This window comes from Acomys russatus, chromosome 9 (genome assembly GCF_903995435.1).
Source record: "Acomys russatus chromosome 9, mAcoRus1.1, whole genome shotgun sequence".
Taxonomy (NCBI): Eukaryota; Metazoa; Chordata; class Mammalia; order Rodentia; family Muridae; genus Acomys; species Acomys russatus.
The window spans coordinates 2,905,612-3,007,112 of NC_067145.1; the positions used below are offsets into that span (position 1 = coordinate 2,905,612).

The 101,501-nt window shown below is 38.9% G+C and overlaps 1 protein-coding gene across 1 annotated transcript; it reads left to right on the forward strand.

The window, feature by feature from the left end:
* The first annotated feature begins 1,180 nt into the window (after positions 1–1,180).
* Positions 1,181–94,861, forward strand: Rictor (RPTOR independent companion of MTOR complex 2). Its single transcript, XM_051150929.1, has 39 exons — positions 1,181–1,279; positions 1,439–1,486; positions 30,574–30,671; positions 36,987–37,051; positions 38,100–38,231; positions 41,917–41,980; positions 46,949–47,075; positions 51,095–51,264; positions 56,796–56,863; positions 57,675–57,742; positions 60,696–60,778; positions 61,931–62,018; positions 62,464–62,554; positions 62,649–62,715; positions 62,843–62,923; positions 64,926–65,026; positions 67,171–67,336; positions 67,991–68,092; positions 68,218–68,264; positions 69,458–69,593; positions 70,582–70,781; positions 71,349–71,475; positions 71,967–72,131; positions 72,290–72,366; positions 73,310–73,388; positions 74,865–74,974; positions 75,348–75,435; positions 76,367–76,459; positions 76,840–76,946; positions 77,509–77,738; positions 80,391–81,399; positions 81,681–81,752; positions 83,494–83,671; positions 85,182–85,269; positions 85,957–86,190; positions 91,904–92,059; positions 92,397–92,520; positions 93,767–93,905; positions 94,041–94,861. The coding sequence occupies exons 1-39, from the start codon at positions 1,231–1,233 to the stop codon at positions 94,113–94,115; spliced, it is 5,202 nt and encodes a 1,733-aa protein (XP_051006886.1). The 5' UTR covers positions 1,181–1,230; the 3' UTR covers positions 94,116–94,861.
* The last annotated feature ends 6,640 nt before the right edge of the window (positions 94,862–101,501 follow it).

Consider the following 101,501-nt stretch of genomic DNA (forward strand, 5'->3'; position numbering starts at 1 on the left):
TTATAAATACAGGAAATCTGGAATACTTAATATCAAACTGTTAATATACTGGATCAACATAGTCATTTTAAATAGCTAGCACCTTTTACAATTTCTACCTTTGGGCTTTTAAGTTAGCAATTGTTGACTATTATTAACAAAGGGAGTCTCTCCAACATTTCTTTTCTTTTTTCTTTTGTGGTGTGTGTGTGTGTGTGTGTTGGTTTGCTTTTTGTTTTTACTTAAGACCATTACGACAGAGGAAGAGCTGAAGGTGTTTACTCCAACCGATATTTGTTTTTGACATTTGTAGTAAAAAAGAAGTGATTAAGGCAAGATTCCCACTTTCAATTAACTTTTAAGTTTGGAATAGAGAGGTGAGGAATTGGAGGAGACAAAATACCCTCTTATTAAAGTAATCAAGTTTAAGAGACTTGTCCGGTTAAGGGCCGAGTACGTTAAAAAAAAAAAAATCTAGAAACCCGTACAAGTAATAATTGTTACTTGTGTGCATTAAAAAAGAAAATCTATCCACGACTTCTGCAATATCCAGTGCTGTAGGACGGGGCGCCCAACCTCCTCCCAGGGCTCCGGGCGGAGAGGAAACGCTCTCCGGGGCCTCGTGGCGCTGTCCCGCGTCGGGGCGACCGCGCAGGACACCCCACTACTGCACTCCTGGCCGGTCGGATGGAAAGCAAGCCTCGGCCCCGCCGCCTGCTCTCGGGAGGGCCTGCGGGCGGGCGGCGGCTTCACCTGAGATCGAGCGCGAAGCAGCCGAGCTCAATGGTCGGAGCGTGGGCGGAAAACAAACTTTGTTACGTGTTCACTCGCAGCACCGCGGTCCCGGGAGGGAAAGGATCAAAGCGACATTGCTAACCGTGCGCTCCCCCGCCACACCCCCTTCTCTTCATAAAAAATAATCCTAGCCGATGGGTAAAGGGCGAGCGGGCTCGAAAGCCACCACGCGGGGCGGTTCAGCAGGTGGCCAGCCGCCCGCACCCCGGCCTCCGCCGCGCGCGCCGAGTCCCGTCCACATCAATGGGAATCCGCTCCCCGTGGGAAACGGCGCCTCCCGGCCACGCCTGCGCCCCGGTGTCGCGTCCCACGCCCGCCGGGTCCGCGTGCTTCCACGCCCGCCGCCGAGGCTCCGCGCGGAGGGGCGGGGGAGGGACCGCAGCGGCGCGCGGGGAGGGGAAGGGGTTCTCGCGCGATTGGGCGAGGTTTCCGGTGTTGTGACTGAAACCCGTCAATATGGCGGCGATCGGCCGCGGCCGCTCTCTCAAGAACCTCCGAATACGAGGTAAGCCCGCTTGCCGCCCTCGCTCCTGGCGCCCGGTGCTCGCCGCCGCGGCGCTCGGCGTGTCCCGGGCCTGGGGTAAGGGGGGAGGCGAGCCGGGCTCCGGGGCGCCGCCGGTCCGCGGAGGTTCCTAACCGGGTTTGTGTGTCTGTTTTCGCGCAGGGCGGAATGACAGCGGCGAGGAGAACGTCCCGCTGGATCTGACCCGAGGTAACGCGGGGCGCCGGCGGGGCGCGGGAGCCGGGGACCTCCGGCCGGGGCAGCGAGGGGCCGAGCCCGCGCCCATCCCCGTGGCCCGCGCCCGCTTCCCCCGGCTGAGCCCCCTCCGGGCCTCGGGCGGCCGCGGGAGCGCCAGAGCGTGTTGGCTTCGGTCTCAGCTCCGGGGCCCTGGAATGCCGGGGGCGGCCTCGGGGGGGGGGTGGGGCGGGGGCGGGGGGGAGAGAGGTAGACATTGTTATTTAGGTTACTGGAGGATGTTTGAGGGAAGAGCGACCACATCCTGCCCTCCCCGTCCCCCCCACCCCCCCTCACCCCGGAGCAGATGCTGGACCTGCCCGGTTCTTGTTGTTGACTGCGTGACTGCTTTTCTCTGCCGGCGCCGTCGTCCCCGGGCGCCCCCCGCAGCTTTGATAACTCGGCGGTGAAATCGGGAGCCGCCACGACTGTTAAGTGTCTGGTGTGTGCCGCTGCTGCTTCCCTTTCCCGGGCCCGCTGGCTCTGTAGTTGCTAGAGACCGCCCCCTCACTCCGCTGCAGGTTCATTGTGTACCCTCTGCAGTGGAGATGGGTTAATTTACCCCTTCTCAGCAGGGCTAGCCGGGTTATGTTTTCATGAACTGTATCCGCCTAAAGATCGCAGTTTCTTTCTTTGGTCACCGGCCACCATACTGGTGTTTATTCCGCAAGATCTCGCTGGAGCGTTAGTAGTTATGTACACGATATTTTTCTCTTCCTCCATAAACAGGATTTGGTGTACAGATTCCCATGGCCGTACTCTACTGCGCTGTAGTTGTGTTGTCCAGAATCACTTTTCTTGAGTCCGTGAAACGCCTAGGAAAGTTGGAAAAAAAAAAACATTGAAAACATTACGCACGACATGCTTTTTACGCTCTATTGAACTCAGAGTGGTGACCATCATATAAAGTATTGGTGGATGAGGGGTTTTGGGGGCCCAGCTCTGTATTGACAGCATGACTCAGTTTTGTTTCGGTTTTTTATTGTAAGAATCCTGTTGAATGTACATGTGTTATTTAGTATTTGGCTTGGATTGTTCAGGAAGTTGTTTTGAGTAAACAAACCTTTTCAGAGACAGAAACTCATACAGTAGAGTGGCATGTAAGTCCTAGAAATGGCAATTGATTAAATCAGTGATTTGGAGCATTTTCTTTAATAGCTAGGTTTGAGAAACAGTATAGAAGAAAAAGGTCAGGATTTTGACTTTTTTTTCTTTAAATTTGTAAAGTTACTAAACATACACATGAGAAATTTATATGAAGTAGATTTTCCAACAAGTGTTTTAGAGAGGATCATAGCACAGACCTGAGATTTGGCATTGCATTTTTCTGACCATGTCATAGGTCAGTGGTTTAATTTGTATCCAAGCAACTGTGTGAAAAGAGCACTTAGGTAAAATTGAGCCTCATACTCTCAATCCAAACCTGTTTGGATATAGTGTTGGAAATCGGTTGTAATTGTATAGTCTGTGACTGTGGTAAGCTCCTTCTATACTTCGGTGGTTGGCATCAAAATATGGGATTGTAGAAAAGCTCATATATAAGTTCACTTGAAATTTTCCTCATTTCAGTTTTAGCTCAGGAAGACAAATCTATGTGTGTATATTGGAAATAATCAGTTCTCCAAGACGTTAGTAAATACCTCTGTGTAGAGCTAGCTGTTCCTAGGATTATATGAAACGCTCAGAACGTGTTATTTTTAATGCCCTGATAAAATGTACTAGAGTTACAAATAAGTGTGCATAGCCAGTTGCAGCTGATTTGCACAACTAAGAGAAGTTACAAGCTGGAGCCCTAAACCATAAGGAGGTTTAGCAGAAAAAAGGTAGATTTTTTAGATAGTGAAATAGTTGATTAGAGAATGTTATTTTGACAAACATTTCATTGTTTAAAGACTTGTGGATCACACATGAAGAGAGTTCATGAGAAATTAAACTTTAGTAATAATGTGAGACCCCTGAGGCAGTCTGGGTTGACACTGAGAGACAGCTGCTTGTGGATTGGATTACAGTGTGGAAAAAGATAAAGTTTGAGCAATCACAGTTTTGTTTGCTTACTGTGAAGGCAGTGTTTGTTCTCATTGGGTAGGTGGACAGCCATGCTCATTCTGCACAGAGGGTATAGTCACAGTAGTCCTTAAAGGAGACATACAAGAGCACTGCCTGTAAAGTCAGATAATTCTGGATTGTAATCTCAGGGGCAGTAGTAGGGGGTTGAGGACAAATTATTTGACTTTGGTTACCTCCTGGATTCTTCAACTGGGAAAAAAAAAGGGACCTCACTTTTAATAGTCAGGGCTATTAACACAGAGAAGCCCTGTTTTGAAAAACGAAAGACAAAACAAAACAGAAGCTGGGCAGTGGCAGAAGCCAGTAATGCCAGCACTCAGGGAGGCAGAGGCAGGTGGATCTCGGTGAATTCAGCCTGGTCTACAAAGGAAGTCCAGGACAGCCAAGACTATACTGAGAAACTCTGTCTCTAAAAACCAAAACAAACAAACGAACAAAGAATGTGAACAGTAAATGAAGGTAGTTCTTAATTGCTTAGCATAAAATCTTATAATTTATAAGTAATATTTAGTGTTAGTTGCTTCTCTGCACTGGAAAATTGGGATTCTTTAAATCATAATTAAAGTGATTATGTGTGTGCATGTCGTGTGCAGGTGGAAAGGCACACGTGTGCACGTGTGTGGAAGCCAGAGGGCAGCCTAGGATGTATTGCACCTCAGGAACAATACCCTATTGGGAGAAGAATAACTCAGTGGCCTGGCTCTTATCACTTAGGTGAACCTGGCTGGCCCCTGAGGAGGGACCTGCTTGTCTTTGGCTCCTCAGTGCTGGGATCAGAGTGTGTGCTGCCACACCCAGCTTTTTCACAGGCTGAGTATTGAACTCAGGTCCTCATGCTTTCCTCAAGCACTCAACAAATTAGTGTTCAATGTAGTCAGTGAATCAGAGAGTTCCTTTTTGAGATAGTCTATTAATCAGTGTATCTGGAATGGAGTATTTAGTGACAATATGTTTTAGGAAAAATTTTTTTTATTTAAAGAGATATCAGATAAGCAAGGTGACCAATGCTGCTAGTACCTGCATTTAGGAGATTGAGACAGGATTGTGAATTGGAGGCCAGCCTGGGCTACATGAGACATCTTCCCCCCCCCCCCAAAAAAACCCAAAACACCCACACACAACAACAGCTAAGTTTAACTGGAAGTACAGTTTGTTGTATGCACTTAGGATAAGGTGTTGAGGTGTGACATTGTATTTTGTGAACCTTAAAATTTTTCTCCCTCCTAACATCATGAAGTTTTTAGTTACAATGATTGACGTGCACTGTGAATTTCCTGAGGCCTGGGAAGGTTTGAGGTTCTTAGGTTTTGGTACTGGTGTTATTGCTGTGTGGCTCACACAGAATGCTTCTATTAAAATTTGTTGATGGGTTAGTTTTGGCCTAGGCGCCCATTTAGTAAATCTTAGAGTTAATTTATTAGTAATTCTTGCTTTCAGTTTTGTTCAGAAACCTACTCTACTTAATTTATGAAAGTCCCCAATTTGCCACTGACACCATTAAATAGTCCTATATTTTGCACCAAAATGTATATAAAAAAAAAAATACGCTCAAGTTCTTCCTTTAGCTACTTCCACAGCAAGCATAGACTTTTTCTTTCTTTTTCTTCCTCTTCTTTTTCTCCCCCCATCCTTTTTTTTTTTTTTTTTTTTTTTTTTGGTACATCCCTTTCTGGTATTGACTTAGGTTTGAAAAGACGCACTATTCTTATTCTTTCAGGGTCAGCCCCTGTTAGTGTAATGTTCAAAGAATATTCCAGAAAATGGAAACTTTTGCATTAGGTATTTATTAGAATGTAATTTGTTAAAGCTGCTGCTGAATTTTACATGTTTTAAATTATTGAATCCCTTTCTTTTTCCATTAGTAAGGATGGAGTGTTGCTTGCCCCGCTTGTTTAGTATTTAGAAGAGCAGGAAGGCTATCTGAAATAGTGTGAATTTGAACATTTTTTTTTTCTAATTTCTCATTTGTTTAATTGCTGGCTTCAGTTAAACCAAACAAACACTGAAATGCCTATTATGTATCAGAAACTGAATGAAATGCTGGAGAGGTAGGAAGGAGAAAGATGTTGGTCCTTTTAAAGAGTTTATTGGAGCTAAATAAAGAAGTGATTGTGATATGAAACAATAAGTAATGAGACTGTTCAAGGAGCCGCGTTAGTGCAGCCGCCGCCGCCAGAGGAGAATACTGTTACCTGGTGCATTGGTCATCAGAGAGGCCTCATGAAAACGGTGGCAACGGGGAAGGAAATGAAATGTGCTGTCTGGAAAACAGACCACACGTTTGCAAAGGGAAAGTCAGTAGATAATAGGTAGAAGACATTTAATATAATCTGAGAAATGATGAAGGATCAGACCAGGTGTATTAGAATGAGAAATTAGCTGATTTGCTTTCTCCCATTGAAAACTGGCTTTTTAATTCTGTTAATATGTCTGTCTGTCTCTCACTTTGGAGACAGTCTTGCTGTGGATCCCTAGCTGTCTTGGTTCTGACTGTGTGGCCCAGGCTGGTTTTGAACTTGGAGCTACTAGCTCACCCAGCTTCTTTCTTTTTATTAAGAGGGTGGAGGCTGACAAATCTGAATTTGGAATTCTAGTTCACTTCAGACTCACTTCTCTCAGTAGAGTCAGGCTGGAAAGCAGCTCCTCTCCAGGAGCAACTCAACACTCTTGATAGGATTGCCTTCAAGAGCTTTTGTACAACTGTGTTCCTTTCCTTTGGTTTCTTCCTTCCTGTTGGCTCAGTCTCCGCATGTTTAGCAAACATGTACTGTATGCTTTATATGGGTAGGTTTCTAGAGCGGGCATGGGCCAAGAATGAATAGAAAGATTAAGATTGGAAAAGACTTCTCTGAAGACTTTAGGCAGATGACTGTATCTTTATTCCACTATTGCCTTTACTACCTTGGCTTTCTCCCTATAACGCAAATGTTTTCTTTCTTTTATTTTTTTTTCCTTTGAGACAGGGTCTCTCTGTGTAGCCTTGACTGTCCTGGACTCACTTTGTAGACCAGGCTGGCCTTGTACTCAGAGTAATCCTCCTGCCTCTGCCTCCCGAGTGCTAGTATTAAAGGCGTGCAAGTAAACAGCAGCAAAACAAGGCTTGCTTTTGCCTACAGAATAAAGTCCAAATTCCTTAGCTTGGCACCCGAGGCCTTTTATAATTCATTTATGTATTTTATTCTGGGCTACTACAGCAGTGGGAGTCAAGATCTATCTGCCTGTTTGCATAGCTCGTGCATGTGGCACTCCTTCATACACAGAGCACTCCTCCCAGGAGATTAGGGTTAGTGTACTGGTTAAAGCGCCGACTCTCCCTCTGTTCCTGTTCTTTCTCCTTGGAAACCATGTTCCTATTTGAGAAGAATGCTGTTCCTACGTGTGGCATGCCATTTCATATTTACTTACGTAATTGTTTCCTTCACCTAGAGGTGCATTCGCAATACTCTATCAGTAAAAGCCGCCTTCCTTAAGGTTAAGGGGTAGAACTGAAGGGCCTTGCACATGCTGGCCAAGAAGTCTCTCAGTGAGCTCGTTCCTACCCCCTGAAGCAGTGCTTTGAGTGAAAGAATGGAGAAATAAATGAGCCCAAGAATAGTATAGTGTTAAAGAGAAGAGAGTGAAATAATGCTTTGAAGTTTGCAGTCCCATGGGACAGCCAAGCGCTAGTGCTGTAAATAAGAGAAGTCTTTCTGGAGGGGACAGTTACGAGTTCAGTGTTGGATTTTAAATTTCATGTGATTGATGGCACTGCTCATGGAAGAAGTACTGCTAAGTGGAGGGGATGTCTAGTAGCTGTTCTTGGAATTTATGCTGAGTGTTTTTTTGTGTAGGGTAGAGGGAGGGGGAGAGATTGTGTGTGTTTGTGTTCACTACTGCTGAACTATGTCCTCATCTCGTAAATGGAGAATTAAAGATTTGAACATTCCAAGATAATATGGTAAGACTGTATATTGTGGATAGGATCTTTAAAAAGAAAGAGGCCAACAGGAGAAAATAAAGGTTATAATTTGAGAATTTTTTAGATGAAGGGGCTGAAAGCTGTAGTGTTGAAGGTGGGGTCTGTAGACTTCACTTCTGCTGTGGATGTGAGGTTGCTTTGGACTGTTTAACCTCTGGGCTCTAGCTGCCCTACCTCTATGGTGGATAATGCTTTATGCGTATACACTTTGACCTTCCATCTTTGTGATTCTATCAGATAATCACCACTGGCTGTTGAAAGGTTAAAAAGAAAGCACTCAGAACCTTGTTACAATCATGGTGAGATGTATTCCCATAAATAATAATGAACACGTGTTGGAGTGGCGGTGTGTCATAGCGCTTTAAATGTACGTTACAGTCAAGTGATCCGGCTGCTGTGACTTGTTACCCTGCCTCCCAGGCCTCATGCACCACAAAATAGGGCTGTGAAAAGCACAGTGGGGCATCATGGCACGAGCCACGTGCAGTTTATCAAGTTGGGTAGAGTAACCAAAGTGTTGGGCAGGACTGGTTCACATGGAGAGTGCACGCAGGTGTGTGTGGAGTTTGTGGATGGCACCAGCCCCTCTATCATCTGTAATGTCAAAGGCCCCGTTTGAGAATGTGATGTGCTCACCCTATTAGAGTCAGAAAGGGAGGATCAGAGGTTGTATGACCCTGCTGCTGGGTCCTGGATATACACCACTTAACCCATGGGGTGACCTGTTAAATAAAGCATTTGTATTATTAAACAAAATCAAAACCTAAATTTGAGAGTCAACATTTTACTGCCAAGTCATTCAGTGTTTAGGGTAGAATTGGGGGTAAGTTGGTGGCAAGTGTTTTCCCCCTTAAATGTTGAAGAATATATTTTAGGCTCGGGTTTGTTTGACCTTTGCTGGACTGGATCACGAGATGTGAAGCATACTGTGAAATAATTGCATACTTGTGATGATGAGTATGTAATTGCTCACATTCCAAGCTCAGTCATAAGTGATTTTTCTCCTGTGCATATGACCTTCCTCCTCATTGCTGTGTTACTGACAGATGCTACTGTGTAAGTTCAAAGGGTTCTGTAAGCTGAACAAGCAATTCTAAACAGTTGGAACCTGGAAATAAGAGAGTGAAGTGGAGTAGCTAGTGCTTTTGTTGTTTTCTACACTGAAATGACAATTTTCTGATTTCAGAATTTAAGCATATGACCTTTCAATGGGATAGATGATTTGAAATTAATATCCTGAAGGGCTGGAGAGACGGCTCAGTGGATCAAGCACTTGACTTGCTGATGAGCCTGATGGCCTGAGTGCTGTCCTTGGAGCTCACATGAAGAAAGAAGACTGACACTAACAATTTGTCCTCTGGTCTCCACACGTTTGCTGTAGCACACATGCTGTAGCATGCACATGTACATACCCCAACACACAAAATAAGTAAATGAACACATGTAAGAAATGTTTCGTTGTCAAGTCCAGAGATCCTGCTTGGCCCTATGAAATGATAAATAATACTTGGTGACATTACTGTGGTATTGGAGTCACAGAACAAGACTTGAGCTGTCATCACAGAGATTTTAGTAATCCTGTTTGAATGCAGCGCAATTTCGTGTGTTCTCATAATGAATAAAGAGGGAAGAGGCACAGGAGCTGTAAACAAAGGAGATTGCCAAGACACTTAGTTTCTTAAAAGGAGCAGTTTGCTAGAGAGAAGGATATTTAACTGCTTTAAATGTGGGCATGTATGTATATTTTCAGATCCATAGATCTAGAAAATCACATCTTGAAATAGTAGTGCTAATTATTTCCATGCTTAGTTCATCCCTGGTGTACTAAAACTTTTAATTGCCCTGTTTTTTTTTTTCCACTCATAATCCCCTAATGTACTCCCTAACATTGTACCATCTTCACCACCTGCCTCCTGCTAGTGAGGAGGGAAAACAGTCAAGAGTTACATGGAGAGAGACTTGAGTGGTGGAAACATATTTTGGGTGATGTAAGCTCCAACATTGGGCAGTGCCTCTGTGTGTGGCCAAGGGACAATAGAGTGCTGTGGACCTTAGTATTCCACATATGTGTTGTAAGAGGTGGTTTTGTTTTGCTTTTAATCACATTTGTCTTGTATGATACTGGTTTAACTCCATGGTGATGAAGTGTCTGAATACTGGAGCTGTCTGATACTGTTTGCTTAGAGTGGCCTGTAGTTTTATTACTAGACTATTACTGGTGTTGTTTTTAAATGACACAGGCTGGTTACAAAAGAAGTCAGGTGACTGTTCATGCTTAAGAAGTTTCATGTTATATAGATTTCTTATATACAATTTTAGTTATGTTTGATGAGTTAAATTTCAGATCATGGTAGCATTAAAATGGTTATTGTATATACTCTATTCCCCCTTTTTGTCTTTTTTTTTTACTTGTCGAGGAATTTGCCGTTAGCTGTTTGTGTTTCAGCTTTGTTTTCTCCCTCGAAAAAAGAGAGAAATTACTTGAAAAAAGAAAAAACTTTTGGATTTTCCATAAGGAAACAAAAAGATGTTGGGGGAGCATGGGTTAGAAGCAGTGACATTTGATTCATGCTATTGTTTCTTCTGATAGTTATAGTTCGTTTTTAATTCTGTGTTGGATTATTTAGGATTTTTTCACATACATCAGTAATTCTTATATTAGAAAAGGTACACAGAGAAAAGGTATAATTTTAGACTTCTATAATATGGGGACTCCAACACCTGTCTCCGTGTACTTTTGCTACACGTGGAGTGCCAAATGTAATATTTGGCCATTTAAATCATCTAACATTTATACCAATAAAGACACAGGAGGTGTAAACTAAGGTAAAAACCTGCTAGCTCATCTTAATTTATTTTCTGTGTGCGTGTGTGTGGTTTTTGTTTCTGTTTTTGTTTTTTTGAGACAGGGTTTCTCTGTAGCCATGGCTGTCCTGGACTCACTTTGTAGACCAGGCTGGCCTTGAACTCACAGAGATCCTCCTGCCTCTACTTCTCAGGTGCTGTGATCAAAGGCTTGCACCACCAATTACGGTTTTTTTTTTTAAAACTGTATACAAAATATGTATTTACGAACCTGGTTCTACAATAGAACTGCTGGCTCTTTAGAAAGCTCTTCCTGTCTGTGTTGTTCTGCCTAGCTAGTCTTTCTCTTGAGCTCCTCCAACCTATGAGAGCTCCTTAAACACTGTTTTACCTGTGACTGCCAGCTGCTTCTGTGTTCTTTCAAGCCCAAAGAGAGGATCCCTATCTCTTACCCAGAGCTCTTTCCATAAGGGCTCTTTTCAAGCCAAGAGACCTGTCAAAAGTCCAGTTGCTAAAGAGAAGTCTCTAGCTCCTGTATACCCTTGGCAGGCTGAACCATGTCACCCGCATTATGGTGGGGCGAGATCTCTCCTAAGCAACTTAAAAGTAGGTAGGAACTTGCCATTTTTTTATCCTTCTTATCGAAGGAGGCTTTTAGAGGCGCACCCAAACTGCATCTCTTCAGGGCACACTTAGCTGCATTTTACATCTATTTAAACTTTTATATTTTATTAGCAATTAGGTTTTCTATGTATAATAATCAAGTATTCTGCAGCAGGCTTCTGGTTCAGTCTGTGAAGTGCTGGGACACAGGTGTACACCTCCACCCAGCTTTATATCATAAACAAATATATACATTGTCATAAAATATATACTTGGGGTATTGGCATACACCTAGATTGGGGAAAGGTATGCCTTACCTATGAACTTGATGTTTATTTAGTTTTTGTGGTCTTGGAACTTGAACCCAGGGCCTTGTTCATGGTAGGCAGTCATTCTACTACTGAGCTACATGCCCAGTTTTTTTTAATGCATATTTTAATGACAACAGACACATGTTCACACATAATAATTTCACCTCACAGTGGTCTAAAGTATACATTACTTATATAATGCCATCTAGTCATAATATGTATGTTAAATGCTAAAACATTATGAACTGATGAGAGGAAATTTATATTAGAAAAATGAAACACAGAAAAGGAATTGTAAAACAAGGAGGGTGGAGAGGGGGTTCAGTGGCTGCAAAGGACTCCAGGCTCAGGTCCTCACACCCACATGCAGCTCACAAGTGTCTATAACTCCAGCGCTAGGGCATGTGATTCCATTGTCTGACTTGTGCAGCCACCAGGCACACACATGGTACACACACACACGCAGGCAAAACACTCATACTCGCAAAATAAAAATAAATCTTTAAAAACGATAAAACCTAAGAATTCTTGAATAAACATAAGAGTTCTATTACTCTTTCTAGGTATCTACCTAGGTAGGTATTTCCAGCTGTGGCCACACACACACACAGCAGGCACAGTGAATAATTGACACTCGGTGTGTGGAGAAATTCACAGAAAAGCCATTTAACTCTTTTAACAGAGCTCTGATAAGAGATCAACGAGCACACGAGCAACCCTAGAAAGACAGAGGCTGTTAAGAAAAGTGTGTAAGTCCCCGCTCCCCCAGGACATGGGAGCTGTGGGTCCTAACACTTGAAGGGGAGGAGGACTTGTCAACATGGTTGCTGGGAGATGCCTGGAGGGAAGAAGGCTCAGAGGATGGTAAACAGGTCGGGGTGTCCTGTGTCAGAGGAGAAGCAAACCCAGACTTAAACAGTCACGTGCACAGACAGAGCTTCACAGCGTTGTTCACATTACACTCCGCTTCCTTCACGACCTGGTGCCTTGCTGTGTCCTCCATTCCATTCCTGTGTTTTGTCTCAGCTCATCCCAGGGCCCTTTTCTTTGCTCGATGCAGTCCAATCTGCTCATTGGAAAATAACACGTGACACTTGCTTGGATTCTCCCAGTAACTCCTGATATATCTGACCCAGCTCTGTGTGTGGTAGGAAAGAGAGGATATTGTAGACTACTCTAGAACATTATTTCTCCACATAGATACAGGAGAGTGATGTTTCCATGTGCAGATCTTGAGCTCCACTTCTGGCTACTACCGTATCAAAGCCAGAATTATGACTGCAATCTCAGTCCTTGGCAGGCAGAGGCAGGCGAATCGATGCAAGTTCAAGGCCTGGTCTACAAAGCAAGTCGAGGACAGCCAAGGTTAACACAGAGAAACCCTGTCTCAGGGGGCGGGAAAAGGAGGAACTTGGAAGTCAAGCATGTAAAACAGAGGCTGCCATGTGATAGTCTTCAAAGGAAAGAGACCAGCGTCGGTAGGGTACCAAGGGCATTTGGTGTTAGCCAGCTGTGGAGCTCAAGGTTCCGTAATTCTTTAATGTTACTTCCTTATATAAATTGTGTTGCTCAGGATCCAGGGTGCCTAACACAGAGAAAACCAAGACCCGTCACTCATTTGCTGCCAGTCTGGTGCTTTCATCCAAGTCTAAAGGTGCATAGTTGCAGTATCAGTTTCTCCCCCTCTTCAGATTCCATGTGGTTACGGTTCCTGGAGTCGTCATCCTGGTATATTCTGGTTGTACCCCACTTACTGCCTCATAGCACACTTTGGAATAGGTGAAGCATATGTTGGATTAGAGTTGCTGTATGTGCATGTGTGAATATGAAGCCTAGGAATAGATGTAGGCAGGTAATAAGGGGAAAATATGGCTCCCAGACAAAATTAAGTCTCCTGTGCCAGCTACATGATTTGGAGGAGTATGTACATGTAACTGTGGAGCCAGGCAGGTGAAGAGTTGACTCTTGAGTCCACTTCAATAAGGTTTGGGCAAGTTGCCTTTTCTTTCTTTCTTTTTTTTTTTTAAAGTTGCCTTTTCTGAACATGTTTCTTCATTACCATTAGAGACTGAGGGTTATTTGAGGAGTAAACTATTTTTATAAAATACTATCAGTTTTGGCAATAAATATTAATAAGTAGACTATAAAGTTTCTTATTTAATAGTCAATAAGAGCAAAAAAGATGGCCATTTCTGGGGAAAAAAAATCAAATGACATCATTTAAATTTTGGATAGGTTGAATTAATTAGGAGAAAATAGGTTGTGAACAAAGTCATGAGAAACAACTGAAAGAAGACCAATAGGAAAGAGCACTGGCCCTCCTGCTTTAATGAAAATTTAATTTAATAGACTTTTAATAGATTTAGCCTATTAATATAACTCAGTAAATGAGCCTATGCTCACACATGCATGCATGCATGCACACATGTACACACTTTTCTAAATGACAATAAAGAAAAAGAGGGTCAATCAGATTGCCTAGAAAATTGAACAATTAGAATTTCATTATATCCTAATAAAATTGGTAGGCTAGTTACCAAAATCACCTTAGTATTTCTACAGAGAAAAAGGAAAGATAATAAACATTATTTGGTCCTAAGTCAGCCGCACCTTCATGGTCATAGTACCCTCCTGTTATGCTAGCACTGAGACAGGAGGGTTATAAATATCAGGCCAAGCTGGCCTACATAGTAATGTCCTGTCTCTCCCAAATTGTATGTTTCTTTGGAAATACCAGTATATGTTAGCATGTTAGATTTTTGACATGTAGTTCTAATTGGTTCTCAAAATTAAGAATACAAAAAATAAATAAACAAAAAAATCTTCTTCTTAAAAGCTCACATGTGATTAAATGTCTTATCTGACTCTCCTTAAGATCTCAAAGAAACCCTCCTTTCATGCCAGGAAATCATAAAGTGCTGTCAAATTGTCCACATACCCCTGCTCCCATTTGTTTTTCAAGACTGTCTCACTCTGTAGCCTGGGCTAGCTTCAGACTTGTGATTACCCAAGGGCTGGGACTATAGGTGAATCAAACTTGGGGTGTGTGTGTGTGTGTGTGTGTGTGTGTGTGTAAGAGAGATTTCTAATAGACATATTAGCATTTTATGAAAGTGAAAGTGCCTACAGTCACATAGATAGTTAACAACTGATCTCATAAATTCTGTTCATTCTTTTTTTCTTCCTTTGTCTTTCATTGGTTTCTGTTTCTCTTTTGCTATTTTTTTTTTTTTTACTTTTTCTGATGTCTCTAAAAGAATATTCTATAGAGATAGATTGCATTTTTCCTAAGCTGTATTTACTGTCACTGATTTACAATAAATTTAAATTGTTAAAGTCCTTTTAAATGTGTTTTATGCAGTTCATTAATCCCCTCCAAGTTGTTGATGTGAAAGTTGGTTAAAATGTTGCAGTCTAGCATTTGAAACCTGTTCGCCAAATTAGAGCCAAGTATTTCATAGATAATTGATTAAACACTTGAGAAAAATATGGTAAGGCATGGTTAACTTAGTTTTCTAGAATAAAGAAAAATTTATTTCATCATAAAAAAGCAGTAGATGTAATGTGCAATGCAACAAAACATTGAACGCTACTGTCGGTGAGTTTCTAGTTAAATGCATTTCTAAATGCTGTGATTCTGCTATGTCTGTCTGCCTCTCCTTTCCTCCCCCTCTCTCTGTCACTCTTCTTCTCCCCCCCCCCCCCCCCCCAAGACAGTTTCTCTCTGTAGCCCTGGCTGTGCTGGAACTCACTCTCTAGACCATGATTGCCTCAAACTCAGAGATCCATCTGCCTCACCCTCCTGTGTTGTGTGCTGGGATTAAAGGGGTGCGCCACCATGTGAGCTGTGTTTCAACTATTTATGCTTGAACTTCCCTCATGGTGGTAACAGTAACCTTGCAAGACCCTTGCTGCTTGTTAGTCTGTAGTGCATTGAACAAGTGTTAATACAATATAGATTAAGAGCACCCAAAAAGCAGTTGTTTGTAGAGAGGGGTTTTAAGTGATTGAGGCTGTTAAGAGTGACACTGTGCAGTGACTCTATTCATAACCAGCATTATATTGTTTTAAGATACTGGTACTGTTTGTTCTGGTGTGTAGCTGTCACATTGCCCCTAACTGCTGTCAGTGAGTTCTTAGAGCTTACTGTCCAACATAATCAGAACTTGGTCCAGAATAATACAATGTCTCATCTTATCCCAAGTACATAGAACAAATTGCACTTTTGGTTAAACTTAGTTGGGAATCTTTTGTGAGACAGGTCCTTTTGTCTGATTTGTGAACTAGCCTCTGGTTTGCAAACCTGTCTCAATCTCCTAAGTGCTGGTACTACTGGCATGGACCACCTTGCTTGTCCTTGCTTGGCTGGTAATCTCTTTTTATATTGTTGATTGTTTTTTCCTCTCCCTTCCCTCCCTTCTTCCTCCTTCTCTCTTATCTCCCCTATCTTACCACTTTCCTTTTTTTCCCTCACTTCTTTTGTTTGGCTGGGATTGAACCTAGAACTTCACTTATGGTAGACAAATGTTCTACCACTGGACTACTACACAACTTTTTCACAGCCCTTGCCATTGGTGACATTATAGTGTATACTTATTGTTTGTCTTCCTACAGTGTAAATTCTGTGAGCATAAGTATTTTGCTTTTTTGTTGTTGTTGTTTAGTTTTTGGTTTTTCGAGATGGGGTTTCTCTGTGTAGCCTTGGCTGTCCTAGACTCATTTTGTAGACCAGGCTGGCCTCGAACTCACAGCGATCCACCTGCCTCTGCCTTCCAAGTGCTGGGATTAAAGGCATGCACCACCACGTCCAGCAAGCATAAGTATTTTGCTTTGCTCGTTATTGTATTGATGACTAGAATAGCTTTGGCATACCTAATATGCCTAATAAATATTTATTGACTGAGTAAGTGACCATCAGAGTATGTTTCAGTTACAGAGCTTCAGAGCATTTTTACATTGCTTATAATATCTTAACGATGTAAGCAAGGACACCAAAATTAATGATTTAAAATTACTAATTATCTGAAAGTCTTTCATATTTCTCATCTGGGTTAGGAGCAGTACTTTAATTGGGCCAAATCAGATGCCCTGGAGCCACCATAACCTTGTTTCTTGTCCTTATTCCACAAATCAGATCTTCCGTGGGATGATGGTACAATTTCTATTTCTGAAGTACATGTGAAATCTGATGTTTTCTATCTGGTGCTGTAGCTTGGATGGTTTTATAACTTCTTCCCCGAAGCTCTCTCTTTTCCCAGTCTGTTTGCTCTTCTGTAACCAGCACATTTTCTGAAAAGTCAGTAGTAACTTCTCAAACAGGGTTGTATGCCTGCTTTGGGATTCTGTAGTAAATGTTACCTTATAATATGTTTTAATTAAGTCGATCTTATGTAATCAAAATTAGCAAATATTTATTGATGTTTTACTATATGCTAGATACTAATCCTTTGTCATCCCTTGTCATCACTGATTCATTGTTCCCGAGGGACACAAGCTATAAATATGTGAACATGAAATTTTAGTTATGTTGAATGCTGTTAAGTCATATACAATTTGGTCTGTGAAAGAATGTTGACTGATAGCGGGGGTAAGAGGGAGTGAAACAAGTGTTCTCTGGGTTGTAGGATTTAGAAGACACCATAAATGCTGGGATGGAAATCTTCCAAATAGAAAATGACTAGTACAGATGCCCAGAGATGAGGAAGAACTGGAATGGCTGCTGCGTGATGAGAGGGAGAGCAGAGGAGAGAGGCAGACAAGTGTTGACTTGGATAAGATGGTACAGTTGAGGGAGTCATGTGACCTGACTCAGAAAGATCACTGTTTGGAGAAATGCACTTGCCCTTGGAACAAATCCTGGATAACACATATCACTAAATCAATACTAATTGAATGAATTAATTCTTTTATTTTAGCCACAAGACAGGCAAGATTTTCAGTTTGAATCATTTGAGACTTACATATTGTCTTTCAAGAAAATTAACCAATGGCATTGGTAGAATGGTGATTGCATTGGTAAGTGATGGATTTGCAAACCCTTGTATGTAGTGTTTTTAGTTAGAAATACCTGAAACATTAATTTCAGTGAAATTTTTTCTTTGGCAGGTAGAAGTGCCACATTCATTCATCCACTCATTTATTTATCCAGGTAATTACTGTGTAGAGTACTGTAGGCAGAATATGCTTCCAGCTCCTGCTTGAGATGGAAAGATAGTGCTGACCATACTCTTAAAGAAGAGTCTTGACGAAATTTTATATAACAGTAATTTTGAAAGGCTAGCTAGGTTGAACTGACAAAGCAGGGAGCTTGAAGGACATTGGTTGGCTCTCTTCTCTACTCCTCTGCCCTGTACACTCATGCCCAGACGCACACACCTGTAAAGTCCATTCTGTTCACAAGGATCCCTTCTGTTGTGTTGCGGCTGCTAGGTGTTTTCATCTAAAGGTTAAATTTATCCTCGGGAATATGGTAAAATAGGCCAAACAGAAGTTGGTGAAGTTAGTGCTTTTGTTCTAACTTTTTTATTCTGAATAAACCTCCAGAATATTTTTTTTTTGCTCTTAGCAGTCCTGGTTGCACAGCTGCTGCCCACCCTGGACCTGTCCTGCCCCACTGTGCAGGGCATTGCTGTACTTGGAATACAGCTGTTTTCTTGGAGCCCAAGCAGAATGGATCATAGACAAAGGTTGAAGGAAATCCTTGTCCTTCATTTTACATCTTTTATTTATATATTTTTGTATTCTAGATCTGTAATGTGGTAATATTAATTATTCAGGCTCATGACCACTTTACAACCTTGGAAACCCCAGATCTCTGAAAAAAATATTTTTTTTCTCTTTCAGTACCCTGATAAAACTGCGCCTGGCTTAAACTCTTTGGTTTTGAGCCCAACTGGAATTTTATTATGAATATTGATCTTCTGTAGTGTATCTAGTTACATTTTTTACCTAAGACAGAAAAATATAGTTTATGAATCAGCTATTGCTATTTTGGAATACTTTGATAAACTACATTTTAAAATAATAAATGAAACTTTAAACCTGCTTAATCACTAAAATTCACTAAACCTCCATCCAGTAAGTATGGGAAACAAATATGTGTCATAATGTATACATATAGAAATGGTAACAGTGTTTCCTAGTTACTTTTCTATGCTGTGATAAAATACCATGACCAAAGCAACTTAGAGAAAGATTTATTTGCAGTGTATGGTTTCAGAGGGATGGGGTCTATGACCATCATGGGCAGGGAATGTGGCAGCAGCTAGGACAACATGAGTACCGGGGCAGCAGCTGAGAGCTCTCATCTTGATTCACAAACAGAAAGCAAAGAGAGCCAACTGGGAATGCAGGTGGCTTTTGTGACTTCAAGGCCTCCCTTCTCCCCCCTCCCCGTGAGACATACTTCTCAGTAAGGCCATATCTCCTTAGACTGTTTATAAAATTCCACCAACTAGGTATCAAGTATTCAAAGCTTGAGATATGGGAGCCATCTCATTTAAACCACCATACACAATACATCATGTTCTAATGTCCTACGCTTGGAAGATATGTATAGAAGTAGATCATACTGATTTTATTTGTAATAGCCCAAAGCCTTTAGATTGTGAAAAAATTTGGATTTTTGATTATTAATGCCATGAAGTTGTTAGGAATGTCCAAGTTAAGTGTAGGAAAGAAAAACAGTAATTTCAAAATAAGTGGACAAACTTGTATCCATATTATACAAGTTAATTTTGAATTACACTTTTTTTTTTCTGACTTAAGACTGTCATGAAAAGGCTTAAATTAACATGTTTTCTTTCAATGCTTGGGGCTTGAGATAAACCAATATATTTTTTGCCACGATTTTGAGCATGTCTTCTTTGGTGTATATTAATAATTATGCCTAATCAAAAGACATCAGGTGAATACTAAATAGTAAAATTTCTACAAAGCATTGATCAAAACTTAGACTATGAAGACAAGACATAATTGTGATGCAGACTTACTTAACAGTGATTAAGACACGTGTAGTAAGGTGTGTCAGTGATACCTGTAAACCACAGGTGTCAGTAAACTGTGGACTCTAGAATTTCCCGGAGTCATATCACATAGGAAAGAAACTTTGGAAAGCTTTTTTTAAATTTTAAGATAAGATGAATTATTTTGATCATAGGTTTTTTGTTAAAGTTGACAGATCCTGCAACTTTTAATACCTGAGATACATTTCCTTAATTGAAGATTCAGTTTAGAATTGAAGTTTTGAGGCATTTCCCCCCTTCATGTTAGAATTAGACTTTTAATTACAATTGATGGAGACAGTTGAAAGAGAACTCTGAAGTCAGTGGATAGGACTTAAGACCATGTTAAAAAGTATGGGCCGTGAGGAAGGCATGCAGACCTTTAGGAGACGAACCCTGGGAGCTGTGAAGACATAAGTGTGCAAAGGACTCCAGGAAAGCTCTATGTGAGCACATGACCAGGACAGTAAAGTCGCGGTCTTCAAGCTAAGGAGGAAAGCAGGCAAGCAGCCTTTGAGCTGCGTAGATGAGCAGTGTGAGGGTGGCTTCAGTAGATGCGCAGAGAGCTGGTTGATGAAGGCCAGGAACTGAGAAGGAAGGAAGCCACTCAGTTGTGTCTGAGTGCAAAAGATACTGAAGATCTGTGACAAATAATTAATAGAAGTATAAGATTGAGATTAAGGAATTACGAATACATGGAAATAGTAGAATGTAGCATGGTAATAACACTTCTTCAAGTTTCAAACCATACTCAGATGAAAAACTGTGTAGCTGAGGTGTATTTGTATCTCTAGCCTTTTACTACTGAGAGCGGGGCCCTCCCTACATTCCTAGATGCCACTTATTAGACTCATGGTCTGAACTGCAGCCTTGTTCCATAGAGAAAAACAAACGTGAAAGTAGGTGCATACTTGCAAGGTGTGCACATAGCTCCTAAGGGATTCTAGAGGCTTTAGAATGAATTCCTTAGGTGTAGAATTAATCTCATTATTGAGGGGTATATCACAGTTAGGTGTTTTTGCTGTTAGACACAGATGCTCTCTTCTTTCATTGAGCACATTTAAATAGTTATTTCAAAGGCAAACAGATTTCCTCATACAATAAAGAGCTCCTAATTAGAGGACCGTGGATGCCTAATTACCTTGCAATTATCTTTATAAGATATAATAGGTTGACACAGGAATGATAGCAGGACATGCAGCAGTTGTAATCTTTAAGCAAAATTGTGGATATTTTCCCATATTTTCATGAGAAAAGATGTCATTAAAACCAGTGTGTCACCAACATGTCTTTAAATGACAATTTCTATAGCCTGAAAATTGGCCTTTGTAAATTTCTTAGTGTATACTGTGCACAAAGTAAAAGTAAAAGTGCTTTGTGTGTTTGGTTCAATACTATTACAGTTAACTGTCTTTGTTTTGTTTTAAAACTGGGTCTCTTGTAGCCCAGGATGGTTGGAACATACTATGTAGCCACAGTTGATTTTAAAAACACCTGCGCCTTCATCCCCAAGTACTGGGATTGCAGGTATGTGCCACCATATCTGGAACTATTAATCTTTTTTACCTGGGCATTTATTTGATACTCAGATATACTATACTCCCTTTTATTTTTATTATGAAGAGAAAGGTAAAATTATGAAAGGCTGAGTTAAAGAAGGGTCAGGAATGTGATTGTGTGTGTGTGTGTGTGTGTGTGTGTGTGTGTGTGTGTGATATGTACACGTTCATGCTTGAGTGTGTGTCGTCCTCATTTTTTTTTTTTTTTTTTTTTTGAGACAAGGTCTCAAGTATTTTATTTACTAAACTAGCTGGTCAGTGGGCTCCAGGGGTTTAGCTGACTTCCCCTGCCCTCTGGCTCTGGGATTACAGACACATGCTGTCACACCTGCCTTTTATGTAAATTGTACCAGCAATCCAAACTAAGGGCCTTATGCTTATATGGCAGGTACCAATTCAGCCATCTTTTTAGGCTCAGGAGTATGGTATTCTAATGGTGAGAGGCAAAAAGCTTTAGTTTTTCCTTTTCTTTTTGTTTTTATAGGAATTGCTATTCTAAACAAATTACATTTGACAAATTTGAGTAAGGTGCATTATATTAATTATATTAATATATTAATTATATTAAGTAGGTTCTTACACAAAGATGTGAAACTTTTCAGTACAATGAAGTGTTTAGTTAGATTTCAGAGAAATTATTTCATATTTTTGGCTCTTAATATAAAAAATTGATGAATATTGAAGTAATATTACTTTTATTTGGTCCTTTTTACATACACACTGCAGCTGTTATTATAACTAATCATAACATTAGTTTCTATTTCTATTGTAAATTCATATGTGTTAATACAGTTCTGACCTCGAGCCTTTTTTTTGTTGTTGTTGTTATATAAATGCCATATTGTAGAAAGTCAACTTAAAGTAACTGATTCCTGTGTTCTGTAAGTGGAGAAGGGTAGTCTCTAGCATGTGAAACTGTAATAAAGCAAACTTCCATTCTTGTTCTTAACTTCCTGCTTATCATCAGCATTCAGACTTGTGAATCTTTATACATTGTCCCTCCCACCTCTGAAACCAGTAGTCAGCCCAAACCAGAGCTTGATGCATTTTAAATTTTTATGGATTTATTTATAGTAATATGCACTTTCTCATTAAAATTTGAATGGCTAGTGATGTTTGTCTTTATTTCTTTGTTGCTTGTTTATGTTTTGAGATGAGATGGTGTTTGTTTTGTTCTTAGCTGTTTCTTTTTAGACAGTTTCTTATTGTGTAACTCAAGCTGGCCTTGAGCACTGTGTGGTGTAGACTGGCTTCTGATTGGTGGTCAGTCATGTGTTTTTCTTCTGCCCCCAAGTTCTGCAGTAACAGGTATGTGCCAGCCATGCCTGGCTTCCTGTAGTATGTTTTAGAATTTTATTATTTTACATGTATGGGTGTTTGCCTCCATGTGTGTCTGTACACCATGTGTGTGCCTGTGGAGGCCAGGAGAGAGTATTGGATTCCCTGGGACTGGAGTTACAGATGCTTGTGAACCGCCGTGTGAGTTTTGGGAATTGGACCCAGAACCTTTAGAAAGGCTCCTAACTGAGCTGAGCCGTCTTTTGAGCTATGTGTGGTTTTTTTTTTTTTTTTTTCCTCCCTGTGAGCTAATGTCATTTAATGGTTAACCTTATATTTCTTTTCTTTTAAACTATTTCCTTTTGAGATTGTATCTTTTCTCTTTCCCCTTCCTCCCTCTAAATCTTCCCATGTACCCCTCCTCTCTCTCTTTTAAACTAAGTCTTGTTTAGATGGAGTATCTAGCAATTCATAAAATGTAGTTTATGTTTTCCTACTTCAGCTAGTAATCATAAGATTTTTTACACCAGTTAAGATGTGTGACTCCGTGTAATCATGGCTCTGCCTGTGGTCTTGGCGTGATGAAGGCTTGTCTTATGCCCTTACCTCCTAGGAATCCAAGAGGGATTGCTGGGTTTTCAGTCTCTTAAGCTTTTACTTGGAAAGCAGTGTGGCAGCTTACAAACTCCGTATGTAGGGAATCAAGAATGAATTCCATGTTCTGTTTTTGTATGGCAAACCCATTATTTATGTAGTTTATTTTTAATTTGACTCCAAACTGTTTTTAGAAACACTGTTATTGAGTAAACTAATTTACCTGTGGTTGTGACTGTAGCTTTTCTTATCCCTTTCCATCATTGTATTTATATTGTACCAGAGATTCAAAGGTTATTACCACTAGTGTTGCTTGAGCGAAAACATCGTTTTCAGTATCAAGGTTATTCTTCACTGTTAATGCTGATACCAGAAGAAACACATCAAAATCACAAAGGAGAAATTTATGGAATTAGTATCAGGTTTTGGCAATAGTATAATAACAACTTTTCTACTACTCTGTCCAAAGATGAGCTAGGCACACCTGATGGTTTCTGAATGTCCCTATGCTAGATGTAGATTAACAACATTATACGGCTTTCAGGGTGTTCTTATTGGGATAGATCATTACATTACTAATTTATGTAATGAAACAATTACCTGTGAGAATCTCGGAATCTGCTGGAGAGATGGTTTGAAGTTGTTCTCCATAACTGATGTGCATCAGTATTGTTATAGTGGGAGGAATGCTTTTGACTCTTTTTGCAAAGATAATCCTAAAGACACTCCCATCTGCCTTTAGCCTTTAGCTTTGCCCCAGGATCATGGATGATACTGAAGACATGTGAGCACACTATGACTATAGCCCTACATTAGGATTAGGCTTTTGTTACTTTTGCCATGTGTGTGTGTGAGGTAGAACAGTTGAAGTGTAATGGTGAAATGAAAAGAAGAATGAATGTCAGAAAGTTTGAAAAGGCAGATAGCACAACTCTGGTCACTTGAAGGTGAGAGATGAGCCAAATGAAGAAGTGGAAAATAATTTAATGGACATCTAACTTTTTCACCTCTTTAGGGCCATTGTAAACAAGCTTGGTCTATAATTAACTAAAATATTTACTGTTTCTGAACAGTTAATGGATTGAGGAAATAAAAGAAGATAATAGTTATAAAATTGTTTTAGGGTTTTGCTCAGCCGCCAAGCATTGAAAAAACACCTTGTTCATTTAATTAGAAGGAGCCTGTGAATGTGTGGCACTTTGCATGGCACCTTGAGTGTTAGAGACTCCGGGAGGCACTAAAGCTTTCTTAGGTCTTTGCTACCTTGTACACTGTCATTGTCTTAGCTTCTTTCATAAACCACTTCCCACAACCCTGCACTTGCTGGCGTGCTTCATAGGGTCACCGGAAGGTGTAAAACAAGCAGTACTTGGTACAGTTAATATATGAGCAGAGATATGCATCCGGGCCATCCCTCTCTCCTCCCCCCACTGCCATGAGGACTTTACCAGCAACAACCTAATTTTAGGAAAAATAATTAATTTATTCTATTTCTTCTGCCCTTTCCTCTTTCCATATGTCTTCCCTTCTGACATTCCTTTCCCATCTCTTAGCTTTCAGCAGGTGTCTGTAGCTCAGGGCAGTTCTCATTCGTGGGCACTTTATTTTCATGAGTCACCATGCTCATGTGTTCTATACACAGAAAATAATTCTTGAAAACCTACTATGTAGTCAAGATTGTACTTGGCACCTGATGTAGTTGTAACTAAGATGTTATTGACCTTGTGAGATTTAAGCTTTCTAAAGTCTTCCATATGTGTAAATGCTCACCTGGTTTCTTACTCTCATTTTGCTTTGAAACAGAGTTTATACAGATAATGGTCTAGTGCATGCAGCAACTATCCAAAATAGTGAGTTTAGGTAAAAAAACGAACATTGAAAAGTTAAAGACAAGGTAAACTGTAGGATAGTAGATTAAAAATTGAATCGGAAAGTATTCTTGATACTGTTGAATATAGTCAAGGCTACAGTTAATGACAGTATCATGCACACTTATCCTGTTCAGCACATTAAATTTATATTAGTTTATTATAATTTACTCTGCTAGCACATATCTTTCTTTAGGGATTTGTTTGAGATTTCATTATATAAGTACTATTTTAGATAGATTTATTAATATAATTACTATATTAATAGAAGCAAGTATTCCTTGTCTGTTAACAATTTCAAGCCATTCACACCAAATAGAAAAAGAGCGTTATAATTTTTAATATTCACATAGTATTATGATTTTACTATTTCTGTACGGGCTTTATAATCACTAATACATCTCTAAAAGGTAATTGTTTTTACTTTAAATATGAGAAGATCTTGGATCATGAAAGTAATCCTCAAAAAAAGTCCAGTAATTTAATAAATCCAGTAATTTAAACAGACATGTTTGATAATAATAAGTCCAGTAATTTAAACAGACATGAATGACACATTTGCTTGGGCTAACCACATTATTTTCGCATGATTGGTCCATAAAAATTATTATTGCTAAGCAAATAGCTTTTAATTATAGTTAGTATTTATTGAGTAGCTGTTACTGTTTTCACTGTAGATAGAAAAACGGATCCCTGTGAAGTTAAATGGTTTAACTGAGACTACATGGTTTATGAGTACACAAGCTAGATTTCAGTATAGTTCATTTTTATTCCAAAGTTCATTTAAAAATAAGATTATGTTATATATCTATTGACAGGTAAAAATATTAGCATAGTTAATTGCAGCAAGTTATGGAGTGTAACACAATTAAAAATTAAGTGTTTACTTGTTGACAGACATTTACAGGTATGTATGAGAATGTGTGGAGAAATGAACATATAAATGAATGTAAAAATGTGTGACTGTTTATTATTAGTGGTTTTATGGATCTACTCATATTGGGTGTGTGTGTGCGCATGTGCATATACAAAACCAAGGATAACTGAATTATTTGTTTCATGTAGTTATTCTTGATTTTGTTAGTTTAATTTAGTTATTCTTGTTTGTTTGCTTGCTTGCTTGTTTGTTTAAGTATAGATTGAGCTTTCCTAATCTGAAAATTTGAAATGGAATTTACCACATATGACCTCGTGTGACACGTTCCAGTCAAGTCATAGGTGGTGGTATATGATTATCCTAATACTGTGTGAATAAGGTGTGTATGACATAAGTGAATTTCATGTTTACATTCAGAGCTCTCCTTCCAAAGACATCTCATTTTTTATGCAAATATTCTAGAATCTGAAGAGCTCTGAAATCCAGGCCACTTCAGGTCCCAGGTATTTAAGATGCGGATACGCAGTCTGGGGTATATTTATGGTACAGAAAGAACTTTATTTTACAGTTAGCGCTAAGCAGAATGTACCTGTCATAGTTGGGGATTCTAATGTGTGATAAAACACCATGACCAAAAGTAGCTTGCGAAAGAAAGTGTTTGTTCCACCTTCGATTTCCACATCACAGTTCATCATCAAGGAACTCAGGGCTGGAACTCAAGGCAGGGAATCAGGAGCATCATGATGCAGAGGCCATAGCGCAGTGCTGCTATACTGGCTTGCTCCTCATGGCTTCCTCACCCTGCTTTCTTATATAAATGAGGGCCACCTGCCTAGTGGTAGCCCCATCCACGGTGGGCTGGGCCCTCCTGTATCAATCATCAACCAAGAAAATGTTCCAGCAGGCTTGTCCGCAGGCCAGTCTGATGGAAGGCATTTTCTCAGTTGAGTCTCCCTTTTCTCAAATGACTCTAGATGCTGTCAATCCTGTTTCAAGTATATCCTTAAATTTGATCTTTGTGTGCACTGCCAAATTAGATAAAAATTTCTGTCTCTAACCCCAAACCTTCCCACCTGTTTCCTGTTGTTTACTTCATCTTTCAACAACCACTATCTAATTACTCCCACAATTACACTGCTTTAATCAATGCTTTAGCCACATGTACTGGAGTATATACACAGTGTATATACTTGGTCTGCTGGCTTCCTGTAAGAGTTTGAGACTGATCCATTTTATTCTAGGCGTTTTATTTTTGTTGAGTAGTATTTCAGTGTCTAACTATACTGTAACTCAGTAGTGGAATTTCTGGATCATAGTTACAGTAGTTATACCAGTAGCTCTCTACCAGGAATGTCTGTTTCTATGTCCTCTTCCTCCAAGTTATAAGGGCCCTTCCTCTCCAGCATTTGGTGGTGCCAGATGGTTTGATTTGCTCTTCTTATAGGTGAATCCTCTGTAATTTTAATTTTATGTGTTCTCAGTTTTTGTTTTAGCTCAGTGCGTGGTCAAATGGACTGTGCTCCTGCCCACCCTGAGCAGGTCTTCCCCAGTTAGTCTACTCAGACTCAGATGCTGGTTTTGATATGTGGGTGTGATGCATACCCTCACATTGGCACAGTCAAGCTCTGCTGCTCCTCTAGGTCTTTAACCTAGTCAGATTGACAACTAAAATTAGTTACCACAGCAGCCTTTAGTATGGTTTTATATTCTCTTTTGTAATTTCCAATTTTTTTTAACCTAAAGTTACTTTTATATTCAGAAGTACTCTACAAAATAAACATCAACATAAATAAGTGACTAAAAATTTGTCATACTCTGGCAAAAGCTATGTGTGTGCTATACTGTGATTCCTCTTGTACATGGTTTTGAGCCATCATGTGGTTGCTGGGAATTGAACTCAGGCCCTTTGAACTCAGTGTTCTTAACCTCTGAGCCATCTCTCCAGCCCCCTATTTAGTTTTTGAAACTACCTTTTCTCTTTTATACTTATAAAAACAATGTGGGACATCTGGACATGAAAGGGAAAGGGAATGCTTGTAGTACCAGTACTTGGAAGCTGAGATTGGAGGATTGCTGGTTTGAAGCCATCTTTGGGCTACATAGTGATATTCTGTTTGAAAAAAGCAAACAAGACAGAAGCAGGAGGATTACTTTGACTTCAAGGCCAGCCAAGGCTTCCTTCCAAGACCCTGTCCCACAACCCAAAACAGGAATAGGTGTGCAATTATGTTGTTTTCTTCACAGCCACAGAACGTGTATTTTTTTTTAAGTCATTTATATCCTCTCACTTTCTTCCCAGTGTGGCCCATGCATGCTTTGAGTCCTGACTCTTGATACACATTTCAGATTACAGGTGTAGACCTTCAAGACGACAGGCTCCAAGTACTGCCTCTACCCCAAATCTGTCTCTTGAGATATAGTAGATATAGTCCAGTGAATGAGATGTTCTATTCCACCCTCAACTTGTATATTGAAATTCTAGTCCCTAGTATGCTGCTGTAGCAGATTGGACCTTGGGGAAGATCTGTAGATGATGAGGATGGGGGAGAGCCTTTTGTCCAGTCCTTTTCTCCACCGTGAGAGGAAACAATGAGAATTTAAAGGAAAGGGGCCTCACTCACATTCCACCAAACTTATTCTGGCCTTATATTTGAGGCTTCCAGAACCATGAGAATAAACTTCTGTTCATAAGACACCTAGTTAGTGTCCCTGTTTCAAAGCAGTCTGGACTAAATACAAAACTCTTCATTCATTTATGTGGCTTCTTTATTTCTTAGTGCAACAGCAGAGTTGAGTGCCTACAAGTGACTTGATGATCTATAGAGTCTAAGATAGTTTGGCTTTTATCTGAGACTTCTACAGGAAAGTTTACCAAACCCCAATCTAACAGGGAAAGAAGAAACCAGCAATTTCTCATTTCATTACCAAGGGAACTTTGGCCCAATTACAATTCCCTGATTGCAACATTGTAGCACGTGAGTGTTAAATAGTATCTCGGTGACTGAAAAGGCCTTCTTACTGTTTTGAGTTGGCCTGGAAAGTAACATGCTGTTTAAGGAAAATGGGTTTTCTGCAACTATTTACAAAGAAACTGAAGTTCTGCAAAGTTTGAGGCCCTTGTTGAGGGCAGCCTTTCCCTCTCTTCTGTGGGAAGTATGTGTGAGAGACCTGCCTTCCACACATGCTGCCCCCAGGGCCTGGGGCAGAACCCGAGGGAAATGAACACTTGCTTGATTCTTGTTGAGTGAGTAAGCTTGGAGAAGACTCCACTCTTAACAACAGATTGTCCTTTTTAAACATCAACAGTTTGGATTAGAAAATCTGTGACGACTCTAAAGCAATCCTCCTAAGTCATAACCTATAAGTTATGCAAGTAGGAATAGTGCCTTGTCACTTGAATTAATTGGTTCCTGAGGTTTTCTAATGGACTTAATTCTTTGATTTTGCAAACTACATAGGTTCTAAATTATATTACCTTAGGGTTGGTAGGAAGTTTTGTGAACTTCTCAAACACTGTTAAATCATTAAGATCTTTTCCTCCCTCATTCTTTATAGATACAGTTTCCAACAACAGAGGGTATCACAGAGCACCAGCAGTGACTTCAATTGGGACTTTATAATTTTTTTAAGAATCTGATCTTTCTTAATGTTAGGCTTTCATTCTGCTTGTAAGGTAGACATGTAAGTCACTACTGTAGACCTTTGCCAGCCCACTTAAAACTAAATTCAGTTTCATTCACACAAAATCTGTAATTTACAAAAGATGAAGGTAGAAAAGAAGGGGATGGTTTCAACAGGCGACAGCTTCAAAGCAAAGGGAGGGTAGCAGGTGTCAGTACTGGCTGGATAGCAGCACTGTTGTGGCCAACTCTGACGTTACAGTCACAGTAGGTAGAATAGAAGGCAAATGTAGAACGGAACAGTTTCATTTGGTAAAGAAAACACTAATTACAACAAATAGTTGAGTTCTTTTTAAAAATCTCAAGTGAAAGTGTAATGGCTCTTTAAACTAAAATATTAACAAATTATAATTGTAAAGAGTCTGCTCTTGTTTTAAATAAAACAAGATGTTGAAAATATTAGTAGCTTGAGAGTTTTGGTTTGTTTTCAAGGGACTGATAAACTGCTGCAGCACCCTGTCATATAGCAAGTGGTCGGGTTCCTGCTTGCAGACTTTCAGTGGAGTTTTACTATTGTGTGTGTACTTGGGTGTGCATGCTACAGCACACTCACGAAGACAAAAGAACAGGCTGCTGAAGTTCGTTTTCTCCTATCTTTACATGGCTTTGGAGATCAAACTGAGGTCTTCAGGCTTGTATGAGATACCTGCTGAGCCATCTTTTAAGGGTGTTGAGCAATTTAATTGTATGTCTTTGTATAATTTTCTTCATGTTTCCTCTGCTTGCAATCTTGAATTTATTGACTTACTGGACTCACTTTGTGTCACATAGTACTTTTAACCTGGCTGTAAGGAAGGGCCTTCATCCCTCTAATTGCATGCAGGGGTTTGCTTCTTGTCCACGGTTTACTTCCTCACACCCCAGCAGTGCTTGTTGTCCTCCTGATGCCCCACAAGTCCCTTTGCCGTGTCTTCAGGATATTCTCTCTGGGCAGTGTCCAGCTTCTTTAGGAATCCGAGGTCTCTGGACTCTTAGCGTTGTGCCTTCACCTCAGTTTTCCAGGATTTTCCCTCCTTGTTACCATGCTTGGAAGCATGTTTAAGGCAGTTAGTCAGTACAAGTGTAGGCATGCATGCGTGCTTCTCATTTTCCAGGGACCATTGTCCTTTACTGCATATGTTCAGCGTTGTGAAAACTATACCTAAAAATGTTTCATCTAATTTTTTGGTTAATTAAATCTGGACAGTATATTTGGTCTCTGTTGCCGCCTGAAAGTTGTGATGTTAAGGTTTGTTTTCAGGGTTGAATAATCCCGATACATAGTGTTGGACTGTAGGCATCTGAGTGCAGTGGGAATGGGAGTGGGATTAAATTTAGAAGTCAGCCAACTGTGGAGTTGAGGTGAAGGGTTAGACTATAAACTGAGAACCAACATTGTGGAAGTCTGAATCAGCGTTATTTTAGGGTTTGGATGATAATGCTCTTAAGCTTATGCTAAATTGTTTTGTATTTTCTACCAGAACCTTCTGACAACTTAAGGGAGATTCTCCAAAATGTGGCCAAAATGCAAGGAGTATCAAATATGAGGAAGCTGGGCCATCTGAATAACTTCACTAAGGTGAGTAGCTTGAAACAGTGCTGTCATGCTCTTACTCAGCTCAGTCAGCATTCCCTAGTGGGCATTAAGAAGACACTTTTAATAGTTACTTAGTAATAGTGTTTTTTCCACTTTTCCCACATTGATTTCATCCTGTTTTAAGTTTCTGAGGAGTCTTGCTATGTTGTTGTGGCTGGTCTCAGAAGCCCTGGCCATGTGCCGACTCCCTGAGGAGTTAGAATTGCAGCTGCACATCATCATGCCTAGCTGTCAAATGCATTGAAATAGTGGGAATATGTTTGTATTGTAGAAAATTTGGTAGGCTCAGAAAAGAAAATAGAAGCAAGTCACTGAGAAGTCTATAGTCAAGTCTTTTGTTGACATATTTATGTTGGCAGCATATTAATATTAATCTGTTAGGCATTTTAGAGAAGAACAGTTCTCAGAGACCTGTTAGTATTTCCTTTCTCTTAACACGATGTTTATTCCTATCATCTGTATCTAAATTAGAGCCCAAGTGAAATGCATTTTCTGGTTTGTTTTCCTTTTATTAAATAATCAGTTTTGTTGATCTTTATGTAACTCAAAGAAGCCTGACTTGCGTAAGTTAAGCTGTCAACAGACATTTTATTAGGCCTAGAAATGCTATCACAAGTGGCTTTGGACACCGCGGTATGTAGCCCTGCTGAGCTTGGTGCAGTTTGAAAACTAGAGGTAGTTGTGAGGATGGCCTTGATTGCTACTGCCACCTCGGTGGCACCAGCCTTCATCCTAAAGCCATCTAGAGCAGTGCTGTCTAATAGAAATAGATATGATAATTACTGTGGCTTTCACTAAACTATCCTAACATAAAATAAAATAAAGATTATTCCTAAATAAAATAAAACATTAAATATCATTGAACTATTTATACTATCTCTTCATAATTAAATGAGTATTTTATATGAGAGATACCTCAGTTCATGCTAGCCATTTTTGCAGTATTCATAACCAATTGTGGCTGGCATTGCCAGGCATTATATGGTACCAAGATGGAACTTTTGGGGTGGAGTTGGTTTAAACCTTCACTTCTAGGACAGCACTGTTTCTTCTTTGTCTGCTCCTTGTTTTTCTGTCTGTGTCTAGGCTTTGGTGTGTGGGGATCAGTCACTTTATGCTTTAGTTGAGTCCAGCCTCAGCTAACTAGCAAAGCAGTCCTGGAGAAATCTCACAGTCGTGTTAGTGTCTTTAGATGCAGTGTAGCTCTGCCTTATAAGGTAGCTCTGTAGCAGGGTGCATGACAACCTGGAGCTTGTTTTATTTTGATTTATACTGCTTACCTGTTTGTTAGTTTCTCCACCACCCCTAAGAAGATAAGCCTACTTTATGGTTGAATGGTGAACTGTAGATCAGGGCTCTTCAGTGTTTGTGCTCTTGACTTAACAGAGCAGGCTGCTGTTTTGGTGGAATGCCAAGCCTTGTTTCTAGCTCTACCCACTACATGACAGGAACATTTACTTATCACACCCCAATTGTAATAAGCAAAATTGTCCCCAGGAATAGCCAAATGTTCCCTGGGAGATAAAATGCCCCTATTTAAGAACCTCCACTGCTCCAAGTAAATGTGTGTGGATTTTGTTATAAAATTCACTCATTTACCAAGCACAGGCACATGCTGAATTTGATTCTAATAGTAAGCCTCTGAAATCCATATTGCTAGAGAGCTGGTGTAAAAGTATTTACTGAGCTGGCATACTCATGATAATCTGTACACATGTGCTCTTAGTATACTTTAGAGACTCTCAAAAAATCTCTTGAGCTTGCTTGGCTAAGGAAATGAAAAGGTAATAATTACAGTGCTAGAAGGCTTGGAGCTAGTTGGACATTCTCTTCTGTTTGCACTAGATGTCTGTGTCTGTCTGTCTCTCTCTCTCTCTCTCTCTCTCTCTCTCTCTCTCTCTCTCTCTCTCTGTCTCTCTCAGAGCTATTACTTGTAAGCTAGAGGGTACTGTCCCTTTAAACTAAGCTTCTTAGTCCCATGAAGTATTCTTTGATTTCAACTCCTACTTGTCTTTACCCCAAAGTCTATCCTGTACCAGATTTTTAATTGTAATATTTTAGATTGACAAGATTTTTTTATATTTTAACTATGGGCTTTTGTCATAGCTAGCATTTGCATTACTATTAAGTACAACTCTTACTGTTGGTTTTAATGGTGCTTATGGATAGGGCAAACTTCTATCCTAAAACAACCTTATAAGCCATGAAGAGAGCAAGCTAGTGATGTGATCTTTTAATCACGTGACTGCCACATACCATGCTTGCCCTCTGACATCATCTCACTAGATGCAGCAAGCAGTGTGTATAGCAGACTGATGATGAATATAATTTGGTGTTCTATTTTTACGATAGATCACATGGTCATAGTCCAACGACCTGCTTTCTAACGATGAGGATGTTTTAGGCCCTTTCCATTCTAAAAAAAGCTCTGAAAGCATCCTTATTTGCTATTTAAAAAAAAAAAAATTTAAGGGGTGTATGTGTGAGGTAATTATAAAATATGAAAATATGTACAGGATTTTTACAGTAAAAGTGAAATCCTTCTCTCATTTGTTACCCTTCCCCTCCAAAGCACTCTATTATAGTCCAAAAGCACTCTATTATAGTCCAAAGGTTCCGCCTAAAAGGTGCTTATCTTTTCTCCAGTAACAAACATGTGTGAGTGCTTTTATTTACTTTATAGAAACTAAATGAATTAAATAAAGTGTTTTGTAAAGTACTCAGTTTTATTCACAATTTATTATGTATCTATACAGAGTACTTTTTTTTTTTTTTTTTTTTCTGAGACAGGGTTTCTCTGTGTGCCTTTGGCTGTCCTGGACTCACTTTGTAGACCAGGCTGGCCTCAAACTCATGGCGATCCACCTGCCTCTACCTCCTGAGCGCTGGAATTAAAGGTGTGTGCCACCACGCCCGGCTCCTTACAGAATACTTTTAGATGAGTTTAAGATACAAATATCTGGCCGGGCGTGGTGGTGCACACCTTTAATCTCAGCCCTTAGGAGGCAAAGGCAGGCTGATCACTGTGAGTTTGAGGCCTAGCCTGGTCTACAAAGCAAGTATAGGACAGCCACAGAGGCTACACAGAGAAACCTTGCTTCAAAAAAACAAACAAACAACCAAAAAACCCAAATATACAGGATTATATATGCCTGTATATATACATATATATTGATTTGCAGCTTGCATTTTTTTTTCATTTTGCAGTATACCATAGAATGCTTTCCTTTTCTAAATATACCGTTCTGTTATTTTTATGTTCACCTGGGCTGCAAAGTTCAGGATAAAGGGTGGGGTATCCAGCCTTGCCTGCAGCAGGTAGGGACCAAGGGATGCTGGGAGAACCTGGGAGGCCAGATCCACTTTGGTATGGTCTGAAACCCAGCAGAAACAATCTCATAGCAAACTACCTGTTCTTGTAGCACTTATAATCTTCTCACCTCTGAGCCTTGGGAACAGGAGTTTGTGTTGTATGTAGCATGTCAGTCAGGACCAGGCTTCATATCTGCACTTTGATCCACAGGGGTTCTCTGTAATGGTTTGTTATTTGTAGCAGAGAGAAGTTCTTGGTGAAGGGCAATTTACTATTATAAACTAATAGTGTAGGTGTGCTTCTTAGAAATCTATAAATATAAAAAAGTAGAGGTTTTTTCCTGATGTTTTTTTCCCTAAGTTTTGCCAGGTATTTTTGTGTATATCCTCTTCAGCAATAAATCTTCTTATATGGTCCTGTCATGTTTAAAACAAGTCTTTGCACAATTAATTTTAAGTGGAATTTTTATGTCTATCATGTTTTAGGAAATGTGATTGTATGGTGTATTTATTTGTCAATTTTATTGATTTCTTCAGTAAATTTCTTGTATATTTTCTTTGCTTATCGTTATTGTTATTATTTCTAAGTTTCAAGGTGAGCTTGGTTTACAGAGAGTTCTGGGACAGCCAGGGCTAGCTACACAGAAAAACTCTGTCTTGAAACAACCCCCACTCACCCACACAAAAAGTTAAAACAGCTAGAGAGGCTGTCCAAAGACAGTAAACCACTTGGCCATCAAGAAATACAGAAGCCACAGTTGCAGAGAAGAGACTCTTCCTTCTCCAAAGCCTGTGGTCAAGGATGCTCGCCGAGGTGAAGCACGGAAGGGGACTGGGGCATGCGTTGCTCTGAAGAGTGCTGCAGTGGAAGGATAAAAAAGAGCTGCAGTGGATTCCCCCTGGTGGATTTGTTGAACCCCGGGGGGGGGGGGGCTGACTAGGATGGGATACTTAATACCTAAGCTCCTAAGCTAGGCAGAAAATTTGCCATGAAACTTTGTAGCATTTTTATAAGACAGAAATTAAATGTATTATCCTAACAAGCTTTCAGTTGAAGCCTTAGAGGTAAGGAAAATCAGACAGTAACTGAGTCCTCAATGAGCAGCCGCCTAATCTGTACTGGGTACTGTCAATGCCCAGAGTTTTCTCTGGCTGACCTCACTAAGGGAAACACAGTCTGCAGAGATCACAGAAGCCTTAAGGGACAGGGCTGACTATGTGGCCAGATCAAAGAAAAACACTTATTAAAAGGAGCCCCAAGTTGGAGAGATGGCTCAGAGGTTAAGAGTGCTAGCTGCTCTTCCAAAGGTCCTGAGTTCAATTCCCAGCAACCACATGGTGGTTCATACCATGTGCAGTATTCTATGGTATACTGCAGGATACTATGGCATAGTATTCTATGGTATACTGCAGGATCTGGTGTCCTCTTCTGGCGTGCAGGTGTACATGTAGGCAGAACATTGTATATATAATAGATACATAAATCTTAAAAAAAAAAAAAAAAAAAAAAAGGAGCTCCAAAGGTGGTAGCATCCATACCAGTGACACACACTTTGAATAACCATGTAAATGTCAAGGAAATAGAACTATGGAGAAATGGGCAAAAAAATTAGAGTTTTTCACTAGAATATTGGAAGGTTTTAAAACTCAAATGGCAATTTAAGAATAGAAAAATACATTATCTAAAATTAAAAATTCCTAGATGTGTATAATGTAGTGGGTCTTAACATTCCCCGTGTTGCCACTACTTAATATAGTTCCTTGTTTTGTGGTAACCAAACCATAAAATTATTTCATTGCTACTTCATAACTAAGCTTGCTGCTGTAATGGATTGTAATGTAAATATCTGACATGCAGGATACCTGGTATGAAACCCCTATGAAAGATTCATTCATAACCGAGGTTGAGAACCATTGGTATAGTAGAATATACAGACATTAGAAGACAAGTCAATAAAAAATATTCAACAATTGAAAAGAAAATGGAAAAAAGAAAGAAAAGATCATTTAATGAAGGTGCATATACCTGAACTGCCAAGAGAAGAGAACAGAACTGGACAGAGTGATTTAGAAGACTAATAAAAAAAGAAAAGATAAAGTATTCAAAACTAGAGATCACAAAGTATTATTTATTATCTGAAGCAAGATAGATACAAAGGCAGTCACAGCTGAACAAATCAAAGTAAGACTGGTGAAGATCACTGATGAGAAGAAAGTCTTTGGAAGAGTCTGAGGATAAAAGGCGTGTTTCCCAAGAGCAGCCAGCAAGATTTATGGTAGACTTTGAACAGCCAGGTGCCATGGAACTTTCATGAGAAAAGAGCAGCTAAACTAAAATTCAGTATATTCCCCCAAATTGCCTTTAAAATTATTTCCAGACAAATACAAACATGGAGAATTGTAAACTCCTAACTTAGGCAGCAATGAGATCAGAACACCAGCTGACTATGGAACCAGTAAGCACAGCAGAGCTTGTAACCAGTGGGAAAATACAACATAAGGAAGAACAGTAAAGGGTAAATATGGGCATGAATACAAATTACTACTGACAATATATGGACTGAAAAAGCTACCAGTTAGCAGTGGTGATGTCTTACACATTTTGAAAGAAAAAAAGAAAAACAGGAAGTGAGGAGTAAGAGTAAATGAAGCCAGAACACTGGAGGACATGGGGAAGAAAGTCGCATCTGTTAGAATTATCAGCAATGCTTCTAAACCCGTGGCAACCACTAAGAGTTGTGAATAAGTCAGTAACAGTGAGGGGTAGAAATAGAATAAGAGACAGTATTTCAAAAAGGAAAAGGAAATCTAAAATTGTGGTTAAGTAAAAAGCAAGGTGGTAGAAATCAGCATATCTTTGTTATAAAATTACAGACTTTTAAAGAAATTGATTAAAGGAAAATGTCCTGTTTTTGAGCCTAAAATTGTATATATAAGTGTACAAATGTAAGCTCATGCAAGGTATTTTTGTGTTTCTTCTAACAGCTTCTTTGTGATATTGGCCACAGTGAAGAAAAACTGGGCTTTAATTATGAAGACATCATAATTTGGTAAGTATAGTTCAGTCTTTTCTTTCATCCTTTTAAAATAACAATTTAAATTAGAGGTAGGATAACAGCACCACATGCTTAATTCTGTAGAAATGGTGGTTGGCTGTAAGAAGAATTCAGGGTCAGTGACTTTGTTGTGTTAAGAGCCTTAGTTGAGCTTTTGTCATTACGGCATACAAAGAATTAAAGTTTATATTCAAAAATACCTGGGCTTCTTTGTAGGTTAATATTAAGTTAAATTTGCTGACTGAATTTCTCTCATTCTTCCCAGGAACAATATGAACCAACAAATCGAGGTTTTACCTGAGAATGTGTGTACCTGTTCCAAACTTGTTGTATAGTAATAGGTTACTGATCAAGCAGTTTCATTACCATTTTCTGATGTTCTTGGGAGTTAAGATTAATTAGTGGTGTCTGTTTGCTACTTTTAAATGTCTCATTCAACTAATGTAAACTAATCATCCTTTGGGACATGTGGGAGCACAGATGTAAGTAAAGGCTACATTGTAGAAACATTTCCAAAGATTTAGTGTGAAAAGATAATGCGACTTCTCCTTGGATTTATACAACATGCCAGAACATGAGTAAAATGCAACATTGCCTGGGTTAGTGAGATTCTTCAGAGGAAGCACAGAATAAAGACATCACCAAGTTTCATGCCTTACTTTGTAGTGTTTTTTGTTGTTATTGTTGGGTTTCATTTTTGTTTTGCTTTTTAATAGAATTAATTGTACATAAGTAAAAGTTGGGATACCTCAGCCAAGGAAGAGCTTGGTAGGGAGACTACCATGAAGTATCAGAGTCTGACGTGCTCTAAAATCTGAGGCTTTGGTAGCGTCATCTCAAGTGGTCTAAGAGTGCGGTGTTCTAGACTTTCAGATAAGAGATACCCGGTTTGGCGTAGTCATGAAAATAGTCCCAGTCTAAAAATACAAGGGATCAGAAACACTTCTCATGCCAAGCGTTTCAGATGAGGGCTAGCTAAACTCCATTGAAGTTTGTATGCCTTTGAAACTCATGTAACCACATTTTGTCTGTCTTCATACAGTTTGCGCTTAGCTTTGTTAAATGAAGCAAAAGAAGTGAGAGCAGCAGGGTTGCGAGCACTGCGCTACCTCATCCAAGATTCCAGTATTCTGCAGAAGGTGTTGAAGCTGAAGGTGGACTATTTGATAGCTAGGTAATTTTCCTAGAGTCCCTTATGTTTCATAATGCTTTTAAAGTTTTGTGTTGAGTTTAGAATAGTATAAAAATGTGTGCAGATTTTTGGTATAAAGCTTGATAATTTCTGCAAACATAACATGATGAAGTAAGACTAAGGACATTTTTAACATAACAGTGAGATTCCATTATACTTTCAAACAATCGTAAAATAGTTTGCTCCTTGTTGACTAGTTTTCCTGTCCTTGCATTTCACATTATATATTAATTATATTAATTAATATATATAATCAACATATGTAAGGATACATTATTTATTCTTTTCTCATTATCTGTAAGGTTCTTCCATGTTGATGTTTTAAGATAATCTTTTTATTTACCTTTATTTTGTGTGCATTGGTGTTTTGTCTGTCTATTGGTGTTATGTATGTATAGGTCTTGAAGTTACAGACAGTTGTGAGCTGCCATGTGGGTACTGGCATTTGAACCTGGGTCCATCTGGAAGAGCAGTCGCTGCCCTTAACCACTGAGCCATCTCTCCAGTTCCACTTTTAAGCTTCTTAATCTTGCTTTCCTACTCTCCTGAGAACTGGTATTGAATTGAACTATTATTGAGTTCAGGTGGAAAGTGTCAAGTATTTCACTGGTTTAACTTTCTGTAGCTGTTAGTAAATTATTTGTGCTCCCTCACTCATATTGTTGAAGTAAATATATATCATTTATTCATGATGGCTTGTCGTTTTTATGTAAACTGAAGGCATTGGCATTTATTTTTCAGTTCCATTAACATGTTTTCTGGTTTGGATTTCAGAAGCATGTTTTATGAAACAACTGAGTCGTTGCTGTCTTTATTCTTTGAAAGATATATAAATCTTGTGGCTTGTGTTAGTATTTTCCTCTATATGGTTAGAATAGACCAGCGAATCTTGCAGAATTGGGTTTTTTTGTTTGTTTGTTTGCTTGTTTTGGTTTTTTAATTGTGGTTTCCTGTTAGTGAGTACAGCACTGTGCAGACATTCAGTTTTCTGTATTGACTGTTTGTTTGGAGCCTGCTAAGGCTTGACGTGAGGCCTGTCGTGGTGCTGCTCTTGTCTGCTCCTGTAGCATCGCCTTTTCTCCTGCTGCCCGTTTTCCTGGCATAGCTCTCTCTCAGTGCTTATAGAGTCAAGCTTGTCATCTTGCTGCGTGTGGTGGGTGTTGCCACATCTGTTCTTTATTTTTCTTGTGGTTTCTGCTACATTCTGTATTTTCAAGTCAAGGTCTCAAGTAGCTCATGCTGGGCTTGATTCCTGGCCCTCCTACCTCTTGAGTGTCCTTGCTGTGCTCGAGTCTGAGCTCTTACTACCAGCACAGCAGTGTAATACGCCTTCTGCGCTTTTTGGCTTCTGTTTGTTGCCGTGACTTAAATGCCTTACACACTTCACTTCCTAACTCCACTGGGAGTTAATTACCTACCCCACTTAAAGTTTTCAGCTGAGAGCATGCTTCCCTGGGTTTACACCTCAGCCTTCCTGGGATTGCTATGCCATTGACGAGTCTCTCACTGTTTGTTGTTGTAGTACAGGCCTATCAACGGTAGATCTTTTTTTCATCTTTTCTTTGTTCATAAACAGCTCCATTTTGATTTGATGTTTTAAAGTTAATTTGCTACTACTAATTTCTCTCTTTTTTTTAATGATATTTATAAACTACGTGTATGAGTATTTTGCCTGCATGTATGTTTATGTACCACATACCTGCCTGGTGCCTGGAGATGAGAAGGCACCAGATGCTCTAGAACTGGAGTTACTGATGGCTGCAAGCTACCATGTGGGTACAGCGAACCAAACCTAGGTCTAGTGTAAGAGCAGCAACAACTCTTAACCACTGAGCCATCTCTCCAGCCCCACCTACTGGTTATTTTTCAATGTGTGTGTGTGTTGGTGTCTTTTGGCTGTGTCTTACCATCAGTCAGTGCTGTCTCTTCTTTCTTTTCTCTTCTCTTCATTTGTACCCTATGCATCATCACCCTATGGCTGCTGGAAGGGTTTTGTGTATTGTATTTTACCCTCCTGTGGCATTCCATCCACGCTGCGCTGATCATCTTAATATCACCAATATATCTGGCATGCTTACTTTGCTAGGTTTCTTCTGTTTTGTTTTGCTTTTAACTTCAAGGCTTACTCTCTACTTACTTTTATTCCAGTCTGTCCTGCCAGTAGTCAGTCTCTTTAATGCCTTGTTTCACTTACTGCCTTTTGAATTATCTTACTCTTTAAAAATTTGTTTCTGCTTTATTTCCCCATCTTTCTATTTCCACGGACATACCAACCACAGTTATTTTTGAAGTCTGACAGTTCTTATATGTAAATAATTTGTAGTCTTTTTTTTGGAGGTCTTGAGACTTGTTTGGGTATTTGTTTTAAATCATGGCTCATAATGACTGACTATGTGTGAGCATTCATGTTTAAAATTGCCAACACTGGATCATTTACCATTTTCCTTTGAAGAGAGTTTTAGTCAACAGTCTTGCCATATTGCACTAGTTTTGGTTTTGCTCATATCCAAGGAAGTAGTGATTTGGAGTCTGAAGCTAGAACTGCAGGCATTTAGCAGAGGCTCCTCATTGGCTAGCCCAGCCCAAGCATCCTTCTTAGTCAGTTCTGTATTTACTGCACCTCTGCTGTGGGTTTTTTAGAGCCCAGTCCTGCCTTTGCACAGCATAGAACCTGAGCAGTGTTTCAGGGAGAACACTGAATACAGGTTTGTTTTTTACTCACATTCTTGTCTTTTCTCCTTTGATCACTTACTTTCAGGTTAAATCTCTCTTTCCAGTGTGCCAGGCCTCTTCCTGACAACACAGCTGGGGATGACAGGTGTCCCCAGTGGCCCGGCCTGACTGGCTGTGCAAGCTCCCTGTCCTTGTCTTGTCAACATTTCCCTCCACTTCCTTTTGGTAGTAGTTGTCCTGAGTAAGCTTACAACTTTTATAGTTGGTGTTACAGGAGGTTTAAGGATGATCCAAGCTTCTTGGTAATAGCTAGGAGTGTAAATCTCATTTCTGTGATTTCTGTGTGTGCTGCTGGACTCGACCCTCAAGCCAGTACCCTGGCTCCTCCCCATTTATTTTTCAGTTACATTTAGACAAAACAAAAATGTTTTTGAATAGTAACTTCCTAACTATAAAATATTGGTTAAAATATTGAATTGCCTAACATACATGTTTGAAAAGTAATTTTGTACTACATAAACAAATGCTCATTCAGATTGTATAATTTATTATATTTTTATAAGGAAATACCAACTAAGTGATGTTTTATCAAATGTTATTGAAGAGAATTCTGAATTCAGGTTATTTAGTACAATAGAATTCTTTTTTGTTTTGTTTTTGAGACGGGATCTCACTTTGTAGCTCTGACAATCCTGAAACTCCTTATAGAGACCTGGCTGGCTTCAAACTCACAGAGATCCACCTACCTCTGCTTCCCAAGTGCTGGGATTAATGGTGTATCGCTATGCCTGGCTAAAATAGAATCTTACATTGAATAAGACAGTCACTGTAGATACAATTTCAACTTTGATTAAAATCACAAACTAAGACAAGCTGGAGATACTTCCCATTATAGTTTATATACATTGCTGAGTCTTAATACCTTATATTTGATTGTTCTGTGTGGACTATTACTCAGAATTTCCCAATGACTCTTGCTTTGTGTGTTATTTAGGTGCATAGACATACAGCAGAGCAACGAGGTGGAGAGGACACAAGCCCTTCGCTTAGTCAGAAAGGTATGCTTCACGTGAGAGAAGAAAGGAATGAATACTTCCATGTTAGATGCATCTATATTTAGATTGCTGAAGAATACTTTCATTAAAATTCAAAGAATGAATTTTCATTAAACAATGTAATTTTGTTATGAAGTAAGTAGATCTGTTAAACATTATGTTAACCATGCATATTTGTGGTTGAAGCTAGCTAGAACAAATTCTTAGAAAATGATCATGTTGGGGAGTGTTTTTGTTTATAGTGGACATGTAAATTAATTACAGTTTGTCATTAGAGAATGGATTATTTGCCCCCAACCATCTTCATCTTTAATGTGTGGTTCTTCCTAGCTAATAGAATAAAATGGATGTCACAAACAGGTGCTTATTGCTTTCAAGATGAGTTTGGACACAGCCCGTGGACACTTATGATAAACAATTTCGGCTGATGGCTTTATAGCATAAAATATCATAGTTAAAACTGAGGAAAAGATTTGATTAAAGGCAATTTACAAAGGTTTCTGGGATTCCCTCACAGAAGTCACTATCTTTTGCTGTCAGTGTGATAGCCTTGAGAGTAAAGTGAAAGGAAAATTGACTGGAACATCCCAAGACAAGTATTGTATTTTTCCCTTTGAGGGCAGCTAATATGTAAGACTAGCGCAGTGTGTGCTTGTCGATGTGAAAATGTCTAATATTATTATTATTGATGATTTAAAACTGGGTCTTCCTAGGTGGCTCTAGCTGGGTGAAGTATACTGTGTAGCCCCAGTTGGCCTCAAACTCTGGATCCTTCTGCCTCAGCCTCCCTAATGCTAGCCTTGCAAGCGGGTACCACTGTACCACTACATCCAGCTTAAAGTTATTTTGTAGTTGACCTGATTAGCTACTTCTTCTTTTTCTCTCTTTAAGTACATTGCATGTTCCAGAGAGTGGACTGCAGAGTTAGTATACTGATGTGTTTTCTCCTTTTCCTCGTTTTTCCAGTTGTGTGCCTTAGTGATTTAGTAATGGTGCAAATTCACCATAGTAAGGAGTAAGGAAAGGGACTGATTTCTCTAAAGAAGACTGAGATTCCAATAAAAGTGATATGGGAGATAGGCTTAGAAACTTTTGCTGTAAGAAACTGTTAGGTCAGGACTGTGATTTGGCTTTTCATATTTAAATTTTAAAATGATTAATACTTTTTGTTCATAAATTCTTCTTATGAGTACTTATGACAAGAAACAAAAATTTCTTATTATGGAACACTTGGGACTTGGGGATTATATTTTAAACATATTGCATTAAAAACTAATAATATGCTAAAAATATAAGCCTAACATCTTAATGAAAAATATCCATATTTTCCAAGAGAGAAAATTAGTGAGGAGAATGCTTTTTTTTTTTTTTTTTTTACATTTTTAATAAGAGCTCTTAAGTGCAGGTCTTAATAAAAGACAGCTATGCTGTCATATTTGCTTCTACATTGCTCTATTATGCTGTCCCATACAGAGGAACCACTAGAAATCTTGGATGTATACTGAATAAATAAAAGCAAGCAAAGAAAGAATAGATGTAATAAAAAGCAATATATCTTTATGTTACTTACAAAATAAGTATAGGCTTGCAGAATCTCTAAAAATATTCTAGGGACCCTTCACAGTTGTTGCCCCATATGTTGTTTTCAGAAGAAAAGATAGTATCTTATAGTTTGAAACAATTGATTCCCACTTCTTTGGATTATTTAGAAATCTCTCTCTCCCTCTTTCCTTGTCTCTTTGTGTCTGTCTGCCTGCCTGCCTGCCTGCCCCTCTCTCTCTCTCTCTCTCTCTCTCTCTCTCTCTCTCTCTCTCTGTGTGTGTGTGTGTGTGTGTGTGTGTGTGTGTGTGTGTGTGTGTGTGTGTAGCCCTCTAACTCCTGGCAATCCTCTAGCTGCACCCTGATGCTAGGATTTTAGTTAATAGCAATATAACAGAGAGGTAGTGGTATTCCATTGCCTCCTGAGATGCGAATCATTAGAGTCTGTTAATAGTTGAAAATTATGTATGTATGTATATATGTATGTATGTATGTATATACTTGGTAGCAGCTAAGAAAAGGAGCTACAGTACAGTGTTTGGTTTCTCCTTCATTTACCTAAATGTGTTAAGAATAAAACATATTTGATGAGTAAGTGTCCTTCATAGGCCATAAAGATTATTCCTTTCATCAGAACTTTTAGCATTAGAGGTGCATGTTTCCTTTCCCAGCAACACTTGCCCCTGAAACCGTCACATGCCATTGCATCAGGAGGTCTGTGTCAGCTGTTTTCTTTTGTGTAATCAATCTTGTCTTTTCAGAATCTCTCCTTGAACCTGGAGTTTTATCTATTCAGCTAGACTGGCTTGCCAGTGAATGTCAGAGAGCTGCCCTTCTCTGAACCGAACAGTTAGGGTTAGACATGGGCTCTGTTGCATCTGTAGAGTGTGGTTGTTGGGGATCCAAACTCAGGGCCTCATACTTGCACAGTAGACTCTTTACTGACTGAGCTGTTTCCCCCCAAAGTTAATTTTGTAAAAAGGTATTACATTTATTTACTCTGTGTGTGTGTGAGAAAGAGTGCATATAATTGTTTAGTTTGAGTCACTGAGCTCCAGGTTTAATGAGAGACCCTGTCTCAAACATAAGATGGAGAGTAATTGAGGAAAATATCAATATTGACCTCTGGTTTCCACACACTGGAACATGTACACAGATACATACCCCTCTACACCACACACACACACACACACACACACACACACACACACAGAGAGAGAGAGAGAGAGAGAGAGAGAGAGAGAGAGAGAGAGAGAGAGACCAGAAAACTATATTTTACTTATTTCCATGCTAATTTAACATTATTATATTCATATGAAATTTCTTTATTCATAAAGTAGTAATTAGTATTATCAGGGTTGTTTTCTTTACATTGTACTTGTAGGAATGTCATTTGGTAGAATCACGTGCCCTTAATATATACCACACCACTCGATAGTGGGAAAGTCAGAGTGAAAACATAGCATCCAGATTTCAGAGCTACGTTGGCTAAGGAGTATTAAGTACAGCTTGCCTACAAACATCTGTGGATATTAGGATTATATATGTTTAGCTGATAAAATTTGTAGAGTAGAATTTTTTACTGTACTTGAAATTGTTGGAACTATTTCATTGTTTACATCTTCATTTTCCATATAAGCAATCTCACTAAAAAAGAGGATTGAGTTGCCAAAGAAAATATAATTTGTTAATTAGTAGTCTCTTAATTTAGAAAACTAAATTGTCTTAGGCAACTCTTTTTGTTTTGTTTTTTGAAACGGGGTTTCTCTGTGTAGCCTTGGCTGTCCTGGACTTCCTTTGTAGACCAGGCTGTCCTTGAGCTCAGAGATCCACCTGCCTTTGCTTCCCTGAATGCTGGGATACACATGTGCGCCACCATGGCTTCTTAGCCCACTTTTAAGAATATATCACATAAATTTTGTTATTTGGGTAATTTTTTTAGATTGATTTATACTTATTTTAAATTTTGTATGTATGTGTGTAGAGGGCGTGTGATATTTGCACATGTTGCAGGTGCAGATCAGAGGTGCTGGATCCCCTGGAGTAGAGCTAGAGCTGGCTGTAAGCTTGGGGTTTTAGCAAGAGCAGCTGTATTCCTGACACAGCTCTCTGGTGATCACACAAACCATGAATAACATCCTACTATGCTAATAAAAATTAAACTGTAAACTATAAGGGACTACATTCCTCCTCCCCAGGAAGATCATGCCGGCCCCCCAAAAAAGAGAGAAAATAAAAGAAAAAAAATCATAGATTGGGGTGATGGTGCATGCCTTTAATCCAACTAGAGGTAGGTGGATTGCTGTGAGTTCAAGGCCAGCCTGGTCTACAAAGTGAGCACAGGACAGCCAGGTGGTACAAAGAAACCCTATCTTGAAAAGCTAAAAAGGAAAAAAAAGTTCATGTTCTTACACCCTGCTGTGTTCATCCTTTATTTGGTTAGTAGAAAGACTTGATTGAGAAACAGTTGTGAAACTTTTCTTAGAGTGTAGTGATTGGAAATAAATTGAATTTATGATTGTGAAGTTGTATTCTTTAATTTCAGTTGAACCAGGTATTATTACGTACTAACATAAGCCACCTGTGTTGTAGCCAGGCTGACCAGCACAGATTGTCCCTTTGGTCCTCATATACTTTACCTGTATCTGTCCTTAGTCATCTTGTATCCTGTGTCAGACACAAATTTTAACTCTTTCAGTAACACCCAAGGAAGTTACTTTTCTCCCTGTCAAAATAAAACCTTCTCCTCTTTTCCTACGCTAGGGTGTTACTTTGAAATAGTTGACCTGCCAGATAGTCTGTCTTAAACAATAGTTTGCCACCTGCTTTATTTTCTTGCTGCTTTCTAAGTCAAAGGTAACACTCTTGACCTATCTCCAGAATTGCAGTTATGTTATTGGCCAATTTGACCTTTGACATGAAGGTCCAAGTTTTATCACAAGGTGTATATATTGTCTACTTCAACATTTTCTAAATATTAGGAAAATATTCTGGATTAGTCAGTCTACCTTCTGGCATAGTAACAGGTAAGAGAGGGAAAAGAAGTGCAGAGGTAAGCGGCAGGGGCGTGCTGGTACGGCACAGTGGTATGTTCACCACTGCTCATGTTGCTGAGCAGCGTTGTGGACACTGAGGAGCTGTGTAAGATGCTGCTTCTCATCTGAAGGGACTTAAAATCTTAGAAATGCAACGTCTTGTTTAACAATTAGTTTAGTTTTAAACAATTAGGAAAAAAATCAGAAAGATCTCCATAGTAATTATTGTGAATATTTATTAATTATAATAGTAGCAGTCCATACAAAGCTGCATGTTAAAATTGGTACCTTAATCTTACAAGAGTTTTGTGCCCTTAACTACCTCCCTCTAAATAAAATAAAATTTAAAATGTACTAAATAATAAATTACTTATTTTCCGATTCTTCTCTGTTACAGATGATTACTGTGAATGCTTCCTTGTTTCCTAGTTCTGTGGCCAACTCACTAATTGCAGTTGGAAATGATGGGCTTCAAGAAAGAGACAGAATGGTCCGGGCCTGCATTGCTATTATCTGTGAACTAGGTCAGAATTTTCTTCAAGTAATAAAGTATTCTGTAAAGTACATAAAACCTTCCCTAATGTCTTTAAAAGAAAAAAATGCTTTATTAGTGCTGCAAAAATATGAAAATGTTCATTTGTGGTGTAAAAGTAGAAAATATTATTTATCAAATACTTCAAAATTTATGTTGTCTTATAAATTTTCAAGTGTATTTATCATGAAACTTGATTGTATTCCAACAAGAACAACAACAACAATAATAATAAAGTCTAAAGTGTAGCCATATGATAGTTGTGATACTGTATATTGATTTGGTTTGAAAGTAATAGTCTACAGTACATGAAATGAATGAAGTCCTTTTTACTAGGGATCAGAGATTAGAGTGAAAAAAGTGAGAATAAAAACACGAGTGCAGCCGGCAGTGGTGGCGCACGCCTTTAATCTCAGCACTTGGGAGGCAGATGCAGGTGGATCTCTGTGAGTTCGAGGCCAGCCTGGTCTACAAAGCAAGTCCAGGACAGCCAGGGTTACACAGAGAGACCCTGTCTCAAAAAAACCAAACCAAACCAAACAAAACAAAAAAAAACACAAGCACATATTTCTCTCTACATTGGGAGAACAGTAGATTTTGAATTATCAAATAAGTCATAACTGGATTTTAGTACCTACAGAGTTTACTAAATGGAACTAAAAATATTGTTTGTTGGCAGAGCAAACAAAGTAACAAAGTTAAGTAAAATAGTAAAAGCAAATAACCGCCAAATGCCTGTGTGGCTAATAACTACATTTAAGAATATAATTTTAAGTACCAAAAAACCCATGTTGGGTTGGATTTATTTATTTATTTATTTATATTACTAAAAACTAGAAATAGTGAAGATCATATTTTATCTTGGAATAGTAAATTAATTAGTAAAGTTTAAATTAAAACAAAAGAGCCATTCTACCACTGAAGGCTCAGTGCACTGTCCTTAATACCTGGTGTAGAAACAAGATCAGAAATATGATTATGATAATTATCATAATATGATATGTAATATGATATGTGACAATATGATATGTAATATAATATAATTATGAAAACTGTAAAAACTTTATAATGTGCCAATGTATGGGATGCCTAGAAAGTTTACTGATTTCTGTGTGCCATAAAGTGAAGCCAAGTGTAAAGGGGTGAGCAGAGCAGGGCAGGCAGGGAAGAAGTGGTGAGCAGGGCAGGGCGGGCAGGGAAGAAGGGGTGAGCAGAGCAGGGCGGGCAGGGAAGAAGGGGTGAGCAGAGCAGGGCGGGCAGGGAAGAAGGGGTGAGCAGGGCAGGGCGGGCAGGGAAGAAGGGGTGAGCAGGGCAGGGCGGGCAGGAAAGAAGGGGTGAGCAGGGCAGGGCGGGCAGGGAAGAAGGGGTGAGCAGGGCAGGGCGGGCAGGGAAGAAGGGGTGAGCAGGGTAGGGTGGGCAGGGAAGAAGGGGTGAGCAGGGCAGGGCGGGCAGGGAAGAAGGGGTGAGCAGGGCAGGGCGGGCAGGGAAGAAGGGGTGAGCAGGGCAGGGCGGGCAGGGAAGAAGGGGTGAGCAGGGCAGGGCGGGCAGGGAAGAAGGGGTGAGCAGGGCAGGGCGGGCAGGAAAGAAGGGGTGAGCAGAGCAGGGCGGGCAGGGAAGGAAGGGGTCAGACCCCACGGCACAGCGACATGTCTTGTTAGGGATTGCTCAGCCTGCGTTTATACTAGTTGGAAGAAGAAAACATTGAAATACACACTTAAATTTTGGAAAACTTCAAGTTGAGAAATTTCTTAATAAAACAGAAAAATGTAGTCGGAGTTCTTTTAACTAGAAGATTTTTTTAACATATATGCTTGAAAACTCACTGAAATAAATGGGTCTTTAAAATAAATGCTAATACCAAACTGCACAAAAGTAGAATGCATAGAAGTGTTTGCAAACACTGAGGAAATTATGGCTGTAAAAAGGCTCACTAATGTACCTTTGTAAAATAGTAAAGGAGCAAGTGATTATATTGAGAAACATACTTAGATAGTTAGAATGCTACCTCATCGATACACTAGAATGGAAATCATAAACATTTTACAGAAGAAACACTGTGCTGCATGCCAATGCCTGATACCTGAGAAGCTGTACTTACAGTAATATGTAGTTATAAAGTGCTACTGAAAACAGAACTAAATTATCTTAAATGTCACTCACACACAGAAGAAGAAACCATGAGAACATTAATGAAAAAAGTAACGGAAGAGGAGAATTTCTGTTAAACCAACACCTGATGCTAGCCTTTTCATCTGTGTGTTGATACGTGTGCACATTCGTGTGAAGGCCAGAGGCCCACAGTCTGTACCTCTCTCAGTTACTTTGCACCTTAGGCTTTGAGACACCACTCTTAGTAAATATTGTTTAAAAATTTGAACCATATTATTGGTAAAGTAGTAAATGAAGTTTAAATATTAGAAAGCAGTTGTCACTATAAACATAAATTGAAAGCTGAATTAAGTGAACACATGACCTAATATGTTTGCTACAGTAGAACAGTGAAAATTCAAATTTGATATATTTCAGCATTAATAATCAGACTAGAATAAATAAACACATAAAATGTGTAGGAAATACAGATCAAGATGGTAGGGAAATACATTTTAGTAAATCAGATTGAGTTTCAAGAAGATACAAGTAACGCGATGTGCAGAAGGAGAACAGCAAGTATGGTGGAGGCAGCACACTGAGACTAGCACAGTTAAGTTCTGCAGCAACCTGCTTGGGCAGCTGGTCAGTACCCAGGAGAATAAACTTGACAGAGGAAACCAGGGAAACATTTTTTTTTTTTTTGGAAAAAAAAAGTGAAAGAGAAAGGAAGCCTTTTCTTTTCATATTAAAAACAAAACAAAAAACTATTAGCATCACCGATTTTTAGAAAAACAAAAAATGTTGCAGATTCTATTTTGAAAATCATGTTGGCATATCATTACATATAAAGATCAAAGCTCTTAGACCTAGGGGAGGGGAATAGGGTGAAAGCAGGAGGGAGGGAGGAACAGGAGGATACAAGTGATGAGATAACAATTGAATTGTAATCTGAATAAATTAATAAAATTAAAATTTAAAAAAAATCAATGCTGGGCATGATAGCACATATCTGTCATCTCAGCTCTTGGTAGACAGAGCCAATGAGCTAACCCAGTTCAGAGACAGCTTACAATTATAGCTCTGCCCCCCCCAAAAGAAATAGAAGTATAAAAATCAATTTGAGAAACATGCTGGGATAATTAACAAAATGTTCACAAGGGGAAATTGAGATTATTATCTCAATGGTACCATTTATCTCAAGAAAACTCAACTTCGTGGCAGGGAAAAAAAGTGGAACTTAGGTCATTAAGATGCTTACATGTCAGGCATGGTGATAGACACCTGTTATCCCAGTACTCAGGACACAGAACAGGACATGTGAGGCCTGTCTGTGCTCTGTGCTAACTTCTAGGCCCTATTTTCAAACCAGAAGTCCCACAACAAAAAGCACAGACTACATGCAAGGAACAGTCCTATTCTTCAAAGTAAGAGAAAAGTTTTTCATCTTAAAGTTACAAAGTGTCTGTGTGTGTGTGTGTGTGTGTGTGTTTGCACGTGCTCAAGTGCACATGTGAGTGTTTGCATGTATGTGTGTATTTTTATAAAAGTGAATGCAACACACTATTGAAGCAAAATTGAAAATAACAAATCCTATAAAATATTTGGAAAAAAGGCTATGGGGCTAATGTCTCCATGGTAAAATAAACTCTGAAATTGAAGAAAAAATATTCAGTAAAATATGTCCAAAGAATATGACAAAATTGTTCAAAGACATTTTAAAACTCAAGAGTTGGGGAAAAGATACTAAATGTTATTAAATTTAAATAAACATTAAATCAGGCATGAATCTAATAATCTTTTACTTGTAAATATACTTAGTTAGAAAGTTTTCAAATCCAAAAGAGAACGTAAGATTTAAGTTAAAAAGTAGACTTTAAATACTCAGTACTATGAATATAATTAGTTTTTCTTTCATTTTAGCACTTCAGAACCCAGAGGTGGTAGCCCTTCGAGGCGGACTAAACACCATCCTGAAAAATGTGATTGATTGCCAATTAAGTCGCATAAATGAGGCCCTCATTACTACAATTTTGCACCTTCTTAATCATCCAAAGACCCGACAGTATGTGCGAGCTGATGTAGAATTAGAGGTAGGCACTTTTTAGTATGTTTCTAATATAAATTTTAATTAAAAATACTTACTTTTATTTAATATGTATGGGTGTTTAGTCTTTATGTATGTCTGTGCACCATACATGTACAGTGCCCACAGAGGCTAGAAGAGGGCATTGGGAACACCAAGAACTGGGGTTACAGATGGTTGTAAGGAGTCACGTGGGTTCTGGGAATCGAACTTTGGTCCTCTGGAAGATGTTTTTAACAACAGAGCCATCTCTCTAGCCCTAAAATATGGTTAAATATATGTTATTTTGAAATTTTGAAATAGTAGACTCAAGTGCTACATTAATTACCTAACCTATGCTAGTTTGGTTTATTCCCGTTCTTAATAGATATTTGATTGGGAATGAATTAAAAATGCTATTCTCAAGAATATTTCAAAAACATGGAAAATAGTTCATTTTTATATAGCCCTAAGAAGGTTAATGAGCAAGCTAAAGGATGGATAAGATTGCACTAAGACATGCGCCTGTATAAGAAGTTTACTATGTTAATATTATCGTCTTCACCTAAGTAGTTTCTGTTTATTCATTAAACAGTAGTGAAATTCTCTTCAGGACCACTTTGAGGGCTGAAGAGATAGTTCAGAGGGTTAAGCCTTTATTGTGTGTCTGATCCGGGAACACTCCTAAAACCTGGATGTAGTTCAAATCAGTGATCCCAGAATTCCTGGGAAAACACGTGAATAGGCTGGAAGCTTATGTAGGAACCTCAGGGATGGAAATCTCAAAAGGAATTCTGTTTCAGAAATAAGCTGGGAGAGTACAGACTCTCCAAAAAGTGTACTCCAACTTCCACATGCACACATGGCATGTGTACACCCAAACTCATAAACATCTCTCTCTCTTACACGCGCACGCGCAGAAAGAGAAAGACAAGTACACATTTGCGCACATGTGCACACACATATACTAAGTTAATAACAGTAACAGTGGAGAAACAAAGCTGTTTAGCACTATCTATAATTGAACGTGCATGTATCTTAAGTATGTCTCATGTAATTCAAGTAGAGAACTTTATAGTTAATTTAAAGTAGTAAGACCACTGTGTACTCTTTATTGTATGGTGGTATTAACTGAGGATGTTGGCCCATGACTGTAATCCTAGCATTCATGAGGCAGAGAAGGAGTAATGGGTGTTGGGAGGCCAGACAGGGCTGTTAGTGAGACAGTATCAGGCAGCAGTTATCACAGACTTGATCTCAACAGTTTGTTTTGGGGAATGTACTGCATTGTCTATTGAAGATAGCATCCAAAATAAGTTTAAATCAAAGACTTAATATTACGTTATAAATTATCTAAGATTTAAAATGTTTATTATTTTCTAATTATCCTTACCATTTTAGGGAAGGATCCTTAAATGTAGAAGTTCTGATTTTGTTAGGATTTTTCTTTTCTTTTTTCATAGGGTCTTCCTATGTTCCCTGGCCTGGTCTCCAGATTGTAGGTCCTACCTTAGCCTGCCATGTAGGTGGGATTATAGGCAGCATCAACATTCTTGGCTCTTTTTAAGAACACTGCAGATGCTTAAGGGTTCATCAGACTACCATAACTAACAAATGTAATAAGACCCAGTTTTAATGTATTATTCATTAGACTCCTGTGCCAATGGGTATTAATGATATTTTACAAAACGCTTAGCTTTAATTTTTATCAAGTAGACTAGTTAATATTAAAACAAGATTTTTATATTCAAAGTCAAGAGATGACTAAAAGAAGGTAGGCTCTCTTATTTCTATACATTATAAAGCAAAGTAGCAACCCTTTAGATGAAAATAACCTGTAAAGACTATGGTAGATTTTTAAATAAATTGCTGTATTTTGTGCTTTTAGCCATAAACATCTTTCTTCTTTGGTAAGATGTCACCCCATTAGTGTGGGTGTGAATTTATCCTTTGACTTTGCTAACTTCATGGCTTTAGGCAAGTCTTCTCCTGACTTAGCTTTTTCATAAGTAAATTGATGGTAATTGTTTTCAAAGTTAAAAAAAATTAATATGTTTGGTTTTATGTTGAGGTCTTTAATCCACTTGGACTTTGTTTTGTGCAGGGTGATAAATATGGATCTATTTGCATTTTTCTAAATGTTGACCACCAGATAGAACAGCTCTATTTGTTGAAGATGCTATCTTTTTTCCATTGTATGGCTTTTCCTTCTTTGTCAAAAATCAAGCGACCATAGGTGTGTGGGTATATTTCTAGGTCTTCAATTTAATTCCATTGATCAGCCTATTTCTATGCCAGTACCATGCTGTTTCTATTACTGTTGCTCTATAGTACAGCTTGAGATCCAGGATGGAGATTCCCTCAGAAGATCCTTTATTGTACAAGATTGTATCTTAGCTATTCTGGGTGTTTTGTTTTTCCATATGAAGTTGAGATTTGATCTTTCAAGATCTGTAAAAAATTTTGTGGGTATTTTGATGGGAATTGTATTACATCTGTAGATTGCTTTTGGTAAGATGGCCATTTTTACTACGTTGATTCTCTTGATCCACAAGCATGGGAGATCTTTACATCTTCTTCAGTTTCTTTCATTAGAGACTTGAAGTTTTTTTCATACAAGTCTTTCACTTGTTTGGTTAGAGATACACCAAGATACTTAATATTATTTGTGGCTACTCTGAAGGGTGTGTTTTCCCTAATTTCTTTCTCAGCCTGTTTGTATATAGGAAGGCTACTGATTTTTTTAGTTGATTTTGTATCTAGCCACAGATGAGACCTGATAGGCAGTGGTCAGACAGTGGGGGAGGAGGACCACCTGTCAGAGGTCTGGTGGGGCAGAAGAGGACAGAAGAAAGAAAGAGAATGGGAACAGAAAGATAAGAACCAGAGGATTAGAATCAGGATGTAATGTCAATGAATAACAAAACAAAGTAAAAAATTATCTTAAGCTGGGCAGTGGTGGCACACGCCTTTAATCCCAGCACTCTCTAGAGGCAGAGGCAGGCAAATCTCTGTGATTTGAGGCCAGGCTGGTCTACAAAGCAAGTCTAGGACAGGCAAGACTACACAGAGAAACCCTGTCTCAACCCCTCCCTCCCCCCCCAAAAAAATACATCTTGAAAGTTAAATGTTCTAAATAACAAATCTTAATAGTAACTGCAGTACTTGGCAAGCGTACAAGCTTATGTTTAGTTATGTGCATTCCCCATCCTACATGCAATGTGTTGCCTAGTTCTTCACAGTAAATACTGGCTCCTTTGCCTGTTACCACTGTCTTCTGACCTCATCACCATGTCTTCCTTGTAGAATCAATTAACACAATGTAGTTTTTTTATACATTATACCAGTTTCTTTTCATTCTAAACCAATACCTTTTCTGTAAAAAACTATTTGTAGTGATCTCTACTGCCAGACATCACGTTCCTTCTGTTAAAAATAGATGTGTGATGGACTGAAAGTTTTGTGTCTCAGTTTTTAGTTTGCCTAGTATTTATTTGTATTGAATTTATACAAGTAATTGTGTAACTGCTTACTTTTTCCTGGACAATTTGTTACGAGGGGTATATTGTAGGGGAAACTCACATAAGCTCTTCCTTGACTAGAAAAATCGAGAGCTTTCGGAGGCTATGGAGTGTTAAAATAACAATCTGGAAACTAATCTCCTGTTCTTGACGTTTACCAAGTTCTCAAAGTTGTTTAAACATACAGAACATACGCTTTAAAATTCTTGCCATGGTGCATGCATTTTAATCCCAGCGCTTGAGGCAGAGGCAGGCAGAGATGAGTTCAAGACCATGCTGGTCTACATAGTAAATTCCATATCAACCAAGGCTATGTAATGAGAATCTGTCTTTAAAAAACACAAAGAAATCTGTTTGGGACTATAACTATGGCTCAGTGGTTAAGACCTGTCTCTGCTTTTTCAGAGCACCCCAGTTTGACTCCCAGCACCACCCATGTCAAACAGATCACATTTCCTCTAACTCCAGCTCCAGCACCTCTTCTGGTGTCTGTGGACACCTACACTCATATGCATGTACTTACACACACATACTTATACATAATTAAAAATAAAGGAAGCTTACATACACATAATTAAAAACAGTAAAAAGAAATCTTATTAAAAGTCTCATTCTCACTGCTAAGTAGAACAAAGAATACTAAATTGTATTGAAAACACAGGCAAAATATTATGTTAGGATCACAAAACAGACAGTCGTACTGTTACTAGAATAACAGGTAACTTGTGTTTAACACAGTCATTGGGATCAAATGAATAGCTCCTGTTATTTACCTGCATAGAGGAAAGATTAACCCCCTCTGCTGGAAGATAACATTCTACAAAATGACTGTCGAACATTCATCAGAAATTTCTAGTCATGGCCTGGCTAGTTGGCACAGTGTGTAAAATGCTTGGTGGAGCACAAGGGCTTGGTTGGTATCTCCAGCACCCACATGAGCAAAATAGGTATGGCAGAATGTGCAGAGACAAGACAGATCCTGGACTCAATGGCCTTCACTCTAGCCTCCACCGTTGTCTCTAGGTTCACTGAGAGGCTGTCTCAGAAAGTAAGGTGGAAAGTGCTTGCACAGGCAAGTCAGCCCCCAACACACACATGCACACACATATGATTTCTATATATGTAAAAAGACATGATCACATCACTGAAAACCCAAAAGAAAAAAAAAGTCTTAGAACTTGCTCAGACATAATCCAAATAGAAAAGACTCAAGTAAACTATAGTTAACTTATTCTTGAAGATAACTATAAGTGAAGATATGGAGGGTTTTATTATATAATTAGACATACAAAATGAATCAAATAGAATTTCTAGTGTGAAGAAATGTATCTAGAATTCAGAATTCTATGAAATTGAAATCTCATTGTGGACAAGGAGCTATCAAGAAAACAAAAATGAGTCAATAAACTAACCAGAATAAACTGCGATAGGGGCTAGGGCCACACAGAACATAGCATGTGAAGAGTGCAGTCTCTGTCTTTGCAAAGGGAAGAGACGGTTGGCAGAAGCAAGGATCCAGAGTAAAATGGCTAAAATTTAGTTTCTATATTTAACTATATTTAGCAAACAGTAAAAACAAAAGAAAAGAAGTTGTTAGCCACTCTATTGTAGGATTGCTAAATCCAGATCACTTAAACTCTTTAAGAACAACTTGAGGAGAAGAAACCAACAGAAAGACACACCACTTTGCAAAACAAAAACATATCGACAGCTGATTTTCCAGCATAAGAAATGGAATCAAGATGTGTTTGGTTGAGATCGTAATGAATGCTGAAGGAACATGGCTGCCAACCACATCTAGAAATAACCTTTATGCTTGTGTCTGCTTTGCTTTAGATGCACATTATATCTGAATTTATGAATTAAAAATTTAGCTTGTATTTAAAATCATGCTACATTTTAAAAATGAATTTGGAGAACAAATCTCCGAGACAGTCAATCCAATTAAAGCTACAGAAATTGAATTAATTCTTGTGCGGTAGAAAGAATACTTTTTATAATAAAAATTCTTTATCTTTCTCTTTCTTTTTCTAATTAGCGAATTTTAGCACCCTATACTGATTTCCACTACAGACACAGTCCAGATACAACTGAAGGCCAGCTCAAGTAAGTACCACAGATTCCTGCTAGGGTGGATGTCTGTGTGCTTACTGTATTCACTGTGTTCACACTGAGTATGTTCAGAGCCAGGGCAGTGGGAGTAGAGTAAATGTCCTATTTCCTGGCTTATGCTGTACTTCTCTCACAGTTACATGGTACAGATTAAAAGACAGCGTTAAGAAAAGCTAATTTGTGTTTTCCTAACCAATACGACACTGAATTCCTCTTGTTGTTTAATAGCTGTCTGATGGCGAGGTCACTGAGGCTGCTGCATAGGGAAGCTGAAGAGAGTGCTGACCAGAGCCCCTGCAGTGCGCTCTTGGTTCCTGAGCGTCATTGCTACGCTCACTCTTATTTAGCCCACTCTGTTCCTGATGTTCATTTGAGGCACACCTAAGAATGGTTTTCAGAAAGATCAAGATTTATAACTTCATTGTAAATCATGTTGTGGGTTTTATTTTTATTCATTTACTCATTTTTTGCCTTACAATGTTACCCCTCGCTACCCAGGGACCTGCTGTATAGACCAGTGTGACCTTGAACCTACAGCAGCTCTCCTGTTTGTCTCCTGAGCACTGAAATTATAGGTGTGCACTATCACACCTGGCTTACATTGCCCATTTAAAATTGAAGATCAGTTTATACTAAAAGTTGAGTAACTGGTTTTAAAATAGATCAGATATTTTTCAAAACATCTTGTTTTGCTTTCAAATGTAAATAATTAACATTAATGATAGATTTTTCTCTGATATCAGCAAAAACTCATTTCAGTTTAAATTTGTGTCTTTACAAATGCCCCACCCCCACCCTGCAACAGAGAAGACAGAGAAGCACGATTTCTAGCCAGTAAAATGGGGATCATTGCCACATTCCGCTCGTGGGCAGGTAGGTTCTGCGTGCTGCTCAGTGACAGAAGGAAACTAAACCATACATGGTTTATGAGTGTTTAATTGCTATAGCATCTAATTTAAATATGAATGTAGTTTTTGTTTGTGGTATGATTACCAAGGAGAGTTACTAAATTATTAAAAGACAGTAAAGGGAATTTATAGTAAGTAGAATACTGTAATCTGTATGTGTATATACTTGTTACACTTGCAAGTCAAGTCACTGTGCTAATGATTACCTGAACATATTAAGAAAAATCTAGCATTATCTACCATCCTTCCCCTAAGACTTCCAAAGTAAAAGGCAAAACTAGTGGGTTGTATGTCTTGCTAAAGCTTGTTACTTAAAAACGGAGTAGTGATGTCATAAATAGTAAGTTAAGCGGGTGTTAGGAGTCTCAGACTTCTTTGTTATTTGTTTTTGCAGTTTACTTGTACCGCACCCAGGGCTTTATGCAGGAGTTCTACTCTCAGGCTGTGTCTCCAGCGCAACAGATTTCCTTAGTGCAGGGATGTACGTGCTTCATCTTTCTACAGAGTAAATACTTAGTTTCATAGTATAACCACAGAGAGAGCTTAGAAAGGAGCGTAGGCCATAGCAGAGCAGAGGAACTTACTTAAACATAGCTGTGTCCTTAAGGACACCTTACACATGTCTTTTCTGCACAGCTGTTTATCCTAGCCAGTGAGCTTTAGCTAGTATGTTTCCACTGTGCTTCCTCTGTTCCTTGGTACCTCAGTGAAAACCCCATCCTAATATTTCACTCACCTTCATGTGCAACTGAAAGGTTGTATGTGGACCTATGAGTAAATAGAGCATTGTTCATACTTGTCTTAATTTATTTTTCTGTTGTCAAAACAAAATATCAAAAAGTAGGCAATTTATTTTAAAATTGAGGGTTATGTGGTTCCCAGTTCTGGAGGCTAAAGTGTTGAGGAACATGGCATCAGCATCACGTGCTGAGAAGACTAGTCTGCTAGCTCTAGTCTTCCCTCTCACAGTGTTAGCCTGAGCAATGCCTCATCTAGTCCTCGTCACCTCCCAAGACAGTCAGCTTGCCTCTGGGACTCTGTTCCTGACATACGATCCCTGAGGTCCCCAAAGCTGAAAGTGTGAAGCTGTGTATCACTAACCCCCATGTCTTTTTTTAACATGGACATGGCTTAGGTCACCCTGGCAAGTTCAACCATCTTCGCCCTTACTCCAAGACGATGCTGTTTTGTCATTAAGTATGCTCTGTTATCCCTAAGCTTAACTGCTGTTACAGCCATTTTTCTTCTAAACACCAAGACAGCCTGACTGCTCACTATGCCTTCCTTTTATCCTCCACTCACTGTCACCATGTCTCTCTTTAAAGTGCATCTCGTACGCTCTTACTAACCGGCTTTTCCCTGTACTTTATATGCTGATCTATGACTAGAAACTTTAAGTTAGATGATTTCTGTCCTGTATTGAACTAGGAAAAATAATAACATCTCAGTTACAACCTTGATCTAACAGAAGTAGTTTGCTAAATAGTCTTTAGATTCTGTGGCACTATTTATGAATTAAATGCAATTTTGCAGTGTTAGTTCTACATAGATTTTTCCACAGATGTCAACGGCCTTTTTACTGCATCAACATAGGGAGATTTATATCCCATATTGTAACTTCTGGTTTCTCACACTACTGTCAGATATCAAAGTGTGAGAAGTGCACTGCAAGGACTTGAGCATTTAATTCTGCTTTCTGTGATTACTGTGACTTAAAATTTGATTCTAAGTCCAGAGAGAAATTAGAGAATATAATGTAGATTTATATGGCACACAGCCATACAAATTGATCTTCCTTAATATAAAACCCAAAATGCTACAATATCTGAGGGTTTTTTTTTTAAAGCAGTGTCATAAGTAGAAGATTCTACATCTGACCTCGTGTGACTTATAATACAAAAACATTGAGTTTAGTCCCCAGAATATGTATACATGAAACATAAAGAGATTTATGTTGAGACCACACAGGAATTATCCCATGGCACACCTGCAGGAATTCTGAAGTTTGAAAAAGAAAATCAGAATCTAAAACACATCTGGTTCTAAGGCTGTTTGATAATACGCCTCTCAGCCATTGCAGTGGTGCCAGGGAGCTTCAGAGTCCTATGTGATTACTTAAAAACATTTTTTCCTAGCATTTTAATTTTAATTTTAATACAGAACATTTAAAAAAAATAAAAACCACAGTGCAGTGGTTAGCGTGTAGATTTTGTTACCTTGCTTCACTGTCAGTATGCCAGTTTCTCCCAGTGTCTTCAGCATTCCCTCTAAGTTTCTCTAATGATGAAAGCTTGCACATGCCAGCATTTTCAGTCCTAAAGGAGGTGCACATGCACTGTTTGCTGTTGTAGTTTTTTGATGATAACTATTTTAGTGTAGTGTAGTGGTCTCTCTCATTTATGCAGTTTGTATTTTATGATAATTCTATTGAGCTTTGATGCTTGGCTTATCACCTATTTACATATTTTTATGATAGAAGATTTTAGTATTTTTAAAGTTCTGTAACTGAAACTTTGTCTGTGAACTTTATTTGGAATCTTGCTTATTCTCATTTGTGCACTTAGGAGATTTTAGAACTAAATTTGATGATATCATGCAGTTTTTTACTGTAGTCTAAGGAGTATTAGGTAGGGAAAATACCATTGTTTTCCTCTCTCATGTTCTTACTCCCAGAGAAGTATTCATTTATAGCCATCTTGATATTCATCACTTTCTAGGTACGAAATAAAAATTGATAAGGAATTTAGATGATGAAATTAATGGCAGATTCCAATTAGTAGAAGAATTATGAGATTACTTGGTATCCTTTACATATCAATTATAATATGCAACTAATATAACTTAGATTTTTATATTATGACACATTATAGTAGAATTTCTTTCTCAGTGAATTTTTTTTTAACTTTTATCCTTCTTAGGTATTATTAATTTATGCAAGCCTGGAAACTCTGGGATCCAATCTCTAATTGGAGTACTTTGCATACCAAATATGGAAATAAGGGTAAGTTGCCTGGACCTTTAAAAGTCACATGAGGGGCTGGAGAGAGGGCTTTCCAGTCACTGTGTCTCCTGCTCTGGCAGAGGACTCAGGCCAGTTTCCCAGCACATGTGTTGTAACTGTATTTCCAGGGAAATCCAATGCTTCTAATCTCCATAGTCATCTGTACGCACGTAAGGGCATACACACTGCACACATAAACACACACATGCACAGGGTTTTTAGAAATCATTTTAGGTGAAATGTTTCTTCAAGTTGTTAATTTTTAGTTTAGAGCATTTTCAGTGCATGAATACTTAATAGTTATATATAAATAACTTAAAATACTGTTAGGAGTGGCAATTTTATTAAAATTTGGGCTGAAATATAAATTAATTATAGTTTATTAAAACAATATGAGTAAAACAGAAGGGCATTCTTATTAAGTAAATGTTATATTTACGTAATCATGCTTCATAATTTATATATTTTTGCTACTCTGTTAGTGTTTTTATTTTGAAGATGGTGGATACTTATGCATGATTTATTAGCTATATTTTGAAATTGTTATACTTAGGAAATTTATATTAAATAGCTAAACCAAATTTAATGTTTAGTTAAAGAATATGTTAATTATTAAGTTCTTTTTTTTTCCCTTAAATATTTTTGTTTTAATTTTGTTTCTCCATTTTTCCTCCTAGTTTTTCTTTAAATGGACTGTGCCGATAGTTGGAAAAACTGTTAGAAAGCAGTGACTAGGCGTTTCTTGCTTAAAATATGAAATGAAAAGCCCTAGGTCATGGAAATGGGAGGGTATTCTTCTAAACTGAAAGTCTCTGGTCAAGGAACAGAAGGAGCAGTTTCGTTGACCCTTTTTTGAGGTGTTGAGAATCAAACCTTGGAATGTTGTATGCAAGTGGTTTGCCACTGAGCCACACCACTGACCATTAACTGACGTCTGTCCCTATACATGGAAAGAACTGAAATCTGTGATAAAGATTTTTAAAATTGAATACATTTATGTTAAATATTTAGTAATTATCCCTTCCTTAATACAGTCTTGATAGAATGTTTTAGCTATGTTTTCATTAATTTTGTTACTCTATAAAAATGACCTTTTAAAAGTCATTAAAAACTTTATCTGTGGAAATAAGTGAGCTGTGTTTGCTGTTCCAGCGAGGGCTGCTTGAAGTGCTCTATGACATATTTCGTCTCCCTCTGCCTGTTGTGACCGACGAGTTCATAGAAGCCCTGCTCAGTGTAGGTAAGGGCTGAAGTACACTGGAACCTGTTGCTAACATTTTTAAGTGACTTGATGGAAACAAATTACTAAATAGCGAAATACAAATCTGAGTATTTCCTTTTTTTCCCTTGTAATTAGGGAATTGTCTAATTTCTAAGGTGACTGAGTCCCCAAATGAAGAAAGTCCCAGCTGTACACATTCACATGTGCAGCTCTGTATGTTGCATGGGGTGCGCAGGTGTGCTCACGCCCTGGTGCTGCTGTTGCAGGCACCTACGTCACTTGACAAGCGTCCGCATTATAGAAGCGTCCACACCTTTGCCACTCATAACACAGTCTCTACCACCCCCAAGTGGATTATTTTTAAAACCACTTTGAAATTTTTTGTAGCCGGGATAGCTGATAGTCCCAGGCTCATCTGTTTCAGCATTGCTTCATCTGGTAACTACCTGATTTTAACTCTTAGATCCAGGAAGGTTCCAGGACAGTTGGAGGCTTTCGGATGGCTTTGTGGCAGCTGAGGCAAAAACTATTCTTCCCCATCGTGCTAGATCCAGGTAGACTTCAGAAATGAAAATGACAACCATTTACAACCTTCACTGCTTTTATGTTATATGAACATTTAAATTGTTTCTGTGCTTTTATTTCCAGGCCAGACCTCATGGATAATTACTTGGCACTGATACTCTCTGCGTTTATCCGTAATGGACTTTTAGAGGTAATATTGCAAGCTTTTACTTTATACTGCCTGCTCACAAAATTCTTAGGAGTGAAAAACCATATCTGATGCAGAACCGTTCATACACACTGCTGTGCAACAGCGATACTTCCTCTTGCCTTCCTAGGGCCTGGTTGAAGTGATTACAAACAGTGACGACCACATCTCAGTCAGGGCGACCATCCTTTTAGGAGAGCTCTTACATATGGTAAGTACAGTGACTTCCAGTTGTGTGGGTTGAACCTTTAGGAATTGAAACAGGTTAATTGAATAGCTCAGACAATACAGTTTCGTTTTACCAAAGCCTTCGGTACTTACTCCTGATAGAGATCTATGTGGCTGTATTAACTAGTTTCATAAATGTAGCAAGGATGGAAAATACAAAGTACTGAGTGTTGATTTTTTTTTTCCTTTAGCCACTTTGATGTAGGTATTTTGATTCTGTGAATCTTGATGGCACTCTGAAAGGCATCCTACTAAAGAAAGCAGGAAATAAAAATTTAAAAAACATGAATTTTATTTTAGTCTGCTGGAAATGTACTCCATACATTGTAGTGACTTTTTGGCCTTCACAAAGTTTTTGAAAAAGTTCTAAATACAATTATCTTTCCTGAATATCATAACATAATTTTCATAAACTAATAGTTTTAAGTTCACAGAATGAGACTTCTGTACTTAGTAAACTAAGGAAGGAACAGTATAGAAATTTATACTTGTTAGTCAGTACCAGTTGATAAAATACTAAATAAAAATTACTTTAAACTTGTTTAGAAAGAAGTGATTTTTTTGGGGGGGGGGACACATTTTTTTTATATACATCAGTGGCTTGCTTTTATTGGAAAGAGCTGGCTTCTTCTCCCCTTCCCCCTCTTAAATGTTTCTGGCATGGCATGGTAGCACACGATTTTAATCTTAGTCCTAGCCCTGAGGAAGGAGACCCAAGTGGATCTCTGGGTTTGAAGCCAGCCTGGTCTACATAGTGAATGTCAGAACAGCTAAGGCTACATAATAGACACTGTCTCAAAACCAAATCCAAAAGTGGATGTTTGTTTACTCCTTCGTTCTTCCCATCTCTTTTCTCCCCATGTAGCAGCTTAGTTACATATGTGAGGTAAAGAACTGAAGAGTTTACAAAATCTGACTTTTTATCAATAACTTAGACACTTGTTCTGATCTCATTCTAAACAGTACTTCACATCAGATGAGGTGTATGTTAGTTCTCAAGATATAAAGACACAGTATTCATTTCCTTTATATGAAGGATTCTTGTGATAAAAATTTAGTCTTTTTTCTAGAGCCCAGGGCATCTGATTCTCATGAGAGATTAAAAATTGGCCAGATTAGGGGCTGGAGAGATGGCCCAATGGTCTGCTTTTCCATGGACTTAAGTTGAATCCCCAACATCCACATGGCAGCTCACAATTGTCTGCAACTCCAGTTCCAAGGGATCTGACACCTATATACCAATGCACATCAAATAAAACTAAAATAAAAATATTTTTTTAAAAGTTGGCCAGATTAAAGGATAGCAATATTCACTACTTTTTATCAAATCTTCACTCTTTTACATTTAATAAATGTACTTATTGGTAGGAAGTTGGTTTGGTAGTATAATTTTGCTGGGCACGAGGAGATAATGTTTCTATTTAAAGATTACTGTTCTGTGGGACCGTCATGTTCTAAGAAGGTGGATAAAGCACAGCCTCTACACTTTGTCAAGGGCAGTGGTTTGCTACATAATCCTCCAGGTCATTTAAGAAGTGATTTAGTACCTTTTAGAAGTCATATTTCATAATAATGGATATATGAAAATTAGTTGCTTAATTAATTTTTGTTCTTATTCTTTAAAAAAAGTTAGTGTGTGTGTGTGTCCATCTATATATTCATATGTGCAGTTGTGCCAATGTGCACTGGGGGTCAGAGGACAACTTTGGAGGAGCTAGTTGTCTCTTTCTACCATGGGGGTCCTGGGTTAAAACTCAGATCCTCATATTTAGCGGCAAATCTTCTGTCCTGCAGAGTCATCTCACTGGCTCAGCCTTTCTTTCTTACTGAAATTCAGTGGGATTAAAAATTATATGTATGTGTGGGTAGAAATAATTGTTAATTTCATGAAAAGCCTTGAGTTATATTAGTCTGAAATACTATATTATGTTTGCAAATAACTGAATTTGTTTCTAAAATCTCATAAAGTATGATGTTCCATATAGGCAAACACAATTCTTCCTCATTCGCATAGCCATCATTTGCACTGCTTGCCGACCCTTATGAACATGGCTGCATCCTTCGATATTCCCAAGGAGAAGAGACTGTAAGTATTAGACCCTAGGCAAAGTATCTACCTAGATAAAACCATCTCTTTCAACGGGGAGAGAAATTAGGCAGCGTGGATGGAGGTTGTGCTTGGAAATTCTCTTCAGAAACCTCAAGAGAAAGTTACAATTCTCAAAACATTAATAATTTGTAGTTGAAGCTATAAAGTATTAGTAAGTGGTTGATTCACAATTTTTTTTTTCATGTTTTTGAAGACTTTACTGTATGGATGAAATGGTGTTTTTCTGTTATTTTAATTTGTTTGCTATTAAAATCTAGAAAAAGTTTGTCAACCACATTTTCCCCTTTGTAATGTAAACAAAATGCAGTTTACTAGCTTTTTGGAACCATGAACTTTTGTTTAAGATTACGTATTCTTCAAAAGCTTATTTAGCTTTAGAAACGCAGAGGTTTACAGGTGGGCCTACTGTCAGTAAATGACAATTATTCATTTTGATTTTTCCAGTACATAGACTGGAGATGATATTGTTCAGCTGAGGCATTATCAGAACACCATGGTTCCAGAGGGAAGCTTATGGTATAATGTAAATTTCAGAGTGGGTAGGGGCTTTGGGGGTGAGCGTACATCATTAGCCAGGGCCAAGTTGCTGGGGATACCTTTTTTGCACAAGGAAGAATTCCAGGTGCTTGCTGTACATGATCTTAAAAGAGGAGAGGAAGTTTAACCTGGCTACCAGGCAGGCTTTGACCTCTGGAGACAAAGGTGGGGGCGTAGGGCTACATAGGCCAGGACACACAGGCCCCAGGCAACCTGCCTATAGTAGAACGAGATTTCTGGGGTTTGGATATATCTTGATTCAACTCTTGCTCCAGGATGGTTGGCTTGCCCCAGTCCCACAGCTCCCCTGCCCCACAATGTGGTATTCTAAACTGTGTCAAATTAAGGTCACAAATCTTAGAGATCATTAGGAATTAAAAATTATGCTTAAAATAGTTGAAATAGTAGTACTCTTAATTTTTTTTCATTCCTTATTTCCCTAAATACTTGCCAATCTGACTGCATCATAAGGGTTTAGACTATTTCCCAGAAGTTCTAAAATTGAGACTTGGTTGCTGCTAAGTTTCTTCTTTTTTTCTTTCTTTTTGTTTGTTTTTGGTTTTGTTTGGTTTTTGATTGTTTGGTTTTGGTTTTTTGAGACAGGGTTTCTCTGTGTAGCCTTGGCTATCCTGGACTCACTTTTTAGACCAGGCTGGCCTTGAACTCAGTGATCCACCTGCCTCTGCCTCTGTGAGTGCTGGGATTAAAGATATGCACCACCATCTGGCTGCTGCTAAATTCCTGAAAACTATACATTTACGTATAACAAAGAAGTAATTAAATAATCTTAGAAGATTCTAGTTATGGCTATCAATAATACAGAAGGTGGAGCCAGTTCAGTTGATTCTAAGATCATTGCTGATAATATTGATGGACAGTGAAATTTATTGCAACTTCACGTAAACAAAAATCAGGTTCAACTAGAATGGACACTGTATGTAAAGAACAGAGCTTTTAAAAGTTTAATTAGAAAACTGAGTTCTTTTATGTCAATATTTGTGTATATTTTTGACCATGTGCAGGGGGAGGGGGTGCGCCTGGCATACATATAGAAGCCACAGGCTGAAGTCAGATGTCGCCTTCTCTTACTCTCCACCTTACTTTCTGACTCAGCGCCTCTCCCTGAACCAGGAGCTCACCTCACCTCCTGGCTAGGCTGGCCGAGCAGCCAGGTCTCAGGACTTGGATTTAGCCGACCTCTCCTCAAGCACTGCAGTTACAGGTGCACGCTGCATTGCCGGCATTTTGTAGGTAATAGGGTATCAGGTACCTCTCATGCTTGCAAAGCAAGGGCTTTACCCACCAAACCGTCTTGCCAATATTGCATAAGGTATTCTCAAAACCCATACACAGATGGATCTGTCACTTTAGAAAAGATTAGTTAAGTGAAAGTTTGAGCCCAAAATAGGTCTCTGTAAAATCAGCAGTGTTGATGTGTTGTCATCATGATCCTGTTCCTGACTGATGTTCACTTCACATGATAATCTCTGTTCTTGAATTTATGTAAGCTTAAGTAACCCAGCAGCCATTACTTGAAAAGTATGCTAGCCTTGCTACAGTGTCGATTTGTCTCTCCTCCTCAGGCGAGCCAGTGCAGCCCTTAATTGTTTAAAACGCTTTCATGAAATGAAGAAACGAGGACCTAAGCCTTACAGCCTTCATTTAGATCACATCATTCAAAAAGCAATCGCAACACACCAGAAACGGGATCAATATCTTCGAGTTCAGAAAGATATATTTGTTCTTAAGGTACTGACATGAAAAATGAACATAGTTTTAATTTAGTTTCCTAATTCTCAGCAGCTGGATTACAATGTATTTGCACTGGTCTGGGTTTTCCATTTCATTCAGCAGATGGGTTTTCAAGTGACTAGTTTTTACCATGAATAGGAATCCAGGAGCTGTGTTGAGGTGTATGTGACAGTAGAGTGTGTTGTGGGTATTCGTGCAGGTATGTGCATGTGTGTGGAGACCAGAGAACAACAGAAAACACGGTGCTGTTCTAGACACCATGTACTTGAGTTCTTTTGTTTTTATTTGTTTTTGAGACAGGGTTTTTCACTGACTGAAAACTCACCCCATAGGCCCAGCTCCGCATTCTCCTTTATCTTCCACAGTGATGGGATAACAAGTGCATGTCACCAATGTCACGCATGTGTAGGTTCTGGGGATTGAACTTGGGTCCTCATGCTTGTAAGGCAAGCACTCTGCTAGCTGAACCATCTCCTACCCTAGTTCTGTTTTGTTTTTGTTGCTTTAATTAAATTTTGAAAATAATTATTGAGGACCACTAATGACCTATCTATAAATGTCATTCCTCCTTTTTCATTTTTTAAATTACAACTTAGTTTTCTGATATACGCATCGATGCCTAATGTCCTTCCTACTATGTGGTGGTTTTAGGATACAGAGGAAGCTCTTGTAATAAACCTGAGGGATAGCCAGGTCCTTCAACACAAAGAGAATCTTGAATGGAATTGGAATCTCATTGGGACCATTCTTAAGGTATGATAGGGTACTTCATGGGTATTACCCAGTTGTCTTCATTTTATTACTATTATTTATTATAGTTATGTGCTTAGGAATTATCAAATATACATTATCTAATATAACATACTGTGTTTTTCTAGTGGCCAAATGTAAATCTAAGAAACTATAAAGATGAACAGTTGCACAGGTATGTAAAATCTATTGTGCAATTACATTGAAGAACATAAATAGATATGGTTAATGGCTGCTAAGTAGTCATTAATTTTTTTAAAGGTTTATACATCTTATGTGCTGTCTTAGAATCAGAATGTGTCTGCTATTTTCTCATTACTTACTCTGTTTCCAGCTTTGGTCATTATGATAAGTTATTCACATTGGGGTAGTATTGTCTAGGTTGTGGTCCTAACCTTGACCCAAGGATGGCATGAAAAAGGGTGTGTGTTTTTACTAGACCTTGTACTTACACTCTGTGAGTTGTCTCTTCTTTCTAACTGTTGAACCCCACTGTCTGTAAAGCATGTTGACGTCACAGCACACAGAGCACGTCAAGCATCTCTTCTCTACTGGACCTGAATGCTTTTGTTCTATGTGACTGAATGGCCACTGTTCCCAATCTCCTTGAATAAGAAGGCCTTAGTAGGTGTCTTAGAGAAGCCCCTGTCATTAGCATTTCTTATGTTGTAGTCATACAATGATATGTAACTTAATGCTTATATTAGGTTTTCAGAAATCTATAGAACAGACACGTTACAGTGAAATTAAGAAGCATGATACTCTGGATATTCCTGAAGAATAAAGGAATGGTACTTTAATCAATTAGTTCTATAACTCCTGCACAGAGCTACCTCTCCAGGCCACATTGTAGTGCATGAAATTAAGCTTAATTGTATTAAGTGAGCTCAGCATTGAAAGTTGCTGAAATATGTTCATAAATCGAGTTAAACTAGTTTCTCTAAGAGGCTTCTTTATGTCTGTCCAGCATCACAGTCTTCATGTGTTTTCTCTCCTTTGCAGACTTTTATGTTGTTATTGTTGCAGGTGGGGGGTTCTTTTCAATTTTGTTCTTTTGGGTTTTTGAGACAAGATCTTGTATTGTAGCCTGAAACCCATTGTGTGGCCTAACCTGGCTTTGAGCTACTGCTGTTTCTGCCTTTACCTCCTGAGTGTGGAGGACTTATGTGTTCCATGCCTTGCCATGCCTGCACTGTCCCAACTGGGTCTTACTGTAAAATCCTTACTCCACCATCATGATTTCTCATGGTTTCTTTTTAAAATGCTGTGAAATGTACCAAGGTACTTAGTAAGTTTCCTAGTCTGTGCTCAAGATTCTTAATAATTGTTTAGTTTTCTGCTTTATATCTAATTTCATCTTGATTTTAGGTTTGTGCGCAGACTTCTATATTTTTACAAGCCCAGCAGTAAACTATATGCCAGTCTGGATTTGGACTTTGCCAAGTCCAAGCAACTCACAGTTGTTGGTTGTCAGTTTACTGAATTTCTTCTTGAGTCTGAAGAGGTAAGCCTTCCAGAGACTGTCACAGTAAATAATTTTTTGTTGAATCTGTCCCCTCCCTCCCTCCTTCCCTCCCTTTCTTCCTTCCCTCCCTCCCTCCTTTCCTTCCTTCCTTTTTTCCTTCCCTCCCTCCTTCCCTCCCTGACCACTCTGGCTGGCCCAGAATTTACTAGGTAGGCCTTGTCCTCAAAGGCAGCGATGATCTGCTGGCCTAGAGTGCTAGGATTAAGTGTATGTCACCATATCCTCCGTGGTAGTTTACTTTCTTTTTGTAGGTAGTATAAGCTCTGTTTGAAATATAAGCTTAATGGGAAAATGGGGGAATAGAAGGATCCAGAGGGTCTTAGAAACCTACAAGAACATGATGGGCAGATCTGGGCCTAGGGGTCCTGCTCAAACTATGGCACCAGCCAAGGACAATACATGCAGTAAACATTGAACCCCTACCCAGATCTAGCCAATGGACAGGACATTCTCCACGGTTAAGTGGAGAGTGGGGACTGACTTTCACACGAACTCTGGTGCCCCATATTTGACCACGTCCCCTGGATGAGGAGGCTTGGTGGCACTCAGAGGAAGGATAGCAGGCTACCAAGAAGAGACTTGATACCCTATGAGCATATACAGGGGGAGGAAATCCCCCTCAGTCACAGTCATAGGGGAGGAGAGTAGGGGGAAAAGTGGGAGGGAGGGAGGAATGGGAGGATACAAGGGATGGGAAAGCTATTGAGATGTAATACGAGTGAATTAATAAAAATAAAAATAAAATAAAGAAATCTGAGCTTAGACTTGTATTTGAATCCTCAGCCCCTACCTGGTTATGAAATTTTAGAGAATCTAGATGGCCTAGTTTACTCTCAGGTAAGATGGAGAAATGGAAAATAAAGAGTAGCTCCATGTAACTTTTTTTTTTTTTAAGGGATTAAAATTCACACTCAGTGATCCTGTCTGTTACTAGTGACCATTACTAAAGATGATTTTCTAATTACAGGACGGACAGGGATACTTAGAAGATCTTGTGAAAGATATTGTTCAGTGGCTCACTGCTTCATCTGGGATGAAGCCTGAAAGAAGCCTTCAGAATAATGGTTTACTGACCACCCTTAGTCAACACTACTTTTTATTTATCGGAACCCTGTCTTGTCATCCTCATGGTGTCAAAATGCTGGAAAAATGCAGTGTCTTTCAGTGGTGAGTGTTATCAAATTCTGTTGCAATGTAAACCTAAACTTTAATCTTAATGCATCCACATATACAGTGTACTTTGTAGGCTCACATATGCGTGTTTGATAAATAATTTTTACCAGAAATGTTTATATAGGATTTTAAAAAATGTAGTTGAAGGCTGAAGGCTCAGAGGTTAAGAGCACTGCATGCTCTTCCAGAGGTCCTGAGTTCAGATTCTAGCAACCACGTGGTGGCTCACAACCCTCTATAGTGAGATCTCGTGCCCTCTTCTGGCCTGCAGGTGGACATGCAGACAGAACACTGTATACATAATTAATAAATCTTTAAAAAAAAAAAAAGTTGAAATGTCTTCACGGGCCGTCCCTTAAAATGGTAATCATCCATGCTAATGGATCCATTAATGCATTTATCACCTGACAGATAACTATAGCTACAGGTTGTCTGCTTTGAATATGCATAATTTTTGGTCAGTCATAGTTCAGTAAAGCTGGTGATAAAAATGACTGAGTTAATGAATGAACACAGTAATAATAATCTTTTTCTTTTTTCTTTTTTTTTAAATTTTTTTAGTCTCCTTAATCTTTGTTCCTTGAAAAACCAGGATCACCTGCTGAAGCTCACCGTTTCTAGCCTGGACTACAGCAGGGATGGCTTAGCTCGAGTCATTCTTTCAAAGATCCTCACAGCAGCTACTGATGTGAGTACAGCACAGGAGATGAAGCTGACTCCAACCAGTTCATTGCGATGCTTGAAAAGTATAGCTGAGCCATTATAGATTTTAGGCTAGGTAAACTAAGAATACGGGGTGGAAATTGAGTTAGCCTTAACTTTTAGTCTCTTTCCTAATCTGGCAGAGGACATTCTGTGATCACATAGGTGCTTTCTCCAGGGTCCATCATACTCCGCATATGTTGACCCTGTGACTTCCCATACAAGAAATTTGATGCATAATTAATGATAGTTGGGCACTGCATTCACACATTCTCTTTAGTACACATTTTAAAAAATACTAGTCTTCCAAGGAAGGTCACGTAAAACCATTTGAAATTACAAGGATGAGGCTGTTCATCAGAAGGGGCGGGGCATTGTTCCTAAATTCCAGCCTTCTGCCACGTAGAAGGGCTTTTTCAAGACGACAGCAAAGAGACTGTCTCTGATGACTTCTGATGCATCCCTTTTTTTCTGTAGGCCTGTAGGCTGTATGCAACAAAACATTTAAGAGTTTTATTACGAGCTAACGTTGAGTTTTTCAACAACTGGGGAATTGAGTTATTAGTAACTCAGCTACATGATAAGAACCAAACAATTTCTTCTGAAGCTTTGGATATCCTTGATGAAGCTTGTGAGGACAAGGTAAAGCTGAGTTTTATTGTTTTAATAATGAAGCATTTGGCCACATTTTAATTCAAAGTACTTTATTTGTCAGTGTTACGAAAGCACAGTGCGTATGTGTTTTAAAACAAAGAGTATATTATCGTGTCTAACTGTTAACTTGATGATCATCCCTATAGGCCAACCTTCATGCTCTTATTCAGATGAAACCAGCCTTATCCCACCTTGGAGACAAGGGCTTACTTCTCCTCCTGAGGTAAGTATTAACTATATTCTCTTGTGCTGATAATTCTTTGTTGTGCCCTCTTTGTTGTGTATATTAATGTAATATCCAAATCTGATTAGGAGATCTGAATTTACTTTAAATTTCTGAACTATGTCCATTTTAGAATTGAGCTGTTGCTTATATTATTTGTGTACTTGTGTGTAGTGTTTGTCTTATGTGTTTCATGAAGTCTTCCTTATTTTTATTGGGTCTGGTCTTTTTGCAAATATTGTGAAAGTTTATCTGCAATTGAAAAAAAAAAATTCAAAGATCAAGGACAATTTTATTGGAGTTAAAAGTAAAAAACAAAACAAAACAAACAAAAAAAAAAACCCAGGGCAGACAAGCCCAGCTGCCCATAGGAAGCCAGTGGAGAAGAGAACAGAAAGCCATGCCCTAAGCTGGCACGGAGGTCAGACTATGGCAGACAAGCAGCCACATGATGGGAAGGGAAGTTTTAGAGAAAGGGTAAGGAAGCCCAGTATCCTGGAGAACGCCCAGTGCTTTAAGGAAGACATGCTTAGCCAAGAGGAGGAAGAAAGGGAAATGGGCTTTCCTGAATCAATGGGTTTGGCCTGTCAGCTGTATGGCTGCAAGGCTGTGGTCCTGAGACCCAGTAATGTGTTTGGTTGATGACTGATCTGGATTCTTGCTGCTGAGTGGAGCAGTCAGGTGTGGTGGGCGGGTGTACCTCCAGAATGCCTGTCTAAAAGAGATTCCAAAAAAAAATGTGTGAGTAGTTTTATTTGTATAACTGTCAGATGTAGGCAGAAATGGAAGTCCTTGTTTTTGAATTTTTAATAAACTAAGGTTAGGCTTTGTTTTTATTTTAGATGGGGCATATTTCAAGATCTGGTTTTTTAAGCATATTCTTTATGTTACTTTACATAAGTTTTTTGGACTCATGTTCAGCTATGATTGTTCTAATTTACAGATTTCTCTCCATTCCAAAAGGATTTTCCTACCTGAATGAAAGAGGTTATGTAGCAAAACAGTTGGAAAAATGGCACAAGGTAATTTTTTACTAAAAAGATTTAATTTGTATACTTTTTTTCTTTTGACATTCAGACTAGCCTTCACTAGATGAGACTCTACCTACAAAAACAAATAAACAGTCATATGTACTGATAAGTTATAATTATCTACTTCCTGTACTTTCTTTGTGTTAGATTTATTGATTTATTTATTTTGTGTGTGATGTGATCATGCATGTCATGGACATCAGAGGACAATGTGTGGAAATTGCTCCTCTCCTCCCATCATATATATCTTAGACTCAAACTCAGATCATCAGGCTTGCTGGTAAGCACCCTCACATGAGACATTTTGTTGTCTGTGTTTATTTTGATCACATGTGCACCTGATGCTCATGGAGGCATCAAATTGGGCACCAGATACCCTGTGACTGAAATTGTAAAGGGCTTTGAGCCATCATGTATGTATTGACAATCAAAGCTGGGTCTAAACAACAGCCATTGTTTTTACCTAATAAGCCATCTCTCCAGCCCTTTTTCTCTATTTTTAAATTGTAAGTTTCATACCTATTGAGGTTTGGAACGAGAGGAAAAAAAGGTCAGGAATATTCTTCCTCACTTGGTACAATCATGTGGATAAATGTGCTGATTTGTAATGTTGAGTCTTTCTTGGGGGCTACTTTCATGGACCTGTCTTTCATGCCTCTTGACAAGGATGGTGTTTCCCATCTTCTCACTGCCTGTTGACATGTGTAGTACCCGTCCACACTTGAGAAGAAGGGCTGCATTTCCCTGTCCTTCCATCTGCCCTCTGCCTGTTCATATCACTTCCTGAGATGGAGGAGTGAGTGTGTCTCCTTGCCCTTCCAGGTCAATATTTTTGGGCCAAGTCTTCAAGATAATACTTAGCAGAAACACATTTGTTAGTATTTCCCAGTAAGAGATCACCAAAGGTGTCATGTTTGTGTGTATATAGCTGTATCTATCTAATCTGTATATCCATCCATCCCATGGATAATAACTAATCCTATAAAAAGTTCAAATGCTTGTCTTATAAAGTTTTTTGTACTGACACTTTTATTAGAACTTAGTATAGTGATAATATTTAATTAAACCGTTGTTACTATTTTAGAGTAAATATAAAATCTAATAACCAGGAAAAGCTTTCAGTGGACCTAGAGGGCGCTAAGTTAAAGTGTCTGACTGATGGAGTCTGTGTGGCTTAAAATGCAAACAGGTTTCTCTACACCTTCTTTTCAAAGCAATGTATTCAGATCTTCCTCGTTCTTTCAAAACACTTATTATTGTGTGTGTGTGTGTGTGTGTGTGTGTGTGTGTGTGTGTGTGTATGGGACAGTATTTGCCTTCAGGACTCAATGCTTTTCCTTTTCTAAAACTTGTGAATGTATTTTTTATTTTTCTCATATTTATACTTCTAAGATTTGCTAAATATCTTAATAATGTAGTGAAGGTCACTGTGAAAATATATAGAATTAAAGCAATGTTATCTTCTAGGAATATAATTCAAAGTATGTTGACTTGATTGAGGAACAACTTAATGAAGCACTCACTACATACAGGAAGCCAATTGATGGTGATAACTACGTTCGTCGGAGTAATCAAAGGTATGCTCCAGTCGGCGGGTCCATGCATGCCAGATCTAAAATCAGCTCTAATGGGTTATTTAAAAAGCGCTTTTGAGGACTTCTGTACACTGTATTCAGTCATGGCAGAGCAATGCTTGCTCCAAGTTTTCCTGTAAACATGCTTCATGTACCCCACTTAGGCACACTCCATGTCCTCAACCCAGTCTGCTCTTATAGTTCCTACTGTGTCACCATTAAACTATTAGACCTGAAGAACTATTGATTTTTCATGGAAAGCGTCATGGTTTCATACCTCTATAGTTCTGTTAGGAATTATATCCAGTTTATTAATAGTTGTTTACTTAGTTTGAAGTATGCTAGTAACTTCCTCAGTCATCTTTTATCATATTAGATTACAACGACCTCATGTCTACTTGCCCATACACCTCTATGGACAACTGGTACACCACAAAACAGGATGCCATTTACTGGAAGTACAGGTAAAAACATAGTTTGCGTTTTAAAGTGTAAAAAGAATAAAAAAAATTTTTTTAAAGATTTTATTTATTTAGTTTATGTATGAGTGCTATTTGTATACCTGCATGCCAGAAGAGGGCATCAGATCACATTATAGATGGTTGTGAGCCACCATGTAGTTGCTGGGAATTGAACTCAAGACCTCTTATTAGATAGTGTTCTTAACCACTGAGCCATCTCTCCAACCCCCTAAAAGAAAATTCTTAATAGTGCTGGAACCTTTGCCAAGTTTTCTCAAAAGCTATTTTATAACTGACTTAGCCAGTGAATTGCTTGGTGTCATAGTCATGTAGTACGAGAAATCTAAACCCTGAGTTTAAGGAAATGCTAATTCCTAACTAAAAGAAACAAGGTCCAGTGGCTCAGTGGGTACGAAGGCACCTGTCATCTAGCTTGGTCATCTTGAGTTTCATCCCCATGAGCCATGTGGTAGAAGGAAAGATCCAACTTGTGTGGGTTTCTTCTGACATATAGAGGGATGCTGTGGGGCGCAAATGCACATGTTTAAAAAAATAGATATTTGTGACTTACAATACTAGGTACTTCAGTAAGTACTTCATATGTAAAAGACTCACGAGCCCTTGAGGGACAGGTGCGTTATCCCTTAGAGATTAGGAGGTCAAGGCATGGGGAAGCTCGAACTCATTTTCTTTCTCCCTTGCATTAGAAGCTGAGCTGAACCTAGTGCAAATTAGTTAGTGACAAGTCTAGAATACAAGCTCAGAGCCTGTATACTAATGTGGCTCCTAAAAAAGCTGTGTGTAAAGTCACTCTTGGAGTTCTAAATGTGCGGAAATGACTGAAGCATACTTGTGGGTGCCTTGTGCCAAGGTATAAGAAAAGACTTTAGAAGTATAATATATTGTTACTCACATGGTATGTCTTTTTCTCCAGAGCATCATCACGGAACTCTGTCACAACATTCGCACTCCAGACTTAGATAAATGGGAAGAAATTAAAAAGCTGAAAGCATCTCTTTGGGCCTTGGTTTGTAATAAACATTTCTGGTCTTTGCAAAGTTTATGGGTTTTGAATTTTAGATTTCTCCCACTAAATCTAAGTAAATTAAAATTATTTTACATTGGAGTTGTTCTCAGATTAATATTTAATGACCAAGACTGTTCTTCCTGCCATCTGAAAGAGTATTTTTATGCTGAAGAAATACATGATTGAGCAATTAGTGTTTTTCTTCTAAAATAATAGATTATTTGCTTATTCCCTAGCACACCTTATTTAAGGTTGTGCTTTTTTTCTTGCACGGACTTTTCTTTTCCTTCTCTCATAGTTAGATTTTAATTTATTTCTTTGTAGCTTTTAATGTTTCTTCAAAAATTAGTCTTATAAATATTTGATATTATTTCTTTTAGGGAAATATTGGCTCATCGAATTGGGGGCTTAATTTACTACAGGATGAAAATGTGATTCCAGATATACTAAAACTTGCCAAACAGTGTGAGGTTCTGTCCGTCAGAGGGTATGTCATGTGTCTGGGAAGTCTTTCTAGTGAATATATTCTTACTCACAAAAAGATGGAAGGCGGAGGATTCCGTGACTCATAATTGCTGATTTAAATGTGCTTTGCTAGGGTCTTGCTGTACTACCTTCATTTTGGTTTAATTATTTTTATTATGGAGATGTTTTCGTTGTGATTCATTTATTCCTAATTAGATTTACTGTATTGCTTTCCACAAACTGAACAACTTTTAAATGTCTTTTTAAGGAAAATGTAAATATCCATATAGCAGATTGTTTTATGGCTATTTAAGCAATCTCACTTTGCAGTCACTTCTCCCTGATGGGATGCCTTACCAAACCACAGGGAAAGAGGACAAACTCAATTCTGATGTGACTTGATGAACAGGGGTGGGTGGGGAGGGGCTTCCCTTTTCTAAGGAATAAGGCAGGGTAGGACTGGAAGGAAAGACGGAAAGGGCTCTGACTGGGATGTAAAGCTAATTAATTAATTAATTAAAAAATTTTTAAAGAAATCTTATTTGGAATTAAAAACTCTTTTTACTATGTTTGCTTACATGCAGGACCTGTGTCTATGTTCTTGGACTCATAGCTAAAACCAAGCAAGGCTGTGATATTCTAAAATGTCACAGCTGGGATTCTGTGAGACACAGTCGCAAGCACCTGTGGCCAGTGGTCCCAGACGATGTGGAGCAGCTCTGCAGTGAGCTCTCATCTGTCCCAAGCACCCTGAGTTTGAACTCTGAGTCGACGGGCTCCAGGCATAACAGTGAAAGTGAGTCTGCACCATCAAGTGAGTGCTGTGATGGATTCACATAAAAGTTCATCAATGTTGGCATTTTTATTTGTGATTTGAGAGGTTAACTTTATTTGTTACATTCTGGTTTACATTGCCCTTTTCTAATTACTTTTTGGGTTCTTGTGGGACAGATAGAGTCTTGTACAACCTGGAACTTGCTAACAACCAAGGATGATTTTGAATTCCTGATGTGCCTGCCTCCATCTAGAGTGCTGGGATTATAGGCATTTAGCCACACCCAGCCCCAATGTTACAGTTTTCAAAGATAATGACTTGATGATTATACCCTATTGAAGGCTGCACGTCTTTTCACAACTGTAGCTACCAGGCCTAACTCGTCCTCTCCCTTGCTTTTCAGATAGCTTTTGGGAATTGTGTGCTCAGAGATGATGATAAACATGTAGGAGAGAAACCAGCTCTTTTTTAGGTTTCAGAACAGACAGATTGAGCAGAATTTGCCTACCTCATTTACTTAATATTTTCCTTCTTTTTTATATGTATGCAAAATTGAACTAGCATATAATTGCTAAGACAGCCATCTCTCTTACTATGCCATTGTTTTCCTTCTAAAACAAATAGATTGCTTGCTTACTCCTGCCACACCTTTTCTAAGGTTTTGGATTTTTCTTGCATGGACTTTCTATTTCTTCTTTCAGTTAGATTTAAACTTGTCTCACCAGTACCAGTGAAGAAAGAAAGAAAAGGAGAGAGGCTGAGTCTGCATGTGCACCATAAAACAATATGCTTTAACAATAAATTAATTAAAATATATTAACTAATTTAAAATGCAAATTAATAATTTTCATTAGGTGTTAAAATGGTGTAGGAGCCACAGGTGTAGCTAAGTAGTAGAGCACTCTCTGTTTTATTCAAAGCCCCAGAACTGGCGAGAAAAAAAGGAAGTGGGTGGAATTGTTAAAAGATAGAATGTCAGAAATAAATGGTGGATGAGACCGATAGTGGATTCAAAACCTGCAGTGAGTGCTATGAATTGTACAGAACTTAGGGCATATATCTTTGATTTATGATGATAATATGGGCTAGCATGGTGGCACACACTTTAATTCCAGCACTTGGTGGTCAGAGGCAGATGGATATCTGAGCTCTAGGACCAGCCTGGTCTACAGAGCTATTTGCTTGATAGCCAGGGTTGTTGCACAAAGCAATCCTGTCTCAAACCAATACCAACAAAAGATGATAATACAGACTGGGCCTGGGTGCACAGCCTATAATTGCAGCTCTTGAGAGGGCTCATGCTGGAGGACCAGAAGACCTGTCCTGGCTGCAGGGTAGGTCCAAGGCTAACTTGGACTACTCTATCAGGTTTGTGTTCAATCACAAGTACCAGTGAGGACAGGAGAGAGGTTGGGCCTGCAAGTATACCTTTGGTAAGAAGACTATTAAAAATTAAAAGTTCAAGAGTAACTGGCCTCATAGTGAACTCTGGAGGCCAGTCGGGGCTGCAGTGGAAATTCATATCTCAAAAAATATAGATGATCTAACATCTATTGAACCATTTAATCCCAAGTCCATGATGCCTTGAATGATAAGTTGTACTTTTATGTCCCACCAAGAAAAAGAGAAAAAAACAATTTGCCCATTACACTTCTCCATACATACTCTTCATTGCATGATGAAAATTTGATTCTGAGCAATTCCATATGAAAAAGTACATCCAAGAGTTGACAGAATATCAGAAGCCATTGTAATATGAAGTTCATTTAGGATTTTACTTTCTCTTTTCAAACTATATTTAAAGTTCTTAATAATTATTCAACAGAACAGTTAACAGATAGAATTAATCTTACAGGTACCGTTAGATAGACATGTGATTTAACTGATCCATTACAGTTAGACACTAAGTTTGATGATTTTTCTTAGCACATAAGGCAAAATAACAGTTAAGATAACTGGTTTAAATAGGAAGCTTCCATGTGTGTTTTTGTTCTCTGTCAGTACAGTTCTCTTTTCATATCTATGAGAAACCCCAGATTCCCACCTCTGTACCAAAATCCACTGCAGCTAAATGCCTTTCAATAAAGTGACATGGTTTTGTATTTAACATATATACAAATCTCCTAAATTATTTATTATCATCTTTGGGTCCTTTATAATGCCCATTCTGGATGCTTATTATTAGATTTTATTCTCAGTTGCTTAAGAAATAATAGCAAGAAAAATATATGTGCATGTTTAATATAAGCATCTTTCCATGAATATTTTTAGCCGAGTTAGTTGAGCCCATACATGCGTAAGTCATTGATGTGGAGGGCTACAGTATATTCTTCTAAGGTGAGTGTCTCTCACCACTGCACTGTGAAGAATAAGCCATGCTGCTCCTGTCTTGACAGAGTGAGCATCCATGGCCAAGGGTCCTGCTTTCCCTTTAGTCTTATCCCAGTACTTAGAAAAACTAAGAGAAATTTCACAAATGCTGTACCGGGATGGGTCTTGTAGTTTTTCTTCAGAAATAACAGATACAATCTACTATTTTATTCATATCCTAACTCTGTGCTTCAGGAAAGCATTTTTATTTCTGAATCCCACCCCTCACCCCCCAGACGACTGGTTAAAGGTGTGGTTACACTTAGCTTTGTGGTGAATTCTTCGTGTTTGCATCCTTGATTGCTGGTTCTTCGTTTACAGGCATGTTCATATTGGAGGATGACCGCTTCGGTAGCACTTCTACCAGTACATTTTTCCTTGACATCAATGAAGATGCTGAGCCCGCATTTTATGACCGACCTGGACCCATAAAGGATAAAAATTCGTTTCCCTTTTTTGCCTCTAGCAAACTCGTAAAGAATCGTATCTTAAATTCACTTACTTTGCCTAATAAAAAACACCGCAGTAGCAGTGATCCAAAAGGTGGAAAATTGTCATCTGAAAATAAGACAAGCAACCGGCGAATCAGAACACTTACAGAGCCCAGCGTTGACTTTAATCACAGTGACGACTTCACACCCCTCTCCACGGCACAGAAAACATTACAGCTAGAAACTTCCTTTGTTGGGAACAAGCACCTTGAAGACACTGGCAGCACTCCAAGTATTGGAGAGAGTGACTTAAAATTCCCCAAGAGTTTTGGTCCAGAGAATCACAGAGAAAACACAAGCCGAGAAAGGTTGGTTGTAGAAAGCTCAACAAGCTCGCATATGAAGATCCGCAGCCAGAGCTTTAACACAGACACGACAACAAGCGGCATAAGTTCCATGAGCTCCAGTCCTTCCCGAGAGACAGTTGGTGTAGACCCCACAGCCGTGGACACAGACTGTGGCAGTATGAGTACTGTGGTAAGTACTAAAACGGTTAAGGCCAGCCACTGTTTGACACCGCAGCCTAACCATCTGTCTCTCTCCAAGTCGAACTCCGTGTCCCTGGTGCCGCCAGGCTCTTCTCATACACTTCCTAGAAGAGCACAGTCCCTTAAAGCGCCCTCCATTGCAACAATAAAAAGTCTAGCAGATTGCAACTTTAGCTACACAAGCTCTAGAGATGCCTTTGGCTATGCTACATTGAAAAGATTACAGCAGCAAAGAATGCATCCATCCTTATCTCACTCTGAAGCTTTGGCGTCTCCAGCAAAAGATGTGCTGTTTACTGATACCATCACCATGAAGGCCAACAGTTTTGAGTCCAGACTAACGCCAAGCAGGTGAGCAGTACATGCCTAAAAATGAATGAAAGTGGTTCAGTTTTAACAGGCTGAAATACAAGTCATAAGTCAGGTTGAACACCACAGAAACCACAGCTCAGAACTGACCCATTTGCCACAGTAGACTGTGAGCTCCTTGTTACCTGATAGGGTTTGAAATGGATTCTTGCAGCTGCGAGGGGGGAAAATAATCTCCATTAGGCCCTGAAAATAAACATGTTTTGTAAAGTTACACAAGTCACAAGCTTTTTTTTTTTTTATTTATTTCTCGCTTCTGCAAGGGTCGATTTTAAAAGGAAGCATGTCGGGGGAATCAGGAGCTTAAGACCTACAGTAACAAACAACCTTTTCAGGTAGGTCAATTAAAGCTCCACAAGGTGACCTCTTACAATTTTTAAAAATAACTGAAATTTTCAGTTAAATTATTTTAATTTAAGTACATGTAATTATTAAATAGGAACCTAAAGACCACCAAAAGAATTCCTGGCTCAAGATTAAATAAGAGTTTCAATTTATATATTAAATAATCCATATTTAGGTTACATCAAACTACTAACAGTATACAGCTTAGGTTTGCTATTTACAAAGATACTCTTTGAAATTTGATTGTTGTAAAAAGCTCCCTACTTGTGTTTGTTGTTGGAGTTCTCACAGATGAATTATATTCATTTAAATAATGTACATCCCTCTAAACAGATTAATATGTGTCAGCCAGGCCGCTATCTGGTTAAAAAGTAAGTGCTCCTTTGCAGGATACTCGCGGTATCAGAATCGGGAGTTAATTATGTAATCCATCAGTCTGTCACATCTGATTTTAGTAACATTTTTAATAAAGGCCTGGTAGCAGATAGGGATTTTTGTCCCCTCTTTAAAAATAGTAACAGTTGTTGTTAGCTGGAAGTCAGTGGCCCTGCTAGCCTGAGAATCCAGAGCAGAGCCTCAAGCCGTGCATGCAGACTCACAGCCAAGCAGCAGAACTGCTGCACTAGGAGTCTGGGCCTTCGTGAGGCTGAGGCAGTGGTTTTTAACTTGGAAAAGTTTACTTTCTAAGCAGAAAAAAATTTTTCCTGAAGGATTTCCATAGAATCCCAATAAACAAAAGAGTTTAAAATGGAGCTACAGCTGATTTAAATAGAATTGGAAAGTGAAACACCCCCATAATTGCCCCAACTCCTGTAGTCCTTGAGGGGTTTTGCAGAATCAAAGAGAAATAACGGTACCATTCAAAAAACATTGACCTCTTTCATAAAATTAAGAAACAAGTGCTTTGGAAAATAAGAATTGTTTTTCCTTCTTGAATCTTAATGGCTACTATTTCAAACACACGTTTCTTTTATGTGTTTTGGTGAAATAATCCTTTGATTAACATATGTGTATTTTATAAGACTTGGTTTTCCAGCTAGTAAAGTGGAACTTTGAATAGCATGTCATGCATTTAAAAAGGTGCATACAGAGTGAACAGTATGTCTGTTGCGTGCATGGTGATCTGTGTGACAGTGTATTTTATGGAGGTGTCCATATATGCCATGCTTAGAGGATCATTTGTGAAGAGTGCTCTATAAAGAAAGAACAATGTTCTGTGAGATAGCTCTTGTCATATTTACAAATGATAGGGCTTTACTATGGTATATGTACCTTCTATGTCACACAAGCCTTACGTGATAATGAAAGCATTAATTAGTGCACAAGATTGGTAAGCAGCTCATCTCATTTTTGTAAGTATATTACTTGGTGTTAGTTAGCTGTATAATACGGCAAGTCCAGCATCTCTGTGCCTGCAAGGCAGTCTTTGCGCTGCACCTATCTGCAAGTAGTTTCCATTATTACTTCTGCGTATTGACGTTGTTCTCTGTGCCCACCTTGTCATCTGTCCCTGGGGACACAGCAGTTGTTCTCTTCGTGACGTTCAGCACTTCTGGTAGCCTGTTTATTAGCCCGTAGCAGGTGATGTTAAAGTGCTCACGTGTCCCCAGTAGACTGAGGTGGCACTGCACACTTGGATGATGGTATAAATTAGGGGTTGTTATTGTTTGCTTTTATTATACTTACTAGTACAAATCAAGCTAATGCAAGGGTTTTTTTGTGATGTTATAGGTTTATGAAAGCTTTAAGTTATGCATCATTAGATAAAGAAGATTTATTAAGTCCTATTAATCAAAATACCCTGCAGCGGTCCTCCTCAGTTAGGTCCATGGTGTCCAGTGCAACATACGGAGGTTCCGACGACTACATTGGACTGGCTCTTCCAGTAGACATCAATGATATATTCCAGGTATCATCCAGAGTGCTGCTGTTTCCTATGTGCTGCCTTATTTATTGTTTTGTTTTGTTATTAATGTTGTGTAACTGCTTATTAAAAACTGAAATTTATAGTGGATATGTTTGTGGGAACCATAAAGGTTTTTTGTTTTGTTTTGTTTTTTAGTTTGTTGTTTTTGGTTTTTCAAGACAAGGTTTCTCTGTGTAGCCTTGACTATCCTGCACTTGCTTTGTAGACCAGGCCTTGAACTCACAGTGATCCACCTGCCTCTGCCTCCCAAGTGCTGGGATTCAAGGCGTGCGCGCCGCCACCACCTGGCTCAGGTAAAGGTTTTTGAAGTGACTTTTCATCTAAAAATGTGTTAAGATGAGAACTGCACATTCTTGGCTGTTCTATACTCTTAGTCTGCTCTTCTGTGCTCCTGTTTGAGTCTCTAGTCCCTAGAGCATTAGCCATTGTCTGACCCGAAGGAGTAAGCATCATGTTTTGCTTATCTGTAGTCTGTAGACATTTAATCAGTCCCTAATCATCTTTTTTTTTTTTTTTTAAGTACATTTTATTTATTTTGTTTTTTCAAGACAGGGTTTCTTTTTTTTTTTTTTTTTTTTTTTTTTTTTAAGATTTATTTATTTATTATGTGTTCAGTATTCTGCCTGCATGTACACCTGAACTCCGGAAGAGGGCACCGGATCTCCTTATAGATGGTTGTGAGCCATCATGTGGTTGCTGGGAATTGAACTCATGACCTCTGGAAGAGCAGACAGTGCTCTTAACCACTGAACCATCTCTCCAGCCCCCTAATCATCTTTTTTAGACTCTGTAACTTCCTGTTTTTTAGTCTTTGACCCTTTTTCTCCCTCAGAGCAGCCACATGTGTCCATGAACAGTAGCCCTGCTCCATGAGATAACACACAGCTTCTAGTGGGCTAGAATAGTACTGAAGAATACGTATTTTCTTAGATGACTAAGTATTTTATTATTTCTTCAGTCTATTTTTCTTTGTGTATAAAGTAGAAGTGTGGTATGGATGCGTATGGATACGTAGTCCACACACCTGCAGCAGCCAGAGAGTCTTGTTAGTCAGTCCTCCTGCCTTGAGACTCTTTGCTGTACTCCCTTGTGACAGGATTGTCCCGCGAATCTGGAGCTAGGCTTGTTTTACAAGCACATCACATGCTGTCAGCTGGCATTTTATGTGGATGGTAGAGATTGAAACTCAGGTTCTCATGCTTGCTTGTACAACAAGCACTCTTCACCCACTGACCTGTTCCTGGCCCCTAGTTTATTCAGATAAATGCTAAAGTGTTTGAAGACCCACTTAATTTCACCAGGAACATGGTTAAGAGTGGGACTACTTATTTGGTTATGGTTTGGTAATCTTAACCTTCTTTAGTAAACTTTGCCTTATAGATTTGTATGCTATAAGTAATTCTATTTCTGTTGCATTTTCCTACTTTTCTTAATATTCAAAAGATGAGTTTCTTTGTGTGATGAAACTGACTGTGACTTGTATGTATTTTAGGTAAAAGATATTCCTTACTTTCAGTCAAAGCATGTGCCTCCCCCAGATGACCGAGGATCAAGAATATTCTCCCATGACGGGGGAGGAGGTACTGTATACTTTTTGTTCTCCTCAGACTCCTTACCTTAAAGTGAAATTCTCTTACTAAAATTAGGTGCACTAAACTTTGGGGTTTACTTAAACTAAACCAAAATAACTCAGCTGACTAAAAATTAAATCATGGTCTTAAGAAAATGTTCTTCCAGTGACGGCCCCAGCTTCTCAAGTTGGTAAAACCCAGATAGTTCATTCTGCTTTTTAAAGTGCAAGAGAAATATTAAAACTAGTGTAACAGGTCAGAGACACAGATGTTTGGAATGAAGGAAGATGTGGATTTGCTTATTAGTTATGTGTTTTATTCTGTGCTGTGAACTGTTACAGTGTAGTAGATATGTCGTCATATGAAGCATAGATGGAATTGCTTTATCATCTCATTTTAACATACACCTCTTACAGTTACTGATTTTGTTTAGGCAATTATCAAGGCTAATTGTGTTAACAACAACCTGTTTTTCATTTGTTTTTGTTTTTAACCTTATATTGAAATAATGAATGTATATGTGCTATTTTAATTTTCATAACTTAAAAGAAATTATTCTCTTTTCTTCCTAGTTAAAATTAAATGTTGGGCCATAGAGAGTTCTATTTACCTTTAAAAAATACTATATTAAGACATCACGAGAAAGATGCCAATGGTGTCTTTATCCGGTTGTGTTTTATTTAATTAAACATGCAGGTCTGCCCTCTGGACCCGGCGGTCTTGTAAAGAACTCTTTTCACTTGCTGCGGCAGCAGATGAGTCTCACAGAAATAATGAACTCCGTCCATTCGGACGCTTCTCTCTTTTTAGAGAGCACAGAAGACACTGGACTGCAGGAGCACACAGATGACAATTGCCTTTACTGTGTCTGCATTGAAATCCTGGGCTTCCAGCCCAGTACCCAGCTAAGTTCCATTTGCAGTCACTCAGGTGAGTGGATCCGCTCCTTCTGAAGCCTTCCAGACACAGCTTCTTACCTCAGACACAGCTGCCCCTCACTGCACTGTTAATATTTTAGCCTCTAAGTTTGAATCCTTCCACTTTTATCTTTTAACATATTGCTTAACCTGTTTTTAATTCTTACTGGCTCTGTAGCCCAACACATAAGACTCTGTGCTTTATGGTTTTTCACCATTCTCATTTCTTAAAATTGGTAAGCCATGTGTAACGAAGTTCTTAGCAGCTGCTGGGAATGGAGACTGTATTTTCCCCTTATTCTCTGTTCTCCCCACCACCACCACCACCACCACACACACATACACCCATGCTCTTCTATAAGCACACATAGTTTGTCTGGAAAGTCCGCCTCATCCTAAGTGTCATGGCTGAGAAGTGTCCCGATTCCTAGGCCAGGTGTAAAGCTTCCTCTTTGCTCTCCCTGCCCTTAGTACAAAGATCTCTTCTCACTAAGATTATAGTTACTCATGACTTTCTAATTTTCTCATGGTGACTTCCTTCAGATTGTGACCTGTTGTCTCTTTGTTTTCATGTCTCTGACAGTAGCTGCTGCCTTGTACACTACGCTCTCAGTGTACATTTATTAGAGAGGGAATAAATAAAGTGCATACAAGTGGAGAGTTTCTTTAATTTGAGTTGCCCACGTGTAGACATTAACAGTTTCAGTTAGTGTTGCAGTGCTCATGTTATGTACCTGTCCTTGGTAACTTACATAGCCATCCTCAGAAGTTGAATGATGGCAGAGTTCTCAGGTGACGCTGTTGAAATTCTCCCTAGGATTTCACAACTTCACAGCTTGTGACTGTGGCAACTGATGGTGATGTAAGACACCCGTCAGCAGTGCGCTGGCTGTGGTTCGCCACATACGGGTTGAAGTTGTGCTGAGAAACTGAACCTTCCTTTCAGTAGTTCTATGTCCCAGTCTAAACTAGGCTTCTCACACTTTGAACCCTCCAGCGCCTCTGTATGCTGGCGTGGGTTTTGGTTTTTACAAACTTGTGTTTACTTATGATTATTTTATGAGCATTTGTAAAATGTTAGATGACCACACACCATAGAAAGGAAGGCATCTAGATGGGTGGTGGTGGCACAGGCCTTTAATCCCAGTACTCAGGAGGCAGAGACAGAGTTAAGGACAGCCTGGTCTACAGAGTGAGTTCCCGGACAGCCTGGGATACAAAGTGAAACCCTGTCTTGAAACACCCATCTCTACCACCACCACCACCACCACCACAACCACAAGGACATATCTCAACCATGTTCATAGCAGCCTTATTCATAATAGTTAGAACTTGGAAGCAGCCTAAATGTCCCTCAGTTGAAGAATGGATAAAGAAACTGTGGTACATTTACAGTATGGAATACTACTCAGCTATTAAAAACAAAGGAATCCTGAAATTTGTGGACAGATGGATGGGACTAGAAATGATCATCCTGAGTGAGTTAACCCAGAAGCAGAAAGACTCACATGGTATATACTCACTTATAATTGGGCACTAGTCCAAGAAGCATGTCCCACAAAAGTCTTCACTTACCAGGAAATTGAGATAGATGTGAGGACATCCTACTGAGACTCTAGGTAAGAGAAATATAGGAGCTGGGGAAATAGAAGGACTCAGAGGGTCCTAGAAACCTACAAGAAGAACATCGTGATGTATGGATCGAGGCCCAGGGGGTTCTGTTCAAACTATTGCACTAACCAAGGACAATACAATAGTAAACATCGAACCCCTACTCTGATCTACCCAATGGACAGGACATTCTCCACAGTTATGTGGAGAGCAGGGCCTGACTCTCACATGAACTCTGGTGCTCCATATTTGACCACCTCCCCTCAGGACCAGGCTGTGTCCTGAGGGCACTCAAAGAAAGGATAAGCAGGCTACCAAGATGGTAACCTATGATGATAGCCTAGGACCATATGGTCGGGGAGGAGGTTCCTTTTGGTCTTAGACTTAGGGGAGGGGAATAGAGTGAAAGCGGGAGGGAGGGAGGAACAGGAGGATACAAGTGATGGGATAACAATTGAGTTGTAATCTGAATAAGTTAATTAAATAAAAAATTTTAAAGAAAAAAAAAAAGAAACCTCGCCCTCCCCGCATGCAAAAATAAAGAAAGGAGGTTGGGGGGGGGGGGCGTCTTATGTCCTTCAGCAACATTTGTATGATTTAAGGCCTTCAAGTTCTTTTCACTGATTCACTCAGCAGTGTGTGTGTGGAAAGCACTTACTGTGGAAGGCCAGCCACCAAAACTGTCTTAATCAAAAAGACCGCCACCAGAATTACACACCTGACTTCAGAATCCTTACAGAGCTGTAGTAATCAAATATCAGCATGAAACACAGACATATAGACTGATTGTACAGTGCATGTTCTACAAAAAACCCTATAGGAAGCAAAAGTGAGAACACCCAAAACTATTTTTTTATTATTTTTTAATTTTTTTACACAGTAAAATAAATGAAGCAAAGAACCTGTACAAATTGAGCAAATACTTGCAAACTACCTGTCTGATAAGATACTAATATGCAAGTTGGATGTGATCGCACACACTTTTAATCCGAGCACTCAGGAGGCAGAGGCAGGTAGATCTCTTAAGTTCGAGGCCAGCCTGGTCTACAGAGTGAGTCCCAGGACAGCCAGGGCTACACAGAGAAGCCTTGCTTCAAAAAGTTAATTAATTAATTAATTAATTCATATACAGAATATAGGGTTAAAATTAAAACATACATAAATACATTTCTTAGGACAAAAACGTAGTCAAATGTAAATCAGAGTCACCATGAGCAATGCACTTAAGTAACTAGAGTACTTGTCAAAATGCCCTGTGTAGCATTCCGGGAAGGACGAGGAGAACAGGGAATCCTTGTACATGGTTGGTTGGAATGTAAACTGCCACAGCTACTGAAGAAAGCAGTAAGGAAGAATCTCAGAAAAAGAAATTGAAGCTAACTACATAGCCTAGCAGTCCCATCACTTAAGACAGAGACAGATAAAGGAAGTAAAATCATCTGTCAGAGACGCATGCTGTCCCTTGGGAATGGTGTTACTAGTCACAGTACCCAGGAAGTGCAGAAAATACATAGTTGATGAATGAATGGATAGAGATATGTGGTATGTATACATATACTGAATATGTAGCTAGGGCTACACAGAGAAACCCTGTAGACCCCACCCCCATCCCCCAAAAAGGAATGCTAGGATTAGTTTTACATTCATAGACTGGAGGCGTATCTAAGACTGCAAGTGGAAAACAGAGGAGCCAAGAGACTGAGATGGTTTTCAGATGATTTTTATCTCAGAATTAAATGCTTTAATTTAAACCTATTCAGAAACAGTGCTGTGTGAATGAAAGTACTGAGGAATCATGAAGCAGAGCTTCCTTCCCTTGACCTTCCCAAAGTTACAGCCTGTGAGAAAATACCAGGAAGTCCAGACATCCAGCCAGTGAGAGCACAGGTGTAACAGCAGAGAGCTAGGCTTCAGTGCAAAAACCAGGCTGTTGTCCTTGATTGACAGGGACAGGGAAGGCCCATGAGGCCTTAGCCCTACACAAAGAACTCCAGGCAACTAAGCAGTGCTGAGCGCAGGAGAAATAGTCTTCCCCAGGGAGAGCACACCACTGGTTGTTGTCTAATAACAAATGGTCAGCCCTGAACTACCTACATACAAAGAACATACGGACTAAGCTTGTGTGTGTGTGTCTGTGTGTACATGCATGTAACAACAGTGAAAAAAGAGGACGTGAATTTGAAGGTGAATAAGGAGGGAAGGGGGAAAATGATAAAATTATAGTCTCAAAAAAGCCATGATTTTTAAAGAACTGAGTGGACAGTGCCAAAGTCTGAACTTGAACACTCAAGAAATGCCAACAGCCACAAACACTTAAGGTCTGCCTTATATTTGTGCACTTTAGTTTGGGTACTGGTTTAAGCCCCTTAGTGAGAATAGGAATCAATAAACACTGAATGGTAACTTACATAAAAGTTGTTTAGGATAGAATATTCCCACAAATTCTGATAGCTGGTAATACTGATCTACCTGTGTTCTAGGGAATAACTCTTTATTTTCTTTCTTTTGGCTCTCCAGCTACTCAACACAGTTTGTTATTGAGTAGCTGTAAATATCAGAGATTTGGTTCTTAAATAATTCTGTCAGCATTTTCCATAAGCTACTTAGGACTTTAGGGGCTTTTAACCAGGAAAAACAGCTTATGTTTCTAAAAATAGCTTATTTTTCTGAGTTAAGAAAGACAGATGTTTCATTTTATTTTTGGCCTTCCTTACAACTTTTTATTCTTTCCCATCAAAACTGACACTTGGCTATAACTAGTCTTCCTTTGCTCTCCATGCAGTAAAGGAGGTAGCTGGTCCAGTGTGCCCAGCTCCTGCCCATACACAGCTTCCATTCATAAGAAAAATTGAGCAACTAGCTGTTCCTTTCTCCAATTCCAGGAATGTCTGATTCTCTGTGTTGCTGGTTTAAAATCATGCCCACATTTTGAAGTTTTCAGTTAGCAGCAGCCACATTACCCCTGTGAAAGGGCACGTTTTACAGTGGTACCCTACAAGTAAGAGCACAAAGTATTTTACATCTTTAGAAAGCAATGTGACATTCTAAACCTTGGTTTCCCTGAGTAATTAATGTTTAATGAAAATCATTGAAATCTTTAAAAGTAAGATACAGTTAAAAAAAAAAAGATACAGTTCCAATGAATTAAAGGGTTAGGAGTTGTTACTAGTTGAACATAAGGCTGAGTAATAAATTAGTTGCTTAGTTTTCTGTCAGCTGAGAAAGTGTCTCTTTCTTACTATTATTTATACAGAAATGCTTCACCATTACTTCCTAGGTTAGTTTATCAGGTGAGTCAAAAATAACACATTTATAAAAAATTTTTTAAAAGATTATTATTTGTACAGTATTCTGTCTGCATGTGTGCCTGCAGGCCAGAAGAGGTCATCAGATCACATTATAGATGGTTGTGAGACACCATGTGGTTGCTGGGAATTGAACTCAGGACCTTTGGAAGAGCAGCCAGAGCTCTTAACCTGTAAACCATCTCTCCAGCACCCACATTTATCTTATAAATGTCTGTTTTCATTGGCAATGAGGAAAGCAATGTTGTTTTAAATGACATGTTTGATTCCAAAATATTTTCCTAATAGTTTTATTTTTTAAGTTGTTGCAAAATTCAAGTAGAATCATTACATACTTAGCAAGTATCATTGCTATGGCAAAATGCCATGATGAAAGCAAAATGGGAGGAGAGGGGATATTTGGCTTATATCTTTATATCATTGCTCATCATCAGAGGAAGTCAGGGCAGGAACTTGAGCAGGGCAGCAACCGGGAGGCAGGAACTGATGCAGAGGCTGTGGAGGGGTGCTAGCCTAGGCAATAACGGCAGAGTATTTCTGTGTAAGAAAATAACTCTTCTGCAGCTTTGTATACATATTTCCTTGAATTTTAATAATGTACATGTTCCTACAGTGTTTTGTTATTAGGAAAACCAACCCTCTAGAACATAGCGGGTCCCTTTGTTTGAACACTCATCCGAGCAATCTAGATTTGCTTAGAAAAAAATCTTCCTGATGAGAAGTTGTTGAGAATGGGAAAGGAATTCTTTTAAGAGTGTGCAGTGCTAATGCAAGAATAGACTTTTAATCCAACATGCTTTTTTTCTTCAGACCTTCAAGATATTCCATATTCTGATTGGTGTGAGCAGACGATCCACAACCCCTTAGAAGTGGTTCCCTCTAAGTTCTCGGGGATTTCTGGATGCAGTGACGGAGTGTCTCAAGAAGGCTCAGCCAGCAGCACCAAGAGCACCGAGCTGTTACTGAGTGAGTCTTGAGGTTTAGTTTCCTGAATCCTCAATGAAGCTGGCCTCACTTGATTTTGCTTGTTAGCAAATGCTCTGTAAAGTGTCGCTCTCTGGGAACTGTGCAAGTCAGTGTTAGTGAAGCATTGAGCAGGCTCTTGAATGTTGCACCTGTCAGCCATCCACAGGTCCTCTCTCGGTGACCTGCTTCTATTAGCGCTTTCCTCCTAGATCACTGGCTGATGATGTGCACTTAATTCCACCTTCAGTCGCTTATGGAGTTTGAAAACAAATTCCATGAACTGAAATCATTACATTGTAGTGTGATGAGTGACCTCGCATTGACATCTTCATTCCAGGTGTTAAAACCATTCCGGATGATACACCAATGTGCCGTATCCTGCTTCGTAAAGAAGTGCTCAGATTAGTCGTCAATTTGAGTAGTTCAGTTTCTACCAAGTGTCACGAAACAGGGCTTTTGACGTGAGTAACTGCATAAAAGTTGTTGGCTTATTGTACTTTCTACGTTGGAGAAAGATAACTTGTGCTGCTGACAGTTAGCATAGCAGAGGTCACAGGCTGCACTCCTACCTGTGGGCGGGGCTTACGGTGCTTCACTGTGGTGCTTTAGTCTGTAGAGTTAAGTGAAGGCAAAAGCGTGTAAGAGTCCAGCCAGACTTTCAAACTGAAAAAAAAAAAAAAAAAAAAAATCAAAAACTATATCTGAAAGGAGGGCCATTCTTGTCCCCTTTTTAAATTTTGATAAAATTTGTGTTTTTTAATTAAATAGCTTATTATTTGTATAACCTATAAACTATTTTTAAAATTTCTAAATTCCATTTTTTGAAATAATTGTTAGGAGCTATAACTCACATACCAAAACAATTCTTTTTAGACCTTTCGTTCATTTTTCAAGAAAGTAATAAAGACCTAAGACCAAATGCTTAATAAGTCAGTTTAGCTAATAAAGTGATAAAATTTCCTTTTTAAATTATTTTTCTCTTTTCTTCCTTTTAAGAAAAAATTGTAGGATTTTTATTGTTTTTCTTAAAGCAGTGTGATAAATGAAAACTTCGAGCAAGTTGTCTTTATTTGCACTACGTAAAGTAGTGGTTCTCAGCAGAAGTGCGCGTGGGTTCCCTGTGCGTGCTGCCTGTGTGGGCCATGGCTGCAGGAGTGAGGCCTTCCACCCAGCCCCCAACCTGTGTGGCTGGCTCTGAGGTGCTGTCCTCACAGAAAGATACAGATAACCAGAGATAGCTAATAGCTTGAAATGCACTTTAAATGCCTTACACTTTGATTGTGAGGATATTTGTTGTTCTTTTAGTCTAATAGGTAAAATTCATTATTTCCTGTGTCAGTGAAAAATGACTTTACAAGAAGCATTTAGATTTTAATAATGTTTAAAAAGTAGAAACTTGGAATATAGGAAACTCCAAGCCAGGTATGGTAGCATGCGCCTGTAATCCTGACACTTGGGAGGTAGAGGCAGGAAGCCATGGAGACATGATCAAGGCTGGCCTGGGCTCCATGAATCCCCGTACCAAAAAGGACGAAAAAAGAGGGACCGAATGAGTGACTGACTGCTTTATATTAGTAAGCCACCACTCCTAACATTCCATCTGATCAGGATCTGGAGAAAAAAATAGCAGAAAGTGTCATTTTGGAGGTTAAGTGAATAAATTATGCTATAAATTTTATCTTAACATAATCTCTCTTTTCATTTTAGCATTAAAGAGAAGTACCCTCAGACATTTGATGACATATGCCTTTATTCTGAAGTTTCCCTTTTGTTGTCACACTGCACATTCAGACTGCCATGCCGGAGGTTCATACAAGAGTTGTTTCAGGATGTACAGTTTATACAGGTAAGTAAGACCGTATTTCTGGAAAGTGTCTCCCAGAGTCATTCTGTGTTGCAAGTTGAAGTAAGTTGAAAGACTATATCTGTCAACATTATATGCCGTTTTCATTTTTAAAAAATTGTTATCACCTTTTCCTAGATGCATGAAGAAGCAGAGGCTGTGCTGGCAGTTCCTCCAAAACAACCTGTAGTTGACGAATCTCCAGAGTCCTGACCTCATGTTTATGATGTTTATGTCTACATTATATCTCTCCATACTTGTGGATTCCTTAAAAGCCTCGCAGAGCACTGGCTGGCTGGCAGTGGGGCAGGCGTGTCTTCTGACCCTGTCCCAGCAGTAACTGTACAAAGCAGCTGAACTGCTGACACCCCAGCCAAGCCAGCCTCTCTCCCTGTTGGGCCCTTCTCAGGGCACATGATTCATTACCACGGTTTTAATTCAGTTACCATCATATGCAAGAGCCAAGCACTGAATACCTACATAGGTTTTCTATTTTTTTATTTTAAAAGCATAATGGCAGTGGAACAAAAACAGGACATGAAGAAACATCCTTCACACAGTTATTTCTGAATGCTTTTTAATCAAGGGTAAATACAAGAGATGCCTTGTTTGTTACCTAATTTGTGGAACCCACGAGTCACTGTCTCTGAGGCTACATCCTGTTCCCCTGTGGACTGTGCTGTAACTGCTGGTGTCAGAGGAACATACTGGCCTTTCCACATTTCTGTGACGTTTGTAACACTACTTCAGAGGTTTATAACCTCAAAGCAAAAGAAGAGCCTCAACAATCGGAACTTTTAAGTTATTTTATGTTGCTAGACTGCATAAAGATGTTTGTTTTCCATCTCTTTAGGTTTGTTGCAATGTGTTGTTAAAGGCTATTTGTACCAGTCAAGGTTTTTCACTACCGATGTTGATTAAAATAGTTTATTTAACATATTTCCCGTGTCCAGAACACATACATATGCCTAGTGGACGTCCGACCGCATCAGCTCCTCTCACCACTTTAAATGGATAGAGCAAGCATTAGTAGTCTGGACCCAAAGTAAAGGAAAGCATTAAAAGGTGTTTCCCATCTCTCGAGGAAAAGACAAGTTTGCCTGCGATTTACACATTCCATGGAAAAAAAGAAGGGCCCTTTTTTTTTTTTTTTTTTTAAAGGCATTGAGCAAGGTATGATGGCACACACCTGTAATCCTAGCACTCAGGACGCAGAGACAGATCTCTGAGTTTGAGGCCAGCCTTATCTACTAAGTGAGTCCAGGATGCCAAGGCTACACAGAGAAACCCTATTTCAAAAAAATAAAAATTTAAAAAAAGTCACTGAAGACTCACTATTAAGATTAAAATTGTGGTGATAAGTCTTAATTATGAAATTTTAAAGCAGCGATAATTTAATTTTTGTTAGCGTTCTTGTTTTGCACAAAATAATTGCAGTTGCGGGTGAGTTAAAGAGTACAGTCATGGCCTTTATCACATCTGTGAAGTCGATGAAGGCAAAGTTTTGTCTGTCTAGTTTGTGTGTGTATAAAGATACTTCAAAGTCTTTACAGGAATTAAACATATATGCAAATTTGTACATAAGGCAGCATGAACATCATTACTAGAATGCTTATATGTGAAAGGGTTATCTTTTTTGAAATCATATATATAAAGCAAAAACGTCTAGCTGGACTGACCAGGACCCTTTTTTAATTCCTTGGTGTAGCCCATTTTTACGATCACACATCAGCTTTAACACCGTCAAAGGCATTGGTCCATGTCTTCCCATGTTGTACACCCCTTTCCTAATGGAAAGTCCCCTGTGAACTAGGAGACATAAGTCGCAGAGGTTTTTCTTTTAATTTACTGGCACTGAAAGTTCCCAGTGGGATGAAGCATGTCATCTCCCCTCCTGACTCCTCTTACTGCACTTCAGCTGTTGTTCCTAGGTGCGTTGTGTAGCAGCTTTGTGAGAACAGAGCAGACAAGGGCTCAGCTGCTGCTCGCGTTATAGCACAGGTCCCGTCTTCTCAGAACATCCAGTGAGGGTACAACTTTGTTTTTAGTTTCACACTGACCCAAGTGTTTATGTAAATGTCAACAGTACTTCTAAGAGCATTGCCTGTCACCTTGGTCTTTGGTCTTGGATAATAAAACTGCCTTTCCAGAGAACCAAATGTCAGAGATACTAGACCAAATAGTGGTTACAATTCCAAAGGAAGTAATGTATTCTAACTCATGATGGGATTAACATTTTAGACATTCATTTTAAACACTACCTCAGTTAACAGTATAAAATCTGTGGTTTCGTCCCTCAAAAGTTAATGATAACCATTCTTGTTTGTTTTCATCACACGATACTGTCCCCATCCTTGCACACTTGAGTCAGCCATCTAGAAATTAAGGCTGTGCCTAGTGTCCTAAGTAAGTGTTCTGTTTTGTTTTGACTTTTGACTGTTACTTTGAAGGATGTGTGTGTGTGTGTGTGTGTGCGTGTGTGTGTGTGCGCGTGCGTGCGTGCGTGCATGCGTGTGTGTGTGTGTGATATCTGCCTATAGCACTTACTTTGGGAAGATACCAGAGCTTTGTGATTATCAGTATACTGGGGAAAATTATCTATGCTTCAGTTTATAGTGCTATTTGGTTTAACCATGGTTTCACCAACAGGTGTAATACATTTTCTTTAAGTACTTACTTGTATAAAAGTAGATTTTTATGGTGAAAACTACGTGCAGTGCCAAGTGATTAGCATAGTTGTGTAAGAGTATTGCATTATAGCAGAAAAGGTTCTGAATGATGTCAGCGGTAATGGAAATCATTGGGAAAATTGTCTATAAGTAATAGATGTTACCAGAATAATGTCAATCCTGTAGCTTTTCAAGAGTTTAGAATTAATCTTAGTCATAAATTTGTACTATTGCTAATTATTTAATAATTTGGAGGAGTTTAAACAGTTAAGCTGGTTGTAAACTGTGAATTTCTAATTGTAAATTGTCATTTCTAATTGAGTTTTTTCAAGAACAGATTTCAGCTTCACATACTAAGTAAATATTGACAAATAAGAAAATAAAAAATTTAGTATTTATAAGAAAATAAGCTCAAAATTTCTTATACTTTTATTTTTTGTTTCTGCTTAGGGTATATTGGAGGAGGAAAATGTTCTTCCTGACTTAAGTGTTTCTAATAAAGAGTAAGAATAGAGACATCCCATAAGACAGTGATATTACAAGGCTGCTGGGAAGTGTGTGCACTGTTCCAACGATGATGTATCCAAGTCACAGAGAGCCATGTTCCTGTAGCGTTCCACTCTCATCCAGATGAGATGGTTAAAGCTGAATTCCATGTCACCGTGGCCAAGTGTTCAAATGGGATATCAGTGTTTATTTAGATCTGTCTAGTGATATATATATATATATATATATATATATATATATTTATTTTTATTTCATTCCTTTCAGAGGATGCCTTTTATCCCCCATATCAAAGCACAGATCATTAAGCAATAAGAAACAAATTGTCTGTCATTCAAATTACAATTGCAGTTCTTATGTGGTGAGAGTAGGGTGCTAAATTTTTGTGAGAAGAGCTTGTGACCACTTTGGAAATGTATTTTGGAAGGAAGGTTTCTCCCTCCCCTCCCTCCTACTTCTTCCATTTTGTCTCAAAGTCCTCATAATCCATGAAAGAAAAGTAGAATCATTTGAGAGACTTCCTAAAAGAGCTGCTTGCGGTGAACACTTGAGATTTTCCTAAGTGTGTGTCAGGAAAGGTCCCTATTTCCTCCTGACTAACAAAGCTGTTGTTCCCATTTGACCTCGAGAGGGTCACTACACCGAGTCTCACTTCCAGGCGTGCCAGTGACCTTGAGGGCAGTGCTTATGGAGGACACAGAAATCTGTGCAAGTTTTTCCAGGAACCCTTTTCTTGTATTTCTAGGTCCCCAGAGGGGTTCATTTCTAGTCCATTTATATGGCTCACAGAATGTGGGATTTCTCCCCTTTAGAGTATTTTTGTAGTTAGGTAGATAACTCTGCCACAGATGCATGGATTGCACATTTGACTCTATAAGATACTTAGTATAAAAAATTAATTTATGCCAAAAAGGAAACATATCTTACCATTTTCCCACTTAACTAGGTTGGTCTAGCACAAAATGCAAAGTCTTGGAGCAGAGCAGGAGTGGTGAAAAATTTTTGATGTACGATTGTTGAAAAATGTTCCATTACTGGCCTGTCAGAAACGCTAAAGATGCATTGTGAAACAAATGATGTAAATTAAATTAGCATTGAAAAGTGGTAAGGGATCTTAAAGAGAATCTCAGACTTAGCGTTCTCTGACCACATGACCTTTTTTTAATTTAGAAATACGCTGCTACATTTTTGGAGGTTCTGGTGTTTGTAGGTCACTGAACAGACATTGAAATCTGATTTATATTGTATAACTGTAACATAGAAAGAAAAAGTATTTATATATTTTCCTTAAGAATATTTCATTGAGTTGTGTATAATTTAAGATTTGCCCCCAAATGGTTTTGCTCACCTTGATTTTTTTGTTGTTGTGGTTGTATTCTTTTTTGTATAATGTGTACAGTTTATGTTAAGGGCATTACAGCCTCCTGAAGCATAATCTTATCAAAGGGATTCATTGTTAATAAAATGTACTTAAAATTCTTAAATTTGTGGAATGTTGGCTTTATTTGAACATTTAATGTGTAACTGGACCTTGCATTTTCCAGTAAATGTGGCTTTTTGATTCTACAGATGGGGATGGTCCCAATTTTAAAATAATTGTACCTCCTTGGCGTTCTTCATAATTTAATGTGAATTTACCTCACATCATTATTGTGAAGGCTTTGGAAATGGCAATGTCTTTAGCTAGAACACATGAGTTAGAAAGACAGTGGCATGTAAGTCGTGTGGTCAGTAGTGAGCTCACACTGGCCTAAGCAGAGAGGCCAGCCTCTTGACATCTCGTGATAGAATCACCCACCACAGGAAAAGAGCCAGCTGAGAAACCGAGTGTGAAAGCCAAGGTCTCTTAGCAGTAGGCAAAGTCTCCTCCCCACCTTAAACAACTACCTGCAGGTGTTTGGACTGCGGACACTTGTGTGTGATGTTATCATCGTTCTGACCTTATGCTGTGTGTTGCCACTAGTCTGTGCCTAATGTCACAGTAGGAAAATGATACTCTTCATTTTAAAAATTTTGCCATATCAAAGTATTCAAATAGCTAAAGAGATACCTCAGTGGTTAAGAGCACTAGCTCTTGTTTCAGAGGACCTGGGTTTAATTCTCAGCATCCACCTGGTGGTTTATAACCACCTGTAACGCTAGTTCCCTCTTCTGGCCTCTGAGCATCAGGTGTGTCGCAGGAACACAGAATGGATGGAGGCAAACAATACCACACAAAACGTTAAAAAACACTCAAACCACTGCAATAAATTTTTTTAACGAATCAAAGTATTTCAAAGGTTTGTGGTTCTTTAGTGCTTATTTGGAACCCTAGGTCAACTTCATACACTTAGTCCTTAGAATTAGAGATAACTCATGATCTTGTTTGGCTGCTAAATCTGAAGTTTTTCATCTCCATTTTATCTTTTGGGGTTTTTAGAAGCACTTCAGTGTCTTCTACACCATTTAAGACAAGGCAGGCTTAATCAGCAGAGCTCGTAGATGCTGCCTTAAGTCGAATTCAACTTGGGTTTGGCTGGTTGGTTTTGTTCTGTAAATACATACTGTATAAATGAGAGTAGCCATGAAAATGCCACACTGACCGTACAGGGACATCTGTGGGAAAGATTAAGCTTTGTCACAGGTGGGAGCAGTCTTGGCGGGCTTTACCCTTGGGGCACCCCATGAATACCTTGTGACAGACTGAGTGGAGCCATCCTGGGTCTGGAATTCAGGAAGCAGACCTGGGAACCCCACCTGGACTATTGTCTTTCTAACAGACCCTCACCGCGAGAAGGAGCCGGTCCTTCCCACGTGACTCAGGCAATTGGGGAAGAGAGAATAACAAAGTCGGCTGCAGAGAGAGCGTGTGGCGGGGGGGGGGGGGGGGGGGCGGCAGCGGACCAGCTGGACCAGCACGCAGGCCAGAGAGACACCTAAGGACCCGTCCCGTGGAACGGCTACCGGAAGGTTCACTCTTTTGTCCCTTTAACCGTTTTCCTTCTTGTATAAGCTAGTTGGGTTGTATAATAAAGTTTAATTGCTAAGAAACAGAGTCAACAGACATCAGTGCACACGTGGAGGCCAAAGTCAAGTATCTAAGTTACTTCTTTCTTTTTTTTTTTTTTTTTTTTTTGATACTGTGTCTTTTGATGGAATCCTGTCTCACCCTCTGTAGGCTGTCTTTGCTGACTTTTTGCTGTGCAGGAGCATTTCATTCATGCAGCGCCATCAATTCTTGGATTGTCTCCTGTGCTGTTAAAGTTGTCAGAAAGTGCTTGTCTATGCCTGTGTCTTAAGATGCTTCATTGATGTTTCCTCCTGGTAGTTTCGGGTCTTACACTGGGGCCTTTCATGTGTTTGATTTTTGTACAAAGTCAAAGAGATGGGATCTAATTTCAGTCATAAGAATGGGCAGCTGTAGTTTTCCCAGCACCACTTACTGAAGGTCCTGTCTTTTCATGTGTAGTTTTGTACCTTTGTCAAATATTAGATGGCTGTGGTTGTGTGCATTTGTTTCCAAGTCTTCTGCTGTATGTCACTGATCTATATGTCATTTTGTGACCATATGATATGGTTTTGTTTTTATGGCCTGGACTATATAATAGTTTATGCTCAGGTATTGGATATTTAGGGTCTGTTTTACTTCCATATGAATTTTAGGACTACTTTATTTGGTTCTATGAAGAATGCAATTTGAATTTTTATGGAAGTTCCATTGAATGTGTAATCACATTTACTAACATAGCCGTTTTACATAGCTCCTACTCCAGAAGTGTGGCAGCCCTTTTTTTTTTTTTTTTTTTTTTTTTTTTTTTTTTTTTTTTTTTTTCTAATGTCTTCAACTTCTTATGTATTTGGAAGTTAAGATCTTTCATTTCCTTGGTTGTGTCTATTTTAAGAATTTTTAAAAGCTAAAAATGAGGGGTTTTTTTTCTGATTTATTTCTCTACAAGTTTATTATTAGAATATGGAAAAGCTGCTGGGATTTAGATGTTGATTTTGTATCCTGCAACTTGCCGAGTGTGTTTATCAGATTTAACTTTTTTATGGAGTCTTCAGGAATGATACCTAGAATTCAGGAAATAAAATCTCGTCAGTAAATGGGCTGAGTTGAAACTTTTAAAGGAGGAAAAACTTCTGAAAATGTGTACAACAACCTTAACCATCAGTGCAAGGCAAATGAAATACTTTGAGGTTCAAACTAGGCAAGAAAGAAAACGTGTTGGTCAGGATGTGGAGAAAGAGGAACCCTTTTGCACTGGTGAACAGCTGCAGATGCCAATGTGGTGGTTTCTTAAACTGAAAATAGTCCTGCCTATGTGACCCAGCTATAGCAGTATAGCTGCCTGTACACCTATCCAGAGAACTCGATTCTGCATGTCCACATTCACCGATGCTCTGCTCACATTGGCTAAGATAAGAGACTAGCCTAAAGAGCCATCAG

Bases quoted from the DNA above. Each gene is read 5' to 3' on its own strand.
- Rictor (XM_051150929.1), top strand. From the start codon at position 1,231: ATGGCGGCGATCGGCCGCGGCCGCTCTCTCAAGAACCTCCGAATACGA. The intron at 1,487-30,573 runs GTAACGCGGGGC...ATTTTCTACCAG, and splicing joins CCCGCTGGATCTGACCCGAG to AACCTTCTGACAACTTAAGG. The intron at 76,460-76,839 runs GTTTGTAATAAA...TATTTCTTTTAG, and splicing joins AAGCATCTCTTTGGGCCTTG to GGAAATATTGGCTCATCGAA.